The following is a 143,429-nucleotide window of genomic DNA, read 5'->3' on the forward strand; positions in this document are numbered from 1 at the left end:
CCGTGCAGTCAGATACCAAGTAAATAAAGCTCAGCCGGGAGAAGAGGAGGCTCCAGGGAGACCTTACAGCACTCTTCCAGTACCTCAAGGGGGCCTACAGGAAAGATGGGGAGAGGCTGTTCAGCAGGGCCTGTTGTGACAGGACGCGGGGTAATGGTTTCAAAATAGAAGGAGGTAGATTTAGATTGGATATTAGGAAAAATTTTTTTACACTGAGGATGGTGGAAGACTGGCACAGGTTGCCCAGAGAGGTGGTGGAGGCCCCATCCCTGGAAACATTCAAGGCCAGGTTGGCCGGGGCTCTGAGCAACCTGATCTGGTTGGAGATGTCCCTGCTCCTTGCAGGGGGAATCGACTGATGGCATTTAAAGGTCCCTTCTAACCCAAACCATTCCATGATTCTATAAAAACAAAACCACACAAATGACAACAACAAAGCCTCTGTTACTGTGTTCAGTCTGCAACCACCACACAAGCACTGGGTGCATTCCCAGTGCTGCAGCCAGAACTTCAGCCATTCATGCAGCCCACACTTCTGTTAACTTACTGTACCTATGAGCATTTAAAAACTGCAGCTGTTCTAAGAAATGGAAACAGAGGTAATATAAAATAATTTATTCACATAATTTACATACAGAATATGACTACTTTCTTTGAAACAGAAAGCTTATATGCGATGATACAAGGTGTTGGACAACTCTAAGCAAAGCAGTCTTATGACACATATTTGTAAAAATGCTAAACTAATAGGCATTGAGATTTTACCGATCTTTTCTTGTATCCTTCACCATTATAAAGCTTTCACACGCAGAACACAAAGTTGTCTTATCTCTATTCAAATTAAACTTGTTCTTAAAAAAAAAAACCTCTAACAAAGTGCATGTGACTTACTGCAGGGGAAAAAAACCCACAAACATGTAGCCCCAATTAACAACATAGATAAGGCACCTTAAATCTCAGTAATGAAATAGTTGCCCCCACCCCCCCACTTTGTAATATGAATGCAAACTAAAATGGACGCAACTAAGTGTAGAATAGTTATCACCTCAGAAAGTACTAAGGGCAATTATTTTATAGCCACTCCCCACAAATCTATTTTTAGACTCTATCAGTGCAAGTGATCTGAACATGCCACGTGTATCAGGAACTAAACACTTGCATACATAAAACAGTATCTACAAGATATACAATACATGGAGCTTTATGTATAGATTAATCAATTCCATAATGTTTACAGTAAGACAATATTTTGATAAACATTTCAAGTTAAATGGATTAGGCAAAGCAAAAGATACTGTCTGAACAGAAACTGGTGGTGATAGTGGGTTTTGGGTTTTTTTTTTTTGTGGGGGAGGGGCGGTAGGGAGGTTGGCAATATGCTTTCAAGTTACTTCACACTTGGACTGTTAGTCCTTTTTCGGTCACCTTAAGATACTGCTGCTAGCGACATTTTGATGGACAGAGGCCTGATAACATAGCAATTTGCAGTAACAGGAACTTTTCTGTGTATTTTTTCCTTACTGACAAAACTTTAAAGGCTCCTTTCAGAAGCCTTGCCAGTAACTTCTGAAAAGGCAAACATTCTCAAACTTCATCAAGCATTTCAAAATAAACGAGTAAATGATTAGCCAGTCCAAAGCTGAAGATAGGTTTCTTGAAAGGATAACAATACCATTAAATATCAGTTTCACTTTCATAATAAATAATTTCTTTTGCAGAAGTACCTGCTGGTATTAAGTAACAGGAGAAAAATTTTGACTACTTAAATCTACAGACTAATTTTTCTGTAATAAGGAGTTTCAGAATAAATACTGAATCTTTCAGTAACCACCTGACTTTGAGACTGCATGAACCTTGTTACCTCATCAAGACAACCTTCCTGATGAGGCCAGTAAGAAATTAGACTAAAATCTAAAGCTACACCAGCATTTTATAGCGAGTTACAGTACACGTAGACATGCAACATGAGGAAAACCATTCAAATTCAACTGCTTCAGGCAACCATCTTGTATAGTCATGGTTTAAATCAATGTGCTACTTTGCACAAGGGAAAACAAGGAAGTCAGAGATACAGACACTTACATGTAAAACCAAGGAAAAGAAATGGTATCTATCCCCTTGTTTTCAAATTTAGAAGGAAATCAGCATTTATACCAGGCAACATTAACCTCTTCCTCCTACTCCAATAGGACAGTTGCAAAGATTAACATTATGTAGCATCTTTTAGTAAATTGTGTTTTTCTGGTTGTTCTCAATACATTTTTAAGGAACTAAACCCATTTGGCTTTTCAGGTTAGAATCTTTTAATTTATGTAATTAAAAACTCTTACAAAAATACGTAATTTGGAGATGCTAATAAAAATACTTGCAGTGCTGAACATATCTTGTGTATTTACTACACTACTTCCAGTATTTGCATCCTAATCTAGAGAGATTACACTATACATTAAAGGCTCATTCCTCCTTATAGCGTACTAACATAACATACTTCACAAAAAGAAGTAAAGAACTTGTATAACCAGTACCACAAGCTTTAGCATGAAAATTCAAAGGGATACTTGTCACAAGATTAAGCATTTTTTCATTGCACTTTTCTGGAAGATAGTCATGCATCCATTATCAGCGTCTAAACAAATGAAACTATTAGCCAGCAGCCGCTGGTCTGGTCCAACGACATCAATGTAGAGGGGTTTAGATTATGTCAATATTTTAAAAGTATCCAGGTTGCTTCAGGAGGAATCTGTTTTATCTTTATGGAATTTTTTAACAACAGCTTGGCTGGCAGTAAGCATGACATAATAAACATCAGAAAAAAATCAGAATGTTTAAAAAAATATTAGTTTCTTGTTGCATTATACTCTCAGATCTTGGGTTTTTATAAAGCCAGTTTGCTACTCTGGATCATCCACTTCCATAAAGATGTCACTGAAAAAATACTCTGAGATTCTCATTGGCTCTTCTTCCTTCTCTTGGTCTTTAGCACAAAGGGGTGGCTTCTCAGATGGCTTGTTACTTGGAACCTAATAGAAAAACAAAAGGCTGCTCTTAACAGTCTTAATCTGTTTGTGAGTGTATATGTATGTGTGTGTATATATATATATATATATATATATGCATTTGAGCTTCCAATTTAGAAAGTTTAGACAAAAAATTCAGAGTTTACTGAAAATGGGAAACAAGAAGATACACGCGCAAAGAAATGACGACTCAGTTTCCTTATAAGTTTCCTAGATATGGAAAGTTGAGATTTATTCACTGGAACAAATACCTGCCTCAAAACATAAATGCTACACAAGCCCATCTACCCGTTCCTTAAACAACTAATTCAGTGTTCTTCACATCTCAAAAATGCAAGGGCATTTAAAAGTAAACACGTACCGTAACTGCAGCATCAGCAGCTACATTCTCATACTCCACAGATGACGATGTGCTTGTAGAGGGCAGGGAACAAGACTCCCTATCATCCTTAGTGGATGGAGTGGGTTTTTTTAGACTTCGCTTTGGAGTCACGATCCGAGGTTTCTGGATCTTCCCTCTATTTCCTTTGGCATCTTCTGCAGATTCAGAACTACTTTTTTTGCAAATTAAAGATAGAAATCCCAATGGTTTTCGTCCACCCCTGTTCAAAAGAAATACAGTCAGGATGTCACAGGATTGCTCCATAAACAGAAGATGTAAATAGTATTACAGGAGTCCAACTCATTACACAGGAAACAAACACAAACCTATAAGATCTATGAGAATTCTAAGTAAAAAAAAGTCATATTGAATATTTTGTGTAACTGAATATTCTGGCACAAGAGTTTTTTGAAGAGTTACAGAGACTCTTGACAATCTCCAACCCTGATAACAGGATCCTACTGTTTGCTACTAAAGCAGAGCCTGTAACAAGCTACCAGATCTTCAGAAACAGATTGCAAGAGCAGGAATACTCCTAAAGAACGAACTGAAAAAAAGCATCCTTCATGTAATCAATGGAAAAAGAAACCCAGTTCCCAAGGACAGGACCACACCAGACTGTCTTCAACATCAGAAATAAGACTATCTGCTGCAGGATTTCAGTCTATTAACAGCATCATCCCTAGTACCAGTGAAGTCACAGTGGTGAGGGAGGTACAAAGAGTATTAACTTCTCAGGTTGTTGAGAATGTACAACTTAGAAAGCAAACTTCAAGGCAAGGATTTTGACGTTAATGTGTCATTACCCAATTGCTGTGGATGTCCCAGGTAAAAATAACCAATTTTGGTACTCACACAAGCATAATGAAACAGTAAATGACAGGATCAGAAGAGACCAGTGGAACACCACAATCAAAATCAGTGAATGCAAGAGCAATAGAGAGCAGGAACTCAAACATTAAACATTATAGAAAGGTATATTGAATTAAAAAAATCCACAGTTAAATGGATAGATAAGAAGAATATCCTCTGAGCTGTCAAGATTGAAACTCCTTTGGGGAAATGACGCATCTTAAGTTTGTTTTAAAAATCCAGTGTGCTGAGTACTACATCAGTAACAAATCTTATTGGCAGAAGGACAAAAATCAAAACAAGTGAATGGGTGTATATATCACAACATTACACTGAGCTAAGGAAAACAACGATTATCCTAAACCCATATGATGGCCAATGGATTTCTGCATCACAAGAGGCATCTGTCAGTGTCTAAATAGACATACCACACGTCAGTAGTGTCCCTTCGTGAATCTGCTCATTTAATGAATAAAATAATTCAAATTTAAAAGCAGACAGTTTGATCCTTTCTTATGTCTGAAGAGGACAGATCCTGTAACTCTTAGCCATGTAGGTCACAAACAGTGGTATTGCCTTTCTTGTAATACTAAGTGGAAAAAGGATATAAAAAACTCGATATGGAAACAAGTTTTGGTTTTTTTTTTCTGTTAAAAAAAAAAAAAAAAAAACAAAAAGGCTGACAAAACATTATTGCATAAATACCTGAGTAATGGAGTTTTTGAAGATGATGCTAGGCTTCCAGTATGTTCCAGCTGTCCAGATTCATGCATATCGCCTTGCTTTCCTTGTCCACTTATTTCTTCTTTTCCTTTGGAGGTTAATCTAGATGTCACCTCCTCTTCCTGTTTGGGTGCTGAATTCTCAAGTGGTGCTTTCCCCAAGTTCTCCAAAGTCTCAAGCTGGCTTCTCTCAGCCAGTGGTGACATAGACTCAGACACCAGAAAAGAGGTAAGTACTTTTTCCTTTGCTGAAGCCTCTGTCTTTTGAAAAGGATTCCCTGTAAAAGGAGCTGAGTCATTCAAGGCCTTCAGTTAGTTAACTTCAGTGATAGCACAACAGCCCAGAAGATGCGTGGGATGTTAAGATGGTTTGTACCATTACAAGAGAAGAGCTGAATTTTTGTTTCTTTTTTGTCATTTTATTTTTTGAATTCACCACTAAGAATTAAAAGTTTGTGGTCTACTTTTAAACTCTGTAAGATCTTACAGATGTTATGGTGTGGTTTTACAGCACAACCCTCTTCCCTCCTTTACAGCACACCATAGAAGTCAGTCAAGTAATCTGGCTGTTTAACATACAACTATTTCTCTTTAAAATCTTTTTCAGGGACAAAAAGTAGTTCTCCAAACCGTTTATGGGCTCAGATAATTCAAGATTGCATTGTCAGCAATTCTACTTTCCCTCTGATTCTTCAGAGGCAGATTAAGCTTTCAAACAATTATATTTTGCATATATTTTTAAAGAAACAAATACAAAATAAAACAAAAATATTTTTGCGTAATATGGTTAAAGTATCTTTGGTTATTAGGGCTCTCCAACAGGTGGAAATATTTGCTTAAGAAGATACCATGTTTAGTCCAAAAAAACCTCCCAAATGTCACAAACAGATTAGCTACAGCAATATTTTTAGAACCATTATTAAATTAGCAGCCACTTACATAATCCAACACATCTAGTTTATAGCAGAAAATATGGAATGGTGGTATTAGGGTATTAATGGGAAAATTAGTTTCTACTTTTACGTTAGTTAGCCTCAGACGGGACTATTTAGTTCAATGACAGCTAGTATTAAAATGTGATGTATTATGCATTTACTTTGTTTTACTTTAACTTTACCTACCAGAAGCTGTCACTGGAGCACTTGTGGATTTAACTGAATAACCCTGTATTTTTTAAAAAAGAAAAAAGTTATTCCTCTATTTCTCTCAATATAGAAGAGACAATAAAACCTGATAAAGTCATATCACGTGTGTACAGTTCTAAGAACTGGAATGATACAGAAGACTACATCTTTGGTACAGTACCATTCATCACTTATCTCATTTCCTGAGCAGGCTTCTCCATGTGTTCTTATGACCAATGACTCAAGACAAAGGTGTCAAGATGAGAGGTTGAAGAAGGAAGAGGACTGTTATCCAGTCCTTCCTAGAAAAGCTGTCTTAATCATGTGGTGAATTGTCACTCATTCCTTCACCCAGACACAGTACATAATCTCAGCCAACTCATAAAAATTCAAGGTAGTCACTGGCAGAGGCTTGGTTATATTCTAAAAGCACAGAAGGAAGCTTGAAACATGCTGGCCAGGTTTTTTTGGCAGCTTATTCTTTTAAATTAACACCTGCTATGTTAAAAAACGGTAGAAACATAACTTCTTCATGTAACAGACACCTTGAGGAATTGTAACATTGTTCAGTGAACTTAGAGGGTCTGCTAGTCATCCAATATACATCCAGAGCTTCCTCTCCTGCAACATCATTGTCGGAAAGGCTGTGGTGAATGAACCAAATAAGACATTACCAGTCTGCCTAGTAGGAAGCCTAATAAAAAAACCTGACAGCCTACAGGTTCTCAAAAAAAATTAATACTAAATTAGCAGCCCAAAAACTGTTGTAGAATTCAGATTAAAAAGCAATCTGTGGGTGTTGATTTTAAGTTGTACAGGCAGTAAATTTTTAAGCAAGTGACATTGTTAAACAATAAATATAATTAAAATGTTCTATTACATGTTATGCTTCTAACTATGCATAAAGACTCACTTACCAAATTACCATCTCACCTTATAAGTGGTTTCCAAGTTACCTTCCACTACAACAGCAGACAGAGTTTTCTTGGCAGGAGGAAAATCATTCTCTTCAAGCTCAGCAGGTGACCTTTTTTGAGTTGTCTGCAAATTTGGAACGGGCTCTACTGATACACTCTCTAGCTGTTTGGTTTCCATACTACTGGTTGAAGGTGTAGTAAATTCATCAGCTGCAGTTGTCAAGGATCCAATGCTGTTTACATATAAAGTCATTATTGTGACTGTACAAGAAGTCAAAATTTACCTTGTTGCAATTGCAACACATCCTATTCTTCAAAATGTCTTTTTCCTTTGATGTTGGGTTTTTGCCTCCCAAACTGAAGAGGGGATTTAAATTAACTGTAGTGCCAAAATAGGAATTTTGGTACATTGCATTGAGGAGTACTCCTTGTAAAAGAAACTCAAACCCTTTGTATTGCAGTACTGCAAAACAGTTATTATTCTGTTGAGTAATTAATTTGTTGGCTTTTTCTTGCTCTTCTGTCTTTTGAACATGGCACAAATTCAAGAGAATTACATCTGAATTTATGTCCACTGTTTATCATGTTCTCCAGAAGAAAATCTAGAGGAGCAATTAATTAACTGTTGAAGTACTGTAAATTACAAACATGCTTACATTTTTCATTTCAATTACTTTTCATTCTAAGTATCCATGGCAGAATAGACTCAGGTTGGACAAATGAAGACTACTACAAAGGAAGACTTGCTTTAAAGGATAAATCAGAATTAAGATTGACACCAAAATTCCAGCTAAACCACTAATTTTAAAACACTGATGAGATCTTTCTCAGATCTGATTAGAGCCCTTTTCACTTTCTTAATTCTCTGACTAGTCTGACAAAATTATTTCCTCTTGCCTTTCTTCTTTTGAGAAGTTCTAATCTATAATGCACATTCAGAGAACAATCAAGGTTCACAAAACGTGTTTTACTTTGCTCAAAAATAAAGCATTTACCTCTCCGCTTCAGTCATGCTTGTTTCACTTGTATTTATGGGGCTGAGAAGTATTGGAGCTGGTAGTAATGGTTCTGAAGTTTGTTCCAGCAAAGCAGATGCATCAAACTCTCTTGAGTCAGCTGGGATTTCCACCAACGTTAAAATGAATGTCTGTTCCTCCTCTGGACATTTATGATCATCATTCACTACTATAATTTTTTCAGGGAAATAAAGAAAAAACAAAAATCTATTATTAGAGTTTGAAATTACACTGTTCTCTTCGTGCCCTCCCTACCTGGAGTAATTAAATTTTAGACACTCATTTCACCAGAGAAAAAGGCACGGGGGATATCCTTGGGACAATATGCTTGCTTTCTTCTTAGATGAGATACGCATTGTCACCCCCTGGAGCCTATTCATTACGGTGGAGTCCTGATGACCATTGAAAAGGAAGAATATTAAAAATGCCTGAGAGGGACGGAGCTTTTACAATGGGTGTTCTAGCATTAAAGAACAATTTGTAGTTCAATTAAACTTGTGTAATGGTGGTCAAATGGCCCTCTGTCTTTAATTGCAACTGTCAGGTATGAAGAGTTAATTCTTTAAATGGCAGGAGTCTGCTGTTTTGATGGTAAACACAAGGATTTTTTCCCCTCACTGCAGACTTGCAGAAGAGGATCTGAGAACTATAGTCTTGAATTTAACAAATGAAAAATAGAAATAATTTAGTCAACAGACAGACATTAACAGATAACTGCCAACTACCATTCGTCAGAATGAATTTAAGGAGAGAACATTTGTAAAGTTTTCAAAAGATGGAAAACAACAGTGCTGCTCTCATTCTTGATGATGTAAAGCTGATGTTATTCCAACCACAACTCACTTTGGTTCTTTATCTAATTAAACATGATTTAAGATGCTCTGTCCCAAGATCCTTGCAATAACAGAGCATAAAAACAGATGTCTAAGAAGAAGTATTAGCCCTGTCTTTTGCACATGCTCAGGAGTTCCGACTTTGGACTGCAGTTTCCATGTAAAGCAAGTATTCTGGGCTTCTGACACAGTGATTTTTCCACACCTTAGACAAGTGTTCATTCCAAACCAACTCCATTTTAATTTGTTTTAGGGAAATGGAGCCATTACCTTCATACCTTTCATCACATCTAATCAGTTAGGAGTTAATCTGCTGACTCACTACAGCTAAAGAAGGAAGTCTGGTTGTCTTCTTCCTTTTTCTTCTGCTTTTCTACTTTCTCCTCTACTCCATACTTGCACACTCCAGCCCTACTACTCATGCAACTCTGACACTGGCATTCACTCGACAACTTCATGAGCCACTATAGCTCACTAAGACAGTGGAAAACTACACAGGTTCTCTTCCTCAGTCACATTAAATTTTTGACTGATAAGTGAGTCAGAGGCTCATAAAGAGCTCTAACAAGTGCTAAACCTAGCACGCGGTAAGCAGCAGCAGCTCACAGCAGGGAGGAGAGAGCAAGAAGTTTCCCTTCCACCAATATTAAAACTTAATAAAGTGCCATTCAAAAAGTTCCCAAGTCTAGTTTGTGTTAATGAAATGTAATGATAAGAGGCTAGGGAGGGGAATGGCACTGTGCTGTGGGTCATTATTCTTGTTAATGAACTAGATTGATGAATCATGTCAATGAAAACATCTTACATTTTTTAAATTAATCTTTGCATAACCACAAGTTACGCATGTGTGGGCTTTTGCTAACTGAAAGTATTAGCACATTTTACCTGAAGTCTCTTCTGTGCTGCTTATGTATTGTTGTTGAGAATCCTGAGTACAAGCTTCCTCCTAGAAATAACACATTTGAAATAAAATAAGTTAATAAATCTGAGAAATAACTTTAAAAAACAGGAAAGAGACAAAGCATGTCAAATGCTGAAGAGACAAAAAAATTCTAATGACATAATCATAATTGTGTTTTGTCAGCTTTTACTTCTAGCTGTTCTGGGTTGAAGGATGTTAGCCTGACAAGGACAAGAAACTCTTGGGCAACATAAAATTTATATGCAGCTCCTTGTCTGTATTGATAGTTTGTCAAAATAAATTTATGCTTCCTACAGTACAACTCTGTCAGAGATGACTCACATAATAAATTGCTCCATGGCACTAAGAACACAAATTTCCCCAACTATTACAAAACCACAGAGTATCAAAGAAAAACACCAAGCTCTGCAACTCATCTATTGCTTCCTTTTTATGGCATGTACCTTTGCTAAAGTGAGGAATACTCCACTGCAAGTTGCCTCTTCTCACACTCTCTGCCAGTCCTGTAAGAGTCAAATAATTCTTGCACCTTGTTCTAACATGAGATCTGCCTTGACAAATAAACAGGTTGCACTGGGGAAACAAACTACTACCCATCAGCTGTTCCACAGCAACTGCATGTACACTGACCTCAGGAAATACTAGAAAACCTCAGGGAACTGAGAATGAACCTTTCTCTCATGAAGAAATAAGATGCATCTCATTTATACTAGAACAAGGATACACAAACAACTGCAAAGAAATGGATATGAAAGACGTACTGTTTGTCCATGATAATAAACATGTAAAATTCTTAATTGGGTTTTGAAATACAAGGGAAAGAGCGTAGCAAAATATGAAGTTTGTTTTAAACAAAGCAAATGAAGGTGACAATGAAAATGCTGCATTCAGCAGTGACATTTTAACTTGATTTTAATCTAAACAAATATAACAGTAAAAGGTCAGACTGAATGAATACATGAGGCCTAGAAAACTTCTTTCATCAAAGCTCTTTAAAAAATTGCTCAAAATTTTGCTAATCTATTTATCACTCATTGCTGAAATGCTATAAAGTAAGTCTTGCAAAGATTAAGTTTGTCTGAAACATTGTTTGATTATGCCTTTGCAAAAAGAGAAAGTTTTATTCACTACCTGAAATATTAGATCTTTACATTTTTTTTTCACTGAAAACCTCTTCCTTTACAGAATTTCAGAAGATGGGCACTTCTGGATTGCAATTTAATTAAGTTCTTTACCTGAATAAAGTTGATTGTGCATATATTGTGCTCAGGAGGACAAGGATTTTGCTCAGAAAGTCCATCTCCAGAACTTTGATTTGGATAATCCTCTAGTCCGAGTTGAGATTTTTCAGGTTTTGATGATGCTGTTACAGGTCTCAAATCTCCTGAATTTCCACAAGCATCCCTCATCTCTTTTTCTGTTCTGTAAGATATATCTAGTTAATTTGAAACCAATTTAAGATATCCTGTGCATGGGGTAAATTCAGTATAATTATTTATTTAATATGAAGCTTATGTAGTTACAGAGAAACAGAGCACTTGTTTAAAAACTGCATGGTTCTACTAAACAAAATGCATAATCTTTGAAGAAGTCTACATAAAGCATTTCAAGAAAAATCCTTCACCACTAATTGAGACTTTACTACTAAAAGCATGACCAAGCAGGAAGCCTTACACACTCATTAACATTTCCGTATTGATCAACACCTTGACATTCTCTTTCAGATGCAGTTTCATGGGAGACAATTAAACGGCAAGGTGTTTATTAAGTTTTGAAACAGCAAACATAAGTTAATGTTTTACCCCCAAAGGCTGTAGGACAACATGCAAGAGAAAAACCTTAAAAATAAGCCTATATCGCACACTTAACTGGATAAACACACACAATATCTGTAACCAGACTGTTTCCATCACAGATGCATACTACATGTGCACTTCAGCTGCACATTTTAAAAGACTTTATTCCTAAAGTCAGTATAAACTGATGATTCTTCCTACCTCTCAGTTTTGTCTACTTGCTTGGTAAGTTCCATACTTCTAGTTGCAAAATCATGAAGAAGTGAAGAATCACCTGCAGCTGGTCTGACCTGTTCTTGTTCCACCTTCTGCATTTCTGCAGTACCTCTCAAGGTTGCAGACGCTTAAGATAAATAAGAATAAAAATTAAAATATTATGTGTGTGTGTGTATATATGCATATTATTTTTATAAACTTTTGTATATTAAAATATATATATGTAGATATATACATAAACACACTTAAAATTATTAACAATTATTAATAAAATTATTAACAATTTTGCTGTATATGTACATGTCATAAAAATGAGACATATACACATATCTCGTCTTGGCTTTGGTATGTTGTGCATTTTGCCAGTGATATGAAAGTAATGAAGAGTTTGAAGACCACCTGTTTTTGTAACTGCTTTAAGAATACCAAAACAATTCTGTATACTTCCCGTTCTGGTTTTAATAGAAGGGAAAGACAATAGAAAAAAGTATACTGTATTTCTCTAATTAGCAGTCCAGTAACTTAAGGGCTTTCTGGGTAATTTAAGACCTGCACAGAAAAACTGCTACTCAGATTTCATTTAGTTTTATACTTAAAGGTATACTATAAAACTATATAAAACTATACCATAAATGGATCCCTTGTGTTACAGTGGCAATGCATCATCTGTGAACATGAGCAGAATGTGAAGACTACTTTCAGACACATTTCATTCATAAAGAGATGTGGATCCATCAGAAGAAACCATTTTCAGAACCCTAGGATAAGAAACAGGCTTACCACTTTGAACTTGCTCTGGTTGTTCCACATCTGTATTAAGTGAATTCTGAATTGTATTTTCATTGGACCTCCATACTGCGAAGTCTGGCTCAGCCTTCAGTAGGCTGCTGCTTGTCAGTCTCATACTATTCACTGTAGGCAAAGAGGTATCACTGCAAGTAAAACAGAAAAATGCCATCAATATAATTCTTGATTTTTCACAGACAGTTGTGAGATTAGTACTTCCAGCAGACATCACTGTGCAGAGAAGAGATAAGAGAGAGTAGATGAGATGATGAAGAGCTGAAATACAGGCTGCAGCTGCCAGAGGAGACAGCAGGCTATTTGGCAGATAAAAAAAAGAAAAAAAAAAAATCATCTCTGAATCATAACAGGCAGGTATACTGCAAATTAGGATGTTCCCTACCTATAGAAAAAAAAGAATATTTAAAAAACATTACAAGATCAGAAATCTAACACTGATCACATAGCACTAAGTTCTGGTTAATAACATTATGAAAGAACTACTAGACTTGAAGTAAAATATCTTTCATTGTAATTTTTCGGAGGAGTATTATCTGATAGTTTGTTCAAGTGATCAACAAGATAAGTAGTCTTTCAAAAACTACAAAATGATCACCAGTAGGTTTTTTCTGGAAAGGTGTTTCATCACGCTGTTTCAACATTCAGAAATGCTTGAACAAATTAAAAAAAACATAAAGCATTAAAAAAAACATTATGATAGAAGATCAGCCAGTTCCTTGACATCCTTTTGCTCTCAATCTTTGATCTTAAGTGACACTTAAGCAACTTGCCTTGTCCTGATTAGCTGTGAAGTACTTTGGGAGAATGAGGTTGGTAGTTAACAGTGATCCATATGAACTAAGTTTGAATACTCTTTTCTCCTCCACCTGGGTAAACTTAAGTTTAGGAGTGAAGAACAAGTTCTACATCCCTAAAATGATATATCAACATCTCAAAGTCGTCAGAAAGAGACAAAAGGGGTTTTCTGGATTACATACCAAATTACATAAACTGAGAAACCTTTGCTAAAGCAAGAGCGCTTGCAATTCAATAAAAATGCCAGAAAGAATGTAGCAAAAGTAAGCAGTGCCAGAGGATCCCTCTCCCTAAAGAAAATGAAGTAGTGATTTAACCTGGTATCTGTAGCATTTTTCTCAAAATAATCTTCAACATCTATTCTTGTGTCAGTGCTTTGATCCTCTACATTAATGTTGCTTCCATCCTCAGAAGGGACCAATTCCTTCATAGAAGTGTCTGAAGAAAGTAAATACGGACTAGGAGTTATATTTTGTTTGAAGTAGGCGTGGGTTACTAGGCTATTGGCCATGTCCAGCTCATCTGGAGTGGGTAACATGTGTATCCATTCTAGTTAGAACAATAAACAGAATAAAAAAGCATAATTTAGAAGACTCAGGTGTGGCAAATACATAAAGCTATTTTAAAGATCTTCAACTTCAAACCTCATTTAACAAAGTCTGCATTCTCCAAAGATGTAAATTCAAATCTCAGGTAAATGCAGTTCTAGTATCACACTTTTGATAATAAGAATGCAGAAACTAACATTCAAACCATGAAAGCAGATAATAAATTCTAAATAAAAGTCTACAAAAAACTAGAATAAACCCAAGTAATTTCAGGTTGTAGCTATTTAGGTGGAAAAAGCTATGCTTCAGGTTAAAGGCCTGAAAAGACCACTGATAGTTATGGTCATTTAAGCCTGATTCCTTTCTTTTGTCCAACTTATGTGACCAGATTAATTAAAACATCCTTCCTAAAACAGGTCTCAGAAACATTTTTCTAGCACAGCGATGCAGGTGGCAGTATCCAGTAAGGTGCCTTACTTTTTCCAGCCAACCTGCATTGCCTAGTTGTACTATGCATTAACAGTTCAGCAGGAATAAAATCATAAAGGACCCTTGACCTCCTGCTATGCAGCAGAATGCGGAAGAGCTTTGCAGCCACTGCTCCATTCCTCCTTAGGTGGACCCAGAAAGTACAAGCAAGGCTTTGTCCCATAAATCAGATCATACCTTCAGTGCTTGTTTTTAACTGGAACATTGGATCACCCATTGCAAGTAAAGTCATGGCAGCTTCAGTGCTTCCATCATTAACTCCTGCAAAGTTGTTCACACATGTTAAAAATCACAAGTACATTAACCAGAAATCCGCTTATCCATATTCAAAAAGCATTTGACACTATGATCATTATAGTGAAGCATATATTTTTTAAATTGTTGCCAAGATCAAGATGGTTGTAGACAGACAGCAGTTCTCATCCACTAAATTCAAACTATTGTAAAAACACTGAGGAGCAACATTGTTCCCTTTAATGGTGTACTGGGTACAGACAGCAAGGTGTTGGCAGCAGTGGGGCTGCCCTGGACACAGTCATCTCCAGGTGACTCACTGCAGGGCAGCGGTCAGCCTGTCAGCCAAGATGGTGACACCTTTGGGAAACATTTAAGGGGAAAATGTTGCACAGCAGTGAAGAATGAGGGAAAAAGTGTCAGAAACAACCCTGTGAACACGAAGGTTGGTAACGGAGGAGGGGGAGGTGCTCCACGCATGGGAGCAGAGATGCCCTTGCAATCTATGGAGGAGACCCTGGTGCAGCAGGTAGATATCTGCTGAAGAAACTGCACCCTGTAGAGGACTCACGGTGGAACAGACTTATTCTGAAAGACTGTACCACATAGGAAGGACTCCACACTGGAGGAGGGGAAGAGCATGAAGAGAAAGAAGCGGCAGAGATGAAGTGTTAGGAACTGACTGCAACCCCCATTCCCCAACTCCCTGCACTGCTTGAGGGGAGAAGGCAGAGGAGTGGGAAATGAAAGTGTGAAGTTGAGCCTAAGAAGATGAGAAGGGGAAGATGTTTTAGTTTTTGTCTTTCCTTCTCACCATCCTGCTCAATTTTGTTTGGCAACAGATTAAATTAGTTTTCCCCAAGATGTGTCTGTTTTGGTAAGTCATCTCCTTGTCTTTACCTCAACCCAGGAGCTTTTCCATTTTATTTTCTCCTCTCACCCTGCTGAGGAGGAGGACTGGGAGAGCAGCTGGGTGGGCATCTTGCAGCCGGCCAAGGTCAGCGGGCCACAGATGGAAAATAAACATTAACAGTTTCATCACAGAAATGAATAACCTATAGAATTGATCCATATCCTAGTTTAGACTACTGATTCCTAACCTCTATCCAGAATACAACCCTTTGCCGGTCACCAACTGGTCATATCCAACAAAACATTTCCATCCTCCAAAGCTAATGTACTGAAATAAATAAAAAGAATGAAGTAGGCTTTCCCTCCTTCAACTAAGACAGTAGCCCACTCAGCGCTAGGAAGCCCAGTGCTTCCTAGGAAGATGTATTGAGAATGTTTTAAATTTAAAGCTGAAAGCTATTCTAAGAATTAATAGATCCCTAAGAGTTTGTGGCATATCTCACATGGAAAGAATATTTGCTTCTGGAAGACTGTGGTCACAGTCTGTCACATATGCTATTTTACTAGTTCAAGATATTAAAGTCAGAGACCACAGAGATGACAAAGCTATGAATCTGCCCACCCATTGTATCACTCAGTCACACATGGAGCAAGCTGCAAGTAAGCACTTGCAAAGTTTCCTCTTCTCCTGGTACAACTAGCCACACACAACTTCCCACTAATCATGGAAAGGTGATGCACAGAATACACAAAAGGCACATTCTGACCCTGGGAAACAGAACCTTGCAATGCTTGCTCCCGCTAATTGATAGAGAACAATAAGAAAGAAAATGGTCTAAATCTCCAGAACACAAAAGCATCCATTATCTCATAAGCAGGTTTTTTTATAAGATATATAAGCCTCCAAACTTCCAGTAGAATAACCACATATTGGTAGCAAGTTAGTGGGAAAGACACAAACAAGATTGTTTCACATCTACCTTTGTGCACCTCTGGATTTTCATGAACGGTTGTCTCCTTAAATTAAAAGAGAAACAATATCAGAGTTCTATATAAAATGAGTCCACAACTTTAATGCTTACGGGTAAATTCTCTGCCCAAAGGCTACCCTGGCTTTGAAATGGTATTTTAAAGGCTAAGAATATTTTTTACATAGTTTTCTCAGCTGTGTCCCTCATCTCTGTGTGGGACAGGTAAGAGTCTGTTAAGCTACACTGTTACAAGCAGACATGGCAACCAGAGACTGTCCATGTAGCTTTGTGTGTGCCATTAAACAAAAAAAAAAAAAAAGACATTCTTACAGCTGTTGAGGTGCTTACTTTTTCCTCCGTCTGTACAACTGGCTGGACAGATGCAAGAGAGAGACTTTCAACATCAGTAGCCACCTGCACATCTGGTATATTCACAGGTAGTTCCAGCTGTAAAAATAATTTTTAAAAGTATTTCAGTTTATCAGCCCCACAAGAAAACTGGTCAAATGCATTTTTTTTTTATCAACCACGTATACTTACTAGATCCTGAACATTTAGTGGGATCCTTCCCAAAAATCAAGTCTTATACTACATACCTTCCGATTTAAGAAGGCAGCAGCTGTAGGAACCAGAGGTAGAACTGGTAGTGTTGCTTGTAACTAACTGGAAGCATCAAACAACCTAAGACCTTGTTTCTAGTTGCTTATTACTCCACCAAACTAAAGTTCTGTGGCTGAGATCTTTCATGGTTGCTGTTTACCTCAAATGGGTTTCGTTAGTTTTCACTCTACTTCTGTTTTTTAAGTCTTTAGGAATGAAAAACAGTTCAGTGTTTTTTCCAAAGTGAGAATAGGGAATACACTCACCAACACACAGACACACCTGTTCCCAATATTTTATTTATAATTTTTTTTCCTTCTTCTTTAGCACTGTCTTTTCACTTCAGACATTCGACACTTTCAGAAATGAGGACTTGAAATTTGGCAAAAATGTTAGAGTATTTCCAGTGAAGTTCTTATGAAAAACACTGCACAATCTGGGTAGCTTTCAAAGGCTTGCACTTTTACAGATACTGTCCACTGATCTATTTAAATTTGACAACAGCTGAGTCTTCAGATATGTAACCATCTCCCTTACTAGTACTCATGGCTCCTATCTGCTAAACCAGAAAACTTGACCATTATCCCCACATATAATATATTCCACATCTTTGGAATGAAGAGATTCAGCAAAACTTTCTGTGCAACAACTTTGCTATCCCCTGTTGTTCTAGAGCCTCCCTTGGTGTTTTGACTGAGCTTTAAATTCTCTTGCTGTTTCACAAACAGTGTAATTAATTCAGGAGACAAAAATGCAGGATTTCAGTGGGAGAAGAGAGGAAGATGACTAGTAGTAGTAAGCAAACAGAGTTGGAGTGAATGGAAAGAAGTAATGATGAAGATCTGAGGCCTGAACAGAACAGGCCAGATAAACAGATTTGGAACGAAGCTAAAAGAAAGAAAAAGAGCTGTGAAGACACATCACTGAGATAAGACAAGGTACAAGGGACTACAAAAAAGCAAAGAAGCCACCTTGAATAATAGGGGAAAAATAGAAAAATGCCTAAATCTTTGAGCCTTGAACAGAGTCCACTGTTGCCAAACCTCAACAGTTCCCTGATGACAAAAAAGCATGTCATTTCCTCTCTAGTGACTAGTCTTAGTAGAAATTATACCAAGTCTCGCTACAGTCTTACAGTCTCAAGTTTTATTCTAGTACAATTAAAACATAGGCCTGCAATCTAGGCTTTAAGTTTCCAACCCTACAAATGGTCCATGGAAGAGTCAAAACGTACAGCTTTTGAAAAAAAATTACAAACATGTAGATGGTCTCTCACTGACAGCAGCAGGGACTGAAGCCCATGGAACTGCCCATGCCAGACAGAGCAGGAACATCCCTAAATAGACCACAGCCCATGAGGGACCCACGCTGGAGCACAGAAAAGGAGTACAGTCCATCGCAATGTCAAACTCTACAGTCTGAACCAAAGGAACAAGGGCTGGAGATTTTAACGGATATAAGTTTAAACTTTTAAAAACCCATTATTTGGGTTGTATGCTATAGTAAGTACTACAGCAAGAACAACACGAAACAAAGGAAGACAAACCTCACAAGAAACCAGGCAAGTGCAGTGGTGACCAACCTAAGCTGGCTTTGGCACCCAAAACCCAACAGAACATGCCACCTCTCCTGAGCAACCACTTAATACATGGAGCGCCAGGCATGGACGATATAACTCAAAGGACATTTGATAAACATTTTAAGGGGCTGGCCCACAGACCAAAGGAATGATATCCACATATATATGAAAGGATGGAAGAGAAGTTGTGGTTAATAAGGATGTACTGAAATAAAGGGTGAAGATTGTACTAGGTGTAGCTGAGATTAAGTTAATTTTCTTCATAGCAGCTCACATGGTGCTCTGTTTTGGATTTATGACTACAGCAGCACTGATAACACACCAGTGTTTTGGCTATTGTTGAATAGTGCTTGCACAAAGTCAAAGCTTTTGTTTTCCTGCTCTTTGCCCCAGCAAGTAGGGTGGGGGTGGGCAAGAGGTCAGGAGACTACACAGCTGGGACAGCTGACCCAAACTGAACAAAGAGATATTCCATATAATGATGTCACGCTCAGCAATAAAAGCTCAGGGAAAGGAGGAAGGAGGGCACTTGTGGTTATGGCATTTGTCTTCCAGAATAACTCTTATGCAGGCTGCCCTGCTTTCCAGGAAGTGGCCTGCTAATGGAAATTAGTGAATAAATTTCTTATTTTGCATTGCCTTCACATGCAGCTTTTATTTTGCCTATTGAACTGACTTTGTATCAATCCATAAGTCTTCTTACCTTCCTTTTATTTGCTCCTTGTCCCACAGAGAGAGAAGTGAACCAACAGGGTTTATGCCTGGCTGCTGGTCAGGGTCAGCCCCCTTCACAGTAACAATTTTCCTGGCAAGGGGGATACCACATGCAGACACATCTCCCTCACTCCCTCATTTCCTAACATTAAAACGTAAAATTGAAATGCTTCATTTGTTCCATCTTGGGCCTCAAAATACGAAGCAACCATGGTAGTCTGTACTCTGCTGTGTGCTACTGTACTGTAAATTACATGCTTCAGCATTTTCTGTTATTGGGTTTTGTTTGTTTGTTTTCCATCTCTGTTTTGTTTTCTTCTGTTAGTCTCTAAAACTTTTTCTTAATCTCAACCTATGAGTTTTTCCTTCTTTTTTTTTTTACCAATTCTCCTCCCTGTCACTGGAGGGTGAGGGGAGTGAGCGAGAGACTGTGTAGCTTGGTCCTGAGCGGGGCTAAACTATGACAAGCCACAATAAACAAACTGGCGAGCACCCTGCAGACCTGTATACAGTTTGTCAACATAACTGGACCTGAGACTGATGTAGTATTTTGTTGAAACCAAGTACATGTGCCATGTAACATCTCTACTACTCTCAACACCATTCTTAATGAATTAAACTAACCTGGGATAAAACTCAGGTACTCTGAGATACAATTAGAATAAAAGCTGTTTAAACAATCAAAACAAGAGTATGCAGAACCCAGTGACATGGTACCTCCTCCATGGTTTCCTCTATCTGAACAGGAATAGGTTTTGGCGATCGAAGACCTATAGGAACAAACACTGGAGCTTTGTTTACTTCCTCTGGTGCAAAGCATTCCTCTTCATCATCAGGCTCAAAGTCATCTGCCTCCTCCTCCTCCTCCTCCTGAGAAGCCTGAAGGGTCACCAAGGTTACCTTTGAACTTCTGTGCACCTTCACAGACTTCTTTCTGTGTGTAGTTTTCAAACTTTTGCCTCTAGTAACACTCAGTTTTACTTCTTGCCTTTGATCCCCCTTCTCACTGCAATCAGCCTCACATTCAGAGGCAGAAGCAGCAGCAATTCTTAGGTCTGAGACATGTTTTGGCAGCGCTGTCCGTTTTGATGACCTTCTGGACCGCTTTCTAAAGTACAGAACAAACGAATGTTTAAAAAACAATGAAGTCCAAGACATTGCAAAGAAACGCAATGAATAAACACAGATAATTGTGATCAACAATACAATCTATTTACTTCCTAACATACAGTGACAAAAATGCATCCACATACCATTTAATCAATAATTCTAATTTCTTTATGTATGTACAAAGCACTGATTGTAAACATCTCTTAAGCAGTTTCGAAGTGACGGAAAGCTGCACAACTAAATTTACAAGATATAGAATTCTTTGATTACAAAAGGATGAATAAATTTTCATTTTGAGGGATGTGGAAGTCACATGCTTTTTACATCATGAGGACATTTCCAGTTCTCTTTTGCAGAAGCTATACTAGGAGCCCCAGACTATGATACTTTAGTTGATTTGACTAATGTCTAGAAACTTGAGCTGTTAGATGATAACTAATTATCTACTCTGGTTTCCCAGACAGTAATCTCTTCAATAATCAGCTGCTTATGATTTCCCTCCTGAAAATGATGGGCATGACTACTTTGTGTACTAAAAGTAATTTCAAACTTCCCTTAAAAAAAAAAAAAAAAAAAAATTCTCCTTGGCAAACTGGTGGAGAAGGGAAGCAAATAGCAGCAGAGGACAGTTCCAGCACAGAGTTTCTGTTAAGGTTAATCCTATAGTCCTGGTGCCCCTGATACGGGTAGTTCAAAGTCCTTCCCTTTAAAGTAACAAATTCCTCTTGAAACCAAGGATGGACTCTGAGATGGGTTGGTGGGAGTGCTCTTTGCATTAATTTTATGAGAGTGTAGGTAGGGTCAGAGACATAGGGATATCTGCATGCATCCAGTAGAATTCAGCTGGAAGACATAAGGACTGACATCCTGCTTCAACTCTTATAACACACTGCAGAACTACGGCTAATAATTACATTTTTAAAACAAAAGCCAGAACCAATCAGTTGAGCTTACAAGCCAAAATTAGTTATTTTACCTTGTGAGATTGTCTGAATTTTTTTCCTGAGAGGTAGAAAGCTGAGAATCATCATCTTGTTCAATTTGACTGTCACTCTCTGACGATATCTCTGGAGGCTGGAGTCTGCTATCCTGCCTGGTTCTTTTAGAGGATTTTTCTTTAACAGAGTCTGCAAAATTGTGTTTTCTTGTAGCCTCTGAGAAGGATGCAGCTTCCACTGTGTTACTAGAGTTTTGCTGAGCAGAGGAGACAATTATTACCGTATTAAGTGTCAGATGTTTTTAGCTGGTTTTGGTGACAAAAAGATTTAAAGAACTAAATTTAAAGGTTCTTGAAAACATGCCCAGTTGTCATCTCTGACAGCTAAGGACATTTTTGCCCATTTTCTTTAAATTTCAGGCTCTATAGCAGAAGTGTCATTAGAAAGTATTATTTATGATGCCTGGGTTCACAGTGCTGCTGCTAATTAATAGACCAAGGCCATGCTCAACTTATCAAGAGCAGCAACTCTTCAGAGGCTGGAAAGAGAAATAATTTCTAAAACTACCTATTAATTTAAAGAACAATTTGAGGGAAGGACAAACTATTTTTTTCTGCCCTGGGAACAAACTAGGAAGAAGAAACTACCAGAGTTTACAGAACAGTATTTAAATATTATTCAAAACACACACCGAGAAACATCTCAGAACATTAAAAACATCACCAAGTACAGTTCTGTCAACTATGGATACTTGGCTAAAATACTATGTTAACTGAAATATTTTAGTGATCTATCTAGAAAATAAGAAAATAACACCAGATAACTTGATTCAGGTATCGCAAGGTTACACAGAGAAGGAACTAGTCTGAGCTAGGTTAGGCCTGTTGAGCGAATTTAACCCGAAGAACGTCTGAACCTTGTTCACATACATTTTAACTTCTTAGTATATGGGTTTTAGGTAGTATCTGTTGTTAGACTGCTACCTTAATTTCCATTGTTCAATGAAAAAACAGACATTATATCAATTGGTAACAGTGTTACCATGCATGTATGAAAATACAGACTTCTAACTGTATAAACTGTAAAACTTAAGACAACAGTGTACGTTAAATATTTCCACAGTTTTTAGATTCTAGGTCAGCATCTACTGAGCATAATTTCCATTAGTGAATTAAAAAAAAAAAAAGAAAAAAAAAGAAAAAAAAAAAAAGAAAGAATCATAATAATTTTTTGCAGCCATATACTGGATTTCTGTGCCATCCATGGTTCTAAGAACTTAAACACAAGAAGTGAGGTATAAATTGTCTCAAAACACATAATCAGCACTTACCATTGATACACTTGTTTTTTCTAACACCAAACACTCTTCTGCATTTCTGTTTTCAGCATTGTCTTCTTTGTTTTCACCTTCTTCAGGATAAGCTCTTTTTCTAGTAGCTCTCATTAGGTTTGGCTTTGGGTTCCAGTGGGGTTCCCTCACTTGGTGCAAAGTTTTTGTATCACTCTGTTTACTTTCTTCTCCAGAACTTAATTTATCATTGGGCCTACAAAAATATTTTTTAAACTTTTACTTCTCAGGAACTACAAGATACACACTACAAGCTTGGCTTACTATCAAATATTTAGTACTTGCAGCTAGAAATGAACTTAAGTATTCTGTATTTTTATTTCTTTAGTTCGTGAAGTTTAAAAAAAAACCATAAAGGAATTAAAAAACAATGCAAAAATTAGATCATTTGGTTTTCTGTAGTAGTGGACCTTTCTGATTACTTTTGGAAAAACCTTTTGGAATGAAAACATTAAGAAGTCAGGTAGAGCAGAAGGTTTCAGCTATACCACCATAGGTCCCCAAAATTAGGCAACCGTAGGAACATTATAATCATTCATTCTAGCACTCAAGGTACTACTGCTTTTAAACCAGATTAAATTCTCACATCTGTTCAAGTACATTCAGATCAGTAAGACAGAAAGTTTTAACCTCGTGTCTTGAGAAGGGGCAAGAAGGAGGATGCAGGGAACTACAGGCCAGTCAGCCTCACCTCAGTCCCTGGGAAAGTGATGGAACAACTAATCCTGGAAACCACTTAAGGACACATGAAAAACAAGGAGGGGAGTTGGAGTAGTCAGCATGAACTCACAATGGGGAAGTCATGCTTAACCCACTTGATAACCTTTTATGATGAAAGGACTGGCTCAATAGATAAAGGGAGAGCAGTAGAGAGGAGCCTTACTGAAATTAAGGTAGACATTGTCTCCCCTAACATCCTCGTAGGGGACCTGATGAAGTATGGGCTGGATGAGCAGACTAAGAGGAGCACTGAAAACTGACTGAATGGCCAAGCTGTGAGGCTGGTGATCAGTGACACAAAGTGTAGCTGGAGGCCAGTAACTAGGAGTATATTCTATGGGTCAATACTGTGTCTAATCCTGTTCAACATCTTCATTAATGATCTGGATGATGGGGCAGGGTGTACCCTCAGCAAGTTAACAGATCATGCAGAAGTGGGAGGAGTGGCTGATATACCACAGTGTCATGCTGCAAACAGAAGGACATGGACAGCCTGAAGAAATGGGCTGTCAGGAACCTCATGAACTTCAACAATGGGAAGTGCAAAGTCCTAAACCTGAGGAGGAACAACCCCAGCCACCAGTACATGCTGGGAGCCACCTGAAGGGAAGGTGTAAAGAGGGATGGAATGCCATTCAGAAGGACCCGGACAAGCTCCTGAAGTAGGTCCATGCAAACCTCATGAAGTTCAATATGACCAAGTGCAAGGTCCTGCACCTGGGTTGGGGCAACCCCCAGTATCAATACAGGCTGGCGTATAAAGGGATTGAGTGCAGCCCTGCCGAGAAAGACTTGGGGGTACTGGTGGATGAAAAGTGGGATAGTGTGCACTTGCAGCCCAGAAGGCCAATTGTATCTTGAGCTGCATCAAAAGAAGCATGGCCAGCAGGCCAAGGGAGGTGATTCTGTTCCTGTACTCCACTCTGGTGAGACCTCTGGAGTACTGCGTCCAGCTCTGGAGCCCCCAACATAACAACAGGGATCTACTGGAGCGAGTCCAGAGGAGGCCATGAAGATGATCAGAGGGCTGGAGCACCTCTCCTCTGAGGACAGGCTGAGAGTTGGGGCTGTTCAGCCTGGATAGAAGGCTCCACGGAGACCTTATCGTGGTCTTCCAATACCTAAAGGGAGCCTAAAAGAAGGGGACAAACTTTTTAGTAGGGCCTGTAGCAATACGACAAGGGGTACTGGCTTTAAACCAGAAGAGAGTAGGTTTAGATTAGACATATTCTGGTGAAGCACTGGAACAGGTTGCCCAGAGAGGTGGTAGATACCTCATCACTGGAAACATTCAAGGTCAGGCCGGACAGGGCTCTGAGCAACCTGATCTGGTTGGAGATGTCCCTGCTCACTGCAGGAGGACTGGACTAGATGACCTTTAAAAGGTCCCTTCCAACCCAAATCATTCTATGATGAAGACAGAATAAGTCAGGCTGTTTCCAGTGGTGCTCAGTGACAGGACAAGAGGCAATGGCCACAAAATTAAACACAGGAGATTCCTTCTGAGCATTGGGAAATACTGTTTCACTATGAAGATGGCCAAGCACCGGCACAGGTTGCCCTGGCAGACTGTGGAGTTTCCACCCTTGGCAACATTCTAAAGCTGTCTGAACATGGTACCGGGCAACCAGCTCTACGTGGCCCTGCTTTGGCAGGGGAGTTGGTACAGGATGGCCTCCAGAGGTCCCATCCAACCTCAACCACTCTGTGATTCTGCAAAATTCTGCCATCACAGAAGCCAAGAAGACTGTAAGATAAGGCCCTTGTCTTGGTAGCACAAAGAGCCTGGGAGATTATTTCAATGTAAGTTACGGAAGAGATTTTAAGCAGAGGCTCTGAGACAGACAGGAACCAGAAGCTAATTTCAGAAAACAGCAAGAGTTAATTGATTTGAGTCTGCTCTGCATCAGTTAGGATTGAGCATCAGGTAGCGTATAACATAATCCAGAACTGTTACACGTAAATGGCACTATCTGCCTCGTGTTGCACATACATTAAAAAACACCTCCACCAAAGAGGAGGTGGAGGTGCATATTGTTGCATGAACTTCACCTGCTGGAAAGAAAAAGCGAAGAGACAGGATACATCTTAGACAGCTAGCTCATTTTATGTTATTCTACCTATCACTTCTCAAGCATGAGTGAGTGCAAATGGTACTGCTCAGTTTCCCTTTCAATGGTCCACATTCATAATGCGCTGTACTGTAAGAATGTATTATTGAGAAATTCAGACAGCTAAGCTCCGATTCCTTGCTTCTACTCTCACCTGCAAAATACCTTCTAAAAACAAAAACAGCCTTGAGGAAAAAAAAAAATATCTGTTAAAAACCTCCTACATTACCTAAGGATGCCACCTAGTGACCTTCAAAGCATGTAGCATATAACAACTAGTACAGCTCAAAGCCTACACTTCAAAAGGCAAGTGCCACATGAAAACAACTGGACAAATACATCAAGTTTTTAAACAGCTTCTTTACTTTGCCCACAGAGAACTTTACCTTTCAGTGGTATCCTGAATGCTTCCTATAGCATCAGTAGACAGACATCCTCCTTGTTCTCCCTTGCTGTGGCAGTTAGGTGATTTTTTTGAGGAACAGGGTGTTTCTGACTTCGTACTTTTTGGATTTATGTCTAGATCGTCATTCTTAGCCAAATTCCTGATAAACGATACTTCCATGTGATCCTTAGATATAAAAAAAAACCCTAACAATATTAGCACATAATACATCACCTGTAAAATCAAGCATTGCAATTTATGATCAAGACATTAAGCAAAGTTTTGTCTCATGCTAAAAACTTTCAAGTAGTTTATGGCACCCAGAAATTTATTCCTTGTTCCTTTATAAAAGGTATTTATTCAATAAAAACAGATACTATAATCAATATAGTCTTTCATGAGCAATCATCAAGGAGTTCAGAAGAAACCTAGCACCAGAAATATGACATGCAGGTACTATTCACGTATCATGAACATGACTGAAACATTAAAGTTTAAGTGAAGTTTTTAGATTTGTTACCAGAAGTCTACATATGATCAATGTGCAATTAAAAGAATTTCAGAAGACCTCATATTAGAGTGCAAATATTAAACAAGAATATAAGTTTTACTAGTCCAGAATTAATGTATGCATTTAAACCAGCTTATTTAGATGTCTTAAAAATAGCTGGTGCAGAACCAAGCATCAGAAAGTATAGTCAGAAATATCTGAACAGAGTTCTCACATTTGAGGAAAGAGGTTCCTCAGATTCTTCTGCCACACATAGATGCTCTCCTTTATTTGCTTCTTCCTCAACTGGAGCAGCAAATTTTTGTGCCACTGGAGATTCGTTTTCACGATATGCTCTTTCAAGGTTTGGTCTAGTTCTTGGAGATCCATTCCTTATTAACTGCCCTGGTTTCAGAGCATGCAGCTTGCCTTCTTGGGAAGTGGATTTTTCAGCACTAGTGAATTTAAAGCAAACAAACAAATGCAACCCCCTCTCAAATTATGTCACTTAACTTTGGTTGGGAGGGAAGAAAAGCAATTCTGCATTCATTAAGTTTGAATCAACACTTAAACAAGAGTGTTGGAGACTAACACACTGTTTTGTTTAAAATCAAGCAAATTATCTTTTCACATACATACTTCTCATTTTGGGCATTTATGATTAACATGTGAGAAGGAACAACAAGATTTGTTTATCGAGGCATTTTTAACATCAGGAAAATAGCTGTATTGCTAACCATACCAACATCAAAGTATCTGCAGTCTAATACATGCTTAAGATCTTATTTTAACAAGAGCGGTAAAATAGAAGAGCACACTGGGATCAATGAAAGACAGCTCTGATATTTTGCAAAATTTATATCTGTTACATGTATGATCGCTGTATATGCGAATACAAGCCAAATAAGAGATAGGCTTGGTCAAAAAGAGCTATGAGCTCATGTAGGTGAAGTATGTACCAGATAAACAATAAGATGTAGTTCAGCACAAGTAAAAATGTGCTCTGAAAACATAGGAAGAAGCTGCCTGTAGGCACTGAAAATTAAACATTGGGGAAAGACAGGTAACAAACAACAAAAGAATTGACACTTGCAAAGGTGTCTCATTATGAACCAGATGAAAGCTTTTAAAATGCAATTTTGCTAAACTCTAACCTCACCTGCTTTCTTCACACAGTATGTTTTCAGAAATAGAGGCCACCTGAGGCACCCCTTGCTGTTCCTGTTTCTCTTTGCTCAACACATCTGCTTGACACAATACAGCTTCATTTTCACCCTTTAATTTGGAATTAAAAAAGCATGAAGAAAAGAATCAAGCAAGTTTTTAAAGCAGATGCGTTTTTTTTTTTTAAATATATTAACAGATCTTTGTGCTATTTTCTCCAATCTGAATCAAGAAAAGAATCACATTATATTTATTGAGGGTAATCTACTTGAGCGGGCAATTCAATTTATAAGCAAGCAGGAACAGAGGTCTTCTCGGTCCTGGACTATCTAGAATTAGACTCTTAAATACTATATGCACCCATGGTATTACAGTTAACAAATTTCTATTTAGCATTCCATTAACCTTCTATTACATGGAGCACTATGGAAACAAATTACCTTGGCAAATGGAAAAACCTTTGAAAACTGGACACTGCAGAGCACAGCACAGATACACTGAAGCCACTATAACATAACCTCAGATTCAGAAGAGCTTATTAGTTTTACTTCTGTGTTCTTCTTCCACAAAGAAGCCACTCACAAACACATCCCCTCAACACTCCAGGTCTGTAACAGCTTTATTAGTATAGATGAGCATCAGACCTGCTGTGGCTCTACAGATTTGCACAGCACAGAGCAGATGTATGTGTATGGTCCACAGGCCACAGGTCTAGAATGGCCAAAGCTGAACTGCAAGCATTTCAGGTACGGGTGAGGTGACACTGTCACTCAGAGGAAGACTGCAGATGGAGTGCACTTGTGCTCCTCTCGGGCAACACATCACACACGTACTCCAAGCTAGCACTACACAGGTTCAAGAAAACTAACTGTAACCATTCAAAAAAAATGAGTCACTCTTACAAAGCTTAGCTATGTTTGAGGTGTAAGGCAAGTCTAAGCAGACATGCCTGCATCCATGACAGGATTCATGAGCAACTGACAAAATGGTTACAGTGTGTTCATCATAACACAATGGCTTTTGAGGATTTAAGTACCTTTTACACTGCCTAGTAAAGTGTCTGTGGGAATACATAGTGTAGGTGAATGAGTCCATTTGCCTGGGTAAAGTACAGGAGTGTGAGGCACTGCAGTGGTGAAGCCAGTCAAAGCTTACCAAATAATAAGATGGTTTTTTTTGGTGGGATTTTTTTGTTGGGTGGGGAGGTGTGTGTGTTTGCTTTTTTTTGGGTGGTGGTTGTTTTTGGTTTTTTTTTCCCCTTTTCCCTCCCTGTGCCCCTCCCCCTGTAAAATAGCTATCTTCTGCCTTCTCTTGATACTCTATGCTAGATTCCTCAACAAAAACTCAATTCATCCAATAGGAGAGATAAAATGAGCAACAAAGCTAATTTATATGTATTCCAATACAAAAACATATTTTTATTCCAGGGTTTACCTTAAATGTGTATAATCCTTTTTTTCTATTATGCAATCCAATCAAAATAAGATCCTCATTTTCCAGAATATATTAACAGTACAACTTGTAGTGATTTCATACCTGCAATTCCTCGACATACCAGAGTTTGGGAATTTTTTCGTCTAGTATGGTGTCTCAGCTTCAGGGAATGCAACTTAAATGTTCTAATTTAACTTCATAAAATAGAACATGCAATTTGGAACCATACTTCTGAAGGCAAAATGCTTATTCTTATTAAGACTTACAGCAACAGTATTGGCAGACTCATCTTTTTCCAATACTAACTGCTCTGCTTCAGGCTTTTTATCCTTCTTATTTTCTGGTATTTGTAACTCCTTTTTTGCAACAGCTCTTCCCAAATTTGGCTTGTACCTCTGGAATCTGCTTCGCACTAACTGGACAGGTTGAAGAGGTGCTTGTTTACTGTCTTCTTCAGCGGTATTTTTGCTATCAATTTTAAGTCAGACAGGAAAAAAATTAATTTGAAACTTCATACAAAAGCACGTCATTAACAAGTACAAGTTCATTATATTTACATATAAAAACAACTGAGTTTTAAAAAGAAACTGTGTAAATGTAAAGTTCTCCTGAGTTTAAGTTACAAATACAAAACTTTGTTTCAGCAAAAGTTTCAAAGCACTGATCTCCTAACTACTTCCACAACAGAATCAACTAACTCACTGAAGGCTTTAACTTACTGTCTGCTTATTACTACAAAGCCAAAGCAATTTTCACATAGTTTATCTGATAAGCAAACTACTATTCCGCTGCTTACATGAAATGAATCTAGTGTTTCAGATGATAAAACAGGTGTAAAATGAATGCTCATTAATTTAATGCTTATCATAGAAGTAACTGGAATTTTAGTATCACTAGCGTCAAAACTATAAGCACTGAGATTTTGTTCAGTATTTTTATCAGATTTTCTTTGCCAGTTACTAATCCATTGGTACAATGATTTGCTTTTAAAATATTTTCATTGTTACAGTCAAGAAACAAAAGTAGCTAAGCCCTTACCGTGCATTAGTAGTTAAAGTGTCATCTTGGTTAATTTCAGGTAGATGAAACTCAAGTTCACCATCCTCTGATCTTGAAAATGTCTTTGGGGACTTAGAACTTGACCTTTCAGAAACTCCCTGAGAGCTAAGTGATGTCTCCTCTCCTAAGCATTCCAATGGTTGCAGGACTTCGTATTTTCCTCCTTTCTGAAAAGTGTAAACAGAAGAACCAGAAAAAGTCATGATGCTAAACCAAATGAAGACACTATGATGTCCATGAAATTTGGACACTCTGAAGTGTTTCCTGTGAAAACCCCTCTATAATTGCTCACTAACAACGTTCTTGTCTTTCCAAGACAAATACACATTTGTTTCCTTTAAACAAAATAGCTTGAAATATATATTTCTTCTTTGCAATCTTCAAGTAATACTTTTCTTTCTTCACTGTCAACTCTGCAAGGCCATCTCAAAACAGAAGGACATCTGGACACGTAACAAGATATACAGAATGAATCTTTTTCTCCTCACATACCACAACCAAGTGGGAAGGACAGGAGTTTTCACACAGAAAACTAATGTTTGAAAAAAAAAAAAAATGTTTCAGAAAAATATTAACTTTGTATTTTTAAACCATCAGTATTTCATTTCACAAACTCAAAGCTCAAATATAACTAAAGAAAAAAAAAATCCTTACATCCGTATCAAGAAGGCTGCTACATTCACTGTCACACTCTGTCAAACTTTCTTCCATATCGGTGTCTTTCTGTGATACATCTTTACTATTTACATCCAGCGTTTCCCTTCTACCAGTTGTGGTTCTTACATTTGGCTTTGGTCTCTGGAATCGACTTCTCAGTAGCCGAGCTGATGATACAACAGTTTTCTCCTCTTCCTTCCGAGGACAAGACTCCCTACAAAAACAGACAAAAGAGTAATCAAAGGCCTGGGAGAACAGTGAGGCTCCAAGTCATGCATGATATCCCTGTATGTAGCTCTCTTCAATACAGTGGTCAAATACAAAAATCCTTAGCTTTCTTAGAGCAACAACAAAGTTACTGACATTGTGAAAAAAAAACAATCCAATGAAAGCACATCAAATGTTACCAAAACCATGTGTATCTATTAATAGGTGAGCAAAGATAAGTTAAAAAAAGATGCCATTTCAGAACAAGTGTAACTTCCAGTTATGCTTTGACAGGAATAGAAACATTTTACAAGTGCCTTTGTCTAATCACAGGGAAGGGTTTTTGTTGGTTTTTTTTTGTTTGTTTGTTTGTTTTTAAAGGACACATTAATAGGAAATCAAACCCTATACTCAAGGATTTACATAAGCACGTAGGGATACACTGTTAGGACCAACAAGGAGAAGACAATCACAGGAACTGAGCATCAGAAAAACTGATTAAAAACTATTTGAAAACTGGGCTCACAGTCCAACAGCACATAAATTTAGTGCCTTCTACCTCTTCGGGTTTTGTTTGTTTAAGTCTAGTACTGTCTTGATTAAAGATCTCATAGATATAAAACTTGTTTTTAATGCTGAGTTTAACGTAAAAGTGTAGAATACCTAGAGATATTGATGGTTTTGAACCATCCCTTCTCTCCATTTCAAAAATAACCTTACCCTGTATTGAAATCTGAAACCTGTTTCAAGACATTTGACAATCCCTTTTCACTGTCACAGCTTTCTCCTTCTAAGGATTTTTCTTGGCAACACTGTCTTGTATGTATTGAGTTAATCTCAGAATCTGTAGAAACATCCTCTTCTAACATCTCATTCCATGTCTGAGTGTCTTCATTAGCCACCACATCCTAAAAGGAATAAAAGTTTCATTCTATTAAGATGAAAGATTTGCTTAAACTCTTTTAGAAGAGCAGGAGGAAAAGAAAAAGTTTATTTTAGTATCTCTTACAAAAACACTCAAAAAGATATCTCTTGCTTCCTGTGCATCCAACTAATATCAGTAAATACTTTAAAAGTAAAATCTTTTTATTTTTCTATATGCTTGTGTAGTGGTTTAGCCCGGATCACCACACAGTTTCTTATTCACCCTCCCCCTACCCAGTGGGACGGGGGAGAGAAATTGGGAAGAAAGGAAAACTCGTGGGTTGAGATAAAAACAGTTTACTAAAAATAGTAAAAACTACAAAGCTAACAGGATGTAAGGATATTATTATATACAAAATATACAAAATGAACAATGTACCATTTCTCACCACCCGATGTCCGAATGACCGACACAGCCCGTCCTGAGCAGCGATCACAGGAACAACACCGAGCAGCAAGCAAAGGGGCGAGAGAAAGCTAGCAAGGTAGAGGGAACGATGCCAGCAAGCAAGAGAGAAGAAAAGGGTGCCAAGGGTGCCCGCACAGATACCCGACAAGAATGCCAGAAAAGGAATACCCGCTCCCAGGGCAACCCCCACTTATATACTGAGCATGACGTTTATGGCATGGAATACTCTGTTTGGCCAGTTTGGATCAATTATTCTGTCTGTCTTTCGCCCAGCTTCCTGCATCTACACGTTAACGAGACTTTAACGAGACTTAGAAAGCCAGACAGTGTCCTTGGTCTCATTAACAACAACTCGTATCATCAGAATGTTTTTATCAACATTCTTCACACACGAAATCCAAAACACACAGCTACTAAGAAGAAAATTAACTCCATCCCTGCTGAAACCAGGACAGCTTGCTATCTGAAGTGATCTCTTTTCCAAGAGATCTTTTTTCTCTGCACTTCTAATTTCAGATCTGGTATCACAAATAACTCAAAGTGATATATAATCCCTCTATCCATGGAAAACAGAACCCAAGTGCAAGCCTAAGGAAATTTTATGATAATTCAGTTTATCCTGAAATAATAAAGCATGCAAAGGCTACGCTTACAAATTATGTGGTATGTACCTGATCTTTCTTACTAGAGGCTTCTTCTTAGGACCCAGGAAAACAGTGTGTCTAAGCAACTGCTCAAGGAACTTACATTTTTGAGGCATGGATCATTGTTTTCATCCCCTCGGTGCACCACACCTTTTTCTCCTTCTCCACCTTCAGTTTTCTCTTCTTGAGGATCTTTTTCCTCTGTCAGGTCTTTTTGCCTTGCAACAGTTCTTCCTAGATTCGGTTTCGGTCTCTGCACTCTGCCTCTCTTTAGAGGTGCTGGTTTCAGAACACTCTGTTTGCTGTCTTCTTGTAAACCAGCTGTTTCATTAGACCTAGAAAAGTACACAAGATCTGTAAGTATACAGCACATCTGAAAGTGGGAGGAGTCTTGGAGAAGTGCTATTTTTTTCTTTTCTTTTTTTAAAGAGTTATTAACTTACACTTATCTAAAATGGAGCTATGCATTACTAACTACATGAAACAATAAAGTTAGAAGCATATCTGCTGGAGACTGAAAAAGTACCTGACGAGTTTAAACTTATGTTTGCCCTGTTCTTTTTCTTTTCCCACTGCAGACGGGATACCACACTAGACAGACCTTTTTCTGACCCATAACGGCTCTTCTTGTATTCCTATCTGGTCTAGAGGCAGACGGACCTAATTTAATGAAGGGTTAAAAACCAGAAACATTCAGAAAACACATAAATAACTTAATTATCTTACTAATGTAAAAATATCGGATGCACATTACTACAACTGTCAGATACTTTGATGCCTTCTTCTCTTGAGCACCAAGTTACATAGCGTGATTGTTTAGCCCGAGCTACCACACAGTTTTCTTGCTCGCTCTCCCCTTCCCCAGTAGGAATGCAGGAGAGAGTTGGGAAGAAAGGAAAACTCACGGGTGGAGATGAAAACTGTTTGCTACAATAGGAAAGGAAAACTACAATAATAAAAGAATATAAGGATATTAAAATATACAAAATTAACAACGTACATTTTCTCACCACCCAATGTCCCAATGGCCAATACAGCCCGTCTTGAGCAGCGATCACAGAAACGAAACCAAGCAGCAAGCAAGGGAGCGAAAAGTGGGCCAGCAAGGAGGACAGAACGATGCCAGCGAGCGAGAGAGAGATGGATGCCACGAAAGCAGATACCTGCCCTGGCCAACCTCCACTTATATACTGAGCATGGCATTTATAGCATGGAGTACTCTCTTTGGCCAGTTTGGGTCAATTATTCTGTCTCTCTTTCTCCCAGCTTCCTGCACCTGCAGATTAGTGAGACTTGGAAAACAGGACAGTGTCCTTGGTCTCATTAACAACAACTCGTATCATCAGGGTTTTTTATCAGCATTCTTCACACAGAAAATCCAAAACACATCAGCTACTGAGGGGAAAATCAACTCCATCCCTGCCGAAACCAGGACACATAGCATGTTTATGAAATAAATAATACCTAAAGTATTTTTCTGGCAGATTATCAAACCCAATTTACCGCCCTCCATCCTCTTCAACTATCTCCCTTTGAAAACAAAAGTGTGGGGTTTTTTGTTGTTGCTGTTGTTGCTTTGGGGTTGGTTTTTTTTTGTGGGGGACAGAGGGGTTGGCTTTTGTGGTTGGTGCATTTTTTTCTTCTTTTTTTTTTTTCCCCCAACAATCTCTCCTGTAAAACATACTCCTCCTTTTACACTACAGCTGCCATTTCTCCACTGAAGAGAAATAAAAGAAACACTTAATTAACATGTGCATTAAATTGCCCACATGTTGGAATTTCTTTTCCTAATATCAGACACCTAACACTTAACTACATTTCAAGAACAAACACTTATTCCTATTGTATAAATACTTAACCACTGAAACAGATGTATTTCTATGTTAACAAGGAAGGCTTGTTTTAGTTTTCAAGGGACTAACTTCAGGTTTTTTTGCTTTTATAATGACTGATATCTCATTTAAAAGCACTGCTTTGAAAACAAAAACGTTTAATCAATTTGTTTCATGCATTAAAAAATATTCTTATTCTTCCCTCGATTTCTGTCTCATTGCAGAAGTTTCTTAAGAAACTTCTATAACTACCACACTATGTAATACTATCAGAAATTACAGTGATGGCAAATTGCTGCAGAGCAAAACAAGTCTCCTCGTTTTTTACATACTTACTGAGATACTGTCTCCAAGACTTTATCATCTTTTTCTGCAGCTTCTTCACTGGTAGCGTCAGACCTATTACTTTGGTCAGTATTCTGAATAGAAACAGAACATTAAGACATTGACTCTCTTACATTTATAAAGTACAGCATTACCTAACAGACCAGGTAACTGTCCATAACAGGATGCAAAATAGATTGCTTATGATGAACACAGACATTTACAGGATACATTTCACACAGTCAGAAAGGTGCAGTAAAATCTAGATCAAAACTGAAACTTTATTTGCTGCAGGACATGAAAGATTATTGGCCTCTACTGTTTGTGTGACAAGCTCCCAGCTTAGCTGAGGCCTCTAAGCAATATCACACTGTCACTGCAGGTTAAGTAAGTGGCAGATTCGTGGTCATACTCAAGGGATAAAAGGAAAAGAAAAAGATTACATTGCTGCTGCATACAGCAGCTTTTCAGCTAACACATTATCTCCATAAATACCTTCTTGGTTTGTCCATTAGGCTGCGGATAGGACATTTTATTATTTCCTACATCTTTTCCAGGCTCTTCTTTCTTTTCAGACACTCTCGTAACATTAGGCTTAAATCTCTGTCGACATCCTCTAAGTACTGCCTTTGCAGTTACAGTTTTTTCAGGTTCCCTGCACAAAGGATGCACAACAGTGACATTTATTCCATAATATTCAAGCCTATGTAATATTCAATGACTTGCACAGCTTTCTTTACTGTAATTGAGTTGTCTTCAGAAGAATTTGCACATACTTATGCAAGTTTCTTCACATGAGAACCAAACTTTGTTTAGTGCTATAGAGAGTGGAAAATCAATTTATCTACCTATTAAAAAGACATGAAGTTATCACACAGGGGAGGAACCTAACTAGACCGCACACCATAGCTGCTTCTGCATGTGTCAGAAGCAGAGCCATTAGCTCGCAACTGAGGGTGGCAGGAAGGCAAAGTCATAGTTATCACTTCCCTCCTTCCCCCTCACAAATTCCAAGCATAGTTGGTACTTCATCTAGTAATGCTTTCCTCAGCTTCCCAGAAAATAAGTATATACCTTCTACCATAGTACCACTTGATACCACCCAAGAAAATGCCAAGGTCAAATTTAAGATTCAAGTTAAACCTTCACAATTACTGTTGTCTTTTTATAAGAGCTCTCTATAGAATAAATTAATAATTATAGTCATTTAACTCCAGGAGACTGGAAAAGTGACCTTAGTACTTACTCAGGTTTAGTATCCAAATCTGTGGATTTCTCTACTTCTGTGGCTTCATCTCTGTTTCTTCTACGATCTTCCTCAGAGCACTGGAATTGAGGCAAGGACTGTTATTGTTGGACCAGTGTGCAGATACCTCAGAAGCAGTTCTTAGAATACTACTTATTAGACCGTAGCTGGGCCACAGTATCATCATTTATCAAAACAGGCATGGCATCAAAAGCCTGGTATATTAACTAATATTCCTCCTTCTGACCTTTTCATCTGCATTCAAAAGGTTTGGAGAGGAAGTCTCAGTCTCCATTTTCTCTTGGGTTGCTGCTTCTCTTCTTCCAGATGACCTCACTAAATTGGGTTTAGGTCTTTGCAAGCGCACTCTGTTTGCTGGCTTTTCAGTTTTCCTTAAGATATCAAGAGAGGTGGTATATATTATTACCAAAGAGAAACTTAAAGTCTTATATGGTCCAAGATGTACTTCAAGAGCAGCACAGACTGCATGAGTAATGCAGCAAGAAAATAAACTCAAAGCAAATCATATTACTTCTTTCTGATATTAGAAGGTATGCTACTACTTAATGCAAAGAGTGCCAAAAAAACCAAACCTTAACAACTTTGCTGACTTTCAGTGGAATCTACTTAAAAATATTCGAAGGAAGTGCTTCTCGCTATTACACAAATAGGAATACCTCTTCTCCTAGGGATTCACAACTGATGTGTGAACAGGCTTACTGATTTCAATAGAAACAGTAGAACTCTGCTCCAAAGCAGAACAGATTTGCTTTATTTACAAAATTTTGCTTCTGCTTCTCCTGTCCCTCCATTCCCTTTCAAAGTTACCTCACTCACAGAACTATGAACTGCTGTTTTCAAACACCTTGTCCTACTGCTAACATCCAAACATTGGATTGAAGAATGGGGTACATATATCGATCTCTGTGTCCTTAACCATTGCAATAGTGTGTCCTGGGATTCACAGACTGTTTGACAGAGCCCTACAGCTTATCAGAAATCTTTAGATTGGGATCTACTACTTTTCTTATATTCTTCCTAGGATAGGACAAATAAAGCTTTGACAGTCTTCACTATAAAAGTGAACTGACATTCAATAACAGAAAGACAGAAGTACTTTAAACAATTTAGCATCAACTAGTAGCCCATCCTTAAATCACCTTTAAAAAATTGTATCATGGAATAGGAAGTAGTTCATCACTCAAAAATGGAAACTTTAGGCACAGACTTGTTTAAACATCCCTGCTCAGTTACAGCAAAAAGTGTAGGAAACAGTTACAAATATTAACTTCATAAAGGAGCACAGGTAAGACAGAGACAGCTTGGAGTATCTTCTAGAAAAGTGCATCTCAACTTAGACTCTTGCACTCAGTTCCAAAGAGCTAGTTTCCAATTAGGAAGGTATGAATACACCATACATGATATATACAGCTAATAAGCTCTGATGAACATCTGCGAATTCCAAAGAATACAGTGAGGCCCTTTTATAAAAAAAAAACAAAAACCAAAACAAAAAACAAACAACACCAAACCAAAAAAACCAACCCCAACTTTCATGACCAAGGTTCACCCACAAAGTGGTAGAACTTCTTCAGAAAAATCCCTTGTTCTTGCTGATTGTAGAGGAGCTAGCTTTTTCCTAAGCTTAGTTAAGTCTTCCTCCTCATTCCCATGTAACATTTTAAATCTTAGTCAAAGCATTACTTCTCAGTGATCAAAATTTCTATAAAAAAAAACTCCACAGAATATGGAAAAGGCTGTTGTGATCTACCATTTAGTCCAACTTACTATGGTCCATCAGAATTATATCCAAATTAAGTAAATGTAGGTTTAGCTCAAGTACCACTGCAAGGTAAAATAATTCTACTTACATGATTTCAGACTGAGAATCACTTTTGGATGCATTTTGCTTTTCATCTGGTTTATCTAAGTCATGTATGTCTTTGTTCTGAGTAAGGAAAAAAAAATGTTGTAGAAAAGCAGCAATAAATGTAGAAGAACTCTTTGCTGTAATGTAAAGAAAAGCAGAAATAAGAACAAGATTCACAGAATGGCTGAGGTTGGATGGAACCTCTGGAGGTCATCTGGTCCAACCCTTGCTGCTCAAGGAAGGCCACGTAGAGCTGGTTGCCCAGTACCATGTTCAGACAGCTTTTGTGTATTGCAAAGGGTGGAGACTCGACATTCTCCTAGTGCCGGTGCTTGGTCCCCCTCACAGTGAAATAGTATTTCCCAATGCTCAGAAGGAACCTTCTGTGTTTAATTTTGCGGCCATTGCCTCTTGTCTTGTCACTAAGCACCACTGGAAACAGCCTGGCTCCATCCTCTCTGCACCCTTCCTTTAGGTTTTTATATAAATATTGAAGAGATTCCCCTAAGCCTTCTCTTTTCCAGACCAAACTGTCCCCAGTCTTTCAACCTGTCATCACAGGAGACATGCTTCAGTTCCTTCACCATATTCATAGCCCATACAGGCTACCTCCAGTATGTCCATGGGGAGCCCAGAACTAGTCACAGAACTTCAAGTGTGGCCCCAGTGCAGAATAGAGGGGAAGGATCACCTTCCTCAAGCTGCTGGAAACTCATCTCCTGAGGTAGCTGGGGAAATATTAGCCTTTTTTACAGCCAGGGCACATTGCTGGCTCATGTTCATCTTTGTGTCCACCACAACACCCAGGTTCTTTTCTGCAAAGCTGCTTTCCATCTGGGTGGCCCTCAGCATGCACTGCTGCCTGCGGATGTTCCTCCGCAGGTTTAGGACTTTGCACTTTCCATTGTTGCAAGTTCATGAGATTCCTAGCAGCCCAGTTCTTTGTCTTTGAATGAAGCTGTTAACAGACTCCTTAAGCACTATCAGCTATCATGACTTTCCAGGTCTAGTATTTAAATAATTTTCCTAGAGAGCACTGAGTATCACTTTGTAAATGAAAAAAAAAGAAAAATTGACAAAATAGCAAATTAACCACAATTACAGCAAAAATTTTATGGAATCTATTTAGTGAATTAAGGTAAAAGCCTACTGCATAAAAACATTGTTTCTCTACTTTATTTACCTCTTTAATAATACTAATAGAACCATGTTTCATATTACTGGTTGGCTGAGTGTTTTAGTTTTACGTCAGTGATTATGTTCTTACACTTTTAAGGTAATTTAACCACAGCAGGGCAAGAGAATTAGAACTGGCATAAAAGGTCTTTTGAAACTATCATTTTAAGAGGTTATTATGCCTTTTTCTCATGTCAAACAGCCATAATTTCTCAGCCAGAGAGCGTAGCTGCTCAAGCTACAATCACTATAATAGGCTGGTGTATATAGCACACTGCCCTGTTCAGTTCATTGATTTTTATAAATATTGTTCCAACTAATATTGGGAGATTGTACTGTTATAACATATCCAACTACAGGTATTTAGTATTTGTGAAGATCTTAAGCAGCTGGTTTTCGGTTTAGATGAAGACATCTTCTAAAATGAAGGCCAAAGGACAAGTAGCTTGCCTGTCACATTAGGGAAACACTAATGTTTAGAATTTCCTAATCTCGTACCACAAACTTTAGCCTTAAGATCATTCTTTGTCTTAGAAAGTGCAAGACAGAGTAATTGATTCCCTCTCTGCACAAGTCTTTAAACAGCATGTCATTAAGTTCCAAAAATGACAATGACCCAAGGATGATCAGAGGCATGGAACTTTCTCTATATGAGGAGAAATGTAAGATTAGGACTATTCAGCTTGAAAACAGTATTGCTGGAGAGAGGAAAAAGTGACATTATAAATAAGAATAGCTTGGAAAAGATGAACAGGAACATAACAATGGAAATACAAGTGCATATTAAACTACCAGGCATCAGGCTTAAAACAACAGAAAGAATACACTTTTTCTATTAAGTGAAGAATTAAAGTAATTAACTTTGAGCTGTAGTAGACAATTCATCACAAAGGTACAAATAGATGCAAAAAAGCAGCTAGAAAAACTCATGAGTAAGAGATGCATCAAGGGCTTCAAAAGAAGCCAGATGCAATCTTGGGAAGATAGATAATCCAGGCTTGGCCCCTTTTTCTTACACCTTTCCTGAAACACCTCATGTCAGCTATTACCAGTGGACAAGAGTTTGCACAGGCTTCCGTTCTGAGGCAGCACAAACAACCCAATGCTCATCCTGCTGAAAGCAGTTTCCAATGTCATGCTAATAAGCATATACCAGCAAAACCTTGTTTCAAGGTTTCAATTGTACTGCTTCACTTCTGAATAATTAAACTGTTCAGCTGTGTAAATTGTCTATGAGATAAGCCAGGCATGCACAGTATACTCTCTGACTAAATTTAGTATAACAGACAACCCAATAAAGCCAGCCAGAATTACAGTATTTAAATTTTGGTGATGTTCTCAGGCTTGTTGCCTTTTTTCCACCTCATGGTAAAAGCATCACAAAACCAACCAAAAACTGGTTTTTATTTACAAAAACACCTTTAATGGTATAGAGGAAGATCTTGAGAAGTAAGAACTACATAAAAATACCTTTGTTTCCCTAGTTTCTTCAAATTGTCTTTCTTTGCTTCTAATCTTTGAAACTGGTAACTCTGAAATCCGGCTTTCCTGTGATGTATCATCTCTAATATCTAGGGTTCTCAGTTTAGTGGATTCCGTTTCTAGTATAACATCATTGCTATCTTCAAAGCTGAAATCAATAAAAGGACACAAAAACATCAGTGTATTTCAATAAAAAAGCTATTATTGTTTACAGATAGATCAAGTTGTACAGAAAAAGTATGTAATTTTAACACTGAATAACTAGATGCGTTTCAGAGAATCTGACAAGTTTTAGTGATAATTACAGGACATGAGCTTTAAAACAACTCTTGTATTTATGTAACGCTATTACAAGATGTTAAAATTCCATCTGAATATTCTGGACTAGATAGTTTTGAAAAACAGACTTTACTAATATAAGCACTGAATACAGCAGGTTTTTATTCCCCCCATATCTTCTGTAACAATTGATGTTGAATTAAAAAACAAATACTGTTCCTTCATATGCTTCCAATGAGCTATTAAAGCACATAAGTTTTCAGGAATTTGTATGAAATAACAATTACAATATAGCTAAATACAACAATTAACAGGCAAAATTCTGAAGCAGCACTCTCAACTTCATAATGACTATTTAAAAGATTTACCACTTCCCTATATAATGAGTTTAATAAAACAAACACTCACTTCTTTCTAGTAAAAGAATGCCCAAAATTGAAACCAAAAGCTTGCTTCCCACCCAGGTTCTGCACAAATAAAGTACAGGCAGCCTTCCTTTTCCACAAGAACCATCTTACTAAAAACAGATATAAATTCCAAGCATATAGCAACACTACTTAGCAACATTACCAAGCAGTGCTTTGAAAGAAATATTAGGAGTTAGGATTCATGAATACTCTAAATAAAAAGTTAAAGTAGTTTTGGATGAGATTTTATTATTAATGTAAATTAATTTTGCAAGGGCAGCCCATCAGGGCAGAGAATATATTGAAAGTGTAAATTAAAAACAGCTTACTAAAACCCAAGACAGTTCACAGAAACACAAAACCCATTCTGTGCCAATTAACATGGTAAGCATGAATAAATAAAAACAATATTAAAACTTTGAACTATTTTTTACTTGCCTAAGCTTTCCACTGTAAACTTTACCTGCATAAATTGACATCACTTTCTCTCTCCATTATGTCATCCACTGGTAAACAGGACTCTGATCTCTCTTCCGCTGTAACAGCGGTCTCATCTTGTTTTCCTTGAATAACACTATCAAGTTCTTCTCTACAGGTAGTGTGACCATCATTGTCTGCATCATATGAGTAAGAATTACATCAATTTGGACTTTCTGTGCAACATTTTAGAATTCCAATTCTCAAATCCTAGCTACAGTGAAGCAAGAGTTAATTTAAGACAAAGAAAATACCAGCAGAAAATGCCTAAGTATTAAGACTTAAGAGAACTGTTCTCAGCTAAAATAAAATACATTTAGATTTAGTATGAAACCTGATTTTGAAAGGCACTGTTCTAAAACCTCCCAAGGCAGGTCACTGATAAAAATGAGAACTTGGATTCTTATTTATAAGTTTGTAATGTCTTTATACAAAATCTATATTTGAACACTTGAAACTGAGCATTTTTACATCTTACTTTTCTTAGAGAACTCCCCTTCTTCAGCAATATTTGAAGGGACAGACATTTCTTCTGGAAGATTTTCCCTTTCCTGTTCAAGATCATCTTTTCTCTTCTTCTTTCTCTTCTTTTTTGCTAACGCTGGCTCTAATGCAACCTGTTCTTCTGCCTGTTCAGAAATGCCCAAAGATTCCTCATTTTCTTTTTCAGCTGTCACAGCATCTGCTTCTGTTTCTGCATCAGAAATTCTGGCTTCCTGAAGATCATTTTGATCATTAGCAGCTTCTGTGCTGGCAGCTTTTGCTATTGAGACAATAGGGTTCCTGGTTAACAGACTGGTGGAGTATGAGGAGCCATAAATCACAAAGGTATTTCCACTAGCAACATCTTGTTAATTCATACATCACTGTCGATATACTGCCAGGTATAAGAGCAGGACCATGAGAAGTAATTCACTTAACAGAAAAGCTTCAGCAGAGATTAACCTCAACACTAAATGCAAAACACGTTCTGTACATGGAACACTTCACAAGGGTAAAGTCAATATAGCATGTAAAACCAATCTAGTAAATGTTTTTGTTCCTATAGTTTTTAGCAGGTTACACAGTCACTTTTGGGTTCAGGAAAAATAAGCATTGCTATCGCTGAAAAGAATTATCCTATCTCTGTAGAAAGTGGTGACAATGGTTGCAGAAAGTATGCCATGAAAAAGTAATTTTGATCAATACATGTACTGTAGTTAATTGGTCTTATTTGCATAAGAAAGCTGAATTATTATCTAGCTAATAATTCATAAGTTCTTTTCTGGGTTTAAAATTCTCCTCCCTCCCATTTTCAGGACATTTTGTCTTGATCTTTTATTTACGCAGAACATCAATAACCAAAAGCCTTTCCCTCTCCTTTTTATTATTCTTATATGAACTTTCCCCCCTATAATTAAGAAATCCAAAATGCAAGAGAAGCAGAAAAGCACAGTCATATTGTTTTACACATAAAGTACCTTTAGTCTACCATTAAAGTCTAAGAACAGAATTTCTCTATGCAGCTGTAAGTCCTAATATACGGTCATTTTATTCAATCAAATTTGAAATCAAGGCTAAAGAAAAGCAGTAACTATCTCAGTTTTAAGAATTAAATAGTGATGTTGCTTCCTAGCTAGCATCCCGTTTTAAAAGTTTGTTTACTTGTTCGTACCACAATACCACATACAAAAAATGGGTCCTTGTGGAACAAGCAAATAAGCAACCCCTAAACTAATCTCAGTGTGGTCTCACATTCCTGCCCAGAGGAAATGCACCTCAGGAAACCAGCTGCTACCAACTATCACCATACCGCACATGAGTAAACTACATCTGAAAAAGTTATGCTGTGAAGCCAGGATCCTCTTGCCCTCTTCGAAACAAGGAAGAAAAAGATTCCCTATGTGATTTTTCCTCTGCTAGCAACACATTATGGATGACTGCTCTGTAATGCTCTCTCAAGCATTCTTTTGAAGTACCTTTTGGCTTTTTCCGAGGCTTTGATGGCTTTTTTTCCTTTGGCTTCTGACTTCTAATAGTCTTTTGCTTCCTCTTTTCCTCATCTGCTAAGACCTTCTCAAGTAGCTGGGCAAAGAATTCAAAATCAAAGGGCCGCTTTTCTTCTGTCAGATTAAAGCAAAGAAATAGAGGGGATTTCAAAGTTGATAATTTTTCCAACTTTCTGCCTTGTAAAATGATCAGCGGTATATATTATATTTAATAATATGCAAATAGTCTCTGTATCACTTAAGCAGGGACTAGAGTTGATGTATATATGGATTATGGTAGCTTGGTTTTAAAAAACAAAAGTAAAAAGGTTACAGTACCTAGTAGTTTTAAAAAATTTTAGAAGTGACAAATACACAAATAGTACCACAGTATCAAATAATGTATTAATATGCTGCTCTAAGACTTATGTAGCTCATTCAAATAACACATAAAGCCTTTAATGATTCTCAAAGCAGTTTACAACAAGTAACTGTTCTAAAAATTCCCATGAACCAGAATAATTTTTGAGTGAACAGATACACGAGTTTGTATTAATCTCATTTATCAGGCATATAGAAAAGCGAGAAATTAAACCTAGAAATCTTTACTGTGAACTACGCTTGTTATAAAAACCTAAGATTCCTCAGCTTCTGAGCTAATCTGTGAGCAAACCCTTTTTCTTATAATTAATTCAAGCAAGGCAAAGCACAAAAATTACCATGAAAAAAGATTACTACCATTTAATGACTCATTGTAGTTTACTCATTTACTTTACTTACTGAAAGCTTTGTCTATCCTCCATCCATTTGCTTTTTCCTCACGTTTGAACTTGTTCTAAAAGCAAAGGTGTATTTTTCTTTTTCAGTAAGCAAGAAACACAAAAATATGTTGTACAAAATTGCAGATCAAGATAAGCCTTCCTCAATGCAACAAATTTTTCTACCAACTCAATGTTAAAACTCACAAGCAGACTCAGAGAACACAAGTCTGTAATTAATTTTTTAATATAAGATTACCATAATAGATATCATCAGCCACAATCTTTTATTATTTTCAACATCTTTGCCCTTACTTCCAATCAAAGCAGAGTTTGAAACATTAAAGCTTTTCCCAGCTGGATACCATGAAAGAGGCAACACAGAAGACCCTCAACAAACACCCACTTATGCTTATCAGCACTCTTCAATTAAAACAAAATTGAGGCAAATTGTGTCTAAGAATGCTAGATTTACTAGATATGTTGATCAGAATTCAACCCACCATATTAATGTGGAAACAGATATTAAAAAAAACATTGCTATAGAGCCAATTAGCATCAAGATTATCAATACTAATAGAAGAAGCATAGGAATAGCAAACGAGAAACAGAAAAGTGAAAATAGATATTAAATAGCTTTATTGAGTGCTTTAATTTTTACCTTAATTTCTGCTCTGGCTCTATGAGGAAACAGCCGCCCAATCAAGGAGAAGTCTGTTCCTACCATACTGATAGCTAAAAAGAACATGTCTGTTTCTGGAGGACGGAGAGGTGAGCAGGGGGAAAGAAAAAGAAAGATAAAAACATTTAAGTATTTAGTTAACCATCCTTCTTGCTATCTGAAATAAAAACACCAAAACACTTTTCAAACAATGCAATAAGATCAGTAACTTTAATGTTATATACTGTGGCTGCAAGTTCAGCTGAGCTGGACTACGTGTGTTATTTTATCTAAATACTTCTAATAACATTTGCTGAACGAACTATTAACAGAAAGAACTGTCTAGCCTATCGCAAAACTGCAGAACATGAAATACGTTTTGTAAAGCTAGTAAATCAAAGCTAACCAACTCCAAATTGTCAATGTCAATTTTTATTATGGACACAACCACAAACAGAAATCAGAAAAAAGCATGTGTAGAAATACCATTTTCATTATTATTTGTTAACAGGAAAAGAGTGCATTCCAAAAGCAGTACAGTGAATTCTGAACCTAGATTTTCCATCTACGGTTGTAAAAAAACATTTCAAATTGTAGAAAGTCTTGCACAGTGTTGTCAGTCTAGAGATAATAATAAATTCACAGTAGGCATAAAAAAACCTCATCCGCTCATAAAAACACAGCTCCGGATGTGCACTGAAATCAGCCCACATAGAGATGGCTTATATAATTTATTCCTGTCCATGCTGTAAGAATGAATTAAAGAAGCTGTTAAGAAGTGCTAACTGTTCCACATAGAGCTCAAATATCTGGACATCAGAATCCAAAATTATGGTTTTGATAAGGCACACTAGCATTTCCACAGCATCTAAACGTTCATGACAGAAAAAAAAGTCACAGGTAGCCTGTATATTGTAAGACACTATTTTTTTAAACATGCTTATTTTCACAGTAAATATCAGAGCTCTGCTTGTTGTATGTTTGGAGGGTTGAGACTACATTACACATAAGTAGATCCATTTACTCCACTGGAAATAAAAACTGTTGAGTACAAAGCATAGATGGAAAAGTAAGTTTTTTCTGCAGACTCAAATCTTGTAAGAAAAAAATATACTTACCTTTATTTGACCACGGTTTCGTGTAAAAACTTTTCCTGAAGCTGGAATATGTAGTTGTAGAACCACGCTCAAAGATGGGATCATTTTCTTCCACCACACATGGACCTTTTGTTCTTAGAACTTCTACAGTTAAACTGGAAAAGCAAATACATAAAGAGACTTATCTGAAAATATTGCTAACACGAGACACAGCAGATGTTTATAAGCCAGCTATTCAGATTTTTCCTGACACAAGTCAGAGTTTGTACTGTGTAATCAGGTTTAATAACTACATTAACATGCATTTTAATGGGAGAATGCAGCAATAAATCATTATCCTACTCAGTCTGTGCAAATAAATTTGCTTTTCCCTTTTTCTAAGATATAGTACAGACAGACATAATTAAATACCTTAAAAAAAATTCCCTTTTTCATACGCAATTAAATTATTTTGCAAAACTACAAGAGTCTCTCCATGTCTTTTTAGAATACTCTCAAATTCTTTTACTAGGATTGCTATATCCTTACACATTGGCCTAAATTTCATGCTTATAATACATTTGGGGAACTCAATAATTTGATAATCTAATACTTTTTAAAAGCCATATTGTAAGCAAAGTTAGAACACCGATAGCTGAATAAAGCAACAATATGCAAAAGGGAAAGCTGGAGCAAATCATACTGACAACTTAATAACAGTAAGCAGACACATGTAACTGAGAAACAAAGAATACAAGAATTCCAAATACAAGACATTTTGAAGCTTGACAAATATTCCCTATTTATTCACTGTAATAAAACACAACATCTTTCTCTATCTCTTTTTCCAAAATAATTTCTCATAGAGAAAATCTGCCACTACTGAGATACAAATGACTGCTGCTCATATTTTGCAAGACATTTGCACTGTTTTCCAAGATAGGATAGCTCAACTCTCAACACATAAATACACTTACATTTGTCTCCATCCAAAGTAACTGTTCTCTATTCACAAGCAAAGCAGCAATGTAGCACATATATTGTCTGTGAGTCAGGTACAGAATTTGTTACCTTTCTTCATCCAGAATAATTGAACCATCTTCTGCTACTTTCACACGAGGAACTAGAAGGGGACCATCCTGACTCTCCTCCCCATTTTCTGCTTCTTCCTCCTCATCTTCCTCTTCATGATCAGGAGTACTTCTCTCTTCCTGTCTACAATTTTAAGAGACCAAGCAAAAATATTGCTTTTTTTAGTGTTTTGAATTGCTGCATTCAACAATTTAATAAACCACCCAGTGATGCAACCCACTAGCAAGTTAGTCTGGAACTCTGGAATCTGCTTGTGATTCTATTGTGAAGTGGACAAATCCCATAACATAATAATCTTGAGAGTAAAATACTCTTTAACCACCCTCCCCTCCCAAGTTACAATTTGTTATAAATAAGGACCATGACACTGAAACAGTATAAAAAAAAAAAAAAAAAAAGACCTACAAGAAACATGTTTTTTTTTCCCCAACATCAGAAGACTTTCTGACTATAAGTACTTCCATCACAAAGACTTACTCTTTCATTTGACCCAGTGCAGAATTTTTTTCTGTTCTCCTTTCTTCTGCCAGTGAAGACCTAGAATTTTATAAAAAGCTAGAGATGAACATTTGTACAGATATATTTCTGCTTCATTCCAAAGCTTGCTTTTAGTGGATAACGAACAAAGAAACACAAAGTTTTTTTTTTTCAATTCTCTGTTCCACATCTAGACTTGTGTTTAATTGAACAACCACTATCCCTTAATGATTTTTGCTTCTTTTTTTTTGTATAGGCAAGGATGAAAAAAGATATTTCAAGCAGCAATCCACTGTAAGGGTACAGGGAATGTAAAAGCATCTGGTTCATTACCTGCTTAAGGACTATTCAGTGTAAAAGAAAAAAAAATAACAAGGAAAGTGACAAATGAAACAAGCACACAAGCACTAACAAGCGGGTGATAACAGACAATAGCAGAAAACTCATCTGCTACTGAGAGGAAGAACAGGACTTGGTTAGCTGCTCTTAGGTTTCTGTGATGTTTTTGGCAGCTGCAGGAAAAAGGCCCTGCTCTGTCTGTGGTAGTCTGTGCAGCCAGTTGTGTTAGTGTTCCCTGTGTATGTGCACCTCTAGGATGCTCACTCAGCCTTGCTACTGGCAAAACCTGTAAAGTGAAGGGTAGCAGCTACACCCATCCTGCTGGAATGGAGGGACCTCGTGGGTTTTACAGTGCATTTTGCACTTCAGCACCTAGGAAGGAGAAATGCTTAGCTTCCTATAGTCCACCAGATTTGGCAGGCAGTTGTAACATCCTTAGCAGCTGTAACTAAAAATTTAACAGTAGCTAGTTTTAAAAAAAACTAAATAAAATTTCTATTATTCAGCATTTATACAGAGATAACACTGGGGACAGGTTCATGTTTTTGGATTTCAACAAGAATGCTAATCTCCATTTTAATTTCTGTATGAAGATTAGGTAGATGTGAAAATGTCTAGAAGCTTTTGTTACCATTGCAACAAGCCTGCATCTGTGCTAATACTCCAGATTTAAGAATTCTCCTTTCCACAATTATTAAAATCGTAGAAAAAGAAAAATCATTTAACCTAAGGAGAGAGAAAAGAGTCTCATACTTACTTCATAGGATTGTTTTCTGGCAGATAGTATATCAAATCTCTCATGGTCATTTTAGATCGATCTGGTGGAGAACGTCCTTCAATTACTGGAGGCTTGTGTTTCAACTGTTCCCATATAAAAAGAAAAAAAAACCCTTAAATTCACCCTGAAAGTACTTTATATTTCACAAATTATTATTTTTCCTTGTTTACGAAGTACCCTATTCAGGGAGTTTTGTTGTTCCCCTGCCACCAACAACCGAAATAAGTTTATCTTAAAAGTGTCCCTTTGTCAGAGAGGACACAATAGACGTGACTTACCCTCTCAGAGGAATTCCATAGTTGACACAAGTAAAAGTGAGAGGTTATTCAAAATTACAGAACTTGGTCAATGATAAAGTTGAAAAGATAATAGAAACCCCAAATCTCAAGCTTTCTACAGCACTCTTCCCCATTGTATTACCAACTGTGAAATTTTTAAATTTGGAATGTTGACTATAATAGCTAGACTCATGTCAAAAAGATTTGTGGGTCTAATCAAATGAAAAGACATACAATTTCTCATGAAACCTGTATTAAAAGGGAACACAGTGCTACTACCGCTTATGAACAGACTAAACCCATAGAGAGTTATGAGCTATCACGGACTACTAGCAGTAAGCAGCTGATGATCATCAGAAAACAGTACTGCAAAGAGATAACACTATGTTAGGTGAATCACACATCTTTGCCCTTCACCGATCAGCACTGCTCAGCAAAGAGGCCTACCATCCGCTCTTTCTTCAGCTCTTCTTTAAGCATTTCTCTTAACTTCCGAGCTTTGAGGATCCTCTCACGGTCAGAACACATTCGTTTCTCTTTTACGGGAGCAGGTTTCGTAGGCAGCTTTTCCTCCTGTGTTGGTCTCTCCTTGAGTGGGGAGGGTAGGTTCTTCAGCAAGGTATCATCATTTTTTTGAGCAACTACACCTACAGTTTGCTCTTTGTTCACTGATTTTTTTAGTGGGGAAAACTGTGGCACTTGTGGCACAGGTGTTTTCTTTTCAGGCAGCATGGGAGACTTCAAAGAGCTTTCAACACTACTCTTTTCTGACGGAGAGGAATCCTTCTGAAGCGAAACACTGCCATTAGGACCCTGTGATGCTCGCCTCTGTGGTTTTGATGCAGAACGCTGAGCAGATGAAGGTCCAGCTCTGGGTTTGACAAGATTGGGCATAGTGGAGATTCGTTTTCTTCTCTGTGCAGGCATCTCTGCAGGTTTACTAGCTTCTCCAACATCATTTGAGCTGTCAGCCTTGTCATCACTGGAAAATTTAAAACAGTATTCTGAAATACTTTACAGTGACAGATTTGTAACTCTTACTTTCAATAAGTGTTTATGTGCCAATCGGTATAAACACAGTACTACAGAAAAATATAGTTACAGACAAGAAGCTACACCAGAACCAACTGGTAGCTGGTACTTCCTCATAAACTAATCAGCTATAAGAACTGGTATATTATTTTCTAATATTAATTACTATTAATTAATGTTACTGTTACAAGCTAGTTGACCATTAGCACTAAACTCACATGTTCCTTCCCCACCATTCCGTTTTTTTGGGGAGGCTCTCTACTTTCAGCTGAAAATACCAAACATCATTATACAATAAAGCTTTATAAAAAAAAAAAATAACCCACATAACATAGGTGACATATTTAAAACATTTCAATAAAGCTATATGCAACAAGTAGTTTCATAGAATCATAGAACAGTTTGGGTTGGAAGGGACCTTTAAAGGCCATCCAGTACAACTGCTCTGCAAGAAGCAGGGACATCTCCAACCAGATCAGGTTGCTCAGAGCCCCATCCAACCTGGCCTTCAATGTTTCCAGGGATGGGGCATCCACCACCTCTCTGGGTAACCTGTGCCAGTGTTCCACCACCCTCAGTGTAAAAAAATTTTTCCTAATATCCAGTCTAAATTTACCTCCCTCTATGTTAAAACCATTGCCCCTTGCCCTATCACAACAGGCCCTGCTAAAGGGTGTCTCCCAGTCTTTCTTACAAGCCCCCTTTAAGTACTGAAAGGCTGCAATAACGTCTCCCTGGAGCCTCCTCTTCTCCAGACTGAACAGCCCCAGCTCTCTCAGCCTGTCCTCATAGGAAAGGTGCTCCAGCCCTCTGATCATCTTTGTGGCTTCCTCTGGACTCATTTCAACGTCCTTGTTACGCTGGGGGCTCCAGACCTGGACGCAGTACTCCAGGTGGGTTCTCACGAGAGCAGAGTAGAGGGGCACAACCACCTTCCTCGACCTGCTGACCACGCTTCTCTTGATGCGGCCCAGGAGGCTGTTGGCTTTCTGGGCTGCAAGTGTGCATTGTCGGTTCATGTTGAGCTTCTCATCCACTAGTACCCCCAAATCTTCTCCTTGGGTCTGCTCTTGGTCCATTCTCTGCCCAGCCTGTATTTGTGCCTGAGATTGTTCTGACCCATGTGCACGACCTTGCACTTGGCCTTGTTGAACTTCATGAGGTTTGCAAGGGCCCACCTCTCCAGCCTACTTTGATCATTTTTACTACAATCCATCTGAACATTCCTCTTAGACCTTTGCAAGTAGATGGTATGTAAAACCATGAATTCCAGAACAATTTCAACAGTCAGACTGGCTGCTGTTATTCTACTGCTCAAACTCAATGCATCAGAAGTAGCCTTATACAGGCAACAAATTTTAAATACGAAAGCTTTCCAGGGAAGTTAAGTATTTTTTTCCATCTCTTACGCAGAAATACTGGCAAATTTGCTTGCAGTTTGACAATCATTATTATCTTCCTAAACCTGCAGACTCCTCCAGTGTTTGGTTCCTTGGCTGTTGCTCACATTAATACTGTAGCAGAATTATACCTGAGTCATAAAGAGTTTTTTAAATTCTACATTGGAACCACGCCTTGTTTCTGTATATAAGAACAACTACACTCATGATTCACTTATCCATCTTCAAAAACAGTCAGAAGACAATGCCTTTGAAGGGATACAAGAAAAGCATAAACATACAGTGAAACTTTTCCAAATTCTCTCCAGCTACTGTCTGTGACTCAGTCAAATGCTGCAGATGATGTTTGTGTATTTAACAGCCTCTGTAAAACGGCTGAATCCATTTGTCCCACACTGTGATTTTATATACAGTTTAGTACACAGAACACCCCTCAGAAAGGGGTTCATCAGCCTTACTACATGGTACTTGTTTGTGTGTTTTGAACGAGATTCTTGCAAGTTCCATTCAAAACCCTATTTTCTGTACAGCAAGAGACCACATCTCCACATCACCTGTGTTTTGAGGAGTTTTTAATCAGTGTCACACCAGAGTTCTGAATAGTTAAATATAATTTAGCAGAAACAGTGTTTACTAAAAAAAAAAAAAAACCAAAATCTTATACTCAGAGAATTTTCATTTCCCTGATAATTAACAGAACTCATTCAGCATTTAAAAAACAAACCAAAGTAAAGTCACTGACACTACAGATACAGGTTTGAGCAGCTACGAATGCCTTAGGTTTGAAGGATAAATATGAAAGATATTTTCACATTTGCCGTTACTTTTCTTACAGATCACACAACAAACACATTGTGCTGTATGTCACCAATTACTGCACTCAGGAAGTCAAACTGTTTGACTTCCCTCAAATCACCTCTTCCCGAATCTCCAGAGACACCCAAGAGGCTGTTGTAGTTTAGCTCCACTTGGGACCAGATTACGCAGGCTCTCACTTACTCCCTCCACCCTCTGAGGGAACCAGGGAGAGATAATATATGGAAAAAGGCTCGAGGTTTGAGATAAGGACAGGGAGAGATCATTCAAATTACCGTTATGGGCAAAACAGACTCAACTTGGGGAAAATTATTACTAAAATCAAAGCAGGACAACGACAAAGAGAACAAGATAACCTCCCCCCACCCCTCCCTCTTCCCAGGCTTAACATTATCTCTACCTCCTTCCCCTCCCTGAGCGGCACAGGAGGAAAGAGGGAATGGGCGTCATGGTCCCCGCCATGGCGCATCTCATTTTACACCACTCCTTTCTCATCAGGGTAAGAACTCCTCACATTCCTCCCCTGCTCCAGCGTGGGGTCCCACCCATGGGCTGCAGTCCTTTGTGAAACTGCTCCAGCGTGGGTCGTTTTTCTACAGGGTGCAGTCCCTCCAGAACAGATGCACCAGCACAGGCCCTCCATGGGCCACAGCCTCCTTCTGGTCTCCACCTGTCCCGGCGTGGGGTCCTCCACGGGCTGCAGGGGGATCTCTGCTCCTGCGTGGGCCTCCATGGGCTGCAGGGGCACAGCCGGCCTCACCAGAGGCTGCAGGAGCATCTCAGCCAGGAGCAGCATTACTCCTCCCCCTCCTCCCTCACTCACCTTGGCGTCTGCAGCCGCTCCTCACACAGGAAATCCTTCACGACTGGCTCAGGCAGACGCCTCTCAGGTTCTCTTCGCATCTCCTCTCCACTTCTTGCAGCTGGGCTGGGCTGAGTAGGGCCCAGACGGCCACCCAGCTCGTGCCTCCCCCTCTCTGTCCCCACTTCAGCTTCTTTGCATCTTTCTCCCCCCCTCCCCCGTTTCTCCCCTTCTTAAATATGTTATTGCAGAGGCGTTATCAGGGAAAATTCTGCTACCAATTGGCTCGGCCCTGCCCAGCAGCAGGTCCACCCTAGGCCCAGCCGAGTCCACTGGACAACGGGGAAACAACTTCTAGAAGCTTCTTACAGAAGCTACCACCCCCTCATTAAATAAAACCAGAACAGAGGCCGATCTTTAAAATGCATTATCTAGAGAGACAGGTCCCCAAGGCCTCCTCTCTCCTATTTGGTTGCTATATGCCTTCCAAAGCAATCAGAAAACTTTTAAGAACCAGCTATTAATGGAATCTGGGCTGACCAAACAGGGGCAAGAAGGGAGCAGCTCTCACCTGTGCCTCTTCTACTTGCTCCCAGGACTAAAAATTCCCCTGAGCGTCTACCACATGTCTCTTCTTATATGCACATCATTTTCCCAACCTGCACTTCTGCAAAGAAGCTCTTTCTTAGCCACATCCCACACAATTCACTGCGCTGACAAACTGAAGAGGTTTACACCCTACATTCAACACGAGCAACTTCCATCACAAACAGTCTTAAATGTCTCACAACTGCTCTACTTTTTCTTTAAAACAGCAGGATGTGGTTTTGTGGATTTGTACACTTGCATACTTTCCACATTCATCGAAGAAAATATTTTATAAGCCTGTTACTTACATGGCAAAGGTCTATTTTTCAAGCCACATGAAGAGATCCCTTAGAATATTCTCCCTTTCAGAATGGCATTGGTGTCTAGTTTTGAAATTTATAATTAGATTACACTGACGCACCCACGGAATTACAAACACAAAAATCTTTAATAAATCTACTGAATCAGTAGCAGTACCACATAATTGAAAAACAGAAACTATGTCTTTAAGAAAAAAGTATTGGATAACAAAAGATCCAGTAACCTGATCTCTAATACATAAATTTTACAAATAAAACTTGAAAGAAAAACATCCTTACAGTACAATGCAAAACAAATTTAAGTATAAAACAAGTAAGAAAGAAATTGAATAACAGGCAGCATGAGTTTGCTACAGACATGCCACGCCAACTACTCTAATACCTGAAATTCTAGTCACAGGAAACAGAAGACTGTAAGAAGACCTTGTATTATGTCACAAAGGACAAGTTTCAACTAAAAGAATAGAGGTATTCCATGCAAGATGCAAAAACAGATAGTTAAAAGAAGTGAGAAGGCTGTTCTGAAGAGCAATTATCAGACAAGGGAAATGTCCTGAAGAACTGGCCTGTACTGCTTTTGGTGGGGACAGAATTAATTTTCATCACAGCACCTCATATTGGGGCTATGTTTCAGATTTTGACCAAAATAGTGCAGACAGCACACCCATGTTTCAGCTACTGCTGAGTGGTTCTTACACAGCATCAAGGCCGCTTCTCACACTGCCCTGTCAGTGAGCAGGCTGGGGGTGCAGAAGAAGTTGGGAGGGGACGCAGCCAGGAGAGCTGACCCCAACTGACCAAAGCCATATCCCATACCACCCGGTGTTGCATTCAGCAGTAAAAACTGGGAGAAGAAGGAAGAAAGGAGGACATTCAGAGTTCCAGTGTTTGCTTGCCCAAGTAACCATTACATGTGATGGAGCCCTGCTTTCTGGAGATGGCTGAACACTTGCCTGCTGATGGGAAGTGGTGGATGGATTCCTTATGTCACTTTGCTTACATGTATGGCTTTCACTTAACCTATTAAACTGCCTTTATCACAGCTCATGAGTTTTTGCACTTTCGGCTTTTTGATTCTCTGCCTATCCCACCGGGGGTCAAAGGGGAAGCAAGCAAGCAGCCATGTGGGGCTTAGTGGCCAACTAGGGTTAACTCACAACGGGGAGTTACCATGCATTTCCATTGCAATGAAAGGCACTTAAAAAATTAACAATCAAAATGTAGAAAGTCAGAATTTCTCCCTCACCAACGCACGAAGATGTTAATATGAAGCAGGAAGTGCTGCAAGAATGCAAAATCAAAGTCATTCAGTTGCGGAGCACAAAGAATTTTGCTGTACACAGCAAACTGGAGCGCCCTGCTGCTGCAGTGCCTGCAGAACTGAGTATCGGACCACTCTAGGCCCCTCCTCCACAGTTTTAACTTATGTATTATTTCAAGCACTTGCTGTGCAACCGCAGTAAAGAAACGCTGGTTTTGCTGAGCCTGCAGATGCACCAAAGCCCCAGAAGTCATTGTCCGATTACCACGTACACAGCCGTCACCAGGCACCGACCGGAGGGCTGTGCAGCACCTCCATTTCGGGAGGTTCTCAAGACGAGAGAACCCCAGACCAAAGCACCGACAACCAGGAGGTGACAGGCCCGGGCAACAAGCGTTACCGGAGAGCCAGCCACCACCGCAGCCCAAGGGGCTTGTGAAGGGCAGCGGGGGAGGGGGCGGGTCCCCACATCTCCCCAGGCCCGTCGCACTCACGGGGATCCGCGCCCTGGCAAGACCCCGCCGGGACAGCCCCGCAGCACGGCCCCACCCCGCTCCCCCCACACCCCGGGCTACCGCGGGGCCCGGGTGGGACTCACCTCTCGGCCCGCTGCGCGGCCGGGGGGGGCTCTGCCGTCGCTCCCGCCGCAGCCTCTGCTCTGGCAGCCGCCGGGGAGCCCGAGCCATGAGGCTCCGGTTCCGCCGCGCCGCCGGCGCCCCTGCCCGCGCCCGCGGGTCGCACGTTGGGCCGCACGGTGAGGCGGGACCGGCGGAACATGATGGCGGCGGCGCGCGGCCCGGTACCGCCGCGAGCCCGGCTGCCTCACGGCATCTCACCCTCCCCGGCGGCCGCCGCGACGTCATCGGCGCGCGGCGGCAGGAAGAGGAGGGGCGACAGGGGGCAGCGCCCGCCCTGCGCTGTGAAACGTTCGAGCGTCTTTTGGTGGGTTTTTTTTTTTAATTTTTTAATTTTTTTTTTTTTTATTTTTTTAACGTTCCGTGGTGATTTTAACCCACAACGATCGGCAGCACTTTCCACTCGCTTGGAACTAGCCGGCGGGTTGGAGCGGGCGTTTGGGCGGCGTACCGCCTCCCGCGCGGCGCCGTGACGTCAGGGGCCGGCGAGCCGTTATAAGCGGCGTCCGCGGCGGCGCTGAGAAGGTTCTGGCAGCCGGTTGGCGGTGGGAGCGGTGCTGCGCGGCCTCAGCGTCTCGCCATGACCCGTGAGTGCTGGCCGGCCTCGGGGAGGTTGGGGACACGCAGCTCCCGCGGAGCGGACCGGGCGCTGGGCCGCTCCACCGGGGCGACGGCGGCGGGGGGCCGGTGGGCCCCGGGCCAGCGGAGAAGCGCGGCCTGGGCAGCCCGGCGGTGGATCCGGGTTTGGAGTGTTGCTGACATAACAAAGGCTTTAAGTTTCTGCTTACAGATGCAGTAGACACTCCAAGTCCTATCTTGCTATTTAGAGTCCATCCACAGAGTTTCACCTTCTGTTACTCATGAACCCCATTGTTACCTTAAGAATATAGCGTTTTACTTAACTGACAAAGATAAAGAAGGAAAAACCGAGCCAAACCAGTGGCCTGAGTTTCTGAAGAATTTGTGACCATAAAAGGTGTCATAGTCTAGCCCCACTCAGGACCAAACTACGCAGTCTCTCACTCACTCCCGTCACCATCCCAGGGAATGGGGAGAGATAATGTAAGAAAAAGGCTGGAGGTTTGAGGTAAGGAGAGGGAGAGATCCTTAAAGTTACTGTTACAAGCAAAACAGACTAATTGGAGAAAACCATTTATTATTAAAACCAAAGCGGGATAATGAGGAAGATAACAAGATAACCTCCCCCCACCCCTCCCTCTTCCCATGCTTAACTTCATTTCAGTTGTCTCCACCTCCTTTCGCCCCCCTAAGCAGTACAGCTGGGGAATAGGGAATGGGGGTAAGGTCAGTTCATCACTTGTTGCATTACTTCCTCCTCAGGGTAAGAACTCCTCACCTTCCTCCCCTGCTCCAGCATGGGGCCCTCTTCCATGGGGTGCAGTCCCTCTGGAATGGCTGTCAAAGCAGGCCCTCCACGGGCCACAGCCTCCTTCAGGCATCCGCCTGCCCCTGTGTGGGGTCCTCTGCGGGCTGCAGGGGCATCTCTGTGCCTCCATGGGCTGCAATGGAATCTCTGCTGAGAGTAACATTACTCCTTTTCCTTCCTCACTGACCTGCAGCTGTTCCTGTATCAAGAAATTCTTCACAATCAGCAGGCGGACGCTTATCAGGTTCTCTTCATATCTCATCTCCTCCACTTCTTGCAGCTGGGCTGGGTCGAGTGAGGCCCAGGTGGCTGCCCAGAGGGTGAGGGCCACAAGGCTTACACCTCCCCCTCTCTGCCCCTGCTTCTTCACTTCAGGTTTTGTTTTTTTTTTTTTATTATTTTTATTTATCCTGCTCTTAAATATGTTATCACATAGGTGTTATTAGGGAACATTCTGTCACCAGTTGGCTCAGCTCTGGCCAGCAGCGGGTCTGTTCTAGACCCAGCCAAGTCCACTGGACAAAGAGGAAACTTCCAGCAGCTTCTTGTAGAAGTTGCCACTGTAGCCCTCCCACTAAACAAAACTAACACAAAAAAAAAACCAACCAGACAAGAACAGTACCCTCGAAGGCCATCCAGGACCTTTATGATGAAACCTGATTACTAATGTGCACACATAGAGATTGCTACATACCATTTTAAATAAGTATCAGGTTTCTGGGAATGGAAAGAGACTTCACAGAAATGATATGAATATGTGTGACTCCAATGTGTAACTGAACTCTGTGTTAGAATTCCAGTGCATATGCTTGGTGGAACAATCCCCATGTGCCTAGTGCTGCAATAAATAATGCCTGCTCTTTAACACTACAAGTTGTGTTGGAGAGGTTTTATCTGGATTTTCAGTAACTATTTGGCACCCCAGGTGGGACCCTGCTCCTAAGGCTTGATGGATCCACAGGATTGTGAGGTCTCCAGCGCGCACTGAAGGATTTTTCGGGGAGATCCTCTGACCCCTGGTCCAGTAAGTCTGGGAAGCATGGCATCTGGGTAAATTGGAATTCCTGATACCAGCTTTGAACATCCTATACGGCTACAGGGACACCTGGAGTATAAAATCTGTGAGTTTGAATCCTCAGACACATTGCATGCGTGACGAATCTTGGTATCTTGCGCAAATTGTGTGAAAGTAGTGTTGTGACTGAGATAGAGTGTATGGAGTTTGTCTAAGTGTAATAACACGTCATGTGTTGAGAATACTTTGGAAATGGGTTCAGGATCCTCAGTGAGGCGGGTGGAATTTTGAAAGCTTCCCCCTTAGGCTGCATTTTGAGGCATTGGAAAGATCTGGGAAGAGATGCTTTGACTCTTAGAAAACTTGTTGACTATTGTAATCCTTGGTGGCTGATGTATAAACTGGAGGATCAGGAGAAATGGCTGGTAAATGGGAGTTTAAATTACGATACCACATTACAGTTAATGCTGTTTGGTCACTGTGAAGCAAAATGACATGAAGTGCCTTATGTAGATTTGTTCTTTGCTTTGTGAAACCACCCTGAGTTGTGAAAGGATTGTAGTCAGATACCAAGTGACCCTTTAATATTAGCATTGGAAAGGGACCAAAAGAGAATTAAGGTGTTGTTGTTTGGCTTGTAGTATTGGTAAAAGGTGTACAAAGTACATACCGATGGAAGAGGAAGAAGTGGAATTATTGGTTGAACCAAGAGTGGAGAATAGCCAAGGAGGTGCTTGAGAAGTAGGAGAGGCAGATCCAGGACCAGGAGATATGTCAGAAGATGGATCTGACAGGGTCAGGTCCAGAGGAAGAAGAGGAGAGAGGAGTTACTCCGATTGGAAGAAGGACTCGGGGAGGAACAGGAAATAGAATAATACAGGCTCCACTGAGACAGGCTGTGAGACCTAATTGACCTGTAACAGAAAAAGTGCCTTTTCCTGTGATGGATTAAAGAGCTTGCTGGCGTTTATAGGGGGGATCCTAGGAAAACAGCTAATGCACTGGAAACGATTGTAAGAACCCAGGATCCTGACTGGAATGATTTGCAAGTAGTTTTGGATACCTTGCTGCTGGTTGATGAAAAGGCTTTGGTGATAGCTAAGGCAAGGGAAGAGGCTGAAAGGGTTCACGTACAGCAGAACTAAGCAGGTAATGTGAACGATCACTTCGCACCCATGGATCCTAGATGGGATCCTAATAATCGTGCTCATCAGGATTTATTGGCTAAATATCAGAGATTACTGGTGTATGGAATGAGATGTGCCTCCCCAAAGCCATGCATATGTCCAAATTGTATCAAGTGGTTGAAGGCAGCAATGAAACTCCCTCAGAGTTTTATGAGAAATTACTGGAAACTGCCCGAAAATGTACTGGCCTGGACCCTGACAAAGAAGGGGATGCATTACCCCTCGCATTTTTGTTCATAGGTCAATCTGCCTCTAATATCTGTTGAAAATCATAAAAATTGGAAGGGGATGATGCAAGGCAACTGCCTAGGCTTCTGGATGTGGCATGGAACATCTACAACAATAGGGAGGTGATCAAAAAAGCTAGGGAACGAAAATTGGTGGCAGCATTAATTAGGTCCAACAGTTTTTGGAACCAAGCACCACAAGGGAGAGGCAAGGGTTTAGGACAAGGGCAGGGACAGCCCAGAAGGGCTGGGAATTATGCACTCGATTTGGGAAAGGATCATTGTGCTTATTGCAAACAGAAATTACATTGGAAAAGGGATTGTCCACAGCTTAGGAGTGGGACAAGACCATGGGTTCCAAAAAGTACCTCAAGGTCGGCAGCAGAAAGAATTACTTTAGATGAGGACTGAAGTGGACCGGAGGTTCACTCAAAAGCTTCCTAGTTTAACCCTGGTCACATTAACGAATGTATAGACTTCCTGGGGATACAGGAGCTACTTATTTGGTAATTAACACTTGCTAAGGACAGCTAAGTCAGCAAACTGTCAGTTGTGGGTGCACAGGGTGAGAAGAAAACAGATCATTCTTTCAAGCCTTTGGATTTTAAGCTTGGCAAACAATGGGTAACTCATCAGTTCTTATATATGCCTGAGTGCCTGGTGCCTTTAGTCAGAAGAGACATATTGAATAAACTGAATGCGCAAATTACCTTTAACCAAGGTAAAATACAGGTTCGTATACCTGGAGTAAGTCTTTGGATACTCAAACTTTTGTATTACACCAAAGATCATGGGCTGAAAAAGAAATACCTGAAGAAGTAGAGAATGCTGTAACACTCCTGGTCTGGGTGACAGGAGCACCAGGATGTTTGTGGGCAGTGACTCCAGTTAAGGTTCTCTTGAAGCCTGATGTGAAATTGGTAAGACAAAAACAATATCCTTTGAAATGAGAAGCTCAAGAAGGATTAGCAGGTTTAAGTTGTGTGGCCTGTTAACTGAATGCCGTTCACAATTTAATACCCCTATCTTACCTGTCAAGAAGCCACATTCTAATGAATATATGTTGGTACAAGACTTGAGAGCTGTTAATCAAATAGTTCAGGATGTGCACCTGGTGGTGGCCAACCTGTATACATTATTAACAGTCAAAAAAGAGGAGGACGACTGGTTTACTGTAGTAGAGCTGAAGGACACATTATTTTGTATACCACTGCAAAAGGAGAGCCAGGAGATATTTGCATTTGAAAGGGAAAATCCTAAAACAGGAAGGAAAATGCAATTGACATGGACTGTGTTACCCTAAGGATTTAAAAATAGCCTGACCCTGTTCAGAAACCAGTTAGCTAAAGAATTAGAGACTTGGAAAGAAGAGAATGAAGAAAGCAGCCTGTTCCAATACGTTGATGATATCCTTTTGGCTCCTGACACTTGAAAATGTATATCCTTAACAATTGGTTTGCAGAACTTTTTAGGACAATCCAGATATAAGGTATCCAGAGGAAAGGCCCAAATAATGCAAATGCAGGTGTTTGTATCTGGGATTCACTGTCTCAAAAGGACTGCGGAGCCTCGAAACAGAAAGGAAGGGAGCCATTTGTCAAACCTCTGAACTGATATCAAAAAGAGAGCTTCAGGCCTTTCTAGGAATGGCTGGGTGGTGCCAGCTGTGGATTTTGAACTGTGGGCTCATTGTTAAATCATTATATGAGGTAATGAATGATTCAGATAATTTCTTGAGCTGGACACCTCAGTGCCAGAAAGACTTTAAAGAACTAAAGAAGGCACTGATGAAAGCAGGTGTCTGGCCACTCCGGCACTGCAATAAATAATGCGTGTTCTTTAACACTACAAATTGTGTTAGAGAGTTTTTATCTGGATTTTCAGTAACACCGAGGCTGAGGCTTCCTGCGTCCTGCCACCGTCCCAGGCATGAAGCAGAACCATCCTGACTCCATCCTACACTGGCTGTGTTGGAGGGCAAGGAGGAGGGGGAAAGACCACGATCCTCTGGAACAACAGTAACGCTCAATCCAGTCTGTAAACAAAGGGCTTTTATATCCCTGCCTAATACTTATTACTACATTGCTTAAATGGTGGTTGTTAAGGCTGTCATTGAAAGGGCAACAGTGAAACAAAAAAAAAGATTACTCAACAGTCAGAATCCAATATGACTGTTAAGCCAGTATTCTTTCTTGGCAGCACTGGGGATCGCTCCACCACGAGTGCTCCAACAAACAGGTGAAATAACAGAAAATGTATGTTGCAAAATCATACATATTCAACAGATTTCCGAGAACTAATTTATGTAAGCTATCCTGCAAATGTTCACCTTCACAGGCACATAGGTTCTTTCTAGTGGTCTTTGCGAGTCCTCTAGTGGTCGAGGGATGAAGTAAATACTCTTCCTTACTGTTTTTGCTAGTTGAACTTGAACCTTGAGTTTCTTTTCCATATAGGGTCTTGTTTTGGCTCATTGTTCTGCTTTTAAATTCTTTAAGCTCCCCCTTATCTTGTTTTTGGCTAGTGTCTGCTGAAAGAACTTTGTTTTTACTACTCCACTATTTCTCTCAAGGTTAGTTTACTTTTCACACCAGGATTACATGAACTTGGAGCAAACTCTATCAACAGGACTTGGTAATCATCACCCTGTCCAAAAGTAACGTTGCTGTATCTGCTCTAAAATGGCGGAGACCTGTGAAGCAAACCTAGAATGCTCTGGCTTACCTAACTGGTGGGGTTGTTTTGGCTTCTGCATATTATACGTGGCAATACAGAAATTGCCAGTGTTTAACTGAGGTGGTGCTTTTACATTTGCACTTAAAAATGCATAGCTTTGAATCCACTGTGCTGCTGGCAGTGCAGATGAAGACCTAGATCATAAAAAATTGTGCACAGGTCAGACCTTGAATGTGAGGAAGAGGCAGATTTATGGCTTTTGTTGGTGTTCTTTTTCCCTGTTCGCTGTGATGCTAAAATAAACATAGCTTAAGGTTAAAAAGAGCATCCCACATGTGAGCATAGCAGAGTCATAACATTTCCTTTTAGGATGACGTAGTTTAATACAGTATCTGAAATACCAGAGGTGTAGAAGTTGTAGTGTTCTACCGTACAGTGTAGTCTTAGTTTTAGTACATGTTTCCAGAGTTCAGCGCTTTGGTATCAATCAGACCCGGACTAGAGCCTGTGATTTCAAATGGACATATAGTAAAATGGAACAAGAGTGGATTGCTTATTAGCAACTACTTACTGTGCCTCTGAGCTCATAAATTTGTGGTATTTGTTGCACAGCCAAATGTCAGGCTACCAGAAAACTGAATAAATTTGTGAAGATGGTGATGACTAGATGGAGGTTTTTTGTCACTTGTCTTCTGTTGTTGCTTCGTGCTTGCATTAGACCACTCTGTTTACTTTTGCATTCTATTTTTAGGACATGGTTGCAGGCACTTTTCTTCTGCTCTGAGTTCTGACATATGATTAGATCCTTTGCTGTTCATAAAGAACTCCAGGGGTGACGACCTCAGTAGCCAATCCTTACTGCCATTCTCTTTGACCTCCTTACAGTAGAGATGATTACTGCTTGTTCCAGTGCTATTCAGAGGTCTTGGTGCTTATCTTTCTTTACAGGAATAGCTGGATCTTGGAGTTGGAAGGGCAGGGACAGGTTGAACTAAGGCCATGTCTTGCAGATGAAACAAAGAATTTCACTCAACAGTCAGAACCTAATGTGACTGTTAAGCAGGTATTCTTTATTAGCAGGACTGGGGATCGCTCCACCACGAGTGCTCCAAAGAACAGGCAAAATCACAGAGAATATATGTTGCAAAATCATACATATTCAACAGATTTTTGAGAGCTAATTTACATAAACATAGGATTTCCTGGAACTCATTAATATATGCAAATGTTCATCTTTGCGTGCACAGAGGTTCTTTCTGGTGGTCTTTGCGAGTCCTCTGGTGGTGGAGGGATGAAGTAAACACTCCTCCTCACTGTGTTTGCTAGTTGAAATCTGAGTCTCTCTTTCATGTAAGCTCTTGTCTTGGCTCATCGCTCTGCTTCTAAATTCCTTAAGCCCTCTTATCTTGGTTTTGGCTAGTGTCTGCTGAAAGTATGTTATGTTAAATTTTACAACTCTGCTGTTTTTTTTCTCTCAAGGTTAGCTTACATTTTCACACAAAGATTACATGGCTATGCAGGATATAGTGATTACAATTGGAACACATCATTCGTTAGCTTGGAGCCAACTCTTATCACAGAGACAGGCAAGGATGGGGATGCTCGAGCATAGGTATAAGCAGGAATGGTATACTGGTCTTTATGTGGCAGTTCGTGCTTGAATTTCACGTTACAGGAAGGTGAATTGTCTTCTGTCAGAACTGGATCACACTTCATGGAAGATTTAGGTTGATGCTGTAGAATGTAGAAAAAAATTCCCTTGGAGCTAGGGATACTCATTCAGCATCCCAGGTGAAGTACTGGGGCCAAACAGACCTTGCCAAAGTGTACTTAAAAGCAGGGATGGTACAAGTAAGTTTCTTTTCAAATATTTGTTTGGCTCTGTATGCCTTGTGTGCATACTGTACTGCTGTACTTTTCTAACTCCTCTGCTTTGCTGTGCAGAAGTGACAGCCAAGCTTTTTAGTGATGCTATTCCTTTTGGTTCTTAAGTTGACAGTCCTACTATGTGTATGGACACTCTGCAAACACCCTGCACAATGTTTGCTTGGAAATGAAGGAAGTGCATAAGGTTAAGGGTGGAGGATAACTGCTATTGAAATTCTGACTATAGGAGCATGTTTTGACTTCCTGCCTCTTTTTCTTCATGGTAAAAGAAGAGACTTTGTTTCTTTATGGACCACAGCTGTTTGATTGCTGCTAACTTGTTCAGATGACTTTCATGCCTCCTGAGCACCACAAAACTCAAGAACCATTTATAGCCTGGAATGTCATCTGCTCATGAGTCATCAAGTTCTAATCAACACCATACTGCCAGAAATTGCTGTTTCACTTCAGTTTCTGAACAAATAGTGGCCATTCTTCTCTGTGGACTCTGGTGACAGGTTCTCACTGAATGCTAGCGAGGAGGATAGAGCAGGAGTTCTCTTAGCTTTTTCAAAAGGTAGTACTTGATGTCCTGTCACAGACAAAGTATATCTTCCAAGGCAGGAGCAGCCCTCAGGAAGCAGCAGTCATAGTATGCTGTTTTCATTTGGGTTTCTAGCACCTCTTACCAGACATCCTGTTTCTGGAGGGTTGCTTTTCTCTATTTGTTGACATGACAGGTACTTTTATCAGCAGAGAAACTGGGTAAGTAGAAAGGTGTGGATCATATAAACAGGTTGGTGTTTAAAATTGACCTAGTCCTAAACTGCTTCAATATACTTGAAATTACAGGCACTTGAAGATTGGAAAGATCTCTTTCTTCAAGACTGAAAGATGTCATGGATAGTCTTCAGACTGGAGAGAGACTGAAAAGAGGCACAACAGAAATTATGGGGAGGTTGAGCTTTTATTTTTGAGGGCAGAAAAATGATTGTTTGTTCAACAGCACAAGTGATTATGCCTAGCATATCTGGAACACTTTGAGTCCAAAAGAAGCAGCGCAGGAAGAAATACCAAGCAAGTGAACCAGCTCTGGCAGCTTAGAGTAGACTAGAACTGCTGTAAGGAGTCAGCTAATGCAGAAGAGCTTGTAATAGTGATGGCTGTGGTCATTGTCTGGAAGAGCCTGCATATTTAGATGGAGAGTTGCATCTGCTCTGAGCAGCAGTTGGGTTGTGCTGGTTTTGATGTCATGCCCTCATGCAATCTTTTTGATAAGACAACGTGACTGCCTAACTTGACAGCAGTGCAGGGGACTGGTAGTCCTGGCGAAAGCTGGCTGTCCTCTGAAGAGGTGCCCGTTATACTGACAACAGTGACGTGGTTTTGTGTCTTTACATAATGTTACTGTTGTTAATGTTACTGCTAAGCACGTGGTAAGGCCATACTTAAGTGCTATGCTTGACTTCAAATAAAAAATATTTTGAGGTCACCTCTTTAATAGTATTTGAGTGTAATTAATTTAGTAGACTAGCAGTCCATCAGAAGCAAAGTAGGTAGAACAGCTTAACTGTGCCCTTGCTGCCAAGTTAAGGGAACACCTAGATAGAGAAACTTATAAAATTAGAAGATTGAAAAATGCAGATGTTGGTTTACAATGAAATCTCAAACGAATGCATGGGAAATAAAGCTACAAACAGAAGCCTGTAATAGTGCATGGAAGGAACCTCTCTAAATGCTTGTTTGGTGATTCCTTCAATAGCATGAAAATACTCTCACATGTGAAAGGCATTAGGGTTGTCCACCCTAAGCAGGGACATATGCAAAAATGAATTAAACCTCCATGCAGATAGATGCTTGTGTACTATGTGGTCTACTCTGCTTTCATGGTTCCCAGAGTAAGGCAACTGTAGCATTTGATAGTGCTAGCTCAGCTTCTGCAGTATGTGTGCCCAATAATACCTTATGAATCCTGTGTTAAGTAGTTCTGGGGACTTTGTCCAGTAAAAAGTAAAGCCAAAGTTCCCATACGCGTTAACTAATACTAGTCATCTTCTGAGTGGCATCTGTGGAAGTATATTCTTTCTACAGATATACATGAGGCCCCTATAACAGCTGTTCCTAAGTAAGAGCGAGACTTAAAAAGTTCATGATGCTTGACCATGGGACGTGGTGGAATCTGTCAGTGATTTGTCAGACGATCTGTCAGTGAAACTTACAGCTCTTTGATTTTTTTATTTCTTAGAGGGCATTGGGAAGAGTTTGGGGAAGTTTACAAAATCTCTCAGGCTGCCCTCATTTTAATGCTGTTCTTTCTGTCTAAAATTAATTTGTAAGCTATATTGAATGCTGGAATCTGTTGGAGATAGAGAGGATGGCTCCTCTTTGCATGAGTTACTGTTGTCATTTTGCCCAGGCTATTGATGGGATAGTCTGCCTTCAGTCTTTTACTGGAAACTGCATTGCACTTCTGAAAGGAATGCTGGAATGGATTTTGGTGATGTCTTGGACATAACCTGTAGAAATGTAAATAGGAGAACTAACAGGATTTCATGCCTTCTATTGCGCACTGGAGGGGTAGGCTCTGATGGAAGATACTGCCATACCAACTCTACAGATCGATCTAAACCTTACCACCTTTATAATAGACTTCTACACAGGCAAACTGTGTGAAAAGTAGTGGTACCTGTATAACTGTGTATTATCTTACAGGTGGGAACCAGCGTGAACTTGCCCGCCAAAAGAACCTGAAGAAGACTCAGGAGATCCACAAAGGGAAGAGGAAAGAGGATAGCTTGTCTGCTTCTCAGAGAAAACAGAGGTAGGGTCTAGTACAGTTAAGTGAATTGGCTGGGCAAAATAGTAGGGGAAGATGGGTCAGAAAGAATCCAGTGTCTTAGCTGGAACAACATTTAAGGACCTTACTTTGATTCGTAGTCCATTCACATGCCAGAGCATAAACTGGGTGTAGCTTTCACTGTATCTGCTGTTAAACAGATTTATATTTCGTTAGACCTGTACAGCTTTTACTTCTTTTGAGTAGCTTTTGCCTGGTACGAACAGGAAAAGATTGTGTAATACTTTATTGCCCTCTACTTCTGAAACGAAAAGAATTATATAAAAGTCTACTAATCAAGTAACTTCTCTACTTACTTGTCTATCTCATAACATACTGTACTCAGAACCCCAGGATAATAGAAACGGTGTGCTCACCGCTGAGAAGTTTTATACTAATCTTTTTCCATTCTTGAAATGGGGTTGCTAAAGAGGAAAAACAAGCTGGAAGAGACTTTACTTAAAAAAACAGTGATCTGAAATCTAACTTTTTTTTTTTTCCTCACAGAGATTCTGAAATTATGCAGCAAAAACAAAAAGCAGCTAATGAAAGGAAGTCTCTGCAGGCACAAGGAAAATGAACGATGTGGAGAAGATGGAGTACCCCAATGAAGCAGAGGGCCTAGAAGATCATTCATAAAAGTGTCTGGCCATTAAACAATTAAATGTCTATCTTTCAGAGTTGTTCAACTAGCATTAGTTTAGAATATTTTCTGGTTAGCATATGCTTAGTTACCTGGAGTGGTTACACTCTTCTGCATGCATATGAATGAAAGTAACAAGAAATAGCTTTACTCCAGCTTTTCCTGCACTTGTTGGTTTCACTTAATGGTTCCAGTAACAATGAATTTACAGTTAGACCAGATTTTCTTGTCTTAATTCTTGAAATACAGCTTCAGAACATGAAAATGTTGCTTAACCTACAGAGGTCTGAACTGTAAATCTCACCTTAAATTATTTTTACAATAAAATGTTGCATGGAATACTGTCTAATCTGAAATGGCTGTGCTTGATAACTAGTTGGTTTCTAAGAAGTTACGAAGAACATAAAGACGAGCAATATAGTTATGTAAGTATAAGAACATACATGTGTAAGAAATGCGTACTGTAAGCAATATAATATGCAGCGGTGACTCTGCACTATAAAAAAGACGCCTATCAAGTTGTAAGCTTCACTGGTCTGTGAAACTGACTGAGTCTGCTGCTGACACAAACTTTAGAGAAGCTGCAGGCTGGATGTCAGTGAGTTGCAGGTGTAAGCAGATCTTGGAAGCTGCTGTGTTACTGAAGTGATTAAAAATTGCTGCTTAAACTGGCCTCAAGAATAAAACTTAGTGTGAGAAAACGCATGGCTTGCTTTACAGGCGTGTTTGAGCGTGTTGAGTCCTGACCACGGCAAAACGTTTCAATCTCTAGAAGGAGAGAACCGCCAAGCCTTCGTTTGTATAAATGCTACCGGATCCAAGGGCGTTTATTGTGAGCGGGCCGCTGGCGCAGCCCGAGGAGAGCCTGCAGGAAAGCGCAGCTGGTTTTGGCCGCGTAATACCTGCAGCGCTGGGACGTGGAGCGGGCTGACTTGGCTTGGCCTTGGTCCCTCTGTTCTGGGGTTGCCGGGCTGCCCCAGGTGGGCTTCGGGGCCGTCCGCCCAGGGGGTTTACACCAAATTCCGGTACGGGTCGGGCCGCTGCGTGCCGCGCTGCCCCAGACGCCACGCCCAGCGCTACCGGACGGCGGGCCCCGCCGCGCTCACCCACCAGGGGGCGCCCTCCCCCCGCTGTCCGGCCGGCAGGGAGCGGGGCCGCGGCGCGCCGGAAATGACGATACGGCGCTTGCGCAGCAGGCGGCCGCGCGGGGCCGGGGCCGGCCATGGCGGAGAGGGTGCTGTTCCGGCGTGGGACCGGGCAGGTGGGTGCCGGGGCCGGTCGAGGGCGGGGGGTGACCGGGAGCGGGAATTCGGATAGGCGGTAACGTGGTCTGTGGTCCTCCGCAGAGCGACGACTCGGACGTGTGGGACGACACGGCCCTCATCAAGGCGTACGACAAGGCGGTGGCCTCCTTCAAGGTAAGGGAGGCGGCCCGGGCGTAACTGGACCCTGGGCTGAGGCCGCTGGGTTGCCTGCTATTGTTTTTCTCCTTTGTCTTCCCGCAGAACGCTTTAAAAAATGGGGAGTGTTCGGAGCCTTCAGACAAACAGGAGCAGCGCCTGGGGACGAAGAGAAAAAACAATAAAAAGAACAGAAATAGAAAGAAGAGCAGCATGGTGCCTTTGAAACAGGTCACCTCTGCTGTAAATGTTAGTGATGCTCGTACTGCATGTTGTACTTCTGTGTGGTACTCAAAAGTAGCTTTTTCATCACCTTGAGGGTAACATTCTGGGGGGCAGGGTGTTAACGTTGTACATTTTATTGCTAGGTTACATTGAGCAATTTCCCTAAGTACAACGGAAAAACTTTTTGAGTGGGCGTTATTTTTCTCGTGCTCTGGACAAAATGGAACAAGGCATCTTTGTTTTTGATCGTTGATGTGTAGATATTTACTTGGCTCTCTTCCTTCTGTTGCAGTGGAAAGTTGGTGACAGCTGTAATGCTGTTTGGTCTGAGGATGGTAACATGTACCTAGCAACTATTGTCTCCATCAATCAGAAGAGAGGCACATGTGTTGTTACTTACACGGAATACGGCAATCAGGAGGAGCAGAACCTGTCTGACCTACTTCCTCTAGCCAACGATGAAACAGTAAATGGGATGGGGAGTTCTGGGGAGGGGAGGGACACCTTTTCATTCTCTGAAAAGGACAGAGAAAGTGGGAGAATCAGCTTTTCCCGTGTTTCTGGTAGTACCATGGTGTTCAGAGTGAGAATTGATACCTGATTCTGTTGTGAACGATGCGAGCTGATGGAGGGAATGAAAGTGTCCCTTTCTTAAACTCAACGTGGAAGAAAGGGAGGAAGCAACAAGAAATTCACAAGTGAAAGGATAGCATAACTAAGATGGTGAGCAGATAATATTATGAGGTTATAAGACGTTTCCTGAGTAGGACTGGGAGGGCCAGAGAGAGAGAAGGATGTGGATGGGCCTTACCAAGCTTTTTCACACTAAAACTGCTTCCTGTAACCTCCTGTTTAGTGTATCTCATAAAAATGTCTTGGTCTCCTAGAATGAAAATGAGACTCCGTATTCAACAGATGAAAGTGAAAAATCTTCCCAGTCACCTCAAAACAAAAACAACTGCACAAAAGCAAGATATTCCCCTCAAAACCTACGTTTTCCTATACCACCAGCAGCCCCAGGCATGGGAAAGGTAAGCTCAGCCATATCTGAAAGAATTCATATAGCACTGTTAAGCTTAGTGTCTAAATTCAGAGACAAAAGAATGGCATTTATTATTGCCTAGAAACCAAGAAACAGCATTTGGGAATGGATATACAGATATGCATGTTAGAACTTGTTGGTGTGCCAATTTATAATAATCTGGCTGTAGTGTAGTTGTTTTATAGTGCTCAAGTTTAGTGAGCAAAGCCTTCTTCCTAGCTAACTGTCGTAGTTTAGCCCTGCTCAGGGCCAAGCTATGCAGTCTGTCACTTGCTTTCCCCACTCTCTGAGGGAATCGGGGAGAGATAATAGAACAAAAAGGCTGGAGGTTTGAGATAGGGACAGGGAGAGATCTTTAATGTTACCATTACGGGCAAAACAGACTCAACTTGAGAAAATATATATGTTTATTATTAAAAACAAAGCAGAATAATACGAGAGAAAAGAAAAACACCTTCCCCCCACCCCTCCCTCTTCCTGGGCTTAACTTAATTTCAAATTATCTATCTCTTTCCCCTCTGTGAGCAGCACAGAGGGGAAATAGGGAATGGGTGTTATGGTCAGTTCATCATACATTGCTTTAAGCTGCTCCTCCCTCCTTGGGGAAAAAGCTCCTTGCATTTCTCCTCTGCTCCAGCGTGGGGTCCCTCCCATGGGCTGCAGTCCTTCATGAACTGCTCTGGCACGGGGCCCTTTTCCACGGTGCAGTCCCTCAGGAACCAGCTGCCCCAGCACAGGCCCTCCACGGGCCACAGCCTCCTTCAGGCCACCACCTGCCCTGGTATGGGGTCCTCCCCGGGCTGCAGGGGGATCTCTGCTCCTGCGGGGGCCTCCATGGGCTGCAGGGGCACAGCCGGCCTCACCAGGGGCTGCACCACGGGCTGCAGGGGAATCTCTGCCCGCAGCACCATTGCTGCTCCCCCTCCTCCCTCACTCCCCTCGGCGCCTGCAGCCGCTCCTCTCACAATAAATCCTTCACGACTGGCTCAGGCAGACGCCTCTCCGGTTCCCGTCACACCTTCTCTCCTCCCTTCTCTTGGCCAGGCCCAGTTGGCCCAGTCGACTGCCCGGCGGGAGGCCAGAGGGTGAGGGCCACAAGAGTCCTGACTTCCATTCTCACCTCCACACAAGTGGGCTTTGTTTGGCCCCAGGGTGAAGCAAGCAATGGAGTCATCGAGGATAAGTTTTCAGAAGATTATCCACCTGTGAGGAGTGATTCTTTTCAAACAACATTGAACAGGAGTAGCAAGCAAATATTTCAGCCAACAGTGTGTTTTTCTCAAATTAAATTAGGATAGAGGTGGCTAGGTTTTTCTTCTGCTTGTCTCTTAACATCCTAACTCCTGAAATTTAATTTTAATTTGCACTGTTATTTTTTTTCAATGTAGTCTGGATCAAAATTCAGGGCATCTCCATCGTTTTTGTCCTGCTGGCCCCCACCCTTCCCAGGAGGACCACCAGTAAGTGATGGGAGAGTGAGGACGAAAGTGTCAAAGATGAGTATTGGTTATCTCAAGTTTTCTAACTGAGAATGTGGTCGCTGCCTATGTTTTTAGAACACATTTCTGTGTTAGTCTCTATTTTCCAGGTGTTTGGTAATGCATTCAGTTAAAAGTGTTAGGGGAATCTAATGCACAAGGTCTGTTCTGCACTCATTTTAGTGACAGTGAAGCTGTTGGTAAGAATATCAAGAGAAAAATTATTTGAAGGAACTACACCTTACATTTGGTTAACAGCATTTCACTGATGCAGATAAATATTTTCCCCTAATAAATTCTTTTGTGCGCAGTCAAGCTACAGGAATCCTGTTTCTCCCAGGCTTTGGAAATTACTTGTTTTCAGAAAATACCATCTTACTTGAGTCCTTTTCAGAGAATATATCGAGGATATGCTCACGTTCTTCAGTTTTGCATTGTAGATTTTAGAACTGGTAGCTTTCTAACCTGCAATATACTCTGTTGAAACACAGACATTTCCTTTGTGATTTCTTAGTTGATTCCTCCTCCGCCACCGATGAGGCCAGACTCTCCTGAGGACGATGAAGCACTGGGGAGCATGTTGATCGCCTGGTACATGAGTGGTTATCACACTGGGTATTACCTGGTACGTGCCACTGTTGTCTTGAAATGTCTTTGTAATTTTGCTGTTGTGTTGCTGCTGCTGTTCTCATCAAGAAGTTAGACAGGGAGGGCTGCTTTTTACATCTCTTATTTTCGTTTATGATAGCTAAGCTTAAGGTTATTTTGTATTGTGTAAGTTTTTTTGTCCTTGAGTAGAATCACATGAGCCAGCATATCTGTATAGTCAATGTTGTTGTAGCCCTTTGTTCCGCTGGAGGGGTCCCATGAGGTACTTTTATAGCCAGTGTTTTATAGCCATTCTGAAACAACTGGTTCTGTCTTTGTGGAGAGGTGGAATAAATCTGAATATGTTTATTATTCAGTAGTCTTTGTCGACTTTCTTTGAGTATGAGTGGTAGTATCACATTTAGGATCAGATTTGGCATTTTTGCAGAGACTATCCTTCAGTAATTGTTTCAGGTGATTGTGAAGGTCCAGCAGGAGCCATCAGCGTAGTTACGTAAAATCTGTGACATGGAATATTGATTTCTGTTTTCCTTTGTACACTTAGGAAGAAGGAAAATTACAAAAGGAATTCAAGTCTTCATTGGGGAGGTTGGAAAGGGGGAATTTGGTAGCATAGGGTATCTTCAAAACACTAGTTTTGGAATTTCTTGCTTCATATTATATGTAATTTCGGATTGCATTGATTTACTTTTAATTGAACAAGAAATATATATTTGAAATTGTTCTGTAGAGCCACTGATTATAAAAAAGACATGTAGTTTGGCTTTTGTCCTTTTTAAACTGCCCTTTCTGATTTCCCCAAAGAGTTAAAAGCTATTCTTCATTTGTAAAGGACTGAAAAAAAATTGTCCAAATATGTTTTTGTTCTGCAACTAAATTTTTATTTCCATGTTAGTAAAAGCAAGACCCTACTAAATTGTATCCTGTAGGGTTTAAAACAAAGTCGAATGGAAGCGGCACCGGAGAGAGAAGCACATGCAAAGTAACTGAATATCCGTCGTTGATTTGAAAGATTGTAAGTATTGTAATTTTGTGCTAAATAAAGATACAGTCTTGCTTGACAAATTTGTTTGAAACTACAGTTCATTTTAGAAGCTCTCAAGAAGTTTTGAATTCTGTGCAAAAACTGTGAGCTTTGAGACTTCCATCCATTCTCTATGAAGACCACATCTGCCAGTATTAATGCCTTCTTTGCTTAGCAGCCGTAGAATAATATTTTCTTGACTAGAAGTATTTTATTGCTCTGAGAGAGGTTTAACTACAGCATCTCTCTACATCAGGATTAATGATGCAGCTGACTTGAACTGTTAAGAGTTACATTATTTATTTATGGGCTATTTTGAAAGTAAAAAGTTAAGTGAGTGCAGTTTTTGCATCTATCTACGTATCTTCAGGAGCAACTGCTTCTTTAAATAGATGGGATAGCAGGATGTTTAGCTAAACTTTGTTTTCAGGAGAAGATCAACATTTCCGTTTGATACTGCTGAGCAATTCTGTTCTCATTAGTTCAGTGCCTGTGCTGTTGTTTGAAATCCTTTGTTTAGAATTCTCAGTATATTGTTCAGTTCCTTATAGAACAAAAATTTATTCTCTTGGGGACCTGCTTTTCTGATTTTCTGTAACAACGTGTAATTTCTGTGCAGTTGAGTACTTCTTGTTTGCTTGTTTAAAATCAAAAAGCTCTTGTATACTAATTTTTGCTTGTTTTTTTAAAGCCAGGTACAAGTCTTTCCCACTGAGAGGTGTATATCACTTATGCACGGATGGTTTGTGGTGAATATCAGGATTTTATCAAGACAATTGATCTTAACATTTTTCTAAACATTGAGCTGCCCCTGATAAGAAGTAGACAAATATCTTGAAACGAGTAATTGTATGTGCATTGAAATAACCTATTTCTTAAAGATCTCTAGTCAAATGCATTTAGAAAGCACTGCAGCAATAAAGTATTTTTTAATTCCCTGAAACAATTTCAAGCGTTTTTACCACCTGATAGATGTAAGTCTTTTAACCCCAGATGATAGACTTCGTTTGTCTCCCACTTTAAGACCTGTTGTATTCCTCAGACTTTTTATCTGAATGGTAACACCAGAACTAGCAATTGCAGTATATTCTTTTAGGTGGCAGCTATGGCAGCCGTGTATGTTACCGTGGCCACTGGTGGCAACGGCCTGGAAAACGGTATTAGAAGAGATACCTTACGGGTCTGATTAGATCCTGAATATGACAGCTGGATTCAGAAAGGCTCATTTTTTTTTGTTTCAAATGCTTGTTAATAAAGTTCTGCTTCTCAAACTTTTAATTTAGGGGTGTGGTTTGTTTTGAGGTGTTTTTATTTTTACCTTCTCTAGATATGTCTGTTGGATGAATGGCTGAAATACACCAGAAAGTTTTTCTGTGGCTTTTTTTCTGAGTACCATTACTAGAAGCAAATTAGAAAAAACAGACTTTGGGAAGGTAATGGTAAGTTAGATTTCAGCCCTTACAGTCTTAACTCTTGTAGAATAGAGGCTGCAGCCACAAAACTAGACTGATGTAGTTACTGCCAGTGGTTTGCTTTTCATGGAAACTAGCCAAGTGCAGGCCTGAACTTGGCTGCGTTCAGTTTCTTTTCCTACTGTCGTCAAGTGTCAGAAAATCAGTTTTCCCACAAATAATTGAGCAAAAAGGTAACAGGCATAATCTTAACTTCCCTAAGCCATTTTGAAGGCTTTTTCTTAATTGTCTAGCTGAAGTCAGTTAAGATTGCTTGCAGAGATGCAAGGCTTCTAAATCAGCTGTTCAGCAGCTGTTCATTCATAAACAGGCAAAACTGCCACATGTGAATCAGCTAGTCCTGTGTTAATATCTAGCATTACATTATAAAAAGTGGCCTTTATCAGATTTCAATGCTAGTAAAATGTAGCATCTAATATTATTCTTAGTGCGGTCCTGACCTGAATAAAAATAATTTATTTTAAATAGACTTTAAGTAAAATTTTACATTTTTTTTCCCCAAGATATTACTTAGGTACAATCTATAACTATATTTGCAAAGCAAATCAGATTTTTAGAGTAGTGCTAATCCTGTGTTCTGTTTGTTCATCCTTTTACATTATCCTAACCCTGCTGTAGAAGAGACTGGCATGTTTCACCCTGGTAGAAATTTTACAATATATGTCTATTTGCAATGCAAGTGTGTAATTCATAATACAAGAAGGAAAAAGAAAAAAATCAAACCCTAACAGTTTCAAACTTTTGAAAAATTGGTGAAAGTGGCAAGACCCATTGCTAAGATAATTGTAATCTCCTCGGCTGAGGATGCCGCTCCTTCATGATAATCAAACACTCTAAGGTCCTCTGTGTCAAAGAGCCAAGCCATCTTTACTTTGTCACAAGACCAGGCGGTTGAGGAACACACTGGAGAAAAGCCATCACTGTTGATGCACTGGCTTTGATCTGATGTGTGAACATGCAGCTAGTGTCCAGCTCTTCTAAAGCAGGTGTGTTACTAAACTTCTAAAGAAGCTTCTCCAAGCAGTTTCTGTAACATTGTGATTTACTGACAGCTTCTGGAAACCCCCACAGTTTTGCAACCTATGCTGCAAAAATAGACATCAGTAAGGACTTAAAGATGCTCCAAACCCAAGTGAAACTAAGGTATGTTAAAAATAAAACAAAGTTGTTGCTATTAGGTTGAAAAAAGTAGAACTTTGAACTCAACTCATTGAAGCATTTTAATACCGCAGACTGAGGAGACTGAGAAAATAGAGGATACTTTAGCAGGCACATTAATACCTTACAGAATAAGATACCACTGTGTTTACGAGTGTTTGAATACCACTCGTACAGAGCAAAGCAAATACGATACCAGGTTATGCAGCCACTTCAGGTCGGACACCAGATCAGCTTTGCACAGATGCAAGATACCGAGTGTAACAATCTCTTCCATGCCTGTGTACTGTCGCATACGCTCTTCAGTCTTGCCTTGTGGTCAGCCTGCTGAAAAGATGGGAGTCTTCAAGTCACTATATATATATACTAAAATGTATGTCAAAAATAAAGGAAGATGATATGACAGATTGACTGTTTGCTTACAAAAGAAGTCATTTTCCCTAGGCTATATGTGAGGCAGTTTAAAGACTGTACTAAGTACTAGATTCGCGAAATATTTCAGTAAGTGACAGAGCAGATAGATAGGCCTTAAAATAGCCTCATCAGTGATTACGTTACCCTTTGGGTGTTGTACCCAATACACAGCGAGAGACACCACACAAAGAGGTGTCTTTAGAATGGTCTGCATAGGATTTTCACACTCCAGCTGAAAGAGAGACTGCTCCACAAGGTCAAATTGTAGGGGAACAGTTTCTTTAGTACATATGGAGTACTGGACAGAGGGAACTCTGCAATGTTTAAAAGTGGTGGTTGCATACTTGTGAATTTCTCTTGTCCTGTTAGTATGGACAGCAACAACCAAACAAGCTGGTAGAGATGGTTCCTTTGTGTAAGTTCCTCTACAATTTGGGGCACTGAATTCATCTCACGATAGTAATCTGAAAGAAATAAGACCTGTTTTTTCAGTGGCTGAATTACATCTCTTAAGAGTCCCACAAATACTACTGGTTGATTGCATATAATATCAGCCATGCTGTGATCTGACCTTACATAAGTCAGGGAGAGAGAGAATACAAACTTAAACCTGCTTAGAATGGGCAGCAGCCTAAGGCCCAAAGAAGAGCTATTTTCCCAAGTAATGCTGTTTTTCCACTTTCTGCTTCACCTTCCAGGACAACGGTGGAGTCGAGGTTTGCAAGGATTTAATAAAGAAAGGGCTGCTGTATTGGCTGATCATTAATATCCTTAGAGACAACTGACAGGTCCCCATAGGGTAATTTCAAGTCAATAGCCAAATGGTTTGAGTTGCCAAGGAAAACAACTTGCTGAAGCTGTTACTGTTGTAAGCCTTTGTAAGTTGTTTGGTCAAGTTCTTTACTTCTTGAAGACACTGACTTTCAACAAGTGTCATGTCTGCAAAAAGGATGACATTAAGTAATAAAACCTAGTGACAAGCTGATTTAGTACACAAAACTCAAATATAGTCAGCTGTCCACTAAACTGCAGGAAGAACATAGATTTTCCAGATAATGGAAAAAACTGGTATCGCTGCTTCTGAATAAACAAAGTTCCCACAGTTTCTCTTTGTCCTACTCAGCTGGGTTTGCACCAGTGTGTTTTAATGTGGGGTTAGTTTGCGTGTAGCAAGGAATCAAGTGATAAACTTGAGCTAAAAAGCTTTGCTGGACCTGACCTAGCTCTGTGCAGAGACATACTGGTATCGCAGTGCCATCGTCCCTAGCCTTCCATGGTCTGGAAAGAACAATCGGGTCAGATGCAGTGCTGTGTCAATAAACTTAACGGCCAGTCTCACAAGTAGGTTCAGAGAGTTGCAAAGACATGTTCAGTTGGCACCATGCAGGCAAAGAGTTAAACAAAAAACCCCACAGTAATGTTAACTCAAATGAAGCAGTACCATTTTATTATTTGCATCTTCAACAAAAGTACAGTGAACCCCAGAAATGCTCAATGCCTCTTCCTGCAGCTCACTAAGAGATGACACCAGAGAGCTTTTCTGAAGTTCAGACGTGACAGTGTATACTTATGCCATAGTCTGGGGAACTAGGACTTCCCACCAGAAACAGCCCCACTCACTTTCAGTAAAATGGAGATACACATGTTGGCAAATGCAAAGAATGAACAAACGTCTTCATTAATAAACTGGCAACTATGACTTTTCATTGTTCCCGTCACCATTTCAGTACCATGAGGTTTAAAACTGCTATTATGCATTCAGAGCTCTAAAACGTGCTTTTAGTGCCTTCAAAAAATTACAAAACACCTCAGTCTGATACATATACGCCCCAAAATTTCAGCATTTCTCGGTGGCAGTAATAGCCATTTTTTGATTAAGAGAAGACTGCTAAAGAAAGTGTCTGGACAGTACCACTATTGCAAATTTACTTTTGAATTATGAACTCTGTGCTTGCATTGTTCTGCAGCAACTCAGTGGAAACTCATTGAGTATGAACTCTTCTCTCAGAAATCCACGCACATGTATCCACACCACCGCTCCCTTGAAATGGCAATACTATTTGGAAAAAGGAAGCATTAGAAGCAAAAAATAGTGGAAGGTTATCTCAATTTTCTTTCTTTTGCATCTAAAAGCATGTACATATAATATGTAGTACACAGCTGATATACATTTGCAATTTTCCAAAACATGAATAAAAAAAATCACACCATATTGTCACAAAATAATTTTGTTTGCTTATATGCCCCATCTGCACAGAAATTACTTTCGCCTGCTAAGGGTTTGGTTTATATTCACAGATTACAAAAGCAAGCAGTAGCTGACAGATTCCCTACTATTTGTTGTCCCTATATATGGACAATCCATAAATTCTAAGTCAGTACTTACTGAAATTAATATTTTTTTCTGACTAAGTAAGGGTCAAATCCAGAAAACCATTAACAATCCTCTCAAACTAAAACGTAAACTCAATACTGCCATCCTTTCAAGTGAGGCTGCGCAGTGCTTACCAGCTCCTACAGAATGTAGGGTTGCTTTCTTTTCAAGATTTGCTTTACAGTGAGTTTGGTAGAACAAAAACAAATCCACTTATACTTCCTTAAATATTTATTATTTCATTCAAATTGAGTTGCTTAGGTACCAGCAAGCACCAGCAGCTGCAAGAGCAATTTACAGCAGGTGCAGTACTAGCTCTGTATTTTTTAACACTAGCAAAATTCTTTTACTCCTCCCAGAAGCAGGACTTCAGCCATAATGGCCCTCTATCTTTACCCCTCTCTCTCATCCATAAGCTTCCTCCATCCCAGTGTTTTCCTGTCTGCCTATCAAGGATATGAGGCCCAGCTCTGATCTGACGCAGATGCATAACCTTGCCGCTGACTGCTGAGAGAAAGCCGTGAGACAGTCTGCAGAGATGCAGGGAAGAGACCGCTACAGGCGGAGGGAGCACGGTGAGATAGGGCGGCTGATGGCCAGAGGACTCTGCCCCGTGCCCGGCAGAGACCTTTGGTTAGCCTGACCAGGGTGGTGGGCATGGTAGTGCTCAGCCTCAGGGCTCGTAACATCCTATCGATCTGTGGCATGCGTTAGTAAATAAATAATCACTTCGTACTTCTCAGTTGTGTCCATCCTCAAGGTACCTGAACAAACTGACCCGAGAGAGGAGCTGTGAGACTTCCAACAGTAACACGTCTTGCACAAAAACTCATGACTAGCTGCCCACAGTCCCACAAATTGGGACCCTGCTTTCCCTCTAACACCAGCCACTCTGCCACAGCCCTGTGGTTCCTGTTGACATGCGGAAAAAGAGACTTCACAATGCAAAAGGTTGTAAAGTAGGTATACTTTATTTTTGATGCACCGGGCGCACAGTGAATCGCTTCCCCAAAAAAGGTGTGCACCTATCTCAGCGGACCTTTCTATATTTATACACAGGAGTGTTTACATATTCATAAGGATTGTAAAAACATCTATACATATTCATAACCTTTCCCTGAAAAGGTGGACCCATTCCTGGAACTTATTTCCCTAGTCCACACCCCAGACTCCTCCTTGTTGCGCCCGCGCCGTGATGTCTGGTGGTCGTGCGCAGAGGTTTTTGGGGATGAAGGCAGCGGAGAAGAGCGAGGAAGAGGAGATTAAACTTTTTACCTCTGGGCCTTGGTATGCCATTAATTGCTCACGCAGCTGTTTGTTGTCCATCCATCCTCCTGATGTTTCGCCTGTAGCTTGTTTGTTCCATATTTATCCTGCTGTCCTTGTTAGTTTGAGTAATATCTTCCTTCTTCGTGATTAATTCTGTATACTTAGATCGTGTGAGATAAAATAAGCTACATATTTCATCAACTATTGTCAAAGATTATCCTTAATTATCACGCTACTATTTTCAGTGTTTTCTGTCCCTATCTCACTGTAGCAGTGCCCAGGACCTTGGGCTGGGGTACTTCGCAACCGACAGAGCAGCCCAGGACCTGTTGCACTTGTCACAATTTGCCAGCAAAGGATGATTGCTGTTGGTTACTGAAAAGCTGATTGCCTATAGCTGCCCTGCAGAGACACTTTCTTCACAACTTGGGTCAATGCCTGCAGGCAGGCAGCCGCTGTTTAGGGCTACCTGTTTGAATGCCACAGGGCTCAGAAACACCTTTACAGAGGCAGAGAGGAGCTGCTGCTGCCCGCACCACGCTGACGCAGGTCACGTACCCCTTTTACCCACTCAGCAACCTCTGAAATGCCATGCATTTAGAAGGTGGTCTGGGACGAAGAACTTTGATAAGCTGCCTTGGCTGCTCATTCTGTGCACACCTGCACAGAGGCTCCCTGTAACTGGAACTATAATTTAAAATTGCAAAGCATGAGAACTGCTTCCCTAACAGCGAATACTGCAGACAAGCACAAGCTTGTGCAGACTATAATGTCAGTGGCCTCTCTGTTTGCTCTTCCTTATATTTTCTCTCCCTGTTCTCTCGGAAGGTGGGGGGAGTGAGAGAGAGACTGCGTAGTCTGGTCCGATCGGGGCTGAACTACGACACTCTCCAAATTATTTCCGAGCAGTTGGAACTAGAATGGTGTTTCCAAAAGACACAGCAGTTGGCACAATGCATTGCTTCAAATGCTTACATTTGGCAGAAAGATGGAACTATTTCACAAACATTCCTTTTGCTTGGAAACTTTTACTGTATTTTTACAGTAAACCTTAATTTTAAAAAAGGTTTTCAGAGAGGCACAATGTCCTAGACACACAAGAAACATACAGTTATTTATATACATTTAAAATAGTATTAAAAAAACAACAGCAAAAGTGTGTGGCTACTTTCATCACACAGCAGGAAATTGTCTAAGATATTCTGCCGCTCACTCGGGGAATCGTTTTGCATGTTATTCCGCAGGATCTTCACCTTCTTCCCACTCTTGTAAGCAACCTGCACAGCTGGGAGCACTGTACTCTATTGCCTTCTCCTGTAAGCAAGAAATTATGCACCTCAAAAATGGTCATGTACATAATTTTTTTCCCTTACTAACATGCCTGCAGTATAAAACCTGCTGCACTGCAGCTGCTTCATGAATTTACTTCAGTGTTTTTTTGTTACTGGAATTACACACTTTTAAAATCACAAATAATAAAAATTAGATCAGGGAAAATAAAATGCTACAGAATTGAGAGATGCACCATTATTGTCCTTTTAGTAACACCAGACAAATAAATATACAAGTGCACAGATAAATGCTTTCTCTTTTCTAAAAACGTATCCTCCTCGCAACTCTTTCCTCTGGCTTTTACCTCTGACAGGGTAATTCCATTTTGATTCCCTTGCTCCAGGCAAGGCTTGCCAGGCAACGGCTTTTGCAAAAGCCATTCTGATTTTGCAGCTGCATTACTCTCCTTACTGAAAGCTAAAGCAAGATTTTAATTGGGTACCAGGACTATCTTGAACCACTGTCCCATGCATTGGTAAGTGGATCTTTTACTTGCCCTGTGTTTATAGTGCTAACAAACTTGGTTCAAACCTGTATAGAAAAACCTGGCTTTAGCAAAAGCAGTGGCTTTCACACGAGCTTCTGCTGGGCAAGTTTTATAAGACTCTGGTCAAACTCCTTCATCATCAGAGATGTTCAAGCCTTTGGAACCAAAGATACCTGACTAGTTAGGAAAGCTTTAGTCTGCTATCAGATTCTCCAAAGCAGGGACAGAACTAGATTGCAAGGGTTACAGCAAAGCAAAAACACTACTACAGAACTGCATCTTTCTGATAATTTTAAACTTATATATTTATAGTACAGACAAAAATCTGTTTTCTTTCAAAGCCTTCAGGTTTCATTTCTATTTCATGTCTCTCTGACACAGGTAAATGCCAGTAAGATAGATCTACTTAACCAGCACTTTCACATTTAGCTTCTATAGAGAACATATTTTTGCTTGTGCTAAAAATTTCAGAAATACAGAACCAGTAATCTTTCGCTGCTGCAGGAGAATCTTCCCAGGAGAAACACTACTCCTCCCCCTCCTTCTTTCCTGACCTTGGTGTCTGCAGGGCTGTGCCTCCCACATTCTCTGACTCCTCTCTCCCAGCCGCTGGGCCGGGACAAGCTGTGCCAAGCTGGGCCCGATGGAGGCCGAGGGCAAGGCCGTGCCTACTCCCTCTCTCCCTGCACTGCTGCTTTGTTTTCCCACTGTTAAACATGTTATCACAGAGGCATTATCACTGTGGCCAAGTGGCTCAGCCCTGTCCAGTGGCGGGTCCACCGTGGAGCCAGCCATGTCCACCAGACAGAGGAGAAACTTGTAGCGGCTGCTTGCAGAAGCTGCCACTGTAGCCCCCTCCGATACACAAACCCCACAGACAGTAACAGCTCCAAAGAAAGAACAATAACACTGATGCTCTTAAGATATCTGAGATGGTGTTTTCCAAGGAATACTTGCTTGGTTTAACTCATGAAAGATCTTACATGCATATTACACTTTTTTCTGATGAAAGTAATTCCCCCCAAACAAAGATGAAGTGATACAAGAGCTGGCAGGCTAGAGTTCACCTAACCTGTCTGCAGCCATGCAGAAGTGCTTGGTAGCACACTCACCTAAAATCTTCCTAATAATCGATAAATATGTATAGGTGCCATGAGGAGTTAATTAATTCATCTGCCTTTGAGTAGGATAAACGCCAATTGGAAGTACGTCACTTTTCATTAACAGACTACCTAGGTACTGCCTGGACAGGTAGCTTGGATCCACACATCAAAATAAACTTGCATTAAACAAATTCCACCTAGAGTGCACAGTGTTAATTATATATGCAATTATATACAGGTTTGGGGTTGCTGTGGTGTTTTTTTTTAGGAGAAAGAGGGTGGAAAACAGGATCAAGGCCTAATTTGCCTACCCTCAGGTCCCGGGTAGTGCCTCCTTGGGGTGTATTCCATGATAAGGGAAAACTGAAATAGATTAAAAGATTATCACCACTACAACAAATCCATTGTAGGTTTCAATGTATTTTTTAATTTCCTCACTTGATTTCTTACTCTGAAGGAATTCAGACCTATTAAAAAAAAAAAAAAAGCAAAATCATACAATCTATGTTTCGGTTGGAAGGGACCTTTAATAGTCATCTAGTCCAACACTCCTGCAGGTAGCAGGAACACCCTCAACTATAACATTATTCCTAAACATTAATTCCAACTAAAATTCTGGAAGCAGTGTTTCAGTTATTAAGAGGCGCATACGCAGGATTTTTCACAACAGAAAGACAATGAAACAAAGGCAAACTTTTTGATGCCATCAGCATTGTTCATGCAACATAGCAGCTATCTGAGAGAATAATCAGCTGGCTGATTCATTATCTCAATGAAAAGCCCATGGAAGATCTCTAGAGTAAACCAACATATATAAAATAATTACCAGGATAGGGGTAGCAGGCTTATACTGTTCAGTTCTTGTAAGTAAAGATCTGCTGAAATAAATTGTTTGAATATAACAAAGTTGAAGACAAAAATGTGAGGTGGGGGGTTGTTCACTTTCCAGCATCATTGCTGAGGAAAAAAAGAGATGTCAAAACAAATCAACCTTTTTGTACATCTAGAAATATTTCTAGGACAGTCAGTCAAATTACTCAGGAAACCATTCAGCTTGTTTTCTCCAAGGATCATCACCATCTTCCCAATTTCCCAGACAACCACCACAAGCAAAACACTGCACTATATCTTTCTTGCCTGCATGTAGATGATATACAACTGTTTTTATGAAATTTTTCCATTAGGCAAGGACAGTGGATATCTTCTGAAACAGAATCTGGCTTGAGCAACAGGGAACTGCAGAGATCTCGGTGAGTGGGAACCTGATTTTGTTTCTGTATCAGTGTCTGTGTCGGGATTGCTCTGCATAAGACGTTTCATTAAAGGACTGCAGCAGGAGCTTATCTGTAACTTCTGTCTCTAGAAGCGTGAGAGGAACAAGGAATATCCTCCTTATGCTGAATACATGAAGTCCTGATTAATGAAAATCTTCCTAGGAAGTGATAAAATGGGTTCAGCTTCCTTTACCGAGATACCTCTCTGCACTCCACTGGGATGCATCCTGAAAAACTGGCAAAAATTTGGAGGGGATCCTCTAACTAAAAAGAAACTCTATCCATATTGTAATCAGTCATAGCCCGTGTACAGATTAGGAGAGGATGAAAAATGGCCAAAAAATGGAACTCTAAATTATAATACTATATTGCAACTAATGCTTTTCTGTAGACGGATGAGTAAATGGGATGAAGTGCTGTATGTTGACTTGTTCTTTATGTTATGAATAATCATGAAATCAGAAAGAAATGTAAACTATTGACTAATTATCCTAATGGCATGTATGTTTTGATGGAAAAGAGAGTAGAAAAGCTCAAAAACTTGTCTAAGCTGCATGAAATAAGGCAGGGTGTCTTGGTTTTGGCAGGGTTGGAGTTAATTTTCCTCTCAGTAGCTGGTGTGTTTTGGATTTCATGTGTGAAGAATGTTGACAAAACACCCTGATGATAGGAGTTGTTGTGAATGAGACCAAGGACACTGTCCTGTTTTCCAAGTCTCATTAACGTGCAGATGCAGGAAAGCTGGGAGAGAGACAGACAGAATAATTGACCCAAACTGGCCAAAGAGAGTATTCCGTGCCATAAACATCATGCTCAGTGGGGGCTGGCCAGGGCGGGTATCTGCCTTCCTGGCACCCATCCCTCTCTCTTGCTCACTGGCATCGTTCCTCCACCTTGCTGGCCCCCTTTTTCACTCCTTTGCTTACTGCTTGGTTTCGTTTCCATGATCGCTGCTCGGATGGCCTGGACATCAAGTGGTGAGAAAACATGCGTTGTTCATTTTGTATATTTTAATATCCTTATATTCTGTTATTATTGTAGTTTTCCTTTGCTGTTTTAGTAAACTGTCTTCATCTCAAGGATGAAGAAAGAAGTTTTCCTTTCTTCCCAATTCTCTCCCCCATTCCCACTGGGGAGGGAGAGGGTAAGTGAGAAACTGTGTGGTAACTCGGGCTACACTACCACAGAAGGAGACAAGGAAACTCAGTCTGCATTTTATGAAAGATTGTGTGAAGTGGCTCAAAAATGGGCAGATTTGGATCCAGAATATGCTGGTAATATGAAACTGTTTAATATGTTGTTTATTGGTCAGTCACCACCATCAGCTATTAGAAAGAAACTGCAGAAAGTGGATGGTGCAGATGGAGTGACAATTTCACAGTTGATGTTGATTGCATATAAGGTGTATTATAACAGGGAGGAGGAAGAGAAAGTGTATGAGAAAGCGCATGAGGAGGATTCAGAGGCAGAGGTCGTGGAGGTAACAGTGGAGGTCGCTGTGGGACTCCTTTAGGAACGCGTCGGTGTGCCTATAGTAAACGGGAGGGTCATTGGAAGAAAGGATGTCGCCATCTTTTGAATGATAAAGAAAAAGAGGCAGAGGAAGCTGTTAGGTTAATGTGGAGATTGCGTTAGACTGAAGTGGACCAGAGGAATCTATTAAAATTTCCCCAGCCAATCCTCTGATTCCACTTAAGCTGGGGAATGAAATAATACATTTTCTAATGCGTAGTAGGGCCACCCGTTCTGTAGTGACTAGTTGGATGGGAACTTTAAGCAATGTATATATGCAAGCTCTGAAACCATTTTTGAAACAAATGGAATGTAAAATTGGAGAGAAAAAAGTAACTTATTAGTTTCTTTACATGCCAGAATGCCCCATTCTTCTCCTAGGGCGAGACCCACTTGGTAAATTAAGAGCACAAATAACCTTTTCTGATAAATCAAAAACAGTTACATCTACCAAAAGAAACTGCCTGGAAAGCACAATTTTGTTTCTTGACCGCAAAGCTACAGGAGGATATCAACATCCCAGAGGAGATCCTGGATGCAGTGATACCTACAGTATGAGTAGCCAAGATACCGGAAACGGTGAGAAATGCTGTACTGGTAAAAGTTGGATTGAAATCTGGAGCACAACCAGTAAGAAAAAGACAATATCCTATCAAATTGGAAGCCAGAGTAGGCTTGTAACCATTGATAAATGACTTTATTCAGTATAGATTATTAAGAGAATGTCAATCTGAATAACGCACTCCAATTTTGCTTGTTGGAAAACCCCGAACACAGGAGTGTTGGTTGGTAAGGTTTAAGAGAAGTTGACCGAATTATGGTTGGTGCATCTGGTGGTTCTGAATCCATAGACTCTGTTACCATCAATATCTGACAATAATGTGTATTTTACAGTGTTAGATCTGAAGGATGCTTCCTTTTGCAGGATGCTTTCTTTTGTATGCCTCTGGAAGAGGAAAGTCAGAAGTTGTTTGCATTTGAATGGGAAAGTTCAACTACAGGAAGAAAAGACTAACTCTGCTGGACCAGACTACCCCAAGCATTCAAAACCAGCCCTAGCCTGTTCGGTAAGGTACTGGCTAAGGAATTAGAAGACTGGCAAGGTAAGCGTCCTTCCATTACCTTACTACAGAACGTAGATGACATGTTGGTAGGAATAGTTTCAGAACAAGAATGCAAAAGGGCTACTGTTGATCTGCTAAATTTCTTGGGACTTGCTGGGTACAAAGTATGACAAAAGAAATCCCAAATTGCACAAACAACTGTAGAGTACCTGGGTTTTGAGATTTCACAAGGCAAAAGAAAATTGGACTTGGAGTGGAAGGAAAATGCTGGATAGCCTCTCTGCTATCAATAAGACAGCAAAAAGGGTAGCCCTGAGAGATTCCATAGTGGGAGGCTTAATCCCAACAGGAAGAATTTCATTTGAACCACCACATATTCAGAAAAGGATGATTAATTGGCAAAACTTTTAAATTGTACTAAGGCTAATGATGGGTGGTTGACTACCAATACTGGACAAATAATAGTTACAGCCCCACTAATGAGAGAATTAATAAAAAGCACTCATCAAGAAACCCATGAGGGCGGATGCCGTAGTAACAAATATCAGACCACATGCCATAGAACAAAAAATGCAAAGACTGGCAAACGTAATTGTGAAACAGTGCATGATATACCACAAAACCAACCCAAAAATATAAAAAAAGACCTCCTCCAGGACAACTTAAAAGGGGACAGATTCCAGCGGAATACTGGTAAATAGATTTCTCTGAATTACCTAGATGTAAACAATTTAAATATTTATTGATATTGGCAGATACCTTTTCTGGATGGCCAGAGGCTTTCCCATGTCAGACCAACAAAGCTAGAGAAGTAGTCTGAATACTGTTGAAAGAAATAATTCCTAGATTCAGCATTCCTGAGGGATTAGCCTCAGACCACGGGCCCCACTTTATTGCTAAAATCATACAGATGTTCCTCAGTTCTTGGAACCTAATTGGGATTTGCATATTCCTTGGTGGCCACAAGCCAGTGGGAAGGTAGAATGAACAAATCAAACTTTAGAAAGGCAAATTTCAAAACTGTATCAGGAAACTCAAATGAAATGGATATAAATTCTACCTATAGCATTACTAAGAATCAGAATTACTCCTAGAGTTAGGGAAGGAGTTAGTCCTTTTGAAATTTTGTATGGAAAACTAAATCTTGTAAATAAATTAACAGGGAAGAGTGATCAAAAGCTCGTTAATTGAGACCAGATACTGAGTATTTGCTGTTATTAGGGTGTACTTTGTCTTCCCTTCACAAGTATCTGAATGAGAGGGTACCTCAGCCAGGAGACCAGGTCTACATTTGAACCTGGAAAGATGAACCTCTGAAAGAATGTTGGAAGGGATCGTACTTAGTATTGTTGATTACTCCCACAGCTATTAGAGTGAAAGGGATAGACTCTTGGATCCATTACACGAGTGAAAGATATCCCCCTAGGAAAGTGGACGTCAAGAGAAACTGCACTACTGAAACTGAAGCTGATCCAGAACTAAATGAACTGCTCTTGGATTCGAGCGGAATTGATAATCCATGTAAAATATATTCAAGGGGAACTAAGCTTGTATTTTCTCACATTACTAGGGACAATAGGATTGATAATATATCTATGCTGATTTCTTTAGGGTAAGAAATTAAGAGAATAGAAGAATCGATAACCTTCTTTTAATAAATAATGATTCTGCATATCATGGAAGGGAACCATCAGCGTTATCTGAATCCACAGCACTCTAATGGCCATCTAGGGTTAATAGAAACGACTATGAAAATTGCAATGGCTCAGTAGGTGACATTGGCTTATTACCCACTGGGTGACAAACTCTGTCAGCCAACATAGAGAGTTACAGATTTTGGAGATAAGCACACACTTGCTCACACTCTAGCCATGTAACCACAAGTATACCATTGATCCAAAATCTGTAGCTAAGAGTAGCCTTTTTTTCTTAGATTATAGCAACTGAAACTAAAAAGGTTTACAAAACACTTTGGATTTTCCACTTATTTTGGGTCTAAACTTGGTGCAGATCCAAAAGTGAAAATATAAGGTAGATCTTTCTATTGAAATAAAACTTGAGAAAAAAAATCTGAGAAATTGTACAGGCTTGGTAGAATAAACTTGTCTTCATTGTTGGCTATTTTTGAATTTTGCATTCTAGCCAGACAGGTTATTTGTAAAAGCTAAGTAAATGAATAATTCTAGAAAAAAAACAGGAATAAGATGGGAGAACTAGACTTTCTGTCCCTAAGTTAACATATTGATAGTCAGCATAAATGTGATGGAAGACAGACAGGTCAGTCAAATGCTATAATGCAGTACATAAAATAGGAAAAATTGAGTAAACAGTGCTAGAAGGAAAAGGAATATCAGATCTTAATGATATCTTAGAATAAAATCAAACTAACCAACAAAGATTTTCTACAGGATGGCATTTCAGGCCAGTGCAATTGCAGAGCACTGGAAGTTACAATCTCTGCAGTATTTGCATTCATGTTCACTACAGAAGAATTCAGGGAAGTTCCCATTCTCTAAACCAGAGGAACAATATAGCAAAAGGTGGGTCAAAAATCAAAGCAATTATGTAATAGATTATGGCTGAGTGAGGAAAACATAATGCCAATCTTTAAAAAGCAATCTGCAACTTTGGGGAAGAGGAAGAGATACCAGATCTGTAAGCTTGGCATCTGTTGCAGACAAGTAAGTAGGAAAAAAGGTATAATTATGCCACTGTACAAATCTAAAATTAATGCACATCTTGAACAGCACATGTGATTGAGATCTCCTCAACTCAAAAAATATTGTATTAGAACAGGAAAAGGTGCATGGGACAGCAGCGAAGATTATAAAAAATATGGAACACCAGCATGAGGAATGGCTGAGTTGCCTATGTTCTTCAGCATGGAAAAAAAGCATTTATGGGGGATACAATACATCTCAAAATGATGACTGGCATGAAAAAAAAAAAGTCATACTCATTCAAGTATTGTAAGTAGACTTGCACCATTTTATAAATCGAACCAGAAATCTCTTCAAGCATTGCTTCCAGTTACGTCTAAAGAAAAACCCAGCTCTGGCCAGCACATCGGGCTTTTCTCCTGTGGCATAGGTTGGCCACCTGTCGAAGGACTGCCACCTTGCATGCTCCGCGCTGTATGTGTAGGTGTACCCTGCTGGGTTCTTCTCCAGCTTCTGAACACCGATGTCATACTTTGAAATATTACCCACCTCTTTGCCCAGGACAAATTCACAAGTGGGACAAAAGTTATTGTGCTGTTTGTATGGGGCACATCTGGCCATAGTAAATAAAACTAATCCAGATCAAAAACAGTGCATGCTGGATTTAACAAGTGTGTGGTAAAATCCAGCAGCTGCCCTTTCTGTCAAAGGCCATGATGAATGAGATGTATAGGTCAAGGACTTTAACCTATTGTGTTCATTTCTCATGGTAGGGTTGTAACTCTTCTGCAGCTGTTTACAGACCTCTTGGAATTCTGCCTCCGTGTCTTTGGCAATCTTGTGAAAATCAAAGGCTGCATGCAGGAAATGAGCTTGCAATGCAGAAAGATTCAGCTCATGTATTTCATTGTCATTCATCTCCACTGTAGGGTCCTCTTTGGCAGACATTTTCTGAAACGACAAGGAAGACTACCAGTTTATATTACCTGTATGTTTTAGATAACATTCAGTCATCACCTCTGTTACCTTAATAACATACGTTTCTACAGGTTACAAACATTTGAAATCACTTTACTAAGAATACGTAAGATAACTGTAGAGTTGGTATAAATAGATGTATTATTAAATCTCACTAGCCAAGTTGAGACTTCTGCTAACTCTGATTGACCACTGCCCTTACAGCGACAATAGCAAGTATCCTGAAGTCTTTACAACAAAAATGGAGGGAAGGAAGAGAAATAAACAGGTAAGGTTTGAGCGAGATGACACAGGTAAGTGGCAGATCCTAAGAGGTTCATCCTCTCTTAGGATCCTAAGAACCCACAATGGCCTCAGTAACCCAACACGCCTCTATAATCTCAGTCTTCCAACTCAAAGCCATGACTTAACATTGCTAGCACATTTTTAAGATCTCCTTAAATTAGGAAGAAACAGGTGGCAAAACATACAGTGACAAATGAAAGATGGGAAGTAGAATTGAGAAACAGAAAAAAAATCAAAGCAAGAATTTTAGAATATTTTAAAATTTCAACTCTTTTCAATATAAGTAGTGACTAGCAGGAACTGCATAGTCTTTCATGAAAAGAACTGTGATTTCATCATCACAAAATGAAATTAATTTGGCAATGAAATTTATTGCCAAACTCACATTGTCAATACTTCCCTCCAATCAAGTGGCTTTATTAAATGTTTTATATTTACACTAGTCTTCTCAAGTATAGCTTATCTTGTAGAAGCAGTAGCTTTTTGTTGTTACCAGTACTGCGGTAAGACAACCATAGGGAATATTTTGCTATGTGATGGTTTAGAACACAGCAAATGTGGCTGCAGTTCAGCTCCATATAGTCAAATTCTGCTCCCCCCACCTCCAAAGAGCTTTGCTTTATTTTCTCACATAATTGAGGGATCTTAAGAGATTTACATTTACTAAACAAATTCATCCCTAAGGAGGCAATTCTAAATCTTCAGTCCGTTGTTTTTACTGTTTTTCAGTGGTTATAAAAAATCACATTCTCCTCTCATAGGAAAATGTACGCTAAACAATTTAAGTGCTTTGTAATCCCACAGCAAAAAAAAGTGCCACAAAAGTTGTAAAAAGTCTTCAAGCTCTATTATATTTTGAAAAATTACTTTTAGGAATTCCACTATTGGCACCACATTTATTTTTCCTAAATATGGAACCGTGATTCTCATTCAAATTTGATGACTTTTAAAATAAAATTCACCTTCTCTCATTCCTTCAGCCAGGAGTCTGCACAATCCAGTAATGCTTCAGAGTTAGTACTTTGTGGCATTTTCTCATCCCTATGCTACATCACAATCTAGAATTAAAACTGTTCCTCATGTTGCATGTGACAGGCCAGGACACCATTTAAGTTCTTCAGGAGCTGCAGTTGTTATACAAAACTAAAAACAGACATTTCTTTTACTTATATTTTAATTAAAACATTTTCACCATGTCCAGTCTTGGAAATCAGTTATGATGATTAATACAGATGGTAACTTTTATTTCTGCAAGGAAAGTATAAAGTGGATGGTTAACAAAAGGGCACTCACCTTTCCGAAATCCCCTTCAGTCCAAACAGCAGTGTGCTCTCTAGTCTCACTGTGCCTTTCAGACTCAAACTTCTTGCCACAGTTGTGTCCTCAACTCCACCACAGGACATTTTTGTGTTTTTGTCTCTTCCCTCAACACTTTGTGTTCCAACTGTATTATGCAACATCTTCAGGAAGCGTAAGAATTTCTCACTAGCCTGCTCTTAACCTCACTGAATGACTAATCTTCTGGCAGATCCAGTAAATAAGAAAATACAAGAACAAGAATTAAGCAGGTTGTAGCTTCAAAGGAGACTTGAGATCCAGTCAATCCCAAAGAGCACAGATGAAGTAAGTATTTCCTCCATGCTGCTTTAAATATAAAGGCCATAGCTGAAATTCTTTACACATCAGAGAATTGTTGCTGCAATACTGATTTTTCAGGACCTAGTCTGAACTGCTCTTCCTCCCCAATGAGAAGGGTTGAAAACAGATAGAACAAGGGGTAATGGGTTTAAATTAGAAGGAGGTAGGTTTAGATTAGATATGAGAAAAAAATTTTTTACAATGAGAGTTGTAGAGCACTGGAACAGGTTGCCCAGAGAGGTGGTGGATGCCCCATCCCTGGGATCGTTCAAGGCCAGGCTGGATGAGGCTCTGAGCAACCTGATCTAGTGGGGGATGTCCCTGCTTCTTGCAGGGGGGTTGGACTAGATGACCGTTGAAGGTCCCTTCCAACTCTAACTATTCTATGATTCTATGAAAAGTGCAAGACAAATTATTACTCAGATCACAAGCGGATAATGGACTATACAGCCAGAACTTCTACACAGCTTTTATTCCAAGTATGTTATTTTGGTATCTAGCAAGAGAAAAAGCTAGGTTAGAAAAGATTTAAAATGTTTTGACAAAACATTTTTTTCCATTAGGAAATGCTGATTGTGAAGATGAAAATATTACCAGAAAGTGTCCTGTCATGAAGCTGTCACCACTATCAGAATATCTAAGAGCCAGAATGTTAAAGTATTCCTTTCGTTTGGAATGGCCTACTAGACCACCCCAAAACTCAGGAACATGTCCTTTTTTCTGCTAGTTTTTAGGACACCCTTACAGTAACAGCCACTGCAATCACCTGATAGCTCAAAGGGTTTATACGGATTGTTTGACTTGGCACAAAATGAAACACAGATGCTGAAACAGTAATTTTCCTGCCAAAACAGTAGAATTACAGCCTTCTAGCCAGCCTGCAGTCATAGATAGTAGAAAAGGCACAGAAGGAGCTATGTTAACAACAGAAAATTTCTGTATTTAAAGGAATTTAAATGAAGACTCCCTGTGAAAACTGAAGAACAGGATGTATTGTTTATATATGGTGAGTATGAAAGTCAGGGAACTAACTTAAGATAAGTTAACCCTAACTTAAGGGTTTTGCTTTTTTGTTTGCACTTTTAAGATTCAGTGGCTACATTTGATTATCGCTGTTCCTAATCTGACAACAAAGCTCACAATTTTAAAAATTAAGCCAGATACACCAGTGACTGAGTTACCACACAACTACAGACACAAAAGTGATAGAATTCAGTTACTTTTGACGTTGTACCATTAAAACGTGTTTTCAGCACATTTTTAACAGTTGTATTTGAAAGTGAATAGCTACAATAACCAAAATTAATATTTGAAATGTCCCCCAACTAATTGGGCAAAACATCCTTGTTAAATTCTTACAAAAAATACTTTGATATATAGAACTACACCATTCAGCAAAACCAAGAGCTTATAACAAATTGATATATAAAATATATTACCAGGGCTTATTTTTTGAACAAATCATGAAACAAAGATGAATTGCTGCATTATCATACAAACCAGTTTTATCACTTGCACATTTACAAATATACATGTTACCCACAATAACACTGAGAAAAAGCCAGAGCTTTTCAGTCGAGAACAAGGAAAATAAATCAGGCACAGAAAAATCAGGAATATATTAACAGTAACAAAATCATTAATACATTAGGTAAAAATTAAAAGTTTGCTCCCAAGCCAGTGTTCATCCTTATGTCATCATCTCGGTCCTTCTTGTTTTGAGGTGCCTCTGTGAAAGCTACAGCTGAATAAACAAAATAGATTTATGCAAGAATGACATAGATTCAATTTGTAAAAAGAATCATACAGATAGCGGAGCAGGGTGCTCGTGAATACAGCCAGGACAGCAGTGCAGAGAATCATGAATAAACATATCGCATTCCACGCAAAAGGCATTCTGACACACTTTACATATGTAAACCTGTGTGGAAAAGATAGAAAAAGACATCAGACAAATTAGAAAAAAATTATCACCATCACAGTACTACAGCAGGGCAACAGTTGTGTCATCAAGACTGTAAATAGACTAAATATATTGCTTACATCACAGAAACCCAACTGAATTAAAATTTCTAACAGCAAGTATGTCCAAAGGGCATCCTTGAGTCACAGTAAGTACTTCCAAATGGCTAAGAGGGGAAGCTTACTTAGGCAACTCTCTAGCGAGTCCCTTACCAAGCTTGTATAGCCTTTGCAGTCTAAAAGGCATGACTCCATAACAGAGAACTCTAGTTAACCATGAGATAAACTTCCACAAATATTTTCTGGTCTTTATAAGATTATACTAAAGGATCATCTCTACTTCTGACACTCCTCAATGCAAATTCCAATGCAGTTCAACATACTTACATTTTGATCCTTCATTTCTCCCTGGCAGCCTTGACAACACCTAAAAGCAAAATTGTGTATTTTAACTGAAAAAGATGTCAGGATGGTGTAAAATGGTGTTTAAAAAACATCTCACGCATAGTAACAATTTACAGCAATTTTTTCAGCTATTCAGCTGAAAACACAGGATAACTGTTAATGGGAACTACAAATATTTCCTATTGCCAGAGGTGCCCCAAAACACCCAAACATGTCTCCAGCAGCAAAGCAGCTCCTGTGAGCTATTCTTACTTTCATGATAAAAAAATTACAGGGTCCACAAGTATACTTATTATCACAAACATGACTTGCATACCGTTCCCCCTGATATTCTTCCAAAGGAACTTCCTGAAAGGCATCCAATGGAAACAAGTGATGGTAAGATCGAGCCAGGTGAGGTGCAGACACTAATGTAAGACCTGCAAAAAAAGAGACACAAAAATTATTACAAGAGAGGACTTACTGAAAAGCTTTTCTGTATTAAACAAAGCAAAAATGAAAATATTTTTTAATCACTCAGTTGTTCACAGCTTTTAAGAAATAAAAACCGTAACATTATTTGTTAGCTTTCATAATACAAACCTATAATCCTTTCAAGAATTAAATACAAAGAATAAGTAAATTACCCAAATTTCTAATGAAATTTTAACTTGTCTTTAGAAGTACATTTACAATGTACAGTTTTTAATCCTCATGTGTCTTGGTTTTATTTAGTGAGGGGGGGCTACAGTTACAGCTCCTGTAAGAACCTTCTAGAAGTTTCCCCTTTGTCCAGTGGACTCGGCTGGGCCTAGGGCGGACCCGCTGCAGGCCAGGGCCCGGCCAATTGGTAGCAGAATGTTCCATGATAACGCCTGTGCAATAAGGTATTTAACAAGGGGGAAAAAGGAAAAAAAAAAAAAAAAAAGGAAGTGAAGATGTGAAGCAGCTGAGTTGGGGCAGAGAGCGGGAGGTGCGAGCCTTGCGGGCCTTGCAGCCCTCACCCTCTGGTCTCCCGCCGGGCGGCCGCCTGGGCCCAACTGGGCCCGGCCCGGCTGCAAGAAGTGGAGAGGAGCTGTGAAGGGAACCGGAGAGGCGTCTGCCTGAGCCCATTGTGAAGGATTTCTTGTGAGAGGAGCGGCTGCAGGCGCCAAGGTGAGTGAGGGAGGAGGGGGAGCAGCAATGGTGCTGCGGGCAGAGATTCCCCTGCAGCCCGTGGTGCAGCCCCTGGTGAGGCCGGCTGTGCCCCTGCAGCCCAGGAGGCCCCCGCAGGAGCAGAGATCCCCCTGCAGCCCGCGGAGGACCCCACGCTGGGGCAGGTGGATGCCAGAAGGCGGCTGTGGCCCGTGGAGGGCCTGTGCTGGGGCAGCTGTTCTGTAGAGACTGCACCTTGTACAGAAGTGACCCACGCTGGAGCAGTTTATGAAGGACTGCAGCCCATGGGAGGGACCCCACGGTGGAGCAGGGGAGGAATGTGAGGAGTTCTTTCCCCAGAGGAGCAGCGTAAAGTGACACGTGATGAACTGACCCCCATTCCCTCGTCCCCCCTGTGCAGGGGCGGGTGGGGGGAAGGAGGTCAAGATGATGTTAAGCCTGGGAGACGGAAGGGTGGAGGGGAAGTTACTTTGTTTTCTTTCTCATGGTTTTAATAATAAACAAATAGTTTTCCCCAGGTTGAGTCTGTTTTGCCCCTAATGGTAACTTTAAGAATTTCTCCCTGTCCTTATCTCAAACCTTGAGCCTTTTTCTTGTATCATCTCCCCCTTGCATTCCCTCAGAGGGTCGTGGGAGGGAGAGAAAGACTGCGTAGTTTGGTCCCAAGCAGGGCTAAACTATGACATCATGCCATAAACAAAATGCAACCATAGAAGAGTCTTCTAATTAAATATAAATGCACACCTCCTCTTTGGCAATGATGGTTCTGCTGTTTCACATCACAGGTTAAAATGGTGCCCAGCCAGAAAGCTCTACTGTAGCCTACTATAATACTGCTGAAGCCACACCATAGCCCCGTTTAAGCCAACACAGGTCTGCTGGTTTTGGCGGGGATAGAGTTACTAACTTGTAGGAGGCTACGTTTTGGATCTGTGCTGGAAACATGTTGATAACACAGGGATGTTTTAGTTACTGCTGAGCCATGCTTACACAGAGTCAAGGCCTTTTCTGCCTCACAGCACCCCTCCAGTGAGTGGACTGGGGGTGCACAAGATGCTAGGGGGGGAAAGAGCTGGGACAGCTGACCCCAACTGACCAAAGGGACATTCCATACCATATGATGTTGTGCTCTGCAATAAAAACTGAGGGAAGAAGGTGGACAGGGGAGGATATTCCGCGTTATGGCATCTGTCTTCTCAAGCATCTGTTACACATGATGGAGACCTGTTTTCCTGGAGATAGCTGCTGACAAGTAGCGAATGAATTCCATACTTTGCTTGGCTTGTGTGCATGGCTTTTCTGTTACCTATTAAACTGTCTTTATCTCAGCCCATGAGTTTTCTCACTTTTATCCTTCTGATTCTCTCCCCTATCCCACCAGGGGGCAGTGAGTGAGCGGCTGTGTGGTGCTTAGTTACCAGCTGAGGTTAAACGATGACAACAGGCTAGTGTTAGCTGGGGCGTAGTCTGGCACAAACTTCTTCATCGCTCACTCACAAGGAGCATAAAACTTCCAAGCTCTTCTTCTGCTGACTGCTACAGCTGTGGAGAAGCTGTTGCCCATATAAAGGATTTCTCAAGTTACACTGTTACCTTGCTGAAATGAAATTCATGCTGATATGAAAACCTTGGCATGAAACTAGGATAAGGTGACCTGAAACTAGAATTATTTCATCCTGTTGACAAATACATGCATCTTGATAATATCGAGCATGTTTTAGTCATATGCCTGTAGAAGATAACAGAAAGACAGCTGTCACTCACACAATATTAATACTGTAAGAAATGCCAATCCTCCCTCCTGCCCTCATTAAGCAGGATGGAGGCACCACTGGTTGCACAGTCTATTAACATTTCCAAGACTGAAGGGCTTCCATTTACAACGCTATAGCCTTTCACGTGTCACTGTGAAGCCTGCCCTTGGGTTCAACTTTTAAACCTTTCACCCACATACTCCCAGAGGTGAGGGGATACTTCTGTCCTTTTACTCCAAAGCACTCTTTATCTTCATGGTCTTGCATTGAGAAGTCTGAAACATTGGTGTGTCTGTTAAATTAGGATTCTTGAGAAAATCGTTATCATTTCATACGTGAATGTCCATTCTTCCCCTGCTTTGCTTTGGGGCTTTTAGTATATAACGTCATACTAGGGAATATGATTCACCTTTACTGTTACAGGTATAGTCCTGAAAGTCCATTATACGAAGCTGATATCCGAGGACACAGGAATGCAGGCTTCTTAAAGATGAGCTGGCTTTTACTTTCTTAGTTTAATTTTTCTACCCTTTAACTCTCTTACCACTAACACACCTGCTCACCTTTTCTTGCTACTCACCACAGATTTTGCATTCTACAGGAAGTTCACAGTATTTGGCTCTGCACTGGGGACAGAAATATCCCCCCAGTGTAAGACCCGGCTCACTGTTGTTTTCCAATTGCCTAGAGCAGAGAGAGACAATTTAATACCTAAGAAATAACACCATAATACTACATAACTACAAATACTACATATTTCTCACAGCAAACAGTTTTAAAAGTTTCAGTAGCTTCCATGCAATGGTTCCACATGTATGGAAGTGTCAGAAAGCAATTGATAGGGTGAGAGATCAGTAACCACATTTTACCACAGAAACAGAACCAACCAAGTTTTCCACATAAAGAAACCAAACACATCTTTAAAAAAATAAAGTTATGAAAGATAACAGCATTAGTGTTTCTACTTACACACATACAAATATTCTGTATTGACTTTAAGACGCACATTAGTACTTAATTCTTTCAAACAGCAGACACTGTTTCCTTCTGAAAATTCAAACTCTCCTATCATCCCTGGAAATGGATTCCTTTCAGCAGAAGAGCACCGGCACGCTAATCAAACGAGGCCTCTATTTTAAACTTCCCTTTAAAGTCATATTAGTAAATATATTAAAAATACCCTTCATCCTCATAATTATCTTCATAATCGTAAAAATACTTGAATCAAGAAATGCAAGTAAAATTAGTAGTAATTACTTTAATACCTTCTAGCACACTTGTGTTCTAATCACTGCACAACACAATTAAAAGCCATTTACCTCAAAAAAATTTTAAACGTAAATTTTAAAAAGCATATTTAACAGAGGTAACTATGGCCACATACTCGATGTGCAAATGGAAATAAAATTTGTACTGAGAAGTCACAAGACATTACTTACTATTTTTTTCATGTTACTTTGCAATATTTTCAAGGAAAAGCAGATTTTCTAAATACAACTATCCATCATTGAATTCTAATCAGTTCACCGAATTCTAATAAGCTCTACTTACGCCATGCTAAAGGATGGCTTCGCATCTTGATCAGATAGAGAAGCGATTGTATGCTGAGGAAAACCTAAAGAGAAAAACATCTCATATTACCAATTTTAAACATGTAAGTAATCGTTCAGTTTCTTACTTCAACGAAGAATTTCAAAGATTATTCTAAACATTATGGGCTCTCTCTTTTTTATTATTATAGGAGAACTAATACACTCTTACTAGGTATCAAATTCTTCATAAAGGTCTCTACCTACATCCACCAACAAATTCCTCATTGTAGTTCTCCCAACTGAAAAAAATTCTTTTCGTAGACTTCATATTAACTGAAGCTCATTGGAATTCCATTTCTGAAGAACAGCTAAAAACAAAATTATGTGCAATGGCAGGAAAGCAGAAAGAGCACTACATGAATCTTCACTTGAACAATGGTTTCTAATTAAGGGGAAAGTATTTTTATATGCAGACACCAAGTGTATATTCACCTTCCAAGTGCAGTATATGACAGATAAGACTATATCACTTTATGGAGGCTGTAACAGATACCATTCTTTCTACCACTTATTTTTTTACAGCTCATGTCAGAAGACCAGTTAATTTTTCTGACTGCTGCTCAGGCTTTAACTATAACAAGTAAATCTCTTCAGTATTCAAATCTACACATAAAATACATACATTCTTATTGTGAAAACAGGTGGATGAAAGTGAAAAATCAATGCTGTAATTTGCGGCATTTGAGTTCTTATTCTGGTTTAACTCCAGGCTTAAATTTATTGAGAAATACATCAGGAGAAGAAAAGGTACCTAATTCATTTGTTGAAAGAACACCACAACAGTGCTCCTAACAAACATGTACTACATGGACAAACAGATGGCTTTTACAGGCAATTAAGCTTACAACAGTTGCCTCCTGCGGGGAAAAAAAAAACAGAGGGAGAAACAAAATAGTTTTTCAACCTTCATTTCTAAGTATTACATTTACACCAATTATTGTACAAGCAATATAATTCCAATTTATTGTTTCCAACTGCAGTTGAATAATTTGTCTTATTTGTTGTAATTCTTAACTTTATTTAAAAATTGACTACTTTGCAGGAAAAACATCAAGAAAACTGATATCTACTCAGCAAAATGAAAGTTAAAATAAAAAAAAAACAATTGTGCAATGTCTTTACTAAGCCATACTGTTTGTATGGCTTTAACACAGAAAATGAAAAGAAAGAAAAACACAATATTCATAAGTCTTGTGCTAGAACTTTAACAAAACCATATCCTACCCATTCGAATAAGGGAGCACTCAGAACTTGAACTGGCAGGTGGAGGACTAACATGATGCATCAGCAGTTCCTTATAATGACTTTCATCTAAAATAACATGGTATGTTCCTGTCATGAAGAAAGAAATCCCTTACTTTGAGATAATGAGCAGATAAGAAATACAAACATTCCCCAAATGACAGAAAACAAAGTAAAAAAATAATTTAGCCAACCCTGTTCCAAAAAACCAGTCCTGTTAATGCTACTGAAAGTGACAAGTTTTAAAATCAGTGACACCAGAATGTCTAATTAGATATGAAGGCCCATAGCTTTTTCTCCAACATTACACTGTAGGAATGATACTCTAAGAGTTACCACTGCAGTAACTTATATTAGTATGGTGAAGTTTCACATCACATAGCTTTATATGTGGAACACTAGGTTTTAAAACATATGTATTTCTTCTCTCTGGAGATGCAGCTACCAACTGATAATAATTTCAGTAAATACTATGTATTCCTTAGATTTGGGAAACCCTTAAATTTTCTGCCAGCACAACACAATATTAATCCTCAAATATAAAAATGCATTAATAAATTCATGACAAATTAGTTACTTAATTTTGATTTTAAACTTGTACTAGTAGTATAATACGGAATTTCAGATACATACCACCAGTTTCTCGGGCAAGTACTGTACAAACTCGAACTTCAGCACTTAGGCCGATGACAGACACTCTGATCTTAACTGCCTTTAAACACTTCAAATGGAAAAAGAAAGCATACTCAAATTCATATGCAGAATGAAACAGTAAAAAGGTTCAAAGTTTTAAATGAAAATTATTTGGGGATGACACTGCAACTGTCTTTTTAGTCTATCTAATAGCTTAGATGTTCAATGTAGGGGTCCAACTTCAGTACCTTAATTAGATCATAGATGTTGGCTGGATCACATGTCGTCAGACTGCTGAAGACTACCAAAACCTCTCTGCTTGTATGTCCTGGCATGTGCCTAAACAAAGTATATAGTTAATTTACTTCTGTACTCTAAGCCAGAGATGACGTGATATGAAGTTCCCTAAAAATTATAAAAGACTGTGGTAAAATCCTTCACTGAGCACCAGAAGCCAAACCAAAAGCCAAACCTTTCCAGTGTCTAAAATACGGTATTTGATTGCGCAGTTGTTACTTGATTGTTTGCTCTAATGCTTAAGTTATCCCTGTTCCTTATCCATACTCTCACAGGTAAAATTCACCTTCAAACTAGCAACACTGCAGTAAGTCTTCCTGACTCTTAAAATAAAAATCTCTTATCGTTTATAGGTGTAAATCCATTATTTTTAACTACTTCTAGTTTTTAATGGGAAACTCCTCCAACCAGCCATTCAAATAATTTTTTATGACATTGACTATCAGCTTTTTTTTTCTGTCAATGTTTCTAGCTATAATTACTTGTTAAGTCTTCCAGAAATGTTTATCCCATCTCAACATCTCACATAACAAAAAAAGTTTTTAAAATCTATCCTATCTGAAAATTTACCCTTCCAGAGTATGCCAAAACTCCCACCAGATTATTATAATTCAGTGCCATTTCTTCTCCTGTTCTCTTATCATTATTAACCCCTAACTCTGCCCTCTCTCATACCTTAGCCCTCTAGTAACAAATAATTGCAGGGTCTTTCATCACCATACTCATATGCAACACAAAATCATTAATACATTTAAAAATATTGTTGCTTTTTATAAGCAGCACACCTCTAAATAGAAGCATTTTGTGTTAGAAAACTAAATTCTACACTATTAGCGTGTTTAACTTCTTGACAGTTTGTATTGTAAGAGGAGATAAAGCTGCCTTTTAAAGACTAGGGTCAGCACAATGCAAGATGCTACTTGTAAAAAACTCTGCCTCTGCTCCTCCAAATGTCCACAATCATCATTATATTGATTATGGAAGACAATGAAAACAAAAAAACCTCAATGTATATACTAACTTTAAAGTCTGCATGGCCAAATTTAGGGAATTATACAGAGATGGCTCTCCACTGCAGTTCATATCCACTGCTTTCTTCAGAGCAGTTATGTGCTTTTTTGAGTTACCTGTAAGTGAAAAAAACAATCCACCTGAAATAATAAGTTAAAAGAATCGAAGTATTTAAACAATATATTTAATGAAGAGTACTCATACAACAACAGTTTTCAAACTGTAACTTGTAACTCTATGTTTCTCCTTAAAAACTGAACTCTTGATCAGAATGTAGAAAACAATGTAACAATGTATTAACAGGAAAACGTTTACTCTACAGGCACAAATTTTCAGAAACTTTAAGAAGTCAAGAAGAATAAATCACTATTGCGTATCATTAAGCACTTAATATGAGTGTGAAGTGTCTCACAAAGTGTTTCAACAGAAACAGAGTTGAGTTTCCTCTGGTATCCTCAAAGTACTGTTCAAGGATTGATTGATCCTCAAATTCCTCAGTAAAGTTCCTCCAGTTTTACAGCTGAATAAAGAGAAAAAGTTAAGACTTCATCTCTGAAGCCACATGGATTGCTAGAGGCAGAAGGCAGGAACCAAAGAAACCTTGCTTCTCAACATCTGGTCAGATCTCACAGGACACACAAATGTCAAAATACAAAATTAACAAACAGAGTGAGAAATTAACTATAGGGGAAACAAAACATTTTTTATTTGCAATATGGATAAAGCTTGATCACAAACAAGCACATGATGACAATTCTAGATCAAAAGAGATCAAAATAAAGGCTCTGTTTTCAGATAACTTGCAATAATTCACATCTAAATTAAAAATATTATGTTAACACTACTTCACTTTCAGCAGGTAGATTATGTCAATGTAAGAGATTAAAACAGATCTCCAATTAAAAAAACCAAAGAAATTACCTCCCTACCTGAGAGTTCTGTCATTTTTTCAGCTCTTTTACTCTTGGTTACAATTAACCCAATCTGGAAAAGGAGAAAAAAAAAAAATTAAAAGGCAAAACTGTTAGCAAGTTTAAAAATAAGTTGATTTACATTTTTGCTGTAATTTGCCTAATACTTCTTTACAGATCAGAATTACTTAAGTATACAAGCACAACACTACGCATCAGTTGACATCCATTCTTGAGTCTCCTGTACTTTTAAAACAAGGTACAAAAATAAATAGCCTAAAATTCTAAACACCTAGAAAAAAAAAAAATATATATATATATAAGCAAGTCTTCTGTGTTAGAATTTATGTTTAAGATAAAGGGAATAGACGGGTTCTTATTTTCATTAGTTCAGGCAGAAACAAGAAGTTCATCAGACTGATGAAGAAGGGATGGGAAGGAAGACATCAATTGAAAACAGTTTACTAGAGTGTTAAAACTAAAACTAACTTTATAATAGTTCTCAGTTACTTGTTTTTTGCATGGTTATACATACCTGACTAATAGGATTTTGGTCAAAGTACTCTTCAACAAAATATTCCAATAACTATAAAGAAAAGTTAAGACTGTCAAAAACTAAATACAGTTCTATTCCACATATAAGTAGATGGTACTTGCATATCTTGCAGTGTCATTTAAAGAAAAAAAAAGTTGGAGGGAAAAAAAGGGGGAAATGAGCCCTTCCCTTCCTTTCTTTCACCGTAGCCCTTTTGTCCTGCTCCATCCTCCCACGTTCCCACTGCAGTGTAAGTTTCAGAAACTAGCCACACCTCGTTTTATTCACTTCATCTGTTAAAAGTTCTAAATTACTGTTGGTTCAAATGGAAGTTTAAGATACACCAAAAAGCACTGATCTGTACAAAATCATCAATACCCAGCATTTCAATGCTTAGTGTTAACAGAGAAGATCATATAGTGAAAGGCGTACAGTTCCAGTCCTCCAGTCTGAAGCAGAAATACAATTCAGCTCCTGTCTAGCACCCATTCAAACCAGAATTCATCAAAACACAACTGTAAGGAAAAAAAAAAAAAGTCTAGACATATAACGAAAGCATGTTTGTTCTTCTTCCATCCCTTATCACAGGAAACACTTCAGCTCAATTTCCACACACTTCTCATGTGTCTTTCCACACTATGTCCTTAAAAAGTGTTTTTACTATACAGAAGTACTTATGCAAGGCAAACTAATGTCACAGAGATTTTATTATTAAAAAAACAGGACAATTACAAACTAGCAACAGAAACAAGGACAAAAAAACCCCCAGGGATTAGAGATGATGCTATGTAAGTAATCTAGTCGCAGAAGATTGCCATTCTTTTACAGAGAAACTGTGGATTAATATGATAAAACTTTCAGTACAGAAATACCTTCAAAGTGCAAGTAAGTCTGTTCGGTTTTAAATCTTGGTCCTCCATAGTTCTTGATCCATCAACAACCACGTAAAGATGACGCATCTGCATTATCACCATAAGTGATAGTTACTCACAAAACAGATATTGAAATCAACTGTTCATTATTCTCTTTAGTTAAAGAAGCAACTACTTTGTTCCTAAAACAGGGAAAATTCAGTATATTGAGTTATGCAATCAACAGCAACTGAAAAAGCAATCCATTTTTTCCACTTTTCCTTCAAAATGAAGAAAAAGACTATCTTGACAAATGCACACTGTTCTTTTCCTCTCACAATAAGCTACAAAACATGCATAATTTGCACCTTCGCTTCTTCCTCTGAAGACCTCAGCATTGTATAAAGTAATGTGGTTACTTACAACTCATTCAAATTATGCCCATTTTTCACATGAAGAAAAAAGGACAGTGCAAGTGTGTGTGACCTGACTGCTGTTGCAAAAGGCACCCTGACACAGCAAACATGCCAAATCTCCACCTCTTAATGAAAACTTACGCTTCATGTCCCACACTACCAATGAACAAAGAATATTTTCTCAAAACAAAACAAAAGGTTTGGTGTAAAACGCAAGCTTTGGTCTCAAGCATATTAATTCAGCAAAAGTGTATTTCAGATTTGGCATATCACCTCTACCAGAGTAGTTCTGGTCTCAGGACAGACAAGAGTTAAGACATTAACATACCATTCCAAGTCGAACTTGTCCATGATGTTCATAAAGTCTAATAAAACAAGAAATGATTTAAGTGAGATAAATGAATTAATGGTTGCTAAAACAGAAGTCCAGAACAAATCCACTACTGGACTTCTGGCAAATATGAAGCAATAACAAACCACAGATACTTATTTCACTGAAAAGCCACAATTCAATTACAAACAGATTTCATGCCTCTCAGAAAACAAACAACCTATTTCTTACTAGCAGGTTTAAAGGAAGTCGAAAATTTTATCTAAATTTGAATATTTTAACATAATCTGAAACAAAACAAATCTAGATTTTATCAAGCAATTTTTTTTCTGTCCATTTGAAACAGAAATCTGGTGCCATGATACCAAAACCCAGCTTTAAGCACGGTCTGTACATTAAAAAGCATGCTGAAGGACTTTCTCTAATTGCAATTGCAGTGCTTTGCACCGTGTTTCACCAGGTCGAACCCTCATCTCTTTAGCTAGCATATGTCTGGGGTACCTAGCCTGTATACAGTCAGGCGTAAGATTAAAGAGAAAAAAAAATAATTTTACTATTTTTTTTTTTCTGGTACACTTAATAAGCAGCTGGCAAGAAGCACGCACCTGGGGCTCTGGAGGGGTTAGGACACAAAAATAGTTCGCAGCGTGCTGACATGCTTACTCTACCGGGAGGCCCCAGTTTCAGAACGAGCGAGTCCTCACCACCGACGAAGCTAGTATTATCTGGCAACACAGAATACCTTTTCCTCTTGGCCTTGAAAAGAATGTCCTCGATGGTGGCTTTCAGCGATCCGGATTCGTCTTCTTTCAGAATTTCCCTAGGCAAAACAGATGGTCATTGAGCAGAAGGGAGGTTTTTCTCGTAGTTCGGCAGGCAGACGGTGCGAAGGGGAAAGGAGAGCCTACCATGTTCTCTCGTAGCCTCCTTCCCAGCGCTTGGTCCGCTCGGGTTCCTCATCCATCTCCGCGGCGGCCGCGCTCCCGACTGCACCCAAAGCCGCCGGCGCTGGCTGGCGAGGGGCAGCTCCCGCCTGAAGGGAAGCCCCGTTACCGTGCGGCACGGCGGCTGAAGGGGCTGTCAGGAGGCACCGGCCTCAAGCGGGCCGCCGGCGACCGGGATGGCTGAGGGCAACCAGACCCACGCTCCGCCGGCGCTCGGGGTCAGGCCCAGCCGTCCCGGAAACGCCGGCGCCCGCCCTCTTCCGCCTCGGTGCGCCGCCAAAAGCCCTCCGGCTGCCGGCCCGAGCCGCGGAGCGATCGTTCCGGGGTGGAAAGGTGGCACTGGACAGCAGCACGGGGTCTGGCGTCCCCTCGCAGGAGGCAGCGCGGCGGGGCGCGGTGGCTGTCGCCGCTAATGCCGGGTTTAACTTGTCCCGAGCGTCAAAATGCTCTGAGGCCGCACCCGCCCCGTCCCGTCTCACCGCGCGGCGGGACGGGGACCGTCGTGGGGGGGGAAGCTGTCCGGCCGCAGGGCCGCCCGTGGCGCGTTGCGCCAACTCTGTTCTGAAACACAGAACTTGGCATCCCTTCACTGCTGCAAAGCTCAGGATGTATTTTCTGTGGTTTTAGTGTGCTCACGGGAGCAAAACGAGTAGTGGAGTAATACAAGTTTTTGCAAATGCGCAGAATAATCTCATGGCATTCAGAATGGCCCCTTTGTGGCCGGGTTCTTGTTTTGCTGCAGCAGCTTTCTTAGGCATTTATTTTAATAAACGGTCACTGCAAAGCTGAGAACAGCTCACTGGCAATTGCTTTTAAAAAGTGGCTCGGGATGCCTCCTATTCCACTGAGTGAGTGTGCTAATTGTTCTGACCAAAGGAAATGTAGTTCTTTGCTAAATTTTGTGTACATTCCATTTTTCAGATATCTTTAACTTCACTGTTTGTGTCATTTGCAACTACGCAATTTATTTTTAAAGGTGGCCAGAAAGGTAGAAGGACTCCAGTTCATATACCACACTCTTACCATTACAGATTACAGCAGAGAAATTTTGAAATACTGATTAGTAGAGTGGTACCTGGTCAAGATACTGGGCTGGGCGAGTTTGAAACATACATGTTAATGCAACTTTGAAAAAGTTTACTTTTGGTCTATAAAATACCACAACTCTAGACTAGAAGATGTTGTAATGTAGGGACTGCTTAGAGATGAAAACTTCCTGAAGCTACTGCTTTTCCTTTTGACTTGCTTTTCAAAAATGAGCAACAAGATATTTTGTTTGCACACACAAAACTGACTAGATGCTAAAAGAAAGCATCAGGAAGAACACCAGTCACAGTTTTAAGAAGAAATACTGGGGTTTTGGCTGGTGCATAGGTCCAGGAGGGGCTTTTATTGTTCTCTCCAAAGAAGAAATCTGAAGCACTTGTGATTATCTTCATACATAGGCAAAAAACAGGTTGTACTTCTCACACTGAAAATGCACTGTTCTATTTGTAGATGTTAACGAATCACCTTTCACAACTACTGTAGTAAAGACTATAAACCACATTTAACTGTGACAGTAGTTTTCTTCTACTACCCCTACTTTGCTATGCCCAGAAACTGACAAACAAGCTCACAACATGATCCCTGCATTCAGGAGTTTACAACAGCGACTAGTTCACATTGTTAAACCTCGAGGATGATTTGTTTAAATACAAGAAAGCCATTTTCAGTCGTATGGATTAATGTCAGAGTGCTTGAGAAGATGAGGTGGTGACAAAGGGTTGCCAATAGGATGGATTGGCCGTTGTGGGAATAGGGCAGCAGGGAAAAAACACAAATACAAGAGTACAAGGGAATAGAGACACGTTTGTTAGCAGAACAAACTTATTAATAGAAAAACAGGATCAGAACTATGAGACATTCAAAACTACTAAGATCTGAAATCTGCTGTGAAAAAATAATTATTTACATAAAATTTACCCATGGCTAGACAAAATGTTTGTGTATGTCCAGAACAGAATACTACATGCAGTGCTAGAAAATGAAAATTAGTGCAACTACTAACTTATAGGTAGAGAGGAAGAAACCCAATGACATCTACAAACTGCACAAAATTTAGGAATAGTAGGGAACAGGCAATCTTTCAGGATGAAAGAATACATCATAGCCATTTTACATGTTCTGGTAATTCCACAAGGTCTTTATTTATATTTAAGCAGGATTACAGTGCAGGTTCTAGAACTGTACTAATGTCTCAAATTATTTATTTTGTTAACAGTGAAAATTACATGTAGTTTTAAAAGCTTGCAAATGTTTGTTTTCCCACAACACAAGCAAAAAGAAAATGCAGTTACACAAAAGTTTACTCCTTCATGTGCCGAAAGAGTTTGAGATCGCTTCAGGTTAACATCAAAATACAAGAAGAGCTAACAAATTAGTTTGAGGTATTTTTATGTTACGTCATCATGTTTTCCTTCTACCTAAAATAATTCCAAGCAGCACTTAACATCTGATGTCACCAAGAGTTCCCATTTCATAAGCATCACAGGATTAGCTCAATAAAGCTAGAGATAGTTTTAGCCAATTTCTCTGCAGAGCAAAGATAACTTTACTGGATACAGTGGAAGTACGTCAAGACTGGGTTTGACCTCTTGAATTACAGGAAAGCTGCCGAGCATCCGTTTCTAAGGGGTGTCACTCTGCATCCAAGTAAGACAATAAATGAGGAAGAAAACATTTAAACAGTAGTAACATTTCCTTAAATAGGAGTGGGGAAAAACTTACCACTTCTGTATCCTTTAGCTTGTTGCATTTATCAGGGGCAATTTATAAAACAGAAGAAACAGAGGAGAAAGTAATTAGCTTTCAATTAAACCATACCTGGGAAAAATACAAGATATTTTAAAGGAAAGCAATAAAAACTACTGAAGGTGGAAAAAAGGGAATTCTTCTGTTTAAGAAGTCAAAATTTGCTTCTAGGAACTGAAATAAATTTGTCGTTTGACCTACCCCCATTACGTCACATAGTGTCCTTTCTTGAGGAGGAAAAAGTTCAATTTATAAAACGTCAAAATGGAAAAATGCAAGCTGACAATTTTAGTGGAAGAAAGAAATGAGACTTCTTGCAGAACGGGGATATTTTTTATTGCCAACGCCAAGAATTTCAATGCTGGACAGGAATGCAGGATTTATGATAATTTTGTAGATTATGATTGCCCAAATGCTTCATACACCACCATAATTTTGAGATTAATAAACAAAACAGTGATAGCTGCTCCTACAATTTCAAATCCATTAGGTTTTTCATTGCCAGGAGTATTTTTGGTTGATACACTGTAATGAAAGCTAGTTCACCCTACCCTGTAATGCAATGGTCACAGTCATTAGGTGCTGCTTTATCTGCTCTGTAAAAATGTACAGATTAGTAAAGGGTATGCAGGTGTTGCCACAGTTATCTTGATCAAGGCTATCCAGCTGATTATCAAGACAAAAAACAGAAAAGCCCTTTTACTTTGTTATTCAAGTCGAATTTGAAAATGATTCTATTCCGGGAAACCGTAACTCTTGGACATTTCCCTTTGTTGATCTGCAGAGACAGGCAGGCACTTTCTAAGAGGATAAAAGTTCTTGTACATGCACTTGGTGTCTGAGGACGGACAGACACCTGCCTGCCCACTGTGCGCCCATTGATGTAGGGCAATATTACTTGGAAAGATTCAAATAAATGTTAAGTGCCTTCTGCAAAAGCCCAGACACACCAGTAAGTCCACACAGCAGACTGTTTACATGTGCAATAACGCGGATCCACAGAGTTGAGACTACAGAGACTGTACAGAGAGACTGAGGTGATAATAATCTAATAACTTGTTTTGTCTGGAGTTTACCATCTATTCTTTAAGGATATGAAAAGACTACTTTCCCTGATAATCCCGATTGTGACAAATTCTCACTCAATTTCCTCCTAATTTCTGTCCTGCATTTGACTGGCTTCAACTCCCAGCCATCCATTCTTATTTCATCAATCTCTCTCAGAGAGATAAAAATGTTTCTTAGACTAATTTTTTTTTCTTTGGCATGTTCAGAGTACTGCTGACAAGACCCTTCTCAGTCCACCACTGATAGGTTAAAGCAAAAGCAGCTCACCAGCTGTATGCACTGGAAGTGTCTGCTTAGCAGTGTTGAGGTCCGTGACAGATCCAGGACTGCGCAAGTCATTTACCGTAACGGTCCCAACGTGTTGCCCTCCTGGGCTTCCTGAGCTGTGAAGGCAAATGCATTCTCCTGGGGCTCCATGATCAGCATACCCCACTGCCATGCACTGCACTAATCCTGTTTGAAATCCAAACGGCTGGCAGAAGGGAGAATTCTTACACATCTTCTCTCCCCAGCCTTTGGAAAATCCACTCCTGTGGCACCTTGCTGGGAAACCGGAGTGTTCCACACACAGCTGTCTCTGCTTGGTTCATTTCCTCATTCCAGCCACAGGCATGGTGTCTCCTTTTCCCAGCCCACTTGTGGGAAGCTTTGCAGGAAAGGAGAAGCAGGACGGTGCTGCAGAGGCTATGTGGGCATTGAGGGGCCAGGAGCCAGTTTCTCAGAGACTGAAACTCAGACCACTGTCAAACAGAGCCCAGAGCTGGATCTCAGTGTCCTACGGGAGAAGGCCTATTAAGGGTGCAGACTGTGAATCTTCCAAAGAAAACATCAGAATCAGCTTCTTTTAAACACTTCATAAAAAGTAGTTTATTTTTAAACGTGGATTAATCCTTCTTCTCCTGGTACTGACACAATGCCCAGAACTCCTACTGAGAAAAGATGAGAAACCCGAGTGTACAGTGAGGGGTCACTTAAATTACAGGGATTTGGACAAGGACCTCTCTTACACAGAAAAGTTTAACAAGTATACAGCATACAGCCCAATAGGTATAAAACACTTGGCCCAGCTCCTTTATAAGGTAGAGATGTTTCCTCTTCTTTGAGAAGAACAAAAACTCGAACCAGAGAGAGAGGCACTTGAAAAGAGGGAGAACAAGGGATAGCACCAGCTGTCATCTGATTTCCGACTGATGAAAATATTGAGACACCTCCCAGGTAGATAAGCCTGAAGGCTTTCCAATTAAGAGGTACCAAGTTTTCCAATTCTCTCAGTGTTCGCATGGTATCTTGTGTTATCTACTTCATCCACTAAAAGTCTTGGAATTAAGTGGCTGATAAAATTGGAATGTCAACTTTAGAAATACGAAAGTGGGTTTGTAGCCCTCAGGAGTCCAGTGTGAATGATAAGGACTCAAAAGTTAGAAGGGATATAGCTGCCAGAGCGAGGTGTATTAATGTATTTCCAGTACTGGAGAACAGAGGTGGTACCATCACTGTTCTGAACTGGAAATAGCACTCCTGATGTCTTGCCTTAGAATTAAGGCAAAGGATGAAAACTTTATTTTAAAGAAAAAATGATCGCTAACAAAAATTTGAAATTACGTTAATCAGAGCACCTTTTTTCCTAACAAAATGCCTTTATAAGCAATACAATAACATGGCTACAGTGGTGGGTTTTTTTTCCAAATGACAATATATTTCAGAGCAGACAAATTGCAGTTGTAAAAAACTGTACAAAGAAACTATCAATACTTCCAACAATTTTACTAAGTAAAAAAAGTAAACTAAGATGTGAAAAAGGATACAGAGAGAAAATTTACCGGCTTATGAAAACATTTGCATATACAAGCATATATCCCCAAGATAAAACACAAATGTATATTGCATTTATGCAGGTATGCTCTGGAAAGCACGTCTATTAAAACATTTTACCTGGCATTATAAAGGATACTAGTAATTTATACTTTGGATGAGAATTAATTTTGCTGTACTTACTCTTTGAATACCAAGTTCAGAAACAGCTGCTGCTTAGACAAAAAGTCCTCTTACTTGCTGATGAAGAATAAAGTGTTTTACCTTTAAACGCAGGGATTCCTATTAAGATGACCCAGAAAAGGTATGCAGAGCATATTGGCCTATAGCAACACTAATGGCATACTAACATGAGTCTCATCCTGTACCTCTATTCGTTTAGGCCCATGAACACATTTGTTGCATCACCTCTAAAGAGGGGAATAAAAAAACCAAACAAACAAACCGAAAACCGAACAACAAAATCCCAACGCAACCCGTGCCTCCTCCTACCCCCCACCCCCCCTCCACTATCTATTTTTGCTTAAATAGGAAGTCATTTTGCATCTCTTTTTTTTTTGGTGAAATTCCAGATAATTTCTGACATACAGCAGAACATTTGGAAATACAAGATAAAAGTCTTATTAAACTAATTTTTGACTTGCCAAAATTATTCAGCATGATTAAGCACTCCACTAAACCCCAGCGAGAAAGAACAGCTCAACTCCTTCTGATATCACTAACATATCCCCTGTAAGTAAAATCTGAAACTGTTAAAGGCATTTCTCTGCAAACTTTTGACATGGTATTTAGAACTGCTTTCTCCCAGGAGCTTTGCAAGTTTGCAGATACATTATTTTCAAATAAAATACGCATATTTAAGAGGCCAGGCTGTGTACTGTCTAACAAAAGCAGAATGTCAGCACAGGTTTTCTAGACTTACCTGATAACTTCATTACATTGATTTAAAACTGGATCTGCATACAAAACCTACCAGTAATGTACAACATCTAAATAAGTGACACAGTGATTAAGTAATCCCCGTAGGCGTATTGTTTCAAGAGTAAATAAATACTTCAAAATATGCATATCGATTTAAAAAATAGAAAATAGTATCCACAAAGTGAAGGTACAGCTAAGTTTCTACTTTCCAATTCATAACTTTATCGTAGTCCTGAATTCGTTGTTTTATGTGAGAAAGCTTATTCTTAAGGTATTCGCAACGCTCCTTTTTCTCCAGAAATGCAGGATCCTGCCAAAAATACAAAAAAACTTTACATGAATATATTACACTTTCAGACTCTTCCAAGAATAGTCTATTATGTTCTTGATTAAGGACAGTATATAAATATTATCCAAAAATCACACTCTTCTTCTCTTGCCACAATTTCTTATCTCCTGCTTCCCCATCCTTCCTGAAAGGCTGGAGGAGGTTCTGCTTTTATACACTGCAGTTACTTTGTAAACAGAGCAGTTTTTAAACAGAAATTTGCAAATATAAATGACACCCTACTACATAATTTAGACTTTACAGGCGTGTTGTGGTATGTCTAATAAATCCTTCCCCTCAAAAAAGCAATGAAGTTTAACTAACATGGATGCAAAATTTGAATTTTATTTAAAAAAGTAGTTCTAATGTATTATGTTTTTAATGAAACATAGGTACACATTTACTGCCCAGATTTAAAAATGACAAAGTGAAACCCCTTGGATTGCACTGAAAATTACTTTTTGAGACTCTAAGTTCTGTGCCACAAAAAAACCCCAAAACTTCTTCTCAAGGGTAACACTATGTTTTCTGTTGTTAACTTGTTTGTTGGCTGTGCCAGTTTATAAATGAACTAGAATGCAGAATATAACCAGTCTTTTGAAGGCAGAATGCTAAGAAATGAGACATACTCTCAGAAGATGAAAATGCTTAACTGTTGGGTTTTTTTTTCCCCGCATCTGGCTATGGGATCATTATTCTCAAAACAGGTTGTTGACATGAGTGGAGCGGGTTGTGTCCTAACTTTGCGAGTTTTAAAAGACAAAATATACAAAGTCCTGCAGCAGCTAGGGATACCCTGACCTAGCGAATTGTACCTACTGTCAGACGTGTTGGCCATTTACGCTCTTTGCTATTCATTAGTTTCACTAGCAATGTAAAGCTGAACACACTCACATTTTTCTTCTTCTTGTATTCTTGCAGAACTTTTGATATCCTCTCCTGTTCCTAATGAGAGAGACCATACATTTTTAAATACTTTGAGTGTGCTACATATCTTCATGTAAATTCTACAAAACACTCGTCAGAAGTAGAATTCTCATTTGATCAATCCATGAAAGTTGTAACTTTCCCACCAAGTTACTGTCAGCATTACAAGACATTGTGCCCTAGCTAAAAACAGTCAGAAACTGCCTAATACCACACCTGTTCTCCATGAGCCCATTTCACAGTTACTTACATATATGCTTTCAGGATGGTGAGGAAGCTGTCTCATCAATGCATCCAGCTCATCAAACTTTTTCAATACAGCATGAACTTCCACAGACAGTTCTTTATACTCAGCAAACTGATCATTGAATACTGCTTTGTAGCGGTCTCGCATTTCATTTGTTTGTATTGCTGGGTATTTCCTTAGGAAAAAAAAAAAAAAAAAAAATTCAAGGACTAGTTTTAGAGATAGGACTTCAAAAAAACACATGGACCTTTCACCTTGAGAGTGTATTTCTGTATTGTTTACTAATCTCATAACCTGCTGAAAGTTGCATGTATGTAAAGAATTGAAATCACAGAATCAGAGGATCACAGAATGGCTGAGGTTGGAAGGGATCTCTGGAGGTCACCTGCTCAAGCAGGACCACCTAGAGCTGACTGCCCAGGACCACATCCAGATGGCTTTTGAATATCTCCAAGGATGGAGACTCCATAATCTCTCTGGGCAATCTGTGCTAACCCTCACAGTGAAAAAGATTTTCCTAATATTCAGCTGGAACCTCCTGTGTCTCAGTTTGCACCCTAGTCTATGGCAAATAGTATAAAAAATAGTTTATGACCTCATACTTCACTACGGAAAGACCTACCTTTTAAAAGGGAGCATGTTATAGATTTAGCACTTAGAAAGTACAAGAGTAGCCAAATTTCAGGGCCTCAAAAGACAAGTAATTTCCCATATAGTGGTCTTCTGTTCCTTTTGGCACTTATTGTACTTACTAAATTATAACATTCTGCTTTAACATTTGAAGTTTGTGTGGCTTTTCTTAAAATTTAAGATTATTTATGTCACTGGTTCTATGCCATTGATACCAGCCCCCATCTTCTCTATTTTTAACATTAACTTAATAAAGAATTATGAGTTCCCATAGCACATGCATTGCAGAGAAACCATGAGTGTATATATGAGAAACGCTGAGTGAAAAATATAACACAAATATTCTCCATTAAGTTTGTTCATCAAAGTCAAGTCACTTACGCCAAGTAGTCTGGCATCACTATAGGTTTAGGAATGTGGCCTGCAGGTATATGACCATTAAGTAGTTCTGGTTTTCTTTCCACTGATTTAAGCTGCCTGTAAGTGACCTCTTCTCTTGGCCTGTCATGACTTTCATACTGTTTTAAAAGAAGGAAAAAAAAAAAAAAAAAAAAAAAAAAAGAGACGAGTTCTTAATAAAGTCAGTTTTACTTCAAATGCAATAGACATAAACCACAAAATACGCACCTCAATTGAAGGCAGAGGTACAAGTATTGAGCAGCAGTAGAAGCAAATCAAAGATATTTCTTACAACCCTTACTGTAATTAGAAAATCAGTTAAAAGTTTCAGTAATATTTCTCACACAGTACCCATCTTTAGTTTGTCTTAACAGTGGTACCAGTGACAGGTAAATACTTCTTGGGGCTTGGAAAGATTCGTCTTGTATGTCTTAAAAAATAACTTTAGGAAGTTTCCTTGGATATCCATTTAATCCGTGAATGAACAGGAATCACTCAGTTCTCTGGAGTTCTCTTTCCCCTTGTTTCCTATTGCACAATTTATCCCTTGATCCAGAAATAAAAGCACATGGAGTCTTGCTAGAATACAGAAAAAAGGATCCTGATCCTGTGCTAAAGCAACAGAGAAAACAGTGGTAGGAAATTCACAGTATCTAACAGGAGACATTTAAGACTGTAAATGCACTATAAATTCTCTGGGAATCATCAATAGCTGCTGTTAAGATCCTAAACAATCTTTGCAGTGTATGCAACTGTATCTTTGTGTGGCAGATGCACTAAAATTGCTGATACTTCAAAACCAGCAAGGAGGTCTTTGGAGCAGTCTCAGAAACACAGGAACAAGCCCAACTCACGGAGCACTGTGCACTTTGCTTCCACTGGCTCTCCTCCAAATTAAGCAGACAGCCAGGAGGAAAGAGAGTCTCTAAAATCTACAATGCATCAGACGACCTGCTGTTATAGCCATGTCTGCCAAACTCTGTGATAAATGCTACAGAACTTGTCACTTCACAAAAGAGGGTAGAGCACTTACAGAGGCACTTATCAGATTTTATAATCTAGTTTAACTAGTAGTAACTTCTTTACAAGCTTCTTCCGAATCTTCTAGGTAGGAGAATGTTGTCCAGACTACCTTAAATAATTAAACCTAATCTCTTCCAAGACAAATAAGTAAATAGATAGGTCAATCAAAACGGTCACGAGAAAAAGAACAGCCATTTGGAAATACCAGTAAAGAGAAACATAAATTCATATTTCCTACCTTGTTTTCTGGAAAAGAGGACTGTGTTTTCATCTGTCGAAAAATGGAAAGAACCGCAAGTTTTATTTTCAGCAAAGATAGTATGCAAAAGCACAGACTCTTAAAATCTAAACTTTCTAAAAAAACATGCTGTACAGAGAATTAAGTTTATATTTAGGTATGAAGAAATTTAAGAAAAGGAGTATTTTCAGATCAATTGCTTTAAAGACTGTTTAAGAACAGTGGAATGGTAACAACCACCCAAAAGCCAGAGTGACAACAGGATCTCCCACAGCACAGCTGTAAGGAACAGCTTGCAGGCAATACTCCATCCACTTCCCAGTCTCCTTTATTAGCTCACATTCCAGCCCGTATTAACTCACTGACACTCCGCAGCCTAGTTCATTGCCTAGAAAACACAACAGTGCACTAACAGGCAGCTCAACCAGCAGCTATTTTGCACAGCGCTGTCTGGAGCTAACCAATATTAAAGAAGCATTCCCTTGAGAAATATTAAGTAACTGGAATAAAAGAACATGGATAGTTAACAGGGAAGAGTGACTGAACACCTTCTGTATAATTCCAGCAACCACCTCATTCTTGCAGGACATATTAAAAGTTGGTTAAAAAAACTTTTATCAAAGATCTGCAATGTACTTTTCAAAAGGGGAGTCCCAGTTTTATGTAAGATCGTGGAATGGAAACCAGCGTTAAAATGAAAATGCTGCCAATGAGACTACAGTCACGAAGCAGTGGAAATGCAACTTCAAACTGTCTCCTTCTAAAAATCACTTAAATGCTGACCCTTCCTTAGTTTAGGCTTATGTAGGTCTCACATATGTTAAAAAAACTTAACATAGCATAAAAATTAATTTTTAAATGTTTTTTTTTTTTTTTCTGTGGTGTTTTCACATGGAAGAGGCTTTACACAAATGACTTTGAATTCTCTAGCTGATAGCGGTAAGTCTCTCCTATGACAGTTTATCATTAACCAGGCGAGTTTTGAATGCCTCTCGTAAGGGCAAGGTCAGCAGCTATGCAAAATACTTGATGTGAAAAAGATGAAGTTGATTAAAATCTCACCAACTCTGTTATTGCTATTATTTTCTGATACCTATTGGAAGCAAAACTGAAAAGACATAAAGAAGTAGCTTGGAGTTTTGCTTGCAAAGTAAAAATAAGTATTTCATGGTTCTTATGGTCATTCACACTAACACTTAATGTGCTCAAAGTGCAGGTTTCAAATAAATGCTAGGTGGCTTTAAGCCTAACCCTACCGAACAGCCAAACAAGCATACTGTTCATTTCTTCCTTTGTTTGGAAAATACACACCAGGAAGTACTTCATCAGCTGACGCAGGAAGAGAGCTGACTATTACAAAGACAACAGAGCCAGCTCCTTACTGAAGTGAATTAAAAAAAAAAAAAAAAAAAAAAAAGTCAAAGAATTTGGATCAGACATCTTAAAAAACCCTTTCATTTGGCAATCTTAAATATTGTTAAGAGCAGTGAAAGTTCACTCTCAAAGGCTATATGGACCTGCTGCTGAGAAGACACCAGATATGACTCCACCTGTGGCACGGAAAGATCTTACAACTGCTCCCCATCACACTGTACCCAGCAGATACCAAATGACAGCTAATGACTTACCTCCCGCTCCATTAATTCCCTGTGCCGCCTCGCTCCTTCATGCCTCCACAACTTTAGAGAAACCACCGCGCTAATTAGGTAGACGATCACTGTGACAAACAAGAAGATGATTGCTGCTGTCTGACCTCCCTCTACCCGGCAAAAAGATGCATTTATCGGTGTCTTAAACAACTGGTAATAGCAGAGCCCGCCTCGGTTGGTATCGTTGACATACACGATGGCAGCCGACATGTACAGAAGGAACAAGGCCACGTTGATCCCGAACTCAGTCAGGGGCCACCAGTTGGAATCGAGGAGGATAGTCCGGTAGTACATTGACATGCCCAGCACCAGCAGCACTATCGTGACTATCCACGCCATTCCCGCCACCACCAGGATGAAAGGCGTTTTGGGCCCGCTGTAGGAGTAGCCTCCGTAGGCACTGCCGGCCCCGTAGCCGTAGGGCTGCGAGTACCCGAACATGTTGTACCACTCGTTATCCTTGTGCACGTAGGCCGTCACGCAGGCGAAGACGGCGGCGCCCAGCAGCAGCTCAGCCACGCAGAGGATCCTGAGCAGGCCAGCCCAGGACTTCATGTAGGCGTACCGCTGGTTGTAGGCCTCGGCCTGCTCGCCGTACGTCGGGCGGCTGGCACCGCCGCGCTCCAGCGACTCGAAGGGGTCACCAGGCAGCATGGCTTCGGCCTCCTTCCGCGAGTTGTAGCTCCCGCCCGATCCTCCGTAGGGATCCTTGTACGAGCCGGGCACCGGCTGCGGAGGGGTCGGGGAGGGCGGCGGCGAGCATTCGACCCCGTCGGAGATGTACCTGATGTCGGAGGCCGCGCTGGAGCCGTGGTCGCGCCTCCCCTTGAAGAAGTTCTTCCACGAGTCCGGGATGAACCGCCGGACCGGCTTCAGCTCGGCCGGCCCCCTCGGGCCGGGGCTGCCCTCCCCGGGGTAGGCGTCGGGGCCGAAGGGAGGCTGCAGGGGGAGCGGGGGCGGCGGCGGCAAGGGGGAGACGGCTCCCGGCTCCTCGTCCCGAGGGAGCGGGGAGCCGGGGCTGCCCCCGCGGGGCAGCAGGGACCTGCCGAGCCGCCCGCCCTCCGAGCCGGCGCTTCTCGACATGGCTAGCGCTCGGCCCGGCCTCAGGCGCTCCCCGGCCCCGCTGGGCCGCCCCTCGTTCGCCCGACGAGAGGAAGCCGCCGTGCAGTCCGAAGGGCGGCCGGAGGAAAAGGCACGGTCCCGCCAGAATGTGCGTGGCCGGGGCGGGGGAGGGCCCGACCCGGCAGCACCCGACGCTTCCCCCGCTCCCTGCCCTGGGCACCGGTATCTGCACCTGCGCCGCCCCGCCCAGGCGGCCTCACCTGCGGCGGCCGCGCTGCCTGCGCCCCGGGAGGGGGGAGCTTCCGGCCGGGCCGGCCCCGCCGGGACGGGCCGGGCTGGGCCGGGCCGGGCCGGTAGGGAGCGGCCGCTTTCCCGCCCGCTGCAGGTCGGCGGGGCCCGCCGGGTCACTGCGTGTGGTAACCGGGGAGAGGGGCTGGCCTGGCGCCGCCCCGGAGCTCTACGGCGCTGAGCGGGCTGTGGGGGGCGGTGGAGCCCCCTTCCCTCGGGGCGGCCAGCCGAGACGGGGGTCGTACGTGCCCCCAGTTTTGAGGAGAAAAACCGCGCGCTGCGCCGTGGGCTTCTACAGAAGGCACAGGGCTCGAGGACTTCTGCTTGATGGTCAGATTTTCCCTCAGTAAACTATGGAAATATTTTCAAAAAAGGAGTCCATAATAATCTGTCATACGACATGTATATGTGTAAAATATTTTAAATATTTAATTTTTTTTTTATATATTTCGTCTGTCACAGGGGACAAAACAGCATTAATGTGGTAGGAGTTTTATTTACAGTGTCAGTATGGGATATCAGATTTTTTGCATCTACACTTCAGTCTCTTCTTTCAGGAGGTTCAAACTTCCAAACAGCATTTTTTTTTTGAAGGTACAAATTTTAACAAAACCTTCAAATGCTGACAGCTTATCAAATGTGAGCAGTGGAAACATGCTTTACAAATGCAAAATAAATAAAATCATGTTAAAAGTAGAGTGACGCTACCTGTCTACAATCTCCTTCTGTGTTGGCTTCAGCTGGCAATTTTATTCTCACTTAAATCTTTCTTTTTGCAAAGCCAAAGATTTTATCCAGATTGTGCACTGGACAAACAGACCTATGCCCAGGTCAGAGAACTAGTATTTGATACAATGGAAAAGAAAGCCAAACAAGGCTTAAAAATAAGATGGTAGTTAAAATGTTGCTACTAACATTGTAGTTCTAAGTAGATTTGAATTGAAAAAAGTTTTAGGAGTCAAAACATAAATTACAAGGCTGCAAGTGCTGTTCATTAGATGTACACTAAAGACAGTTCTGTCTGAAAGGATTATTTTCCTTAATTTATTAAAAAAGGTGTTCTTAAAGTACATGTCAAGTTTACATCCCAAAATATCTTTTCAGTAGTAGCTTCTCAACATCTTTGATAAAGCAATCTGAGTTGAGAAAAATAATCACCACTATTATGTTGAGTAGATTACAATGCACATATAATTAAAGACTCTGGAAAATAAATAATTCATATGTTTAGTTAAGTGGTCCTGTATATATTTGCATTATTTTGGATACCAAAACAGTTTATGTGTATTTGAAGTGTTTATCACATTACCATCACGTATTTACAGATTGGCTCCACAGAATAATAAATCCCCACTGTCCCCCAGCTGTGTATGTGTTATGTAGAGTTCTTATTACATAGACTGCAAAATTAATTAATCCAGATTGTAAAGCATTAGTTAAAACATAAAGCCTTTTATTAGAAGTAATTAACATAGCATAGATGACTCAGCTGTCTGAACAGTGATTTTTGGATCACGTATCATACACAGTAACCACCTGCTACTGGATTGCCCTACATTACATGAAATTTTTTAACTGCACTGCAAACTTTGGTTACATTTACTTTATCTGGGAAAGGCTTTTTAAAGCATTTTGAGTGTGTTGATGCTACTTTAAAGGGACGAGTAAGCAATGAAGATTCCAACTAATATAGTCTATGAGATTTCCAAAAGGCTTCTCACCAAGTCCCCTAAAGGCTCTTAAATGAAAGCTTAAGCCGGAAAAGAAGCCTTAAGCGTAAAAGAACAACTTAATAGTAAAGTCTGATAAATAACAGGACATGGGGGAGGGGAGTATGAGTTCATAGTTAACTTGGCAACGGAGGGAAGTTGCCCAGACAGTTCTGCAGAGATCGGTGCTAGGACCGGGGCTACCCAGTACCTTCCTAAATGTAACCCTGTGAAAAAAAGAGGGTGAAGGGTGACACTAGCAACTTTGCTGATGATGCTAAGTTAGAGAGGCTGGCAAGGATGTGGGCTGTCAGAACAGCTGTGCTAGCACTTTATGAGAGTGGATGACAGGGCAATCACTTGACAAAATTCAACAGACACCTGAAATCCATGCAGTAAAAAGAGGGAAGAAGGATTTAAAACACTGCCACATGAGGACCCTGTAAAGCATCACACGTGCCTCCCTTCTGGCAAGACAAATACTTGTGTAATTCTTTCAGTTAAATAAGGTTTAAAGATGTTCTTGGTGGTGTTTCAAACCTAACAGGAGAGCCTGAATCTTGGCTATGTGACAAGAAGCATTTTTAGGTACTGGCTATACGCATATACCATATGAGGTTTTTTCACTTAGGCAAAAGGATAAATAGTGTCGACATTCTGAGTTACAAAAATGTATACTACACTTGCTAATTAAAAAAACAAAAAAAAATCCGAGTGCAAGAGTTACACTGGTATTACTTTGGTTTCTCATTGGATTTGCTAACACAGCAAGATAAGGCAACAGCTCCATCTGAAGGCACCCCGGAGGTAAACGGAAGCTTGAAAAGAGATTTTGCAGCAAGACAGTTTTCTTGATACTGTCAGAGCTGGGGGTGGTGGGAATTCCAAAATGAGAAGAAAAAACCCTGCTAAACCATAATTAATGTATATATTCTGTGCCATAAGAAGCAGCATGATGACTTTAATGATGACTACACCCGAGCAGCTGAAGAATGAGTCCACAAAGAGAGAAGCAGTTGGAGTTAACAGATACAGATAATAAAAATAGTGAATTCCTTCATTTTTGCCTTCACTGGATGTTAAAGGTTCCTGGCAATTTTTATCCTTTGGTTATAGGTTGTAAGAAAAATAGCTTATTTTCTTACAGCTTGTGAGAAGATAATTGCCTTCTACCCTTCATGAATCCTTAGAGAAAAATCTGGAAGTTCAACTTCAGAGTATTAAAGATGTATATATGCATAAAAAAAGACATTTACATTCCAGTGTGCCATTCCTACAAAGGACACCAAGCAGTACTCAAAAATTCATTGGCTCTCACAACATCATCTACATCAGCAAAAAAATCTACACAGTTTTCCGCTGAAGGAATCGATTAAACGTGCTTGCAGACATACGTAATTTTCCCACAATATCCTATTTAGAAAAATAAATCAATCATTCAACAAAAAAGCAAACAGAAAAGAAAGAAATTTTAAAAATCAGTTCAGGTTTTACACATTGTAAAAGGAAAAACATCTTATAAAAGTGAGGATACCTTTAGATGGTTATGCAACTGGTGCTCGTGACCTGCAAGGTGATGCTCATATACAAGAGGGAGGTTGGTTTCTTCCCAGAGAAAGCTGACGGTGGGGTGGAGGGGCAGAGGCCGTTGCTGCGTTCCGCTCTCTGATGGGTGGTAAGAGAAAGATGAGCTCAGACTCCTCCGCGCAATGGAGAGCAGAAGGATAAGATGCAGCAGTCAAAGGTTGCAGCAAGGGAGATTCCACCCTCCACCACAAGCTGGTCAGAGGGAGAGAATGTCTGTCAAAATCAGAATATAGATGAGATGGGGCAGGAACAGAGATGTGTAACTGCACGAATAGCGGCTGTAACATGTGTTGAACAGGATTTTCAGCAACCACTGACTCTACCAACAAGTAGGTTACATCATTTTCAGTTCCCAGGACATTCTTGATGCAAGCATAAGCACTTAATTGTATAGGCAATATTAGATAGTCAATAACATTATGTTGTTGATTATAATTAGTTACATCATTGTCGTAGTGAAACAAAGAAGTTCACTCAACAGTCAGAATCCAGTCTGACTGTTAAGCAGCTATTCTTTATTAGCAGCACTGGGCAGCCCTGGCGATCGCTCCGCCACGAGGGCTCCAACAAACAGGTGAAATCACAGAGAATGTATGTTGCAAAATCATGCATATTCAACAGATTTCCGAGGACTAAGCTACATAAACATAAGATTTCCTGGAACTCATTAATATATGCAAATGTTCATCCTCGCATGCGCCAGGGTTCTTTCTGGTGGTCTCCGCGAGTCCTCTGGTGGTGGAGGGATGAAGTAAACACTCCTCCTCACCGTGTTTCCTAGTTGAAATCTGAGTCTCTGTTTCATGTAAGCTCTTGTCTTGGCTCATCGCTCTGCTTCTAAATTCCTTAAGCCCTCTTATCTTGGTTGCAGTTAGTGTCTACTGAAAGTACTCAGTTATGCTAAATTTTATGACTGCTGTTCTTTCTCTCAAGGTTAGTAGTTTATATTTTCACACAAGGATTACATTGTTATGCAGGATATAGCGGTTATAATTATAACACATTATTCATTAACTGGAGCCAACTCTGTCAGTAGTTTAGGCCTGCTCCGGACCAAGCTACGCGGTCTCTCACTCACTATGTAACAAAAAAGGTCAAGGTTTGAGATAAGGACAGGGAGAGATGATTGAAGTTACTGTTACGGGCAAAACAGACTCCACTTGGGGAAAGCTATTTATTTATTGTTATTAATAAAACCAAAGCAGGAGAATGAGACAGAGAACAAAAACAACTTTCGCTCAACCCCTGCCCCTTCCCATGTGAGACTTCATTTAAGTTATCTCCACCTCCTTCCCCCATGCAAGCGGCACTGGGGGGAATAGGGAATGGGGGTTGCAGTCCATTCATCACACACTGTTTTCTGCTCCTCCCTCCTCCTTGGGCGAAGAACTCCTCACATTCCTCCCCAGGTCTGGCGTGGGGTCCTCCACGGGCTGCAGGGGAATCTCTGCCCGCAGCACCATTGCTGCTCTCCCTCCTCCCTCACTCACCTTGGCATCTGCAGCCGCTCCTCTCACAAGAAATCCTTCACAATGGGCTCAGGCAGATGCTTCTCCGGTTCCCTTCACACCTTCTCTCCTCACTTCTCTCGGCAAGGCCCAGTTGGCCCAGTCGACTGCCCGGCGGGAGGCCAGAGGGTGAGGGCCACAAGAGTCCTGACTTCCATTCTCACCTCCACAGAAGTGGGCTTTGTTTGGCCCCAGGGTGAAGCAAGCAATGGAGTCATCGAGGATAAGTTTTCAGAAGATTATCCACTTGTGAGGAGTGATTCTTTTCAAACAACATTGAACAGGAGTAACAAGCAAATATTTCAGCCAACAGTGTGTTTTTCTCAAATTAAATTAGGATAGAGGTGGCTAGGTTTTTCTTCTGCTTGTCTCTTCTCATCAAGCTAAAATTTACTGAGCAGCTCTTTGAAATCTCAGTGATGTGTATGTCTGAAACACATACTCATCTTTAAAAATATATTAAAATATACATTAACATGTAGAATACAAATATTCTTCCCCTCTATTCTGCTCTGGTGGAACCCACCTGAAATACTGAGTCCAGCTCTGAGGCTCCCAACATCAGAAGGACGTGGACCTGTTGGAGCGAGTCCAGAGGAGGCCACGAAGATGATCAGAGGGCTGGAGCACCTCTCCTGTGAGGACAGGCTGAGAGAGCTGGGGTTGTTCAGCCTGGAGAAGAGAAGGCTCCGGGGAGACCTGATAGTGGCCTTTCAGTACCTACAGGGGGCCTACAAGAAAGATGGGGAGAAACTCTTCAGCAGGGCCTGTTGTGACAGGACGAGGGGTAATGGTTTGAAACTAGAGGGAGGTAGATTCAGACTGGACGAAAGGAAAAAATTTTTACAATGAAGGTGGTGAAACACTGACACAGGTTGCCCAGAGAGGTGGTGGATGCCCCATCCCTGGAAACGTTCAAGGCCAGGCTGAACGGGGCTCTGAGCAACCTGATCTGGTTGGAGATGTCCCTGCTCCTTGCAGGGGGGTTGGACTGGATGGCCTTTAAAGGTCCCTTCCAACCCAAATCGTTCTGTGATTCTATGATTCTATGTAAACATATATTAAATATTTTTATTTTTTATTAAAGAAGCATCTCCTGTTTTTTAGGATTTGAGTAAATTTCTTCTGTCTAGATGTAGATGAGAACTGACAATCAGAATTCAGGCTGCATTCAACTCACACTTAAAAAAAAAATTAAAACAGTACATATTTTTAACTGAAGTATTCGAAACTCATGGAAGAATTCCAGTAGGTAGCAGAATTTTTCTGGTAACTGAAGAAATAATGTTTCCTTTTTTAAAGCTTATGGAGCCAAAAGTGCTTTCCATTCTTTCTCCTGAGGTGACATTACACTGGTAGAGCCACTGTCCCTCACCTCTCCCAAGTAAAATCCAAACTCAACACCAAATATTCTCCATGAGAAAGTACAGGAAAATTCTGATGTTCATTTAGAGATGTAAGATTTAAGATTTAAACGCAACACTTTTCAATGGAAGGTTTGCTTTAACAGATGCCTTGAAGCCTGCCAGGCGCAGTTCTTGTCTATGTGGGAAAATGTCTCAAAGCTGCTTTCCCCCAAACTCTCATTGCCCTGCAGCCTCCTCCGAACACTGCTGGAGAGAAGTCCCTCCACACAGCAGGGCTCACACCAGAGCAACCTTTGCTTGTCCCATGCTGCCTGTGTGCACAGGGCGAGTTGAGTAGGATGGAATTGGAGGTGACAAATCCAAGTCTCATTCAACAAAAAGTCAGTTTTCACTTCAGATCTCTTTAGCTTATGCACTTACTGAAAAACTTGGTCAAAGGTGATAAATGTCTATGACATATTTCTCCTTTGAGAAAAGATGATAGACTGATGCACACACCTTTCACATAAGACTCAGCTGCCTCTGAGCGGGCAGCATTTAATGCCAGCAGCTGGAATGAGCAGTGCCCAGATTGCAGCTGCTCTGGGAGGATGAATAAAGAGAAGAGATTGCTCAGGCACTGCAGCTCATAGTCAACAGCAATTAACATCTTGACCTGCTGCCCGGGAGCGAGTACACTGTTAAGAGAGTAATTAGCAGAAAGGATGCTCTTGTCTTTTCTCCTGCAAGACCCAGGTAGAACAGGTCTCAGTAGTTCAGGCTGAATCCAGACAAGGATGTGGACCAGCATGGTGACTCCTGCAAGCCAAGGTAGGTAGAGATCAGAGAAGCTGCTGCAATTAGTCTCTGCCAGCCAGCAGTGCGGCTCCTCTGATGCTGCCTGTTAGTCAGCAGTTTCCCAATGGAAGGCCCTGAAAGGGCTTTAGAGTCTGTTTCTGGATGCTTTTCTCTCCCACCTAGCGTTATTTGAAAGGAGCTTCACGCCAGATGTCTCAGCCTCAGACCTTGCTGGGGACAGTGAAATGACGTCCTCTGGGCTTGGTTTCCTTACAAAGCAGAAAGTGCCGTAAATTTCAAACCAACTTTTGCAGCCACCCACAAGCCTGCATGTCAAACTCCACAATTCAGAAACAGTTACATCCCTTTGGGGGTTTGCCCTGTCCTTAGAAGACATCAAGTAGATTACAGCTGAAGACAAGAGATCTTCCTCCTACTTCCTAGGCTAATTACAGCTGCTTCAAAGTAAGCAATAAGTGTCTCTGAATTTCCTAGTTCTTCTACCATCTTTACTACTGTTGCGCTTGATCTTGGGCCACAACAATGGGAGGCAGAGAGGAGATTTTCAGGTGTCTTCAGTAAAGACCTAGATGTGCACCCCTGGAGGCCACTGGTAAAATAAGAACTTTGCCATTTGCTGTAATGTCAATGCCAAACGCTTCTGAAAATCTCACTTGAAAACCCTCATGTCGGATTCTGTCCTCACTTATCTCCAGTGACTGCAGTCAGAGCAAATGCTGGGCACTAGAGCAGGACAAGAGCTTGAAAAGTCATTCTTGGCATTGCTACCTTAGCCCTTCATTATCCGACGTGTTCTACATCCTGTTACAACACTGCTTCCCAGCATGGTGCAGATCGCTTCCCAGCGCTTCCCAGCGCCTGCGGGGAGAGGGAGCATCGGACAGCTGAGAGGCCGTGGTGATCGACCGCTTCAGATCAAATTAGTCTCACAGTGTCTAGCGCAAGCCTTGAGTCGTAGTGATAGAAGCAAAACCAGCATCTAAAGGACAGCAGATGGCAGTGGAAAACCTGTCTGAGGATGCTGCCGCACACCAGGGATGCCCTCGGACAGAGCAGGCGGCTGCTGATGAATTACAGCTCCTCAAAAGCCGTGGGGAGCCGGGGAGAGGAATATGTGGGGAAATTGATTTGGAAGGTTTATTTTCGATATCTTTTTAGTCTCCTTATTTGGCTGGTAAAAGGCTGTCAGGGTTTTTCCTTCACTTATTCTTTTAATGAAACTGCTTTTTAGATATGAAAGAAATGCTGAGTCTTTGGTCTTTAACATTATTAATGCGGTATGGCCAGTGGACGCCAAGATGTCTACTGACATCAAGAGACTTGCAAGAACAAATCTTGTTACTAGATGACATATGCACCTAGATATTGGGGTTAACACAGTGTAATAGCAAACTCCGGAGGCTGAGTAGCCAGGTACTTTGGGTACATCTTTCTATTTTCTAGACCAAGAAATAATGCTTACTGTGCCCTACCAGGCACTCTGAGTAAAGACAGGCTCCCATGGTTTTTCTGTACGTCTGACATCAAGCTCCACGTGTGCCCCCTTGCCCTTCCCCTTCAGAACTGGTGTGTATGTTGAAGTTGGCTTGGGTGTTTTGCTTTTGCCTGCCCTGTGGCTGGGCTGTAAGACTTCTGTTGAGAGATTCTTGCTTTGCATTTTTCTATATATACACATAGAGAAAGAAAGAGAAATCCAGCCTTAAAGAACCTGCAGTCTAGCTGGGAGAACACAAAGGATGTGAAGAAGGCGCGCTCATACCCGCTGTGCAGGCAGGAAGAAAAATGCAGCATTTAAGAACTCAGCCCACACAATTATTCAGGGGCTTCATTTTCATTAGTAGAAGTCAGCATCGTCTTCCTCTGAAGTCTTACGGTTATGATAAGGCCAAGTGCAGGGAGAGAAACAGTGTCTGAGCAGAGACTTCACCTAGGCTCTGCATCTTCGCCCCAGCTGCCTTGTAGGGCAGCATCTTCTCCTTCAAGATGCAGAGTAGAGAGGGTGAGTGCTTAGCACAATGCATGCCAGCTTAATTACAGAGAGATCCTAGCCTTTTCTTGCTCAGCCTCTTAGGAGCTGTGTTTGCCAGGTGGTGTGGCTATATTGCTCCTCAGTGTTTCTTTTCACAAGGCTGAGAACTTGTAGCATGCTGCTAGATCACCTTGTTTTCTGGGAAAGAGAATGATTTTGATCTGAGTCCTTCCACAAAGGCCAGGCAATAACAAGGAGAGCCAAATCCCTTGGTGCATAGTAAGTGACATGTCTTTCCCTTGAACGAGAAAATAATGACTCTTCTAACAGACGCAACAAACACTCTCAGCAGCATCTGATCGACTGGGTATTGGACGTGTCTGAAGTCTAGTGAGGGTGAATAGCAACAGAGATAGCAGAAGGAAATGTGTGTGAGTTAAAACTTCCCGAGATGTCTTTCACTTGCTGCAGTCCTCTGCAAATTATGCTCTCCCTGAACTGCTCAAGTTTCCTAGATGAGGCCAGTCCTACAGCTGGGACCACGGTGGCCCTTGGAGGCAGCAGAGAGTGAAAAGGACAGCAAGGAGCAGCTGGTGCTGGCAGGAAATTCTGTTCCTAGACCTGGGTGACTGGGCTGGTGAAATTAAATTACAACCTGCTGCTGGGCACAAAAAGGCAGCAGGCACTATGCTTCATCTAGATGGGATGCTCCAGGGCCAGAGCTTGCTATTTTGGTCCACTTCAGACCTTTGGTGCAGGTAAATGGGAGAGGCCAGGTTTTGACTGTCAGACAGGTGGCTGAGGATCGGGACCTTGCATTCCTCAAAACACCGTCAATTCCACATGTGAAGCTGGGGATACACAGAAACCCAGAGTCTTAGTGCCCAGATGAGATGTAGAGAGGAAGGTCTTAGATCTAGGAAGCACTAGGAAGCCTTCTGGGACAAGAGGAGCCTGAGCAAGAAGAGAAGGCTGCACACTGATCATAAGGAAGGGAGGCTTCTGGCACTGAAAATTCAAGGCTTCTGGAGGAAAGTGGAAGGGAAAGCACATAGGTGCAGAAGAGCACCCAGTTCAGAGTGATGTGATCTAAAAAGTGGATAGAGCTAGGGTTCAGTGCCCCTCAGGAAATACCAGAAGGGAAATGAAAAGAACAATTGCAATTAAATAAGGAAAGCAAATTAGACTGCTAAGGTCAGTGGACAGGCAGGTGTGAAATTAAGTGTTGGAGTAAGGGCAAAACTTACAGGTGCTGGGACACGCATGCATGAAGCCTGAAAAAGAAGTTAGGGGGCTGAAAGGGTGGCCTTCCAGGAGCATCCTGATACAATGGGCATCTCAGATCTGGAATAGAGGTTCCATGGGATTCAGTGTTACCTGGCTGCCAGTTTCATAGGAATGACATGATGGCTATAATGATAATAATCTATTGTTATTGTTCTTGTTATTAATGCAAATCGTTAAATTGTTCTTATCTCCCCATGAGTTTTCTTACTTTTACCCTTCTGATTCTCTCCCCTATCCCACTGGGTGGAGGGGAGGGAGGAGTGAGCGAATGGACACGTGGTACTTGTTGACTAAGGTTAAATCACAACAGTCCTTTTTGGTGCCCAATGTGGGGCTTGCAGGGTTGACATAGTGACAGATCTGACCAGAACACATTAAACCAAATTTGTTATAAACATTCATTATATTAGTTTAATAGTCACTGGTCACAATGTTACATTATTTGTTTGCATGGTTGTGTCACATACATCCTCACTTGAAGTATATATTCCCTGTGGTGCTATTTATCACTTCTCAGAGATGGATCAGAATTATTTTGCTGCGGTGGGTAATATTGGCTTATGATGTGACGAGATTACTGGTCACAAAATTAATCTGCTGGTTGTAGTTGGTATTGCTGTTATCTCTGTACCTCGGGCACCTTCTTTTGGGGGTTACTAATAATTCCACTTTTTACCTTTTCTCCTCGGAAAATCAATCTATGGGGAAGACAGGGGAGGATATTTTCCTCTGCCCTTTTACCTTCAGGTTAGTTGTCCCAGCTCTCGAGAATTTTGAATATCCTGGGAACCTTCAAGCGCATGCTCTTATTGCATGTGTCTCATGAATATGTTTCAGGTCTTGTTTAGGGTTAAACAACTGTTTAAAAATAGCACCCAGAGAGCTGCCTGGGAGGGGAAATAAAGGTGAGGTGCGTTTACCTGGGGCAGGAGGAACCGGAGCTCATCATTGTCTTGGTTCTCAAATTGCTGGCTGGAGCATATCGTCCTCGTATGACCTGTAGGCACTACCATGTATGTGAGGCCAAAAGTTTGCAGTCCAATGCTCAGTGCCTCTCTGACCAGAACTGCTCTTTTCAACTTCCTTTAATTCATTTTCCCTATGCGTAAAATTTATTTTCTATTATTTTACGTAAGTCTGCAGCCTGCTCCGTCACTTCCAAAGTTGCTACGGAGTTATTTCTGGCAGCATCTGTGGAAAAGATGGGCAGTCCTTCAAAGCAGTACCTTGCAGCCAGATCAGCATGAACACACTCAAGTCGCTCTCTGAATGTCAGCCACTTTGGAAGCAAAACTGTTAGTGCCACTGCTGTAGTGATGAGCATGAACTAGCAAAGCTGTGAACGTTCGCTCTGGCTGCACTAACGCACTTACATGCATTTTGAATCGGAAATAGCTCATGACTAATTAGAAGACCAGACTTGCAAACTGATCATGTCTCAACTGGATGAATTTTCCTCTACTTTGTCTCCTTCCTTTCCTTAGCAGAAACAAGTTTGCATAAAGTTGTTTCCTAATGTAAACAATATGGCACTGCTAAAGACTCAGAAGTCAGTAAGTGCTGAAACAAATGCAGCAAAAGAAGTTTTGCATACGTACTACAGGCCAGGTATGTAGAGTGTAGAGTGTCATGTAATGAGTACATAGAGTCCTCAAAGAAAAATTCTGCACAGTTTCTTCATTCAACTTAAAGAAAACAAAATGAATACTCCACCATGTGGAGACTCTCAGATATGCGGCTGGTGATGGAATATGCCCTTCATAGCTCCTCTCCACTTCTTGCAGCTGGGCCAGGCCCAGTTGGGCCCAGCCGGCTGCCCGGCGCGAGGCCAGAGGGTGAGGGCCGCAAGGCCCGCAAGGCTCGCGCCTCCCCCTCTCTGCCCCCACTCAGCTTCTTCATATCTTCTCTTCCTTTTTTTTTTTTTTCTGTTTTTCCCCTTCTTAAATATGCTATCGCAGAGGTGTTATCACGGAACATTCTGCTACCAATTGGCTTGGCCCTCGCCAGCAGCGGGTCCGCCCTGGGCCTGGCCAAGTCCACTAGAAAAAGAGGAACAACTTCTAGAAGCTTCTTGCAGAAGCTGCCACTGTAGCGCCCCCTCACTAAATAAAACCAGGACAATGTCTCATTCGTGGCACTCCAATCTGGACAGTGTCTCACGCTGAGAGATACAGGCTATGAAAGTGCTGAGGAAGCCCTGTTCAATGACCTCTATTGGTAACCACACACACAGTTAACAGCAGTGACATTCAGGGATGTGCTGTTCCTGTCAAGATTAGTTTCTGACTCTGGTAAAACCACCACACAGATGTCTCCTCAGCAGAGGACTCCGCGTCTTGAGAAGAGGAGGATGGCAATAAGGCTACAGCATACCTCTCTGTCACTCCTTTTCCTGTTAGCCCACTAACAAAACAGCCCGTAATGCTCCGAAGCTCAAACTACAGACGCACAAGGCAGTCGAATGGCTTAAAATTCCTGTGTTGCCCACCAGCGATGATGAACACACCACTTGCACCTGTGTCCTGGTTCTTGTCAGTAGGTGGGAGAGAAGGCATGAGTGGGTCAAATCAACCTGCTTAGAAGCTTACATAAGATCTTGCCCTGAGGTTTGTAACATGGATTTTAAAAATATAAATAATAAAACTTCTGAGAGCTGCTACTATTAGTTAACCTGAGTATTTCCTTCCTAAGCTGAGTTGCTGCTTCCCCTCAAGTCTCAGAGCACTTACTCAGTCAAGATCAGTAGCATCGTCAGTATGCACACACCATAACTTCGCTTTTCTGGAACTTGATTTGACAACCGTGGAAGTCAAGGGGATGTACACGAGAGAAAGACATTGCATCTGTCTCATTTAGGGCCTGTGTTAAACTCTTGGTTTATTTCACCTCTGGAGGATGGCTCCTCCACTGAGATGTACAGAAAAAGAAGTTTAAACTGCTTTTAACAATGAGAAATCAGGTGATGTTAGAAGATTTCGACCACTTCCAGGAACATGTCTGTGGTCTTACTGACAAGCAGAATTAGCAGTCATCAGCTGTGAATGCATAGAGACTAACTCAGCGGCTGAGGGAAATAACTCAGTAACGTCAGTGAGGACTGCTAAGACTTAGTTTTAAATAATCATTGACATTAGACAATGGTCCCCTTATCGGTTGATTTATCCATTATTATTAGTATGGTTTCTTAGTCCAATTAGGCAGAAGGCAAAGGCATGAAATGTTTGCACATCAGGAATAATTATTAGGAGAAACACTTTGATGGCACCTGAAGGTAAATCCACGCAAAAGCCTCTGAAGTCAATAGCAATGAGTACAGAGTTGCGTTAGATGTCTCTTACTACAGAAAGGAGTCAATCACAAAACAGTGTTAGAAGCAGAGAGAAAGAGCAGACGAGAGCAGAATTATGTCCCCAGGTTTGTCATAAAGATATTTAATGAATAAAGTAGAATTTAAAAAGTCCTCTTGGACAAACTGTAATGGGTGTGTCGTGGTAATTCAGTATGTTCTTTCTACTCAATGTGATGATGTCCCAAATGCATGCATGTACTTTTAAAACAAAACCCTAAGAATCAAAAGGATCCTCCAGAAACTGATGGAAACCAGTCATCCAAGAATGAACTGATTGGAGCTAGGTCTGAGTGCTACTTCTCTCTGATGGAAATCACTAGACCTTGCATGTCAAGGGATTTGTCAATTGCTGTCATAACTCATAGAGGATGCTGAAAATCTGACAGCTCCTGGTTTTCTAAGGGAACTGAAGGATTTAATGCCCCTGCCTCCAGTAAAAGGAAGCAAATGAAAAGAAATCTTGAAAGCCTAACACTGAAAAAAACCTTAATCTTGACATTTCAAACACAAATACTGAAAAGAGAGATGCAGTATTATGAGTGATCAAATATTAAAGTGGGGGTCCTTTAAAGCACTTGCATGCACTAAAGGACTTTTTCCATGTCCTCTGAATGCCTAGGAAGTCCAGTTTGTTCCACTAAAACGTAAAAGGGATGCAAGCAATCACTGCTCAGCATGCAGCCATCCATCTTTCAAACAAATGTTATAATTGGACTAAAAAAACCCGAGCACTGAATATATTCCTAGCTTCATTCTCAACAGGCACATAAGCAAATACAAAAAAGCATTTTGCATCTTAGGAAAGTGAGGGAAAAATGATAAGGTACACAATTTCTTCTGTGTCATAATATGAATTCACCTCAAGAGTTGCCAATATACAAATAACTTAAATACCAATTTATTTAGCTCCAGTATCCATACAGTCTGCTTTTGAATTCCTTAGGTTGACACGATGTTACTGACACAGCTAGAATTTAAGACTTACAAGTTCATTGTCATTGTTGTGAGTGAGGAAGGATGTTCAAGTACTTCTTTTTCACATGTGTGACCCATTTTCTGTTACATTAGCCCAAACAGTCAAGCAGCCCCTACAATTTTTCTATTTGGCACCTGAATTTCTGCAGCGTGGAGTACCCTGAATACTGTCAACATCTGAAAAGGCTGTGTGTTAAGCACTGCAAAAATCATATCATGGATGGTTTGAAATGAGAATTTAAAAAATAACAGTAAAAAAAAGTCCATCAAAACCTGGGATATCCTTGCATTTTGGGGCAGTTGCCACCTTCCTTGGTTACTTCAAATGCCTAGTGCCCTTGGGAAGCATACAGAAGAAAAACAAGCTAAGGATCTCCTAAGAGAATTTGGCATAACTAATAAGTGTGGAGAAGTCCTCTCTGAGTAGTGTGAAGCTCGCTAAGAAATGCGCACATGCTTACACACACACAAGCGCACACCACAGCTGATGCTCAGGAGTGTAATACGTGGGAGCTGGTCAGTACACTTCCACCTCATTGCCCTCTCTAAAAGGAAAATGCTGTACACATTGAGAACTGCGCTTCAGGTCAGCTGATCTTCCCTGCCACTTATGCTTCTGTTTTGGTAAAGTAAATTTTAAGTGGCTTTATCTTACATGAGAAATGATTTTCTAAGTGCGGAAAATGTGACTAAAAAGATGAATGGCACTGGGAAACAGAGAGGCAATCATATCAAGAGCTACAAAACCTTACCACTTGACACAAAGGGCCAGTAGGGAGAGAAGTGAACGGATTTCCTGCTGCGCTTCTCTAGAACATACTACTGCTGAGATGCAGTTTAGATAAAGAATATGCTGTCATCACACTAAACAGAAAGGAGAGCCAAGAAAGGAGGAAACAAAATTAGATGTAATGAGGAAAGTAGGTAAAGGGAAACTGAATCAGGGCCACACAGATGTGTTCTCAGCAGACCTCTCCAAATGAAAAATGGTTGTATTTTTAAATTATTCATTTTCAAAAAATTTCTTCTGTTTCCATGAACCTATAACCTTCCATTACTACATCATCACCCTGCGAGTCTTTGACAAAGGTACCACTGTCCTAAATAAGTAATTTTTTCAGGATCCACAGCTGATGTTGGTGAAATTCCTAGGATGCTGATTTTTAAAGCTAGAATCACAAAATAATTAGCAGTATAAGGCCTGTGCAGCTTGCAGTTCTGGATTCATAGTAGAATGTAAAGCTAGCCTGCACAACTTCAATCCATTTCAGGGCCAAACAGCTGGCAGTTTCTCTTTGTTCAACTTCTAGAAAATAATCATCAAAATGACGATGAATGTGTAATCCAGGGTGCCCACACTCTAATTTCTCTGACTAAACTCATCCATCCATTATAGATATTCTCACTGGCAATCACCGAAATGTAATGCTGTCTCAATAATCTGACCATGTGAAGCAGGAAAAAAGAGCGCACTTCGTTCAAGAGCTCTGCTCTCTCTGTGCATTTATCAGATTTATATTTGCCATCTTTAGCAAACCAGAAACTGGGTTTTATTGTGTCTTTTGCTTCTTCGAGACTCAGTACGCAATTCTGCCAGAGATATTCTACTGATCGCAAACAGCCTGAAAACACATGATACAGTTGCACGTGAAAAGAAGAACCCAGCCTTACCTGGAGGTGCATCCTTCGGTGATGTCACTTATCACTACCACAGTAATGTAATTATGTTAGTAAAATGAAGCTGAGTTTGACATCAACAGGCATCAAGTTGGGCTCAGGAGCACAAACAATTCAAGAGAATGTAATTTCTGACTAATATGCTTGGGTTATTTAATCTGTGGTGTATTCTTCAGGTGTTATCATGAAACTCTCCCATGCTTTTCAGCAAACTAAGCAGTCCTCCAGCCCTGAGTCTCTTCCTGGAAGAATCACTCTCCCTATTGTAAAATATCCATTTCAATTTGAGGCACACAAAAATTTGTTACCTGTTTTATAACAAAGCTCAGAACCAGACCTATATTCAAAAGGAAGCCTTGTACCAAAAGAAATACTCCATCTTCACAGCTGGAATGAGGAGCATGTGCTATCTGATATGCGTGTGGTTGGATTGTAATGATTTTAATGAAAAAAACAAACACAGTTGGTATGGGAAGGAGTTCATTGTAATTCCCCTGTTTCAATAAATGCAGTGACAGAACTGAGATATGCAAAGGATAATTTAAAGCATTTCATAGGCTTAGTTTCCCTGATTCTTGTGCAATCAGGTTCGTAAACATAGCTGTTTAAATGAGGTAAAGAGTTATTAAGCATTTTTATTAGCAATTCTACAGATATTTAAAATAGCACTGGCTGAGCATTCTTTCCTCTCTGATCTAAAATCAAGTATACCAAAAAGATCCACCATCACAGTAATTATGATTCCACGATTTGTTTTTCTTGGGGCAGAAAGATGAGGATTGTAAAAACCCCAAGTCTCTCAAAAATTAAATGAAATACATATTTGTTTACAAATCTGAGTTCTGATTGCAGCAGTTCACCAGATATTCATTATCTAATGAGAAAAACTCCCTGTTTCCACCCAACTTCAACTATTTTCTTCAGCTGTCCTACTTAGTGGGGATCTGCAGTGTCAGATTTTAGCAGCCTACAATTCAAAAGTGATTCTAAGGAAGAAACTCACCTGTCAGGTGCTTCCAGAGCTTTGCAGTTCAAAATGCTCCTGTTTCTGCTTACTTGCAAATTCATTCCCTTGATCCCACTCCGCTGACACAAGCTCTTGTGAAGTCATCCCCTTGTAGTAAAAAGAATTTACGGCACTTTCCCATCACCTTTCATCCATCAGTCTGCATTATATGGGACATTGTACTTACATCCATTTTAGCAATGGAGAAACTGAAGCAAGGGAAAACAAAATTACTTACTCTCAGAAAACAAGCAATAGCTACATGAGAAAGAAGACTCCTAGTCTTCATCCAAGGTACTGATTTTTGTTGTACTCAGGATTCCTGGAGGAATGAGGAATTATGTGAAAAACTTTCTAGGAAAAGTTTACAGATGTGCAAAAGGCAAGGGAATAACTACGCGGAGAAAAAAAATTCCATGAACCTTATATTCTTTAAAGACAAAGAAATATTTTATTGCTTAGGAAACATTTCAACAAAAAAAGTATTGCAGATTTGGAAGGGTATGCCATTCTAAAATACCAGTTTATTCTTCCATGCTTCCTCTGAAGTTTTACTCCTTGCTGTGAGAGATCAGGCCTTTTGTTTGAGAAGAGTATTGCCATTCATATGCTACTTTGTGGTGTCTTCCAGGAAAGTGTGTTAATCTATTCTCAGCACTAACGCAGATTTGGACACCCTAGCTTTTCCCCCCGCCAACCCACACAGCCGTGACCGTGCCCAGAGACATACACCCAGCTGTAAAATCATTGGAGAAATGACTATATATGCTTTCCTCTCAAAAAAAAAGTGAGACTTGTCTGCTAATAAAAGTATAAATGAGTTTTGGAGAGACAATGTTAGGACATCCTTTCAAATGTTGCCATTTTAGGTGGATTGACAGTGAGAATCCATAACACAGGACAAGCACTTTTCTGAGCACACAATTTAACTGGCACAGCTGTACACCTGCTCCAGAGCACTGTTTCTCTGCAGTACGAGGATTCACCTGGATGGCGCCGGCACAGCCTCTCTGGGCAACCTGCCCCCCTGCCAGACTGTCCTCATGGGGGAAAGGTTGCTCCTGGTCTGCAGCCTGAACTCGCGAGTTGTAGCTGATGCTGTGCGCCTGTAAGGGCAGATGGCCTGCTGTGACATCAGCGTGCAGTGGGCTGTGACATCACTGAGCAGTGGAACGTGACCTCGCGTCCCTTGCTGCGTCAGTTTGGGCGCCGGCAGGGCCTGGCCCAGTGTGTCTCGAGTGTGGACTCCTGCCGAGCCTGTCTGCGAGGTCTGTAGGGCAGAGCGAGGCTTCTCTTGGTGCCGGGTGGTGTTTTGGGGGCTGCTGTTGGCAGCGCTGGGTGCCCCTCCTGGAGCCGTCCCCTGTGTTGTCCCGGCCCTGCCTGGTTCCGGCAGCCGGGCACTGTGGTACGCGCTTGCAGCAGCGGAGGTGAGTAGGGAGAAAGGTCTCCTCAGGGCGGCCGTGGGGTGGACGATGGGGCTCAGGGAGCTGGGAGGGTGCCCTTCTCGCAGGACCTGGTCATTTCTTCCTTCCCTCTGGTGGACAGCGAGTGACCATGGCCTCTCTCTATTTTGCAGCGTGTGACAGCTGACGTGCGGAAAACGGACTCCACAATCTATAAGATTGTAAAGTAGGTTTGTTTATTCAGCGCTGGGCAGCATGGGGGGGTACTCCTGCCAAAACTGTGTGCACCTGACGCGGCAACTCACTTTAAATTTATACAACCAAGTGTTACATATACATAAAGTTTCGCAATACGCCTATACATATACATGCCCTATCCCCGCTTCGTATTAAAATTAGTCCCAAGGGGTCATTTCCATAAACTCCTCCCATCTGCGCTTGCGCAGTGCCTCCTGGTGGTGATCATCGGGGGTCATGGGGATGAAGGCAGGTGACTCCTCTTTGTCACCGCTAGTAACCTTTTGTTCTTGCGCAAACTCAGTTATCCCTTGGCTTTTATTCAAGCTGCAGGGTCGGTTTTAGCTGGTTCTTGAAGCGACCCCCTAGTCCTTACCAGGAAGTGTCTTTTGTGAAGAATTGCAAGACTTTCTGCTTCAGATAGTTTGCACAATGGTTAGCAAATTATTAAGCAAGTAGTTTGCAAAACATTAAGCATTATTTATCAACTTGATTCCTTAGGATGCACAGCAATAATTAATCAATGCCATATCTATTAAAATTTCTTTAACTCCTTCACTCACAGCCTTTGCAGCGCCGGCAAGAGTGAAGCAGAGCAGCTCATCATCCTCAGCTCTCCCCAGGCCACCGCAGGGCACAAACATGGCCACGGAGACAGAGTGGAGCTGCCCCATGTGCCACAAAGTTCGAGGTGACATTGCTTATGCGATGCCCTGCTGCCATCTGTTCTGCTTGGGCTGCATCCTGCGCTGGACAAAGGAGAACCCAGAGTGTCCCCTTTGCAGAAGACGGATAGAGACAGTCAAGTTTTCTGTGTGGGAAGAAGACGACTACCTACAGTGTGTCGTGGCAACCCGCGAAGAGGTGCCAGATGGCAGCAGCCAGGCAGGAAGAGCTCCTGAACGCCTGGCCCAAAACAGCCCCCATCACCCTGTCGTGTCCCCTGCATCTTCTGTGCAGGGGATGCTGCTCCCAGCTGAGCCGGGGGCTGCAGGGCCAGAGGCCATGGGTGGCCTCCTGCCCGAGGTCTGGGCAGAACTCTTCCGAAGACGAAGACATCTTCTTGATCCGGTGCTGCCCTGGCTGCGCCAGGAGCTGCAGGCCATACATGGGGCTCAGTGGTGGCGAGCAAAGAATGCAGAGAGCCTGATCCTGCACATCCTGTGTGACTGCGGCCCGCATGAGGAGGTGATGGTGCAGAGGCTGCAGGACTGCCTAGGGGAATATGCAGCACCGCTGGTCCATGGGCTCATCAACATCATTGTGAACCGGTGCGGTGAGGAGGCCAGGAGGCTGGCACGCCCCTACGCTGCCAGGGACTGGGATGACAGCCCTGTGGCCAGCTCCAGCTCCAGCAGCTCCAGTTGCACCAGCTCCCACCGGGGGACTTCCATCTCCCTCTCCAGCAGCTCTTCCAGCAGCCCCGCAGGCTCCAGCGTGGAGGAGGAAGCCGGCCCATCGGAGACTGCGGTCCACAGAGGTCCTGGCCGCCCCCCATCTGCACCCGTCCCTGCAGAGCAGGAGCAGCCCCAGGAGGAGCCGGGGGATGCGGTGGCAGCAGGCCCCTCTGCGCAGGGCTGCAGGAGCAGCTCCTCTGCTTCCAGCCAGAGAAGGAAGCCTTTGCCTGCGCGGGCCCGGCGCCCCGCAAAGAGGAGGGCCCCCGGCTCCCAGGACTCTCCCCAGCCCTGCAAGAGGCGGCCCTGCCGGCGACACTAGCAGGGCTTAAGCCTTTATCCAATAAAAAGGAATTCAGTTCCTATTTCCCTGACACACGCTCTGGGTGCTGTGTTCTCCCCCTTCTCCTGCTGCCTCTCCCTGCACCCACAGCGCAGCAGATGCTGAGGGCAGAGCAGGCCCCCAGGAGCAGAAGTTGGCTTTGTGGCAAGTGCCGTGCCCTCAGCCCTGCAGCCAGTCCCTCTCTCTGCCCAGCTACCAGCCCTTCTGCTCTGCTGAGAACATGTGCCCCAGCGCCATCTCTGCTCCAGCCTGAATCAGCTCTGCCCAGCTCGCCTCACCTCCAGTCCCTCCTGCCACATCCTAGCACAAGAATATTGCTGGAAACAGAGCTGGAAGCCTTTCTTCTGTGCTAGGACACTGCTCTATTGCTTAACCGAGTGGACAGTAAACTGCACGTAGAAATTTTAAGTTATTCATAGGGTAGGTATGCTTTGCATTTGCCATGGCCTACAGAGGATCAGTAAGGTTTTAGAAAGGTTTTTTTTTATGATGAGTGGCTTTTTTTTTTTTTTGTGGGATGATTCGTCTAATTTTCTGAGGGCAGCTATTGAAATGCAAATCATTTTTTTGAACTTCAGAGATAAAGCTATTTCCAGAAATTCTCACAAGGAAAACTTCAGGTAAACAAGGGAGGTAGTTGTGACGTGAGTTGGGTTTGGTTTCTCTGTCTCTCTCTCCCTCCTTCTCCCATTTTTTCTTTCTTTGCACTTTTCTCTTACTACTTCTTCCCTGCCTTCTTCTCCCCTCACTTCCTCTCCCTTCCCTCCCTCTCCCCTCTCTCTTTTTCTCCCCTTCCTTTCTTCTCTGTTTTTAATTTCCAAGCTTAGTCCTCAGTGCTCGCAGGTGTTTTCTTCAAAAGGCAATTATAAATATCTGTATTCTGTATTCATACTCTGATGTAGTGTTTGGCAAGTAGGATGCTGAGCCGGCCCATCAGTGATGGCACTGCAAATGCTGGCACATGGGAAGGCGTTTGGCCCAGCTGTGTTCCTTCTTAGATCTGAGTCCATGACAAAGTTAGTGGCGTTTGGTCAGGTTTTCCCTGTCAGTACCAAAAAGACACTTTCACATTTCTCCCTTCTATTCTATTCTATTCTATTCTATTCTATTCTATTCTATTCTATTCTATTCTATTCTATTCTATTCTATTCCATTCCTCTAACACAGAGCAGTCACCAAAAAGAGGGATCTTTTTCTGAAAGACACAATATATTAAATTAATTCAGTGGCTTTTACCTCATCTTTGTTTCTCACCATACACATCTATTTTGATTGGCAATAAATTGTTTTTTTTCCCAAGTTGAGTCCATTTTGCCTGTGACAGTAATTAGTAAGTGATTACCCTGTCTTTTTCTCGGCCTATGAGCTGTTTAACCTTATTTTCTCTCCTTGTCCTGTTGAAGGGGAATGAGAGAGTGACTATATGGGCATCTTTTAGCCAGCCAAGGTTAACTCACCACAGAGTACTTCTACTGGGAGCTCTGATTTTATTTTTAGATATAAGAATATTGACCCATTGAACATCACACCATGTTAAATGTGGATGTACGAGTTGTTGTCCTTGTGTAAACAGATTGTTTGCTACCAGCAAGAATGAATTATATCATACTGTGCTCTGGGGTTTGTTCCATTTTATGATTTCAAAGTTTCAGCAGAAGCTTCACTGACCTTCTAAAGCTGATATATAGCTGAAAAACATCCTCCTTTGGGAGAATTACTTACTGTGCAGGGTTAGACATCTCTCTTATTATCTGCGCTCTGACTGCAAGCTGAGTTCAGGACTGTGCCCTGCTTTGCTGCTCATATCAAGAGACAGCCCACAGCTCAAGGAGTGGGCAAGGCTGCTGAGGGCACCGCTAACGAATTATACGAATACAGCACCAGAGCCTGAAGCCATGCTTTGCAGTGCCTCCTGCCTCTGGTTTTTGAGTTTGGAAAGTGTACCTTTGGCAGGGGCAGACGGTGGACAGTAGACTTTGATTCCTGTGGGAAGTTGCTGCCTTGTGTATATGCGAGGACTGGGGCTTGATCTGCAATGTGGGTTATATCTCTTCCTAGAGAAAATATTTTGCAACACCAAAGTTACATCTTTTACTCTGAAAGCAGGTCTACTGCACTCTGGAAACAGTTTTGTCCTTAACTTGGAAACTTTTAGAATCCGATGTCACCTACCAGTGAAACCTACAGGTTGTGCAGCCTGGCTCTTAAAGCCTGAATAAAAAAATGCCACAGTGCTCTGAATGTATTTAAAGCTCTCACTTTCCTTCGCTGCCTGAGTGTCCATATAGTAAAAGGTGTGCTTGTGTTATTTACATCAGCTGGGATTCTTCAGCACCTAGCTTTGTGATTGCTTGTCACAGATATTTTTAGTGTGTTGCAAAACAAAAGTTAAGGAAAATCTAACCAAAATACACATTCTTTTAAAA

The 143,429-nt window shown here is 40.6% G+C and overlaps 7 protein-coding genes across 9 annotated transcripts; 3 read left to right on the top strand and 4 right to left on the bottom strand.

Annotated features, from left to right (window-relative positions):
• Positions 1-600: 600 nt before the first annotated feature.
• On the bottom strand, positions 601-56,535 carry BDP1 (BDP1 general transcription factor IIIB subunit). Its single transcript, XM_086770248.1, has 42 exons — positions 56,320-56,535; positions 49,950-50,484; positions 49,204-49,307; positions 48,108-48,167; positions 47,610-47,753; positions 46,581-46,714; positions 45,463-45,557; positions 44,824-44,878; positions 44,035-44,178; positions 42,555-42,839; positions 42,063-42,213; positions 40,902-41,061; positions 38,257-38,333; positions 36,633-36,777; positions 36,386-36,465; positions 35,635-35,794; positions 35,152-35,234; positions 33,087-33,318; positions 31,727-31,914; positions 30,797-31,013; positions 30,122-30,309; positions 29,350-29,560; positions 27,645-27,760; positions 26,721-26,940; positions 25,997-26,181; positions 22,762-22,975; positions 21,470-21,687; positions 20,101-20,491; positions 16,839-16,937; positions 16,500-16,536; positions 14,611-14,694; positions 13,714-13,945; positions 12,578-12,729; positions 11,783-11,924; positions 11,021-11,207; positions 9,749-9,809; positions 8,010-8,199; positions 7,031-7,247; positions 6,095-6,137; positions 4,957-5,251; positions 3,379-3,619; positions 601-3,020 (listed from the first exon to the last, which is right to left on the bottom strand). The coding sequence occupies exons 1-42, from the start codon at positions 56,496-56,498 to the stop codon at positions 2,892-2,894; spliced, it is 7,080 nt and encodes a 2,359-aa protein (XP_086626374.1). The 5' UTR covers positions 56,499-56,535; the 3' UTR covers positions 601-2,891.
• A 222-nt stretch (positions 56,536-56,757) lies between these two features.
• Positions 56,758-68,537, top strand: SERF1B (small EDRK-rich factor 1B). The gene is made up of 3 exons (XM_086770467.1): positions 56,758-56,943; positions 67,427-67,535; positions 68,058-68,537. The coding sequence occupies exons 1-3, from the start codon at positions 56,937-56,939 to the stop codon at positions 68,128-68,130; spliced, it is 189 nt and encodes a 62-aa protein (XP_086626593.1). The 5' UTR covers positions 56,758-56,936; the 3' UTR covers positions 68,131-68,537.
• Positions 68,538-69,342: 805 nt separating this feature from the next.
• SMN2 (survival of motor neuron 2, centromeric) lies at positions 69,343-75,249 on the top strand. Of its 3 annotated transcripts, none has more exons than XM_086769974.1 (9): positions 69,343-69,454; positions 69,540-69,611; positions 69,699-69,824; positions 70,111-70,284; positions 70,706-70,849; positions 72,249-72,320; positions 72,853-72,963; positions 73,877-73,962; positions 74,663-75,249. In XM_086769974.1, the coding sequence occupies exons 1-8, from the start codon at positions 69,416-69,418 to the stop codon at positions 73,931-73,933; spliced, it is 795 nt and encodes a 264-aa protein (XP_086626100.1). In that variant the 5' UTR covers positions 69,343-69,415; the 3' UTR covers positions 73,934-73,962; positions 74,663-75,249. The 3 variants fall into 3 exon arrangements, with proteins under 3 accessions (XP_086626100.1, XP_086626101.1, XP_086626099.1); XM_086769975.1 differs by having other exon boundaries at positions 74,667-75,249; XM_086769973.1 differs by lacking the exons at positions 73,877-73,962; positions 74,663-75,249 and having other exon boundaries at positions 72,853-73,253.
• Positions 75,250-77,046: 1,797 nt separating this feature from the next.
• Positions 77,047-93,109, bottom strand: NAIP (NLR family apoptosis inhibitory protein). Its single transcript, XM_086771379.1, is given in 9 exon segments — positions 77,047-77,408; positions 77,411-77,635; positions 77,638-77,872; positions 80,154-80,301; positions 81,872-81,994; positions 83,590-83,600; positions 83,969-84,047; positions 84,618-84,748; positions 90,394-93,109. Coding segments are annotated over 9 exon segments (1,959 nt in total). The 5' UTR covers positions 91,039-93,109.
• A 335-nt stretch (positions 93,110-93,444) lies between these two features.
• GTF2H2 (general transcription factor IIH subunit 2) lies at positions 93,445-107,248 on the bottom strand. The gene is made up of 15 exons (XM_086770521.1): positions 106,974-107,248; positions 106,808-106,885; positions 106,063-106,099; positions 105,340-105,426; positions 104,468-104,518; positions 103,951-104,005; positions 103,032-103,137; positions 101,962-102,052; positions 101,714-101,801; positions 101,063-101,170; positions 99,798-99,861; positions 98,827-98,930; positions 95,675-95,777; positions 95,341-95,380; positions 93,445-94,912 (listed from the first exon to the last, which is right to left on the bottom strand). Exons 1-15 carry the CDS (start codon positions 107,027-107,029, stop codon positions 94,793-94,795), a joined length of 1,188 nt encoding a protein of 395 aa, XP_086626647.1. The 5' UTR covers positions 107,030-107,248; the 3' UTR covers positions 93,445-94,792.
• Positions 107,249-109,187: 1,939 nt separating this feature from the next.
• Positions 109,188-120,424, bottom strand: MARVELD2 (MARVEL domain containing 2). The gene is made up of 6 exons (XM_010116638.2): positions 119,024-120,424; positions 117,396-117,428; positions 116,117-116,253; positions 115,109-115,280; positions 114,826-114,876; positions 109,188-113,913 (listed from the first exon to the last, which is right to left on the bottom strand). The coding sequence occupies exons 1-6, from the start codon at positions 120,125-120,127 to the stop codon at positions 113,797-113,799; spliced, it is 1,614 nt and encodes a 537-aa protein (XP_010114940.2). The 5' UTR covers positions 120,128-120,424; the 3' UTR covers positions 109,188-113,796.
• Positions 120,425-139,908: 19,484 nt separating this feature from the next.
• LOC147596407 (E3 ubiquitin-protein ligase Topors-like) lies at positions 139,909-140,982 on the top strand. Its single transcript, XM_086771171.1, has one exon. The coding sequence runs from the start codon at positions 139,909-139,911 to the stop codon at positions 140,980-140,982; it is 1,074 nt and encodes a 357-aa protein (XP_086627297.1).
• The last annotated feature ends 2,447 nt before the right edge of the window (positions 140,983-143,429 follow it).

This window comes from Chlamydotis macqueenii, chromosome Z (assembly GCF_036417535.1).
Source record: "Chlamydotis macqueenii isolate bChlMac1 chromosome Z, bChlMac1.mat, whole genome shotgun sequence".
In the NCBI taxonomy this organism is placed as follows: domain Eukaryota; kingdom Metazoa; phylum Chordata; class Aves; order Otidiformes; family Otididae; genus Chlamydotis; species Chlamydotis macqueenii.

What these genes read in the sequence shown, in the direction of transcription:
- BDP1 (XM_086770248.1), bottom strand. Translation starts at nt 56,498, where the DNA reads ATGTTCCGCCGGTCCCGCCTCACCGTGCGGCCCAACGTGCGACCCGCG. An exon ending in GTTTCAGATTTCAATACAGG is followed by an intron (nt 31,014 to 31,726) that starts GTAAGGTTATTT and finishes CTGTTTTTGTAG; the next exon opens with GGAGTCTTGTCCTCGGAAGG. An exon ending in TGCTCCAGTGACAGCTTCTG is followed by an intron (nt 5,252 to 6,094) that starts GTAGGTAAAGTT and finishes CTCCTTTTACAG; the next exon opens with GGAATCCTTTTCAAAAGACA.
- SERF1B (XM_086770467.1), top strand. An exon ending in GCTTCTCAGAGAAAACAGAG is followed by an intron (nt 67,536 to 68,057) that starts GTAGGGTCTAGT and finishes TTTTCCTCACAG; the next exon opens with AGATTCTGAAATTATGCAGC.
- SMN2 (XM_086769973.1), top strand. Translation starts at nt 69,416, where the DNA reads ATGGCGGAGAGGGTGCTGTTCCGGCGTGGGACCGGGCAG. An exon ending in GCATGGTGCCTTTGAAACAG is followed by an intron (nt 69,825 to 70,110) that starts GTCACCTCTGCT and finishes CTTCTGTTGCAG; the next exon opens with TGGAAAGTTGGTGACAGCTG. An exon ending in CCTTCCCAGGAGGACCACCA is followed by an intron (nt 72,321 to 72,852) that starts GTAAGTGATGGG and finishes GTGATTTCTTAG; the next exon opens with TTGATTCCTCCTCCGCCACC.
- GTF2H2 (XM_086770521.1), bottom strand. Translation starts at nt 107,029, where the DNA reads ATGGATGAGGAACCCGAGCGGACCAAGCGCTGGGAAGGAGGCTACGAG. An exon ending in TTGGCCATGCAGACTTTAAA is followed by an intron (nt 102,053 to 103,031) that starts GTTAGTATATAC and finishes TACTTTGTTTAG; the next exon opens with GCACATGCCAGGACATACAA. An exon ending in GAAGAATATCAGGGGGAACG is followed by an intron (nt 95,381 to 95,674) that starts GTATGCAAGTCA and finishes TTTTGCTTTTAG; the next exon opens with GTGTTGTCAAGGCTGCCAGG.
- MARVELD2 (XM_010116638.2), bottom strand. Translation starts at nt 120,127, where the DNA reads ATGTCGAGAAGCGCCGGCTCGGAGGGCGGGCGGCTCGGCAGGTCCCTG. An exon ending in CCTCTTTTCCAGAAAACAAG is followed by an intron (nt 116,254 to 117,395) that starts GTAGGAAATATG and finishes CTTTTAAAACAG; the next exon opens with TATGAAAGTCATGACAGGCC. An exon ending in AATACAAGAAGAAGAAAAAT is followed by an intron (nt 113,914 to 114,825) that starts GTGAGTGTGTTC and finishes TATTTTTGGCAG; the next exon opens with GATCCTGCATTTCTGGAGAA.
- LOC147596407 (XM_086771171.1), top strand. Translation starts at nt 139,909, where the DNA reads ATGGCCACGGAGACAGAGTGGAGCTGCCCCATGTGCCACAAAGTTCGA.